Genomic DNA, 144179 nt, shown 5'->3' with positions numbered 1-144179 from the left:
CGCTTCACGTGTGATTCAGGTTCTGCTAGTCGTGTGCATGAAATGCTTGAATTCTGAAGAGAGTCTAGTGGGGAAAGAGGCAGGGTCTGTCCATCCTGAGGAAGGAAAGCTCAAGGACATAAGCACATGAAAATGATGAAAGAAACTGGACAAAAAGAAATACTTTATGGAAAAACTAAAATAAAATAAAAATAACTAAAATAAAATAACAAGCCCATTTACTGTGTTCATGATTAAATGACATGAAATGATCCCAGTTATTTTTTTAAAAGAAATGTAGCTATATGTTAAAATATTTACAATTTCTAAACTTAAGAATTTATCTCAGTGGAATTGACATGTGATGAGATATTTACCACAGGGAAATAAGTGTTTTCCTGCCTTCTTTTTTTTTTTTTTTTTTAAGATTTTATTTATTTATTTGACAGAAAGTGAGAGGAGGAACACAAGCAGAGGGAGCAGGAGAGGGAACGCAGGCTTCCTGCCAAGCAGGGAGCCCGACGTGGGGCTCAACTTAGGGGTCAACTGACTTGGGGCTCGACTTGGGGCTCGTCTTGGGGCTTGATCCCAGGATTCTGGAATCATGACCTGAGTGGAAGGCAGACGCTTAACGCCTGAGCCACCCAGGTGCCCCAAGTGTTTTCCTGCTTTAAAAGCTATGATTTCCAGTGGATCTCTGGAGGTCCATAGCAACACTGTGATTCTAAGTTTATAAAAGGGGTAAACAACTGATTCACAGCTTATTTTACTTATTCACTTATTTTAACAAAAACAAAGCATGAATGCCCAAGTGCCATTAGTGTCCCAAGCAAAGAGGATACAAGCTGAATAAAACACTGTTTTATCATCTCAGGAAACACAATGGTCTTTGGGGGGGGGAGAAGAAGAAGAAAAAAGACCCTGTATGTTCTTTCTTTGTTTTTTAAGATTTTATTTATTGGAGAGAGACAAAGAGAGAGCATGCTAGTGACAGAGAGCACAAGCAGGGGGAGGGGCAGACACAAGGAGAGGGAGAAGCAGGTTTCCTTCTGAGCAGGGAGCCCGATGTGGGGCTCAAACCCAGGACCACAGGACCATAACCTGAGCCAAAGGCAGATGCCTAATCAACTGAGCCACCCAAGCATCCCAAGTCTATATCTTCTGCTTTCTAATAAGATCAAACAATTCCATTGTTCTTTTGTTATTTTATTTATTCATCAATAAGTATTTATTGACTCCTTATTAAATGAGATACCATGATAGATGATACACTGTTAACATTGAGTGAGCCAATTCAGAGCATTCTTCACAAAGGTCCAAATGAAAAGAACGTGACACAGATCTGGTCTCAGCTTAGGCTGATCCAACAACAAGAGAAGATGAAGAGAAGATGCATAAGTACACAGAGACAGTAAAGACTCATCCCACAAAGCAATGAGCCCTACAGGGGGCATATAAGGCAAAATCACATTTAGTCAAAATTACCCCTTGAAATCCTTGAGAACACCCATCACGTGCAATGTCGTCCTACCTCTCAAGAAGCTGCTCACAGTTTTTCCTCTGGTCTTGAAATGGGTCGTGGATTCTTCAGTTAGGAACCAGATGAAATGGGGGGCTTGTGTTTAAAGCTCATGTAATATAGAGACGCCTGTTTAACACTAGAATCCCCCTCAGCACCATCAGTTGACTACACTAGGAGAGGCAAGCAGGGAGAGACCGCCGAGGGAACAGCAGGTTCTCATCTTCCATCTCACACCCGCATCAGGATGCTCACGGACTGGTATATGTGTGTTTATGGATTAGTACAACAGATAAAATCATCCTCACTCTTTAAATCACCCTCACTCTCTATGCAGAGCACAGATAATTCATTTTGAGTAATAACACATGTATATTGATGAACTGCAGCAGTTTGACATTGCTGAAGCTTATTATTCGAGGGGGGAATAAGATACAAGCCTAGAGAAAAATGCAGAGGACGAGCTCATCAAGGACTTTCTATTACATGCCTAACTCTCAACTGAATTCTCTCCAATCCCTGGTTCTCAGACTGGGGTGCCTGGACCTGCAACACTGGCATCACCTTGGGCCCTACAAGAAATGCAATTCCCAGGCCCCTCCCTATAATCCCGGCACTCTGTGTTAACAAATGCTCAGGTGACTCTGATGCATGTTCAAGTTCGAAAATCACTGCTTTAGGAGGACGGGGAGCCAGTGAAGAGTTTGCAACTGGGGAGAGACGGAATCCTGGTCAACACCAACTTCAACGCGCCCATCTCTGTCCACTATTTCCTATAGACTTTGCTGCGTATTCACGTAAGTGGAGGGGCCGGCCATCTATGTTCTGTATGCAGAAGAAAGAACCCTGGTTTTTATCAGGCAAAGTCCTATTGTCTGCTTTAAAAAAAAAACAAACAAAAAAACAAAAAACTCTCTCATGCATCAGATCCTTTGTTTTCACCATTTTCAGCCTATCCACAAAACTCCTACAGATGGGTTAATATGTGACAGTAAGACACATGTAGGGTTGGGGAGTGAGGAATGAACAATGTAGGAAGTCAGTCCTTCTCCCAAAAAAGCTGAGTAGGCTGATTCAGAGAATACTCCGCTTTTAATCATATGACAGGAAAAATCTTCAGTTTGAGCCTCAAACCCAACCCTCCACAAGCTGTTGCAGACTGCTCTTTCCCTTACTTAATTTTCTTATTTCAAGGGTATCATATTCCAAATGTTCTAAAACGCATTGACCTGAAGGTGGTGAAAGCTAACTTTGTAGTACCAGTCATCCATGTGTGAAAAATATTTTCACAGAAAAAGCAAGTGCACGAAAATATTTTTACCAGAATAAATTGCTGGTTCCACATTTCTTTGAGAAGAGGAGGGCGGGGGGACAAAAAACCTGCGAATAATTAGTGATGTGCTTAAGCTGCCAGCAGAGCACCACTGAAACTTACTGGGTGCCAAATTATTTAGCTGAACAGTATTTAAATTAAAAACTAATGACTAGGTTAATTTAATACATGTTCATCTCTGCTCCAACTCCGTCTCTACTAATTGAGCTCCGAAGCTGTATTTTAAACATGCATCCTAGTCGGCAATGAAAAACATGTGACTACTTGAATATAAGAAGTCAGGCACCAATGACTTCTATCAATCTAGTTTTTATTGTCATTTTAGATGTTTAACCATGAACTATTTACTGGACACATTCGCCAATGGGATGGAAGGAGTAGTGTGCTACATAAAATGCAGGGAAAATATCCTTAGTTATTAAAAGCAGTTACATTAGGTCATTTGAGTGCTTTATGTTGGAGCTACAAGGCTTATCAAAACACCCAGAGGTGTACACACTGAACTAAGCAGTACCACCTAGACTCCATCAACACTTTAAAAAATCAATCTCTGAGTATTTAAATTTTGGCAGCGGAAGACCCGCGCCCCGCATCCCGCTCCGTACCACAGATTCCCCAAATCTCTCCTCTCTTTCTCTCTCCTTCTACTTACCCAACAATCCATCCAACATATAAATCCTTCATAAAGCTGCAAGAAATTATAATAGTTTACAGATTAAAGACAAAAAGTGTGGAGAATCAGTCCCAAAAAAAGAAATTCTGGTAAAATTCCAAAGGCACATAGCTAAGTATGGTCTGGCAAACACATGACATACCTATCCTTGCAAGGAGGGTATGGAACAGGCCACCCCTCTAGCTTCTGCAAACCATAAATGTCACAAACATTCTAAACCACCCACAGAGGACCAACCTAAATCTGTATGTGGGCTCATCTACCCAATCCCACAACAGTCACTGAGCATAAAACACACAAAACAAAACCAAAAGGGAAAAAAAAATGTTTTCACACTATAGCACAGAAGAAAACTTAATAAGCAAACACTTACCCATAAAGAGTTGACAGCAAAAAAAAAGCTAAACAAAACAAAACAAAAAAAACCTCCCAGACACCAAATGAAAACAATATCTGAATATGAACCTGGCAAGAGAACAAACAGAATGAAGTTATGAAAGCTCGGATTTGGAAAGTGCCATAATCATTTATAATAGCAGCAACTGTCCTGGATTCCCCTCATCAAAATAACATGGAGGCAGGCTACCAGCCATCAATTTCTGGATCTTACAATGTGTCCCACGTGTGTAATGGGGTAATGGAAAGGAGGAGGGTGGGAGCCAGAAAGCCTAATTCCTAGGCCTTTTTCTGCCACAATCCAGTTCTGGGACCTTGGGCATGTCACCACAGATGTGGAAGAAGACTAAGAAGTTTCAGAAATTCTAGATGACTGACTGAAGGGACATTTAGGTTGAGAATACTGCCATTTTTATCTACACTATCTCAGGCTTAGATTGTTGGGGTTTTGGGGTAGAGGTGGTAGAGGAGGCAAGGCAGAAGATTAGAAGGGTTACTTGTTTATTAAAAAAAAAAAGTCTTACATAGAAGATGTAGAAATAAAAAACCAGAATCATCCTCAAGAAGCTTTGGGAGATATAGAAGAAAGGGACCTATTCTTGGCCCCAGGAAATTTACAATGTAGCTCCTAAGATAAAAATAAACAGAGAAGAAGATTAATCAAGTTTTCTTCAGCTGGAAAAGTTCAATCTCCCACCTGATACATATATCTCCATAAAACATTCTATCTGAATATCTCTAGTCACAGGAAGTTTACCCCTGTGAACAATGCCAGACCTATTGTGCTGTTCTATTGTTAGAAAGCACACTTCAAACATCTTTCTTCCAGGGGAAAAAAAATCAATATCCTCATAAATGCTGGCCCTGGTTCTGCATCTAGATTCACAAAACATGTTGGGGCACCTGGGTGACTCAGTGGGTTAAGCCGCTGCCTTCGGCTCGGGTCATGATCTCAGGGTTCTGGGATCGAGTCCCGCATCGGGCTCTCTGCTCAGCGGGGAGCCTGCTTCCTCCTCTCTCTCTCTCTCTGCCTGCCTCTATGCCTACTTGTGATCTCTCTCTGTCAAATAAATAAATAAAATCTTTAAAAAAAAAAAACATGTTAACCCCTCTTCCTCAATCAGATCTTGAAATATTTGGTAAAAGCTGGTCTATTCCAACCCTTCTACCCATTCCCCAACTGGGTTCAACACCCACATTCTTTCAACCCTTCCTCATCTGATGTGGTTTCAAGAGTGTTCATTGGCTGAGTCTCCCTAAATCTGGTTTGAAAGACCAACTCTTAACCTGGGGCATCGAGAATGGAACACAATATTCCAACTGTGTCCTGACAACTCAATATGATTCAAGAAAACACGGATTGAGTCCCTTCTATGCTCCAGACTAATATTTTTCTTGATTTTAACTATACTTCTGTTAATGCATCCTAAAAACACATTGGGTTTGTTTTAGACCATTTCAGATTACTGCAATAAAAACAAGATCAGATTCTGTTATTCAAACTACCAGTTTATTCCTCTGCTGTCAGTTCTATTGACATTACAGGTAGTAGGAGAAGTTTCTGAGTCACGTGGACCTGAGTAGACCCTGTCACTTACAAGCTGAGTGACATTAAGCTGGAAAAACACTAGTTCACTTTTGCAATGTTTCATCCAAGAACCTGATAAAAAATATATATAATTGTGAAAAAAATCTGCCAGTGGCAGATTTGTGTGGCACAGAAGATTATTCTCTAGATTGACAATGACCCACCAGTCTAATTAAGGAGTGACTGCCTTCATGTTTCAGGAATGGAAGATGAGATGGTCCAGTCAGTGAAGCAAAAAGAAAGAGAAATGCTAATTCTGTGCCAGGCACTTAAAGATTAGCTCATTTCACTACAACCTTATAAGACAGTTAAATTGTTTTCACAGAGGAAGAAACTAAGGAACTCTAATTAAAGAATGTGTCTAAGATCACATGGGTAGTAGGCTGAGAAGCTAGGCTCAAACACAGTTCTGCCTCGTTCCTGTTCCTAACCATTACACTGTGGGTATGAGTGCAGGAAGAATACGTGTGGTCGGTGGGGGCAGGAGGAGAGGGCTGGGGTAAGGCAGGAAGGATGGTGCAGGTGACACAACCAATATGAGGCTAGAGGTAAAGCCAGGAAGGGGAGATGGAGACCACATTGCAAAGGATCTTGAACTCCATGCTAAGGAATGTGGACTTAAATCTGCAGGCTAATAAGAGTCAACCCTACTGGCTATAGTTAGAGAATCCGTGCAAAGATTTGACAACTAATTTCACAGATAATGATAAGGGGTTTGGAGACAAATAAAGCAGCATAAGGGGAGCATATATTATTTTAGCCAGGGTTGGGAGGGAAGGTTTCCTGAACAGAAGTGACTTAAATCAGGGAGAAGTTGATACAAGTATTTCAGGGATGAGCACCCCAGCCTGAAGGGCCCTGAGTACACTTGGCATATTCATAGTTGAGAAACATGAAGAGGGCCAGTTAGGCTGGGAAAGATCTAACAAGGGGAAGAGGGAGAGGAGACAAAGACCAGGGGATGAGAGGGCAAGAGCCAGATCATACAGGAATCTGGATTTTTATTCTTAATGTAGTGAGAAACCACTTGCGAGGGCTTTGAGCAGGAAGTAACATGGTTCCATTTATCTGTATTATTATTATTGTGGCTGTTATTGTTATTATGCTTTACTGAAACCATAATACATTAAACTTATGGTTCTCTAAAATGCACGTCCATGACACTCCAAAAAAGAGAGGTCAGTTTGGCACACGTCTTCTCAGTAAACTCGTGCAGGCTTCTAATTCTTACTCAAGTGTTTATAAACCACATATTACTAATCTGTTCTAGAACCTTGTCCAGGGCTTGGTTTGAGAATCCATCAATCTTCCTCCCCCTCTTGTCCCTAAATTCTTCTCTGGAAACCTGTGACCCTATTTTCCCTTCTCCCATATATGGCACGAAGCACAGGTAGTTAATAGGCAGACTGTATGGTACCATATGCGGATGCAAAGGAATGGGAGATGGCAGGGGTTGGGGGGTAGAGAATGAAAAACAGAAGGATTTGGAGAGACAGAAAACGGGCGAGAAGTGTCCCCAGTGGGCTGCAGGGGTCATACGAAAGGGTGAAACTGCAGGGGTCTGCTGGGGTGGGATGAACCCATGACTGAAGAGACACTCTGTCATCTCATCTAAACTGTGAAAGGAATCACACAAAAATGATTACGTTGATCCTGACTGGATGGCAAGACTGTGGCTGATTTTTTCTTACACTTAAGATAGGTTTTCCCTAGTGTTCCTGTATCAGTTCTGTAATTTAAAATAGATTTAAAGGGGCGCCTGGGTGGCTCAGATGGTTAAAATAGATTAAAAAATAAAAGAAAGAAAGAAAGAAAGAAAGAAAGAAAGAAAGAAAGAAAGGAAGGAAGGAAGGAAGGGGAATTTACATTCTGGAACAAGTAAAAGTCAAGATAATCACAAATCTTGAGACAATGAAATAGAAATCTTGAGAAGGTACAATCAAACCCATTAGAGGGATTTTTTTTTCTTTAAAATGTCCCCAAATTGGAGGAAGAATGGAGAATCCAGAGCCTGGAGGAAAGACTACATAATCTGGAAGAGCAAAATTCTGACAGTTTTGTGATACTGCTGGGGTTTTTATAATATAAAACTGGATGATAAAAGTTGAAAAATCAGACCAAATAAGAACCCATCAGGTATCCTACAATATCACTCAGGCCTGTTGCTGGAAAGAGAAAGGTGTCTCAATCCCCATACTGGTTCTAGAGGCCCAGGTCGGCCAAAAGGAAGAGGGAACACAAATTCTTTTGGAAAAATGAAAATAAGACAAAATAACAAACCTGCACACGTAGATACATACAGACATAGAAAAACTAATCTAGGCGAGAAAGGGCACCTAGTGTTTTCCTTTTAAAAGACATTTTCAGTGGCTAGGCTTTAAGAGGCTTTACATACTACTGCCCACTCCCTTTAAAATTACTTGTGGGGTGCTATTTGTTATGCTCCACAAATAAGTGAAACCATATGATAATTGACTCTCTCTGCTTGACTTATTTCACTCAGCAAGGGGCGTTAGAGAGGAGAAGGGAATTTGGGTAAATTGGAAGGGGAGGTGAACCATGAGAGACTATGGACTCTGAAAAACAATCTGAGGGGTTTGAAGTGGCGGGGGGGTGGGAGGTTGGGGTACCAGGTGGTGGGTATTATAGAGGGCACGGCTTGCATGGAGCACTGGGTGTGGTGAAAAAATAATGAATATTGTTTTTCTGAAAATAAATAAATTGAAAAAAAAAAACAAAAAAAAAAACCAAAAAACAAAACAAAACAAAACAAAAATTACTTGTGGGGTGCTTGAGTGGCTTAGTCAGTTGAGTGCCTGACTCTTGATTTCGGCTCAGGTCATGACTTCGGGATCTTGGAGTCAAGCCCCAGGTTAGGTTCCATGCTCAGCGGGGAGTCTACATCAGGATTCTCTCTTTCCTTCTCCTCCTCCCTCTGCCCCTCCCCCTCCCAGCACTTTCTCCCTCCCTCCCTCCCTATCAAGTAAATAAATAAATAAATCCTTAAAAATAAATTAAAAAAAATAAAATAACTTGTGACTCTTTTATATTCCAAAATTTCCCTCGTAAATATGTTAATGAAAAAAGGTTTTTGCATTTTATAACAAATAATGAAAATCTTATCTTTTATCTGACATTCCTGATTAACTTTATTTACTAAGTAATGTGTTTTTATGCACTTCCATCTCACTTTTCCCAACCCTCTGCAATGCATAGTCTATCAGTCACTGCTCCTTAAGACGAAAAATCTATTATTTGGAAAAAATTAAAATAAAAATAAATAAATATATATATATATTATTTTGCATCCACCTATGTCTTATTTACTAATGATATTAAATGCTAGTTGACTTAAACACAAATTACACTTTAATATCTGTCCAAGGGGATGCCAACAATTGCCTAAAGGCAAGAAATATAGTTTTTTAATTTTTTTGATATTTTGTTCTTACCACCTCTGTTCAAAGCCAGCAATGGTGCCAAATACAACAGCATCAGGAGACTTTTTGTACAGAAGACTTTTTTTCTAGTTTAGCCATATTTTTTATTAATATTTATTTAATTTTTGTACAGAATACTTTTAATGGCTAGAAAAATTCCAGCTTTCATATCATCATCCATCCATTCATTCATTTTTACTGTGTATAACTGACTCAGCTTTCTTCAGTAATTCCTAAATATGATTCAAACCCAAATGATTAACTCTATAAAAAGATATGAACTTTACCTAAATGCTTTAATTAATGGTTTTAAAAAACACTATCCCTGATAAATTTGTCTTACAAAATAATCCAGTAATTACAGTATTTTGCTTTGATAATTAGTTTCGTAGAACATAATAATACACTCACTGGAAGGCTAAGGAATTCATTAAAGTAGTCCACAAGGAAATCATCTGTTGCCAAAGAATCTTCCTGCAAAAACATAAAACACAATATTATGCTTATACTAAGGTGTTTTAAAACATGTCAATATTATTCTCTAATTCTGCTTATAAATAGATTATAAGGTAGATCTTCAGATCTTTTTTAGTCTGTCCACAGCGAGTACTTGCTATAAACAGAATACAGTGCTACAATCTCTGGAAGGAAGACACAAGAAAATAAAACAGAGCATACTCTTCAAAGATTTTGCTAGTATGCCAAAGTGGAAAACAGAGCTCGTGAAAAATACAGCACACTACATAAACGAAATGTAGTACAAACCATCATACACAGTCAATTTCCCACAAACTTATTTTCCTACATTGATGTATATATATTATTTATATTTATATTATATATATTTCATAAAAATCATGGCAGAATCAATAAAGGCAGAACCAGTGTTCAGAGTTAAAATGAAATTCCGAATGTATATTTCTTAAATTGCCCCCATGGAAGTTATAAACCAAGGAAAGAAAATACTCTACTGCTTCCTCCTCAGAATGAGATAGCTTTAGTAATTTGCATTCTGCTTAACTTTTACATGAAGAAACTTTGACAATGCATGTGTTCTAAGCATAGAAATTATATATATTTTTTCAATAACTATCTCATCCACCAACATAGTCGCTTTTAAAATTGGCAAAATTGGAAAGCCACTGCCAAGAACAAATTCTCTCTTCCAAATAAAACACCTTATTTTGTTAGCAATTGTTTCCATTGTGTCAAAAGCACATCAGGGCATACTCTGTTATATAGAACATGTGTTTATTTTGTTATTCATAATTATATTTCCACTTTGCAAATCTAACATGAAAGTTGACAATATGTCACAATGCTATTATTTCCATATGGCTGATTATTTTCTTCTTAGATTGGTCAATTTTAAAAATTTGTTGAATATAACATTGTGGTAAAAGGAAGATACTGTAGAATATTGGAAAATACATTTTTCAGGGTAATTTCTTTAAGTATCTGTAGTGCAATTGGAAAATAGAGTGATAAATAACCAATAGGACGTATATCAAGAATTTACTAAAAATCTGTGAGCTTTTAAAACCACACCAAACTAAGGATTTCATTTACTAAAAATCTCAACTGATTAGAACAACAACAAATAACCTAGGATCTCATAAATCTTTTACATTCATAGTAGTGCCTCAGTAATATATTCTCAAAGCTCTGACTCCTGAAGATCCAATAAAGCAGAACAAAGCAGGTAACATCTGGTGAAAGCTCCATACAGCTAATAAGCTTTCAAATTTTACCTTTCAAAGTGACTTTAATTTTCTGGACTTTATTTAGTGAACTGCCTACTTTCTGCTAACTCTTGGGAGAAATCAACTGAACTTAAACAATTTTAGGAGTTCCAAGATGGAAGAAGGCACTATGTGCCACAATAAGGGTGACCAAACTGCACTACTGGGCCCATGATCAAAAAATCTGCAGATGGGGAGCGTGAGTATTTTTAATTAATAACAGTGGTGGAGTACAGTCCCTTGCTAATTTCTCTAAAATAGCATCGTATTTTTAAATTTCATCTCTAAAACAGAATGTATATTTCACAGAGCCAGGTGGACCTACGTATTGCCTAGAATTTGGGATAGCCAGAAACTTCTAGATAATCCTCAGATTCATATATTCATTTCCTGATGCCTCACCCTTCTCAGAGACTATAACTCAGTGATTTCTAAACTCTCTGTGATGAAGTAACTGTTTTGTTTCCTTCCCTAATCCTCAAGTTTCAGACAAATAACTTGTAAAATATAATAAGAATGGATTAACTAGAAAATGAAATAAAAGATATACATAATAGAAAAGGCCAATTGTTGATTACTAAATTCCAGAGATAAACACATACTGTCAACACACCATAAAGTTTCTAAGCATTTTCTCTCGATTTCTGACTCATCTTAGCAAGGACTGAGTCTTGGGCGGCTCTGGTCCACAGACCTTCATCAAGCAGCAGTGTCCCAACACCCTGGTGAGCAGTTTGTTTCCAGTAACCTTGGGTCCTCCTGAAACCGAGCCACATGGTAGGGCCTTTCCTGGGCATTCAGCCACGCCCTTGGGTTTGCATCAACAACCACAGAAACGCAAAGTATTCAAAAACATCAAAATCTGGATTTCTTTTCTGAAGTTTTATCTTAATTTCTCCCCATATGAAACACCAGCACTCCTGCTGCTATTAGGAAAGTTCTGCAATAGAAATAAGCATGAGGGGCACCTGGGCGGCTCAGTGAGTTAAGCATCTGCCTTCAGCTCAGGTCATGATCCCAGGGTCCTGGGATGGAGGCCCCTGTTGGGGGTTCTGCTTCTTTTCTGCCCCTCTCCCTGCTCTCTCTCTCTCTCTAATTCTCACTCTTGCTCTCGCAAATAAATAAATAAAATCTTTTAAAAAAAGAAGAAGAAGAAAGAAGCATGGTTTTCGAGTGCCATTTTCTCCATCTTTCTGCTGCGCTTTGACAGGAAGGCCTGCACTTCTCTAAAAAAATGAGCATTACTTTCCCACTGAAGTTTCTAGACCAATGCATTCAGACATCTTGTCATAACAAGAATCTTGATTCAACCCTTGACTTACTATTTCTTTATCCTTATTTATTAAGCATCTTAATAAACCCTTTATTCTCAAAACTCTTTATTTAAAATTTTTTTTTCCTAAGGCCTTGATCTAAAGAAGCAGCTCAGTTTCTCTAGTAAGTCTTCACGATCTAGTCATGTGGCTCTATTAAAAGGAACTAAGTCGCCATATTTGGGATTAATATATTCCAAATAACCAATAAACTGGTGATGGTTATTAATGGTACAATCAAGAAGAACATGGAGTTGCAATCAATTCCTCCATTACATCATTCCATGAACCCGGCTGCAAAATTTGCAACACAGATTCTCTGCTGAATGATGCAATGGAAGGCAGGAACGTTTTTTCAGAATACACACTTGAAACCTGTTTTTTCATGTACTACAGGTGTGCCATCTGTGAAAGTGAAGTCAGCTTTTCCGTTTTTAGTCCAAACTTCTCAAGTTTCTTCCTGAAAGAGGGTTAAGCTAAATAGTTTTTATGTGCTGGCTAATTATGGTGGACAAAAATTTTTTTGCTTAAAAATTTATTTTGTTGCACCCTCAAATCAGAGAAACTACAATTAGTTCACCACTCTAAAAGATGCAAGATATGCAAAGAAGACCTTGTAAACAAGAAGGATGACATAAGACAAAGACAGACATAAACCAAAGTCCAAGAAAGAATATGATACATACCAAAAGAAAATTATAATATTAAATGTTTCCTCTCAAAGGAAGGAAACATACTATCTGGTAGGAGGAATCAGAAGAGACTCGAGTGGAAAAAACAGCATTTGAAATAACTTCAAATTCTATAATTAGAAATACATTTATGAGAGGCAATAATGCAGAGTACAGAGAGAAATGCATGAGCAAAGAAAGGTGGAAAGCAAAACATAGTAAAGGTGATCAGTTAGCTAATGGCAGAAGTAGAAAAATAATCCAAGTTTCCAACTTCCTTTCAAGCCATTCACACATTAAACCAAAGCCATTTGTCTAATTTCCAATGCAGAATCCAGTACTGATAAACTTTAGATTAGGAATACTGTCATCAATCGGTGGATAGGACAGACCATATTTCCAAAAGGAATCCACCATATTTCCAAAAGGTGCATCCACCAGGACGCACCTATTTTTGCTGTTTCCTCCTAAAGTACACATAGCCTTTCTTTTCTCCTTTCTAAACAGAGCTTCCCACTAGGATGCAATGACACAGTGATGTGCGGACAACAGAATTCAATGGGTCAAGTCAAAGTGGACCTCTTCATCCTTCAGAGCAACCAGGCACAGCCAGGGGTGACTAGAGCTCCCAAGATCGTGACCTCTGGTTGTGAGCAACCTGGTTTGGGACTCTTCGTGTCCATCTCCCTCCCCTGGAGAAGGCAACTGATGAGTTATATCCCACACCCACTGCTCCTCTGTAAAATGCTGAGCATAGCCAAGGAATTGCTCAAGCTCCTAGACATAGATTTATTAGCTATCTGCAGAGCATATCAGTGTCCCACGAAGCTGCCAGAAGAGTTTGTTTGAGATGTCCAAGAAAACAGTGCACAGCCGAAGGTGCTGACAGCCTGGAGGAAGAGGGAAAGGGAGACCATGGAAGGCTGCAGATGATCACCCCAAATCTCTGCCTTCACATACATCAGATATTTCTGTCTATTGGCAACTGATGTATGCCTGTAGTATGCCTAGCCAAGCTAGATACAAGGTGATCACTCAAAAAAAAAATGTATGCATTATGGACATTGGAAGGGTATTGCTACGGTGAGTGCTATGAAATGTGTAAACCTGATGATTCACAGACCTGTACCTCTGGGGCAAATAATACAGTATATGTTAATAAAAATAATTTTTAAAAAATGTATGCATATACTGTTTCATATACATAGTTTCATCATATGAAACATTTTTTTGATCGCTAAATCAATCTGTTTGCCCTAAGAAATTCTGACATTATATCTGTCATGAGAAAAATAACTATTAAATTTTAATTTCAACTCTTAAAATTTGGAATGGTTACAAAAAATAATCTAAAAAATTTTAACTCTTACTGGGTGAAACAGTTTCTTAACAGCAGAGACTATTCAAGAATTTTAAGAGATCACCATTAAAAATCTTGATTAGTAATTGCATGCAGACATTTTGACTATACAACTTGATATTAAAAAGTTACCTACATCCAAAAAGGAAATTAAGAAAATAATTTCATTTACAAAGAAATTTGCTGCAAAGAAGAGAAGACATAAATACCTGGAAAGACATACCATGTTTATGAACTGGAAGACAGTATTATTAAGATGACAATACCACCCAAAACAACTTACAGATATAGTACCAAAATCACAATAACATTATTTATAACAGATCTCCACCAAAATCCCAATAACACTATTTTTTGCAGAAATAGAAAAACTCATCCTAAAACTCATATGGAATTTCAAGGGACCTCAAATAGCAAAACCGTCTTAAAAAAGAACAAGTTTGGAAGATTCACATACCCTGATTTCAATACTTACTTACTACAAAACTATAGTAATCAAAACAGTATGGCATAAAAAACAGAGCTACAGGGCACCTGGGTGGCTCAGTGGGTTAAGCCGCTGCCTTCGGCTCAGGTCATGATCTCAGGGTCCTGGGATCGAGGCCTGCATCGGGCTCTCTGCTCAGCAGGGAGCCTGCTTCCTCCTCTCTCTCTGCCTGCCTCTCTGCCTGCTTGTGATCTCTCTCTGTCAAATAAATAGATAAAGTCTTTAAAAAAAAAAAAAAAAACAGAGCTACAGACCATTGGAATAGTCCATAAATAAACCCTCTCATACATGCTCAAATGATTTTTAACAAGGGTGCTAAGACCATTCAATGAGGAAAGGACACTGTTTTTCAACAAATGGTGCTAGGAAACTAAATATTCATATGCAAAAAAATGAAGTTAGACCCTTACCTTATACCATACACATAAACTAACTCAAAATGGGTGAAAGGCCCAAATATAAGAGCTAAAACTATAAAATACTTCCGAAAAACATAAAGATAATTCTTTATGACCCTGTATTTGCCAATGGATTCTTAGATATTACACCAAAAGCATGAGTAACCAAAGAAAAATTGGACTTCATGAAAATCTTAAAATTTTGTGCATCGAAGGCATCTCTTAAGAAAGGGAAAAGACTGCCAACAGAATGTAAAAAAATATTTGCAAATCATACATCTAATAAGCAAGAAAACGATAACCTAAATTTTTTAAATGGGCAGAAGTCTTGTATAGATATTTCTCCAAAGAAGATATTCAAATAGTTAATAAGCATGTAAAAAGACGCTTAACATTACTAGCAATAAGAGAAATTAAAATCAAAACCACAGTGAGCTATCACTTCACATCTATGAGGTGGGCTGCAATTAAAAAAAAAGGTAAAATAACAAGTATTAGTGACGATGTGGAGAAATTCGGACCCTTGTACCCTGCTGGTAGGAATGTGAGATAGCCTAGCTCCTGTGCAACACAGTGTGGCAGTTCCTCAAAAAATTAAATACATAATTACCATATGACCCAGCAATTCCAGTTCTGGGTATATGCCCAAAAGAACTTTTGGCAGGGACAAAAACAGAATTTTGTACACCCGTGTTCATAGTGGCATTCATTATTCATAATAGCCAAAAAGTGGAAACAACTTATATGTCCACAGACATACCAAGGATAAACAAGATGTGGTATATACTACATGGAATGTTATTTAGCCTTAAAAAGGAATGAAATTGTAATTCATGCAACAACATGGATGATCCTTGAAAATGTTATGCTAAATAAAATAAGCCAGACACAAAAGGACCAATCTTTTATGATTCTACTTATATGAGGTACCTAGAATAGTCAAATCTGTGAAGACAGAAAGCAGATTAATGGTACCCAGAGGCTTGGGAGGGGGTAATGGGAAATTATTGTCTAATGAATACAGAGCCACCCAGGTGGCTCAGTCAGTTGAGCCTCTGACTCTTGATTTTGGCTCAGGTCATGATCTCAGGGTCGTGAGATTGAGCCCTATGTCGGGCTCTGCGCTGGGAATGGAGCCTGCTTGGGATTCTCCCTCCCTCACCTTCTGCTCTTACCCCCCAGCCCCTGCTTGTGCTCTCAGTCTCTCTCTAAAAAAAACAGAGAGAGAGAACTGTTTAGGGAGAGAACTATCTTAGGGTTGCCTGCAATTTACTTTTTTACTTTGAAACAGATTTAAAACATGGATTGATGGATAGATGGCATGGTAGACAGGATAGAAACATGTAAAAACATATGTCTCAAAATGTTAATAACTGTGACATCTTGATGGTGGGTATATAGGGGTTCACTATACAAGTCTTTCAATTTCCTTGTATGTTTAAATTTTTTCATAGTATAAAGGAGTGGAGACTTATGTACAAGGAAACAATACCCAAGTCTCTTGGCACCTTACTGACAGCCTTCTTAGCTTCCTGTGTACTGAATGACAGATCCAAATCACTATCATTCTCTCTGGAATAAACCCCTGGACATCTGAACATCTTCTGACCACTACCCTGGAATCCAATCCAGGGGTCTAAGGGTCAGACCCCTAGCACCTCTGCTCCACCCTCCTGGTCATAACATGCCAAACCTCATCTTCCCTACCCCTCCTTATTCACACCCACACTATGAGTCAGATTTTCTAACCACATCTCAGTTAATACAAAGAGATCCACCTGTCCCCTAATCCCCAATCTTTGTATCACAAAAAGTTTATGTTGAGTGCAATTTGGCTACTGCCGAGCTCTCCAATCCCAACTCAAACTACTATACTTCAGTCATAGCAATTTTTTTTACAGTTCTGCACCTCTGTACATGCTAATTATTCTACCTAGAAAATCTTTTCTTACTTTATTCTATCTATCCTTTTTCTTTCCCGAAAGTATCTATGTTTCCCCATCACAATCTTTAATACTTCATACTAAAACTGTCTGTTTACACACCTCACCCACTGGATTGTGAACTTTTGGAAGAAAAAGACTCTTTTTAAAAAAGATTTTATTTATTTATTTGACAGAGAGAGAGAGAAAGATCACAAGCAGGCAGAGAGGCTGGCAGAGAGAGCAGGGAAGCAGGCCCCCTCCTGAGCAGAAAGCCCGATCGATCGATCGATGCGGGGCTTGATCTTAGAACCCTGAGATCGTGACCCACGCTGAAGGCAGAGGCTTAACCCACTGAGCCACCCAGGCATGCAAGACTGTTTTTTATTCACTTTTGAAATTCCCAATGCTTTTAGGGGCACCTGGGTGACTCAGTTGGTCAAGCACCTGACTCTCAATTTTGGCTCAGATTATGGTCTTGGGGTCCCAGCATCAAGCCCACATTGGCCTCTGTGCTCAGCGTGGGCTCTGCCGGAGATTCTCTCTCTCTTCCTCTGCCCCTCCCCCTGCTCTCTCTCTTTCTCTCTCTCAAAATAAATAAGTAACTCTAAATAAATAAATAAATTCTCAATGTTTTTAGATAATAGATGATTACATTTTGTTGAATGAATGCTTGAACGATTACACTAAAGACATGAAAGCTGAAAAGACTAATAACTTAATACTCTAATAAAACAATATTAATAAAATAAAAAAGAGAGATACTGTTAAAAGATGAAAACAGTCAGAAAAGGAGGATACAAGATGAAACAAACTCCACAAGTAGCTTGCTGAAAGGGGCTTGGCTAGAGGGAAGTGATGATAAGAAGCATTCACTTTATCACTTTTATTATCTGGATCATTTATAAGAATATTCATACATTGCTTTTGTAATTAATTAAAAATATTCCCCCAAAGAAAATTGAATGTATTAACATTTTGTATGTATTTTCCCTAAGAGAGAATTATCAAAAACCAATCAAATACAAAATTAGCAAAGACACTGAAATGGAAGAATGCCGAGAGAGGTGCTTGAGAAATATAGAACACGTATCAAAAAAAACTTTGCGGGGCGCCTGGGTGGCTCAGTGGGTTAAAGCCTCTGCCTTCGGCTCAGGTCATGGTCCCAGCGTCCTGGGATCGAGCCCCGCATTGGGCTCTCTGCTCTGTGGGGAGCCTGCTTCCTCCTCTCTCTCTGCCTGCCTCTCTGCCTACTTGTGATCTCTGTCTGTCAAATAAATAAAATCTTAAAAAAAAAAAAAAGAAACTTTGCAAAAAATGATAAGTGAAACATAGCATAACATATAGAGAAGTTGAATCACTGTGTTGTACCTCTGAAACGAATGTTAACATTGAGTGTCAACTCTAAAAATGTTTTAAATAAAACAAAATAAAAAATAAACACATCACACTATCATATATGAAAATACCCATCAGCCAAAATTTATATCATCTAATTGCACATTCTGGACATTGTGCTACACACCACAGGGAATATTAAGTTGTCTGAGACCCAGTACCAGCCCTGCAGGAATTCACAATTGCGTGAAGAAATTGCAAATTATACACATAAAAAGTTAAATAGACACAAGGCAAGGTGTCCCTGACAACAAATGATTTATTCTAAAAGACTACGTTTTCTAAGCTTCCTTACAACTAAATGTGGTCATGTAACCAAATTGTGGTCCATGGAATGTGAGCAGACGTGTTGCATCTCACTTCTGGAAAACTGATGCCACTTCTACCTCATGATCCCAGCTGACTGCTTCGGCTCAATCATCACATCCTCATTCCAGCCTCCAGGAAAGAAGAAAAGGGCATCTTTTCTCCCTTTGTGTGTGAGATAGAGTCAGTTAGACCCAGGTTCTAACTGTGGCTTGAGCAGGTACTAGCTGTGTGACATAGTGGTTGGTTATTTAATCTGTGTAAACATTAGCTAGAAAATGAAGTCTAATCTAGAAAGCAATGTGTCTAGCATATATTGTGGGAAAGGGTAGAATCGATCTGGGGGAATCCAGAGAGCTCTGCCACATTATTTTTCTAAGAATATTAATGAGAAAAAATTATTTTGACTACTCTTGAAAAACAGAAGTAAATAGATGTGCAAGGCGTGCATTATTTCATCTATGGATAATCCTTGGTGAGCACTTGAACTGGAGAAGCTGGTCACAAACTGGTATCTACCACAAGCGGCAAGAGGTTGGTCAGCTGTCCTTGAGGAGGTGGGCTGGGCCCTGACAAGAAAGACTGGGAAAGAGGTGGGGAGGGCAGCTGAGACAAAATCCCACGGCAAAGGCAAGGAGGAGCAGTTCGCAGTTCGGCTGGAGCAGAAGAAATGTGGAAGTACTTTATAATCCTCAAATGGTATGAACATTGTCTATCACACGGAAAGTGTTGGGAGGTAAGGTTTAAAAAGGCTAAAAAGTTATAGAAAAGATTTTGAATGCGGAAGGGAGGTGTTTGACATTCTGGCTCTGCCAGTTCCTAGATGTGTGGCCTCAGGCCAAGTTGGTGAACAGTTGTGGACTTCAACTTCCTCATCTGGGAAACGTGGGTGATTAATAACCACTTAATGGAGTTGTTTTGAGGTTAAATACTAGCCTGTAGTCAGCAGTCAATAAACAGTAGGATTAATAAAAGAGTTGAGCAATCAAGGAACATAGTAATTCTTTAAAAGAGTTAATAGCAATCTGACAGCCGGGGCTGGAGTGATGGGGGGAAAATCTGAAGGTAGACAGAGCAAAGCAATATCATCCAGTGAAGTCAATGCACAGGAGTTTGCACTTTATGCTTTAGGCCAAGAAAAATTGGAATTGACAGAAGAATATTGGAGGCAGTGATATCAGTTAGGACAACTGCCAGAGTCCAGGCCCAGGGATGAGGGCCTGAAATAAGACAGTAGCTATGAGTATAGAGAAAAAGACCCAGCTAAGAAAGGAACTTGGTAAATGATTGCAGGTGAGAGGGAAGAAAGGGGAAGAAAGTTCTGGCTTCTTGGACGACAGAATGGCAGTGGCACCATGAACAAAAACAAGAAAAAGGGGAAGAAAAACAGCACGGGGCTGAGGGGAGCAGAGAGATAATAAGCTCATTTTATCATACTCTTGAGAAAGAGTGTGTGGAATATGACTGTGGTGGTGATGCAGGGGCATCCAGCTGATGAAGGTGCCCCATAACCCAACAGATATCAAGGTCTGGCATCAGAAGATGCATCTGGGCTGGAGAGGTATAGATCTGGAAACCCAGGGAAGTAAGAGTAGCTAAAACTATAGGAGAAGAAATGCTCCCCGAGAGGGAGTCTGTGGAACAGAGTCCTAAAGAAAGTCAACACTTTGATGGGCAAAGAAAGAGAAGCCAGAAATGAGGACAAGAACAAGATGGGAAACCAGGAGATGGTGGTATTGGAGACACCATGACAAAGAGGAGTGGCCAGTAGAGCTGGCCACTGTTAGGAGTTCCCAAACAGCTACAAAGAACTGAGGGGTCAGCGGGCTATTCAAACGGTTAAGTGCAATGCTGCTGAGTGCTCCTCAGACAGTTTATGGGGGAACTATATGGGAAAGATTGGCTCCTGCAGGAATGAAGAACAATCTGGAAGGAGTTAAAAAAAAAATCTGCCACCAATAGCCAAACTATGGAAAGAACCTATATGTCCACCAACAGATGAATGGATAAAGAAGATGTGGTATATATACAATGGAATACTATGCAGCCATCAAAAGAAATGAAATCTTGCCATGTGCGAAGACGTGGATGGAACTAGAGGGTATCATGCTTAGCAAAATAAGTCAATCGGAGAAAGACAAATATCATATGATCTCCCTGATAAGAGGAAGTGGAAATGCAACATGGGGGGTTAAGGGGGTAGGAGAAGAATAAATGAAACAAGATGGGATTGGGAAGGAGACAAACCATAAGTGACTCTTAATCTCACAAAACAAACTGAGAGTTGCTGGGGGGAGGGGGGTTGGGAGAAGGGGGGTGGGGGTATGGACATTGGGGAGGGTATGTGCTATGGTGAGTGCTGCGAAGTGTGTAAACCTGGCAATTCACAGACCTGTACCCCGGGGGATAAAAATATATTATATGTTTATAAAAATTAAAAAAAAAAATCTGCCACCACCCAGGGTTACGCTGAGGCAACAAGAAGATGGGTGGAGTTTCTGGCAGGCTGTTTGTCTCTCTAACTTGATGTTTTTCTGTATGTCTCTCTCTCTCTCAGTAGTGGACCAAAGGTCCAGAAGGGTGAAAAATGGAAGGTGCTAACAGATGGAGTCCCTCACTCTCTCCTCTCGCAGCCCCTTCTGCTCGACTGCAAACTTTTCGAGACTTCTCTTCAGCATGTAGTAGTGACTGTGAATACAGAGGCACTCATGTTTGTTGAATAAAAAGCCAAAAGCAAATAAGATAACTGGCCAACAAGAGAAATAAGTGTTAGAAGACATAAGTGAAATAGCACAGAGAAGTGTGAAGGGGAGGAAAAATTCTTGTCTGCCCTCAAGGTCTTCCAGCATGACTAAGAATTACATTTACATGAGACAAATTAACAGGAGAAGATCAGATTGAATAGTGTACATACGGGGAATCCACAAAGACATGGAAATTTCAAAAACAGGCAAAATGAGACATATATGTTGTTCTGACTTAAGGAGAAGGGTAGGGGTCCGGGACTTCCAAGGGAGAGAGTGCAATTCATAGGAAGATGAACAAATAAATGATAAACAAATGTGTCCTGGGACACTTGGAAACAAAGGGACATGAAGGACTTGGATCAAACGGGCCTTACCAGGTTCCTCCGTGTCTACCATACCTCGTTCGTACCATCATGTCGTTCTTGGTGGTGGTGGTTCTCTTCCTGGATTCTCTACCTAAATCCTTTTTAGGCAGTTGTGGAAGAGGTAAAGAGCGGTTCCTGAATCTGCTAGATTTCAGGAGCTTTTTATCCCAAAATAATCTTCATGCCAAAGCAGCCCATATTGGGGCAGCCTGCCCTCTGCCCCTACAGGGCCCCCTAACCAGGGCTCTTGGAATTGGACTCCAACCTTAGAAAGAAAGAAGCTCTGCTACCTTCTATCTAGCTGTTTGAGCAAGTTCCTTAATTATCCAATAGGAGTTACAACAGAACCCATCCTAAATATAGCACTCACAGAAATGATCATGTATATCAAGTACTAGGCAAAGTACTTACTACTACTCAACTCACCAGAAGTCTGACCTGAAAACATTTAGTACCTTTTAAAAGTAATTACAACTATAAATTGACCACTTGTTATCAATCAGTGCCATCTACTAATGTTTACAAAACCAGGAACTGCAGCCCCACCTGGCAATAAAACCATGGAGATAAAACCTACCTCTCACGGAGTCATGAAAGAGTTTTGATAAATTAAATGAGGTCATTTATGTAAAAGAAGTTGAACAGTAAATAGCATCCACTATAAAAATCCGCTGGCCTCTTCTTAAAAAGGTACCTGTTCAAGAATGTAAAAATGCCTTATACTTACCACCGCTGTTACAAAGCCAAAGCTTCTACTATAATCATTTGGCAAAAAGGAGAAAAGAAAATATACAGCTTTTTTTCCTACAAATTATGATTTTAAAAAGCCAAGGCGTGGGGGAAATGGCCCTCTAAAATTGTACTTACAAATCCTTCTTCTGTAATATCTGGTGGCTCTGAAACAAGATAAAATATGACATTATCTCACTCAAATCTGATTTCCTTTTAAAGTAAATGAAATAATTTGAGACAGCACCTAGCCCTGCTTTATACACGGGCAAGCTCAGGAAGATTTTGGCCCTCTGTTCATTCTCTGCACATGGATTGAATTTTAAGTTGGAATTCAAGGTGGAAGTGGGGAGGAAGGGCCTCTGTAATCCAGCATGGCCACTAATTCACTGTGACCCTGAAGTTAACCTTGTAGGCTTCCACTATTCCAGCTGCAAAACGGAGAATTAAGCAAGACAAAATAAGACGGTGCCAATGAGGCGATGCAAACGGGGGTCGTCCGGGGCGAGGGGAGGGGGTTGGTGGGAAGGGGGGTGAGATTGGCAATAAAACGCTGAGAGAGCGCAGGGGAGCCAGGTTTGGGGAAGTTTGGGGGCGTGGGGGGGGGGTGGACGCCCGGGCGAGAAGTCACGTCCAGAGGTGGGTGTGTGGTCCCCGCCGCCGCCGCCGCCGCCGCCGCCGCCGCCGCCGCCGCCGCCGCACCTACCCGCGGTGAGCCGCTTCTCGGGCATGCCGCCGCCGTTGCCCGCGCCCGGCGCCCGCGCGGGCCCGTTAGGGCGCCATCGCCCGGTAGCGCCGGTCTCTCCCCGGCAGCCGGAGCGGGAGCTGGAGCCGGAGCCGGAGCCGGAGCCGGAGCGCACGCCGACGCCGCGCAGAGCGCGTGGCCCCCGCCGCCGCCGAGTTGCTATGGAGCTGAGACAATGCGGGCAGGCGGGCGCCCGAGGCCAGGGCGGCGGCGCGCGCCTTTCCCGGGGCACCGGCCCGCCGCGGCGCGTCCTCTTGCCCGGCCAGGGGCGGACGCCGCCGCCACCGGTGGGGGGACCCGCGCGGCCTCCCCCGGGGAGACACCCGGCTTGCCCGGGCCTCGTGCTGCGGTGCCCGCGGCCCCGGCCTGTTCCCTCACGTCGAGACCTTGGCCGCACCGTCCAGGAAACTGGGTGACTGCTTAGCTAGAAATGACCGGCCGGCGAGCGGGTGCGGGTGAGGGACAGAGAGGGACAGATGGGCTGGTCCTGAGAAGAGGAGCGAGAAAGGGGAGTCGGGCCTCGGGGGTTTCCCTGATACCGACGGAGGACATAGCCACACACAGCGCCTGAACTCATCCCCACTTGTAGGAAATGCCTAGTCAAAAATTAAATATTCGTGGGCGCCTGGGTGGCTCAGTGGGTTAAGCCGCTGCCTTCGGCTCAGGTCATGATCCCAGGATCCCGGAATCGAGTCCGGCATCGGGCTCTCTGCTCAGCGGGGAGCCTGCCTCTCTGCCTACTTGTGATCTCTGTCTGTCAAATAAATAAATAAAGTCTTTAAAAAAAATTAAATATTTGTGAGCTTTAGGAACAAGATCTGCCCCACGTTTTTTCTTCAATCGGTTACGACTCTTGCATTTTCAAGATAGTCCAGCTTTAAAAATTACCGGAGGAGGCTGTTGAAGGACAATAAACGGAGGATGGCCATAGTGTGTGTTCCCAGAAAAGTTAGGATGGAAGTAAAAAGTGAAATTCGAAAAAAGAAAAATGGTACTTCTGATTGGGGAGAGGGGAAGGGAAGAAGGGAAGGAGAAAAAGATTTTTGGAAAAGTCATAGTCAACTCAAATATCCAGTCCAACCAGATTTCCACCTCAGGCTCCCCCTGCTCCTAATAACCCTAAATCCAATTTCTTCCTGTACCTACACAGTGGTGGCTCGTCCTTGGATGTTCCAAAATCAAAATATCCAGCAGGAAATCTACATTTCTCCCCATTATCTTCAAATTTCTTCTTTCTGCATAAATCCCGTGTTCAGTAAGTGGTACCTTCATCCACCAGATGACTCAAGACAGAAACCCAATATTTAGACAAGCACTAGGTCCTGCCAATTCTACATTAAAGTATTAATGGAGTCTGGAATCTTCTCTCCACTCCCATGAGCAACCATTGCCTTAGCACAGGCGTCCATGTGGAGTGTTGTGAAAAGTCCCTTAACTTGTCCCTCTTTCACTGCTTCCAGTGGAGATCCCCTTAAATCCATTTCCCCTGCTGAAGGAGAAACCATCTCTATAATAAGGATCCGACCTACTTAAAACCTTCAGTCTCTCCACATATTCCTCCTACACTGTGGGGGACATCCAAAGCCTGTCAGGGTCCTGCAGGTATGTGAATGCTTGAGCAAGCATGGAGTCAGACAGTGGTTGCTTGTAGTGCAAGGAACCACAGTACGTGCCTAGTTATAGTTACTGCCTTTTCTATAGTACAAAGACAGAGAGAAAAATAAAACTATAGGGGAGCCTGGGTGGCTCAGTGGTTTAAGCCTCTGCCTTCAGCTCAGGTCATGATCTCAGGGTCCTGGGATCAAGCCCCACGTCAGGCTCTCTGCTCAGCAGGGAGCCTGCTTCCCCCTTCTCTCTCTCTGCCTGCCTTTCTGCCTACTTGTTGTTTTTTTTTTTTTCCAATTTATTTATTTTCAGAAAAACAGTATTCATTATTTTTTCACCACACCCAGTGCTCCATGCAAGCTGTGCCCTCTATAATACCCACCACCTGGTACCCCAACCTCCCACCACCCTGCCACTTCAAACCCCTCAGATTGTTTTTCAGAGTCCATAGTCTCTCATGGTTCATCTCCCCTTCCAATTTACCCAAAAGCACATACCCCAATGTCCATAACCCTAACCCCCCTTCTCCCAACCCCCCTCCCCCCAGCAACCCACAGTTTGTTTCATGAGATTAAGAGTCACTTATGGTTTGTCTCCCTCCCTATCCCATCTTGTTTCATGGATTCTTCTCCTACCCACTTAAGCCCCCATGTTGCATCACCACTTCCTCATATCAGGGAGATCATATGATATTTGTCTTTCTCCGCTTGACTTATTTCGCTAAGCATGATACGCTCTAGTTCCATCCATGTTGTTGCAAATGGCAAGATTTCGTTTCTTTTGATGGCTGCATAGTATTCCATTGTATATATATACCACATCTTCTTTATCCATTCATCTGTTGATGGACATCTAGGTTCTTTCCATAGTTTGGCTATTGTGGACATTGCTGCTATAAACATTCGGGTGCACGTGCCCCTTTGGATCACTACGTTTGTATCTTTAGGGTAAATACCCAGTAGTGCAATTGCTGGGTCATAGGGCAGTTCTATTTTCAACATTTTGAGGAACCTCCATGCTGTTTTCCAGAGTGGTTGCACCAGCTTGCATTCCCACCATCAATGTAGGAGGGTTCCCCTTTCTCCACATCCTCGCCAGCATCTGTCATTTCCTGACTTGTTGATTTTAGCCATTCTGACTGGTGTGAGGTGATATCTCATTGTGGTTTTGATTTGTATTTCCCTGATGCCGAGTGATATGGAGCACTTTTTCATGTGTCTGTTGGCCATCTGGATGTCTTCTTTGCAGAAACGTCTGTTCATGTCCTCTGCCCATTTCTTGATTGGATTATTTGTTCTTTGGGTGTTGAGTTTGTTAAGTTCTTTATAGATTTTGGACACTAGTCCTTTATCTGATATGTCGTTTGCAAATATCTTCTCCCATTCTGTCAGTTGTCTTTTGGTTTTGTTAACTGTTTCCTTTGCTGTGCAAAAGCTTTTGATTTTGATGAAATCCCAAAAGTTCATTTTTGCCTTTGCTTCCCTTGCCTTTGGCGATGTTCCTAGGAAGATGTTGCTGCGGCTGAGGTCGAAGAGGTTGCTGCCTGTGTTCTCCTCAAGGATTTTGATGGATTCCTTTCTCACATTGAGGTCCTTAATCCATTTTGAATCTATTTTTGTGTGTGGTGTAAGGAAATGGTCCAATTTCATTTTTCTGCACGTGGCTGTCCAATTTTCCCAACACCATTTATTGAAGAGGCTGTCTTTTTTCCATTGGACATTCTTTCCTGCTTTGTCGAAGATTAGTTGACCATAGACTTGAGGGTCTATTTCTGGGCTCTCTATTCTGTTCCATTGGTCTATGTGTCTGTTTTTGTGTCAGTACCATGCTGTTTTGATGATGACAGCTTTGTAATAAAGCTTGAAGTCCGGAATTGTGATGCCACCAACTTTGGCTTTGTTTTTCAATATCCCTTTGGCTATTCGAGGTCTTTTCTGGTTCCATATAAATTTTAAAATTATTTGTTCCATTTCTTTGAAAAAGATGGATGGTACTTTGATAGGAATTGCATTAAATGTGTAGATTGCTTTAGGTAGCATAGACATTTTCACAATATTTATTCTTCCAATCCAGGAGCATGGAACATTTTTCCATTTCTTTGTGTCTTCCTCAATTTCTTTCATGAGTACTTTATAGTTTTCTGAGTATAGATTCTTAGCCTCTTTGGTTAGGTTTATTCCTAGGTATCTTATGGTTTGGGGTGCAATTGTACTCTCTGCCTACTTGTGATCTCTCTCTCTATCAAATAAATAAATAATCTATTAAAAAGTCATTTAAAAAAATACATCTTTTTAAAAATAAATAAAAAATAAATAAAACTATAAACCACTACTTGGACCAAACAAACAAAATCAGAGGGCCAAATGCAGTCAAGGGTGATAAGTGGAAGCAAATAGAAGGGCAAAGGGAGGGGTGAGGCAAAAAAACCATGGAACCTTTTGGCTGGCCCTTGTAAGGACCTCAGCTTTCATCCCAAGTGAAATGCAAACCATAGAAATTTTGAGCAGAGAAGTACTATGATCGTATTTTTATTTGAAAAGGATCACTCAAGGGGTGCTTCCTAGAGAATGTAGATGGGGAGAGTTTAAGAAGTGTATGAGCCTTACAAGTGAAGATGCTGAATTTGCAGTTGCTATAGATTCCTGGAAGTTAGGAGATGTAAATTTGAGAGCTGACCTATCAATGGGCCTTTTAGGCATTTATTTGCTTGCACTGTTTCTGCCGCTAGGGAAGCTCTTCAGGCCTTTTTCAAGCAAAATTTCTCATTCTTCAGTACTCAGCTTAACTGTCATCTTCCCTACCGTAGCTTCCTATGAATTCCTTTCATTGGCCTCTCCTATTGTTCCTGTATATTTGGTAAAAATAACTATCTTAAAACCATATTAATATTAAAATAATCTGTACAGAGAGGTACCTCCAGTACCATCTAGCAGACAGTAAATTCCTGGGGATCGAAAGAGATCCATCTTACTCTACCCCCACCCCCCTTATTGAATGCCTGCCACTCAGTACATATTCATTGGAATATCTTCTCGGCCTTACAATCAATCTACACTGTGCCCTGTTCACAGAAAAGATCTGTTTATCCCTGTTTCAGATAACCACAACAATAAGAAGTCAATTGTTTGTCATCAAGTGTGGCTAATATTGCACACTTAACTATGGGCCTCTAACAATACCCCTAAGACATTGATATTATTCTTCCCAACAATCTAGGAAACTGAGACTTCCAGAGGTGAGATAATTTGTTCAAAGACAAACAGCTTTAAAGTGTTAAAGCCGCAAGTTGATTCAAGTCTGATTCCAAAGCCTTTGCTTTTTAACAACACTGCTATGCAACCTTTCCCTCTAAAAATATTCTCACGTGATTTAAAAAAACAACCCAAGAATCACAAAGACCGTAACTTGAATCCACATGAGTAGGTTATAAGTTATTCTAATGTTTTGGTGATTTAATTTTTTTGTAATCGCTTTATTGAAATGTAATTCATATATCATACAATTCATCTATCTAAAATATACACTTCAATGATTTTTAATATAATCAAAGTCATCCAACTATCATTTCATATCAAAAAATCCATTTTAGAACACTAATTGCCTCAAAAAAGACCAATACCTTTAGCTGTTATCCTCTATTCATCCCTCGCCCACCCCTAAGCAACCACCGACTTATCTTCTGCCTCTATGTATTTTCCTGTCCTGGACATTTCAGATAAATGGAATCATACCATCTGTTGGGCTTTCATGACTGGTTTCTTTCACTTAGCATGTTTCTAAGTTTCATCCAAAATGGGGCATGAATCAGTACTTCATTCCTTCTTATTGCTGAATAATATTCCATTGTGTGGATATATCAGTTTGTTCATTCATCAGTTGGTAAACATTGGGTTTTCTACTTTTTACCTATTACGAGTAATGCTTTATGAACATCCATGTACAAGTTTTTATGTGGACATATGCTTTCACTTTCTTGAGTTATATATACCTAGGAGTGGAATTGCTGGGGCTGAGGGTAATCTACTGTTTGTTTGGCCACTCTGGTTAGCTTTTTAAGGCAGTTTCACACTGTTTTCCGTATTGGCTGAACCATTTTATATTACCACCAGTGGTGAGTTAAGGGTTCTGATATCATCACGTCCTCACTACCATTTGTTATCATCTAACTTGTTTATTGTAGTCATCCCACCAGGTATGAAGTGGCTATCTCTTGGTGGGATTGATGTGCATTTCCTGATGACTAGATTTAATTTACTTTTGAAATATTTTATTGTCTCTGCCCCCTGACTAGTTCATTTTTCCAGAAACGCCTTTTTCTACAATTGGTCTGTATCATTGTTGAAAGCCGGTGCTGTCCAAAATCAAAAGTTTATGATGGGAGTTGTATCTACATAAACGAAATTAAGTTTCTGATTACTCTGATTCTGGAAATATCATTAGGAAATTTGAAGGTTATGCTCAAGAGGGCCTTTTTTAGAAACAGACTGTGTAATACACCTGTCGTTCAATTTGGGGAACTCTGGAGAGCATCTCAGTCTCCCTGAAAAACAGCTAAAACTGTTAATGAGAAGCCAACATGACCATGGGACAGAAGTGATACCATGTTAAGCTGCTGTGGACAAAGAAAAATGATCAGGTTTCAGATGTAAGCCCTAAACCAAATGTTTCAAGGGCTGACCTAAATTGCAAACGTTTATTTGCATTAGGGCTACTTTGTGGCCTGCTCAGGAGGAGAAGCTGCAAGGATTTATTCAACAATTCTCCCAAGTACTATTGGAGAGATATGATACCGTGTGTGTGTGTGTGTGTGTGTGTGTGTGTGTACACTACCAAAAGCATGATTTCAGGCAACATACCTATTTAATGATTTAGAAGTACTAGTCCTTTCTTGAATTCGATGTGGTAGGGTCCCACTTAAGCATAGTTCTAAACTTTTCTGAATGTGAACAGAAATAGTACCAAAGTCTGAAATTTATATCCCTGTGATTTTAATTTTTAATGGTAATGAGCCTCATTTAATGGTAATGAGTCTGAATATACAAATGGACAATGGCCAGACCATATATGCCAATAGAACTCTCTCAAATCTCTGCAGCAACCAGTCTTGGAAACCAACCAAACCACAACCTCTACAGCAGTAGACCCAGAATGGTCAAGTCATGGTCAGTAACTGTCAGTTTCCCTAATTTTTGTCCCTATTTCTGGTTAAGGACCAACCAGAGAAAGCCAAAAAACTTACCAAACCAATCACATAGGATGCCCTGTAGATTACAGTTAGCCCCCAGGCCAGCAACCTTCGGTCAGAACACACCTGAATCTTCCCCTTTCTCTACTCCACAGCTTTCCCCCTCATGCCTGCCTTGGAGTCTCTACCAAATGCATATGGTGGTGGCTGACTCCCTTGCCAGAGCAAGCTCTGAACAAATGCCCTTTGCTTGCTCTTCTCTGGGTTGTTTTCATTTATTTCCACATCGCTAAACCATTTTTTAATTTTTACACACACAAGAACCAGACTGACAGAACAGTGTAGTAGAATGTTTTTCCTAGGAGATGGATGGCAACTCAACGTCTAATAACATATTATACCAACCCCCACCTCAGTCCCTAAAGTAACTGCCCTTGCGGCAAGATCAGAAACACAAATCACAAAATTTATATGTTGTTTATTTCCATTCTCTTTTTGATAAACATTATCTTTCCTTTTTGTGAAATTGCATATCTATATTTAATAACAACTGCCCACATTCGTATCACATTTAACTAGAAAACAGCAGTTTTTTTCTATTTCTGAACAGTTCATGATTTTTTGAAAAAGGAATATAATTAGTTTAATACATTCATTAGGCAATTTCTTAACTTATCCAAGATAACTACCATCTGGACCTGCTGGTTTAGATTTATTATAATTGTCAATATATTCCATTACATTACTTTGCTTCTTGCACAAACTGATGAGATAATTCCATTTTTAACCCTTCCCTAGTTAAAGTTTTAAAACTCTAATATTGCTCCAGGATGTTGCAGTTTTTACAAATAGAGAATACAGTTGAACCTTAAACAATGTGAGGTTTAGGGGCACCAACCCCTCTGCACAGCTGAAAATCCACATTTATCTTTTTTTTCCACATGTATCTTTTGACTTCCCCAAAACTTAACTACTAATGGCCTTCTGTTGACCAGAAGCCTTACCAATCATATCAACAGTCAAATGACACATATTTTGTATGTTCTATGAATAACATAATGTAGTCTTATAATAAAGTAATCTAGGGGAAAAATATTAAGACGGTCATAAGAAAGAAAATATACTGACAATAGTCTACTGTATTAAAAAAAAATCTACATAAAAGTAGACCCAACCAGTTTAAATCCATGTTGTTAAAGGGTCAACTATACTGCAAAGTTGTTGAGAGTAGATCTTAAATGTTCTTATCACAGAAAAAAAATGGTAATCATGGGATGGGATGGAGGTGATATAGCTAACACTATGGTGGTGATTGTTGTGAAATATAGAAGTGTATCGAATCAATGTTGTACGCCTTAAACGTCCACAACGCTCTATGTCAATTATATCTCAAGCTGGAAAAAAAGGAAAATCACTTTTCTTCCTTTATTTAATATAAGCACAATGTCTTGAGTATATATTTCCTTCTTTTGAATGCCAACACAAAAATATCTTTGCTGCCCTAGCACACAAAAATTTAAATGTCACGTTAACTTTCTGCATGGGTAGTTTTTTACCACTTAATTCTAAAGTGATGCATATTTCACCTCTAAAGGCAATATCCTCTGCCCCTAACAGCTAATGTATATATATACTTATACATATGTACGTATTTTAATTCCCAATCAGCATATCATTTTCATATGGTTCATTATCATATCATGTGACAATCATGAATTCAACAATTCAATTACTATTTGCTCTATCATCTATCATGTATAAGACATTCTGCTAAAGGAGGTAGAGAGGTGAATAAAACAGTTCTGCTCTTAAGGAGCAAAAGTTCTTAAGGAACTTGCTAATGGGGGAAGACTACAAGAATGTATTTATTTATTTATTTTTTTTTTATTTTTAAGATTACAAGAATCTAACACAAAAAGAACATGTCAGAGACAGTACAAGAAAGACATAAACACTAGATTCAAAGGAGGTAAAAATTTCATCTTGTTGGAGAGATCGTCAAAAATGATTCATGGAAAGAACTAAGGATTAGCTGGGTTCAATGGGATTTAGTATGGCAAGAGAGAGAAGTGGGAAAAAGCAGAGCGGAAATTTAGGAAGCAGTAAGGAGTCTAGTTTGGCCAGAACAAAGTGTGCAGAGTGGAATAGTGAGAGAGATTGCTAGAAAGTTAGGACCATTAGGAGTTCCTAAATTCAGCTACATTTTTAATAGGAAGCAATATAATTGGAGCCACATTTTAGTACAAATAACCTGGCAATGGCTATTTAGGACAGATTTAGATGGGGACAAAGTAAAAGCAAAGAGACCTGTTAGGAAGCATTTACAAAATCTAGGGCAGACTGTGATTAGGGCCTGAACCAAGCAAGCACCACTTTTCTGCAGAAATGAGAATGCCAGAAGGAAGTAATTGGTAGCATGCCACCATCATTCAAAACCAGAACTCACCTCCATAATTCTACTGCTCCTTCCACTCTTCTGGCTCCACTGTCGATGAAGAGGGAGCCAGGTGGGCAGAGCTGTTGGGCAAGTAAATACAGATGGCCAAGGCACAGACCCACCCACCAACAAGGTGTTCTTTTAAAAGTCATCCCAGGAAACAGAGCAATCTTGCAAGCCAGCTAAAATGTTTTAATTAGTAACGCTGAGTAATAACTATTAACTAAATTTATTCTGTATGCATTTTTAAAATTAAGTCAAGGAACACTTCCCCTACCTGGCAACGTCACAGTACATTAGCATCAAATATATAAAAGTTAATTAACTTTTTTGAAGAAGGGCCAAAAGCACCATAAATGAATCTTTGGTGCCCCCTTGTGGAATGTTTAGTGTGATCTTTGAAATACTTCCCTTTGATACAGAAACAGTAATGTGTTATTTCCATATTTTAAGACATTTAAAGTACTTTCTGTATAGGTTACACTATCCCTAAGGGACATAATTTAAAACTGGCCATATAAATAATTTAATTCAAACAAGAAACATAAGAGACCAAATGTTGAAAATGTTCAGTAAATTTTTGTCATTTTGTGAATCATAAATTAAACAAAGGTAATGGAAAAACTTAGCTTTACACCATGCTAAGTATCAAAACTGTTTTCTCAATAGCACTTCTATCCTTAAATTATTGCCAACAAATCCACAAGACTTTATGAAGTACTTAAATATCTGAAATATTGTAAACGTCCATATTTGTGCCCATAGAAATGCTAGTATTAAATGGTCAGGCGACTTTTTAAAAAAGATTTTATTTATTTATTTGACAGAGATCAAAGGCAGAGAGGCAGGCAGAGAGAGGGAGAGGCAGTTTCCCCACCAAGCAGAGAGCCTGATGCACGGCTGGATCCCAGGACCCTGAGATCACCAAAGGCAGAGGCTTTAACCCACTGAGCCACCCAGGGGTCCCTAAATGATCGGGTAACTTTTAAAGTGTTTTTTTTTCTCTTTGTATCAATTATGACAAGTTTCTGACCATATATTTTCCAAACTAGGGAATGAAAAATAGGAAATTCCTGTCTTTCCTGGAGACAAGTAGAAGTCAAAATAGAAAAAATATTCCTATTCATTAGCTAACAAGACTGTCAAGGGGGCAGACCACAGTCGGGAGAGATAGATTATCCTAAACCAGTAGAAGGTTAACTGTTTGCTCCTCCTTTCCCTTATGTTCTTATTAAGCAGTGAGAAAAAAAAATACAAAAATAAAGTGCCAAATTTAATCATCCAATGATTGACTCATACAATTTAATATTATATTGGAATCTTCTTGGAAACACAGAGTAAACTTATCAATAACTGGTAAATTTTTTCTTACTACTTTCACTCAATAATCAAAAAAGTAGTGATGACTGGAATGTGTTAATGCTTATTTTCATGACTTGTGTCTTTAATTACAAAGACCTTGGGACTGGAGCAGTAGCCTTTCTCTGGAACGGAGCTCTCAGATAATAGTATATTTGTGCAATCCATTTAGTTTTCCAAATTACAAAGTTGTGAGGAACTACGGAGCTAAGGAACTACTTTAGGGCAGAACTGTTTTAAGTTAGAATTTTTTTCCTGACATACCAATAGATTTTCCTTTAATGGCAAAACAATCTTCCATTTAAGACATGGTAATTATATGCATATTGAATTTATCAACAGGGATTCTGCAGAGTCTTGTCATACAAGTGGCAGACTACCTCTGGTTGGAATGTTGGCTTCCCCACTTGTTATCTGAATGATCTTAGATTATTTAACCTGATTCTTGACTTCCTGATATATAAGAGGAATAAGATAATAACTGCCTTATAGAGTCAATGTGAGGAATAAATGAGTTAACACAAAGGGATTTAGGACAATGTCTATACAGAGTAAACACTCAGTTTATGGTTAGTTGAATTTTTTAAAGATTTTATTTATTTGTCAGGGAGAGAGAAAGGAGAGAGAGCATGAGCAGGGGGAGTGGCAGGCAGAGGGGGAAGCAGGCTCCCTGCTGAGCAAGAAGCCTGATGCGGGACTCTATCCAAGGACCCTGGAATCAGGACATGAGCAGAAGACAGAGGCTTAACTGACTGAGTCACCCAGGTGTCCCTAGATGAATTTGTTTGTTTGTCTGTTTTGGATTAATTTTTTTTTAGAATTTATTTATTTATTTGACAGAGAGAAATCACAAGTAGGCAGAGAGGCAGGCAGAGAGAGGAGGGAAGCAAGCTCCCCACTGAGCAGAGAGCCCGATGTGGGGCTCGATCCCAGGAACCTGGGATCATGACCTGAGCCGAAGGCAGAGGCTTTAACCCACTGAGCCACCCAGGAGCCCCTAGATTAATTTGTTTTTAAGCAGACATTTTTTACAAGCAAGTTAGAGGCTGGTTTTATAGTTTTATTCAGCATAATGTGAAAGATATCAAGATCATATATTCTAGCCCCACAAATGGTATTTTGTTTTATTCTATCCATATTTAGCCAAAAGCATAGCACAGGGATTACTGTAACACTTAGAGTTTCAACAGTGATCAACTCTCTTAATTTCTCTTATTTATAGACAGCAGAAATCAGCTCAGAATCAATAAGTGATTTGCATAAGGGCACAGCTAGTAAGTAGTTTAGAATACCCACTCTGGTTTTTTGACTCCTAGTTTAGTGTTCTTTCCATTACACTCTAACAAACTGTAATAACAGTAGCTAAAAGGAGTAAATCAAACAAGTCAACTGATTACATGTGTGAGGCATTTAAGAAATCATTTAGGGGGTACATGGGTGGCTCAGTTGTTAAGCATCTGCCCTTGGTTCAGGTCCCAAGGTCCTGGGGCCGTGCCCTGCATCAGGCTCCCTTCTTGGCAGGAAACCTGCTTCTCCCTCCATGTGTTCCCTCTCTCCCTGTGTCTCTCTGTCAAATAAATAATTAATAAAATATTTTTAAAAATTAAAAAAAAATCATTTAGATCTCACTTTTTTGTGTAATGAAGCATTAATCACTAAGATCAAATATTATGAAATTAACAGATCGTTAGGATTGAGTTGTAATGGTTTACTTGATAAAAATTACTAGTCGCACTAAAAAAATCAACTCATTCAATAAATACTTACTATGTACCTTCTACTTGCCAGGCACTGGGCGAGGTGCTAGGGATGCAACAGTATTTAAATCAAACAAGATATGGTTCCAGTCTTCTGGAGCTGATAGTCTCACAGGGAAAGAAAATTAACAAACGATCTGAATAAAGTAAACTCAGTCCTGTGACAGGGAAAGCACATGGCACTACAGGAGCAGACAGCCTGAGATGACAGCTCCAGTCAGCTACTAGAATACATCATCAGTCACAATAATAAGGATGCTGATTATTTTCTGGATAGCCAAAGCCTTTGTTTACTAAAGTTATTCAGGAATACCGTGTGATTTTCTTCCAGTTAAACTACTTCTTAACCCCATCACAAATATAAAGCCTACCAATAAAAAGCTTATCTTTGGATTTCCTACTCTGATCTTTTTCCTTCAGAATTTTTATTATGAAATCATTAGAATATGTGGTATTAAGTCCTTATACTATTTTACTCATAACTACTTGATCACAGTACTCAAATCCCAATCAAAACCAGAAATATAAAAAATGTGAAACTCCACTGCTAACAGTATCTGCTGTAGACAAGAATATATATATGGATATTATTGATTTCTAAAATGAAATGTGGTAAAATCTACATTTTCAACAGAAGACTAAGATAAAATATTACATTGGAATAGACTGAGTAGCCACAAGACCAAAAAGGTGATCACACTACTGGGGCAGTAGGATCATACCACACAAAGCAATCATTAGTTCCCTAATGGACAGGAGATAGGAGTCCAGATGCTTACAGTGCAATGCTGACAATTTCAAGTATAAAGAGGCAAAAGAAATGCTTGTCCTTCCTTTTTCATTTTCTGTAATAGAATAATAAAAATCCACAGGACATTGGAAATAAACATTTTAAATTATATAAAATAGAAAATCTTGCATTTCATTTTTAAAAAGCATACCACGAAACTGGATCTGTGATGTTTACAACTTAAGAAGTCACTTCTGGGTGCACCTGGGTCGCTCAGTAGGTTAAGCCTCTGCCTTCAGCTCGGGTCATGGTTTGGGGTTCCTGGGATCAAACCCCCATTGGTCTCTCTGCTGAGCAGGGAGACTGCTTTCCCCTCTCTCTCTGCCTGCCTCTTTGCCTACTTGTGATCTCTCTCTGTGTTAAATAAATAAATAAAATCTTAAAAGGAAAAAAAAAAAAAGAAGTCACTTCTGGAATGTCATTTAGGCCAGGCAGAAATCAAGAGCATAAAATAACAAAAATGTTCATATGACAGAAGAGGATACGATCTGATCTAAGCCCCAGAAAGAGAGGTCAAAGAGTAGTCTTCATAAATCAAAAGAATCAGGACTGGGAACAAGTTTCCTAAATGCAAAGAAACTTTAATTAACAATATTTATTAACATTGTTAGTAAGTATATTGACCCTGATGTGGAAGATACCTCAGGAAATTAAGCAGACACTGAGAACTCAACTTGATTAGAATCAACTGACTCAGAAAATTTGATAGAAAATGTATAGACTTTGTAACTTATTAAAGACAACTGACAACTTACTTATATTTATATTTAGCCTCCAAAAATTCTTTGTGGAATTAGAAAGCATATAGATAAAATGTAATATTTAGCAGCTAAAATTTTTAGTGAGCTAAACAACAAATTAAAATTTAAGACAGATTTTTCCAAAATATTTATATCTGAGGGTGACTGGCTAGCCTAGTCGGTTGAGGTCATGATCTCAGGGTGGTAGGATAGAGCCCCATATTGGGCTCCACACAGTCTGCTTATCCCTCTCACTCTGCCTCTAACCCTACTCACCTGTCCTCCACCCTCTAAAATAAGTAAATAAAATCTTTTAAAAAAAAACAAAAAAAAACAAATGTATCTATACCCAATTCCCACTTTTAAATTATCTTATTAAAATACTGTATAAGGGGCACCTGGGTGGCTCAGTGGGTTAAGCCGCTGCCTTCGGCCCAGGTCATGATCCCAGGGTCCTGGGATCGAGTCCCGCATCGGGCTCTCTGCTCAGCAAGGAGCCTGCTTCCCTCTCTCTCTCTCTGCCTGCCTCTCTCTCTACTTGTGATCTCTGTCTGTCAAATAAACAAATAAAATCTTTAAAAAAAAAATAAAAAATAAATAAAATACTGTATAAGAAGAGCTACATTTTAGGGGTGCCTGGGTGGCTCAGTGGGTTAAGCCTCTGCCTTCGGCTTAGGTCATGCATGATCTCGGGGTCCTAGGATGGAGCCCTGAATCAGGCTCTCTGCTCAGCGGGGAGTCTGCTTCCCCCCTCTCCCTCTGCCTATTTGTGATCTCTCTCTCAATCTGTCAAATTAATAAATAAAAAATCTTTAAAAAAAAAGAAGAGTTACATTTTAAATCTGTGTGTATAGTGTGTACAGAGAGATATACACACATCGGTTACCTAAAGACAAAGAAATATGAAACTGTCTTCAAATTTCCACTGGTCGTAGTAATTTGTTCAACAATAGAACTTAGCTCTCTCTTGCTTCTGTTCTATAAATGGAACATGCTACCCCCAATCATTTTCGGAAAGTGGTACATTATAAATAATCCAGTAAACTTTTGTTATTTAAGAAACCAAATCCAGGGGCACCTGGGTGGCTCAGTCATTAAGGGTCTGCCCTTGGCTCATGTCATGATCCCAGGGTCATGGGATCAAGCCTGCATGGCACTCCCTTCTCAGTGAGAAGCCTGCTTCTCCCTCTCCCACTCCGCCTGCTTGCATTCCCTCTCTTGCTGTGTTTCTCTCTGTCAAATAAATAAAATCTCAAAAACAAACAAAAAGAAACCCAACCCAAAACTAACTGTCGAGAAAAAAAAAACCCAACAACAATCTTTTCTAGCTAGTCCAAATTTGTCACAATGCTGATACTGAGCCTAGATTAAACAAATGGAGGGGCACCTGGGTGGCTCAGTTGGTTAACAAACTACCTTTGGCTCAGGTCATGGTCCTGGAGCCCTAACACTGAGTCCTGCACCAGGCTCCCTGCTCAGCAAGGAGTCTGCTTCTCCCTTTGACCCTCTCCCTTCTCATGTTCTCTCTTTCATTCTCTCTCTCTCAAATAAATAAATAAAATCTTAAAAAAAAAAAAAAAAGAAAACAAATGGGATCTGTGATTATAGTTCTGGAATTTCATAAAGTATTTAAATGAAGTACATGACTTATGAGGATTTACTGACTGAGATTCTCATTCTGAATAACAACCTATGTCTAAGAAGTTACTTTTATGTCTTCTTAGTAATCATTAAGTAAATTTTACTTAATCTGCTCACATATGATATTCACTAAATTAAAAGATTGAAATTATGGAGTAAATTCAATAGAACTTCTGAAAACATTTTATTTATATTTCATTTCAGTCAAATACTTATTTTCCAAATCTATAAGGCCATCTGTCTCAAGTTTAAAATTTGTAATATTACTTGGAAAACTATTTTTAAAAAGTGATTGAAGAACATTTCAACACAGAGTGATGAAATGCACAATTTTCAAAGGTTACATGAAACAGTTAAATACATATATATAACATTAAAAACTCTTTATTTAAAAACACTTACTAAAATGGGAAAATGTGACATAGCAAAATAAAATTTTTTCCAAACTCATCACTTTAAAGAATACAGACATAGATTATGATATATACAAAAGAGGAAATAAATCACCATCTGTCATTAATGGGAAATGTTGCATGCTTTCAAAACAGCCATAATTTTAAGTCAGACAAAACGTTGTTTACGGGGAATGCTTCTTTTATTTGAGAGTCTCTTTAAAGGCGTTTTAAATTCCGCTTACTCTGGGCACTTCCTGGAAGAGCATCTTTTCTAGTTCTTGGCTTTGCTGCTCCTCTACTACATTCTTCAGACCCATGATAAGCACACAAACATAACACACAAAAGTCAAAACCACAGGCTGTGCGGCTACACAGTCCCCTTTTCTTATATGGCTGGTACTTAGCAGGGGATTGGCACCTGGGGCAAGGTTTTAAGGCTTCATCAATAAATAGTGTTTTGGCAACCTGCAGTGAGAGCATACACACTAAATCTTCCAATTTCATCCAGAGAATCACTTTATTTCAAACTCTAAATATTTATTTCTAATAACTTATGAGAAATACTCACCTTAACATATTCTTCCTGTTTACTACTTAAGGGGGTAACAGAAGAACTTGCTATAGGTGTCAAAACTTCTCCCCAAGGAGAAAATGTTGAAACTTCTCCTTTTTGCAAACCTGGTATCTTAGCCTGAGCTTGCACGGATCTTAAAGCTGATCGATTTAAAAGATGGAGCCTAGTGGCGGCATCCTCAACATTTACTCTAGCTCCCTGCAGTAAAGGAGAAGAAGGGTCAGTACCGTAATATCAAAAGTTCCAGAACAGTTTTCTGATGCACGTGTATTTAAACACCGAAAGTGATTTCACACTAAATTCCACTAGAATTTTCTCCCTAAATTTCCTTTTTAGATGAAAAATCTGTTATCTAACATTTAAATGTCAAAGAAATATAGAGGAACGATGTTAAAACAATAAATGTTAGCTTTAAGCTTGCATGATTGGTTATTTTTCTGATTAAGGCATGGGTTGGCAAACTTTCCCAGAAAAGGGCCAAATAGTGTATATTTTACATTTTGCAGGCCAGATAGTCACAGGTACCCAACTGCCATCTTAGCAAAAGAAGCTGTAGTGGTATGTAAATGAAAAGGCAAGGCTGTGTTCCAAAGCAACTTACTTTAAAAACAGAAATGATGGACAGGATTGGCCCAAAGACTGGAGTTGGCCAAACCCCTCTTTTAAGTCAAGGTTTGTTTTTTTTGTTTTTTGGATTTTTTTAACTTTTAATTTTTTTTAAGATTTATTTTATTTTTTCAGTGTTCCAAGATTCATTGTTTAAGTCAAAGTTTAAGAAGAGGCAAATCTTTGTAAAGTTTGCTATGGGGTATCATGGAATTCTTTGAAGATTTCTTACCTTAGCCACATGTCAGAAGAATAATGGGCCTGGTTAGACCCTGAAATCTAATTATTTTAGTTAGTTTTTACAATATGTGTAAGTATTGGAATCATTTTTATACTTACATTTTAATAAAAAAATCTTTGGTATTTTAAAAAGAGAAAAAAGGTATCTCTTCTCTAAACTGGATTTCCACATTACTTAAATATTCCGCCTAGAAATATTTTCAATAAGCCCTCTATTTTGTTCAGGTTGATAATGGAAAAATACAAGGTTTTGGTTTCTTTTTTTTTTTTTACAAATTGGCATTCTTGAACATTTCTCAAAATAAAATGTACTGAGAGTGAATTTCCTCATGTGTCTACCTAAAACGGTCCTTCCTCTCCCTTGATAGTTTCCCTTTGCCACAATTAGCTCCTAAAAGGAAGGTGAGAAAAAAATAAGAGAAATTATAGAATGATAAATATAGGAAATAAGATTAGCTGGTTGTGAAAAATTCTGTGATTAACAGTTAAAACAACATAGGCATAAGTGTAATGGATGAATATTGGTTTTCTAAAACTAGAATGAATACAAATGAACTTTTTCAAGGACTCAATACATCTCTTTATAGGACATTTGTATAAATAACTTGCAGCCTAGGACACAAAAACACGACACAACAGCATACCAAAATTTTGATGGATTTCGATGTGTTTGGTAAACACAGTGATTGTGTATGAACCAACAAAATGAATAGAGATACATTGTTGAAACACATTTCAGCTACAGAATATTCATTTATTTAACAAATATTTATAGAACTCCTAAAGGTGCCAAGTGAATAAAACAGTCTAAACCCAGGCCTCCTAGAGTTTAAAACGTGTGCTTCCATCTCTGAGCAAAGGAGGCAAAGCAGGCAACCAAGGCACATATTCGTGAGGGCGAAAATTTTTCAAAGTCACATCATGTTACAGGAAGATATTTAAATGTGAAAGTGGAGTCCCTGTATGGTTGTTCATTTCCATGGTTATAAGAGAACAGTGAGGAATACGGTAAATTAAGAAATTCGATGGAAAAGGCGTATCCCAATTCTAACACTCATTCTTATGGCTGCAAAGCAAATAGATGAAATTGAGATCCTATGACACATAGCTGGTGTTTGCCTTCTAACTTTTACACATAAGGAGATTTCAGAGACATTACACGAGTATGAGGAAAACCTCAAACAACTTTGTCTTGTAATGTTTCTGTTTGGGTCTATGATACACATTAAGATATTTTATGTTGGAAAGCAACCGGTCCATATCAGAATAGGGTGGCAAAGTGCATCAGGAAGGATGTCTCTAGGGAGAGGAAGGAACAGGAAGAATACCTGATTTGTCTGGACTTACACAGAGGAGATTTCCAGTTCTGGTGGATAATAGGAGATGAATCGGGGATCTGTACAGAGAAACACTAAGCAAAACAAAAGAAAGAAACTAGGCAATTATTAACTCTGGAAAAAAAAGTTATATAGAAAAAAGGTGTAATCATAGTGTACTGCATGTTTCAGCTATCAAAACTCATAATGTCAACACAGTCTTAATAATGTCAGCACCTAATTCTGAGTCACTCCCAAATAGTGGTGTGGTTACATTAGTGAGACAGGAGAAAAGGAGAAAGGAGTTCAGAGAGACGGGTCGGTGGGTGGGTAGGTCGTGGTAGAAGTGGTGAGAGGTTGGAGAACAAATTCTTAGAAAAAAAAGCCAAGAAATAGCAGGAAAGGCATGCTATTTAGAAATGTAGAGGCAAATCTGAAAAGGAGCAAATGAAAAATTGAAAGTGATTAACTTGGGGCAAGAATCAAGGGTAGAAAGAGACAGGCAAGAGAATGTGTTTTGTTATAAGCTTTGTAGCCCAGTTTGACTTCTTAAACCATGTACTTGTTTTAATTTGAAAAAAAAAATAAAAAGCAAACCATAATAAGAGAAAAAGGTTCAAGAAAGGAAAAAGTATAGTCCTTTAAGAAATAAAGTTGGAACAAAGAAGTGGTGGCCAGGAGATGAAGACAGAATATTTTATCTAGAATTACCTTAAGTGTTGCCAAACATAACCACATTTCTTTCCTTGTAGGATGTACAATGGACATGGAGCTAACAGTTTAATATTAATAGATGCTTGCTTAAAAATTTTTCCAGGGCTCCTGGGTGGCTCAGTTTGTTAAGCATCTGCCTTTGGCTCACATCATGATCCCAGAATCCTGGGATCCAGCCCCACTCTGACTCCCTGCTCAGCAGGCAGTTGGCTTCTCCCTCTCTCTCTGCCTGCTTCTCCCCATTTATGCCCTCTCTCTCTCTCTCTCTCAAATAAAGAAATAAAATCTTCAAAAAAACTGTCTTTTTAAGGGACTTCTGGGTGGCTCAGTTGGGTAAAATTCTACCTTCAGCTTAGGTCATGATCCCAGGGTCCTAGGATCCAACTCCTGGATCCAGTGATCCATTGGCTCACTGCCCAGTGGGGAGCCTACTTCTCCCTCTCCCTCTGCTGCTCTCTCTCAAATTAATATATAAAATCTTTTAAAAAATTATTTTTTAAAGTAAGTCCTTAGCACATAGAGCAGCACTCTAAAAAGATCAGAAGTTAAGAAGGCAATTTATATCTCCATCTACTTGTGATTTCTCTCTATCAAATAAATAAATAAAATCTTTAAAAAAATCTTGAAAAAAAAAAAAAAGAAGGCAATTTATATTTTCTTGATTATAAGCTCCCAGGGCCAGAAGCTGCAGCAGTTAAGTGGCCAGGAACTGTAGGCTATAAGGCAATATCATAGGTAAAAAAAGGTTAAAACTTTTCTTCAAAGTAAAATGGAAAGTCAACATTTTAGTTAGGTGCAGTCCCTGATATTTCATCGTAATGAGAAACCTACCAATCTGTATCTAGGTATTAATGTTTGTTTAAACCATGTGTCAGCTCAATTATCATATTTTGTCAAATTAGAAATTTACTTACGTCATTAAATGCTTTTTACTAGAACAAGGATAAGAGAGTGAACTCTTGTGGTTTCTCTTAATACTGATGGCCAAGAAAGGTCTGAAAGTTGCATATTCAGCACACACGGTTGCCCTCGTTATGAGATGTCTAGGACACAAAGTAGTGTCGCTTGGAAGAATTAATCAGCTTCTGCAGAACTTTTCCTGTCAATTCAAAGCTGGTTCTCAAATCTTCAAGAAAATACAAGCTTATGATGCTTTACCAGTGCTTGTCTGCCACACTCACTCACTTCCAGGCCTTCCTCGATGCTGCGGAAACGCTCCTCCCCATCTTCACTCAGTAAGCCACTCACTCCATCCTTCAGGTCTCAGCAGAGTTGTGCTTCTTCTGAGAAGCCTTCTCTTGATTCCCAAGTATCAAATGCCCCTTTAAAATGTTCCGGTAGAAAAAACTCTGGGTTGCCCCTAACACACCTGTATTATAATCACCTGCTTATTTGTATCACCCATGGGGCATGAGCTCCAAGAGAGTGGGCACCACTTCAGAAAGGTTCACCATTGTAATCTGAGCAATTGGCACATAGTATCCGCTCAAAAGACTAGATAGAAAATGTTATAAGGACATCTAATTATGAATAGGATCCAGCAGAGCACTGGTATTCAAACCATGCTAACAGCACACACACTTCAACAACAAACCCCAGGATGCTCTTGATGCTGGGCAGTCTACTTCACTTACGGACTGGAAGGAAATGGAGTTTGGGAGAGGGAAAACATTCATGAGTGAATGTTTGCTAAATGAAAAATGGTTAAAAGATAGCAGGAAAACCAAATTAGGTTGTCTGGCAATTTGCGATTATTATTTTTACAAATCCATTTGAGAAAAGTATTGTATACATTACCTCAGAATCTGCTTTCTGTTGTGAGATATAGAATTTCCTCCTCCGATTTGCTTTTTTATCTTGAACAATAATTTCACGCCAATTTCTGCTCACTTTCCAAACACTACAACAAAATCATTGGTCTTTATAGTGCATATAAAAAATTAACATTTTTTGCATATGGAAATTAATAAGAAAAACTTGTTTTAAAGATTTTGGACAGTGGGGCGCCTGGGTGGCTCAGTAGGTTAAAGCCTCTGCCTTCAGCTCAGGTCTCAGGGTCCCACATCGGGTTCTCTGCTCAGCAGGGGGCCTGCTTCCTCCTCTCTCTCTGCCTGCCTCTCTGCCTACTTGTGATCGCTGTCAAATAAATAAATAAAATCTTTAAAAAAAGATTTTGGACAGTAAATTAAGACTTGACCTACATTGTTGTCCCATATTGCTTCACCATACGAAAGAATTCCCATTAAAATATTAAGTACATGCCAGCATTATATCAATACATTATTATCTTACAAATGGTTAAAGGAAAAGCATATTTTATATAAAGCCAATATGAGCCCACTGGGAGACTGATTAAGAGGATTGACATTCAAATGTGCAACTAAAATTAAAACTTTGGAACACGTGTAGAAAATGATTATCATCCATACGGAACAAGGGGTGTTTACTCTTCCTATGAATGCACTTAACAAATTTATCATTTTGTTTAAACAAACATTAGAACTAGCAATAATTCACTGGACATACTAAGTGCCAACCATTACGATGGGTAACCTACAAAGTTCCTGTTTTAGAAACCAAAGTTGATAAGAATGAAGCAGATTAAAAACAAACAAACAAACAAACAGCAAACAAACAGAAAATCTCAATTTATATCCAGTGATTGCCCATCGATAACTTTGGCTATACAATTTATGAAAGAAGAGAATCTCTCAGCTGTTAATCTGGTCTTTTTTATTACTCTAACTTAAATCATTCAAAGGGAATAAGATCAGACAATTACAAAAAGGCCGCTTGCTGTTAAGGAGGTAATACTGTCCTTCCGGTTACTGTGGCCACTTCAACTGCCTTGCCTCTCCCTAAGCCAGTACATGTGTCTTATATCAGATTGATGGGAAGGAAAAGGTAGGAAGTCACCTGTTAATGGGGCAGAAAGGAGCTATGCAATTGGGTATTTGCCACAGTTATTTCAACTGACCATAATCTCTCACGTTACTGAGAATCAACTCTGCTAACATTATACACGCATTCTGCAGTACAAATACTATGCATTTGGAGGGCTGTGGAGAAGAGGTAATTACAAAAATATGACCGAATATCAACTGTTCCCACAAGCGAGCACCCAAAAGTATCACCCAAGTTTTTAACTGGTCTCTATCCATTACTACAGCATATAAAAATAAACTTCCTATATTTCAGCCATCTCCTTGATTTCTTAAACAATTTATCTCATTCAAACATTCTTTAAAAGGCATATACATCCAGGTACACTACATCCCACTTGGATTACACCAAGTACATTCTGGGTCAAGTTTATTTAGAAAGGCCTTAAATCTTAATATGAGTTTGTGAGACAGTATTAGATTGGAAAACAGAGGGCTCAGGGCACCTGGGTGGCTCAGTCAGTTGAGTGTCTGACTCTTGATTTCAGCTCAGGTCATACTCTCAGGGTCTTGGGATCAAGCCTGGCATTGGGCTCCACACCAGCGTGAAGCCTGTTTAAGATTCTCTCTCCTTCTGCCCCCGCCCCTACCTCTCCCTCTCTTTAAAAAAAAAAAAAAATCAGAGGGCTCAATTATAGACCTAGATATATTCTTATCTCCTTGAATGACTGTTGGCAGGTCACTTAAATTCTCTGGAACACAGTTTCCTCATCTTCAAAATATGTGATTAGACTAGATGTCTCAAAAGACTTCAGCTATGAAATTCTACAATTCTATACAATGGCCTACAAATAATTTGTGGAGGAAAGATGAAGTAGTAGCCATAAAAACAGCAAGGATTCTATGACCCAAACTCTTGACATATCTCTATCAAAAATCAAATTCACAAACGCTCCTGCATACCCTTCCCCAACTGTTGCCTTGCAGAAGTCCTGTTTTCCAGACTTCCCTCCTTCCTAGCCATAACATTCCCAAGGGTCTTGTCTTCGGATAGTCTTGCAACTCCTCCAAATTGCCAGTATGAACACAGTCTCATTTTAGTCTTTGTAACCCTAGTTCCTGTCCTCAGTCCTCCTAAATATGTTTCTCTTTATGTAGCAGCATCCAATATAATAGAATTCCTGTTAACAGAAATTCTTCAGTTTCTAATTCCTTGAAATTCCCAAAAGTAACCACGTTACACAGCCCTGTTAGTAATGAAAATGCACTAATCCACATTCCCTCGGTTTCTGGAACAACTAAGCCCTAAAATGAAAGCTAACCATCATTTTGGATTCTAGAATTTAGAATAAATAATTAAATGGTATCTTTTGTATGTTATCATTTCTTAGTCACTATAATACTTTGCATTATTTCTGGCCAAGTGTCATAACTTTAATACAATTTGCAATCTGAAAACAAGATATGAACTATTAAATCATTAAATAACTTTTGTGGAATATAGCTTACCATCTTGAAAATTTAAAGTTCAACATTTAGAAACACTCTTCCCAAATGACAGTGACATGAACTTTATCCAGAAGACTACATTGATGGTTCTAAAAGAGGATTTCATTTTTTTTAGAGATTTACTTATTTATTTTAAAGAGAGAGAAAAAGAGGTTGGAGTGGAGGGGCAGGGAGAGAAAATCCCCCAGAAGACTCCCCACTGAGATCAAAGCCCAAGACAGAGCTCCACCCCACAACCTGACTTCAGCCAAAACCAGGAGTCGGACCCCTACCCAACTGAGCCACCCAGGCACCCCTAAAACAAGAATTTAAACAGAACTAACCCTATTAGGAAGCTCTATTAGGAGGCTCAGTAAACTACCCTTAGGAAGCTCACAAAACACTTTGATAAAGTGTAAGACAACCAAAGACAGAAATAATAAAACAAAACAAATAAAAAACAGGACAACTACTCAACTCATAGAAAAGCTTTCCAACTTGAAGTTAAAAAAAAAAAAAGTGACAAGAAAGAAGTTTTACTTCAGAAAAAAATTTTTATTTCTTACCTGCATAGGTTTTCTGCAGTCAAGGAACCTAAAACCATAGCAAGAATATGTTTTAAATTTCTATATTTTAATTCTGTTAAGATGTCCAGCTTTTCTATACCCATTTTCTTGCCAATCAGTCCTGCGAGGACACACCGTAGTATGGCTATTTGCCCCCCGTCCTTCTCTTCTAACGATTCATGAGCACCAGTTTGCTGGAATCTTTTTCTTTTGTTTCTCATGAAGAGCTCGTGCACTAACTGCAAGGCTGGGGTCTTTGATAAATTCTTAAAGCTTAAAATCTCATTGTAACTGCTCAGCTGACTCTCCGAGGTGTCTGAAGCAGCTGCTGGTGTTGCTTCCAAGTCAGAGTCCCTCTCTGTCTCAGATTGTGAGCTTTGTTCCTGAAGCGTGGACAATCTTCTCAGCCTTCGAAGATGTCTTGACTTTTTTATGGTGTCCTCCACTTTGACCGTTCGCTTTTGTTTCCAAAGTTCTCGAAAAGAACCCTCCTGGTCAGAGAGGGAATCTTCTGATTTATCCAAACAAAGTGAGTTAAAACCACTATCTTCAGGTGTTGAAATATTGCCCCTCACTTCAGCTGTAGGAGAGAGCCTTTGACTGGCATTAAATTTAATGTTTGCTACAAGACTACTTACTGGAGTCACACATAAGTTCTCGTTTGTTCCATAAGATGTTCCACTAGCAGAGGAGCCCAGAAGTTTGGGGTATATATTCTCATCATTAACAAATAGACTGCTATCACTAAGGTCATGTGTGATAGAGTCTTTAAAACTATTACCCTGAATTGGAGATATACATTCAACTTCAAATAGGCTACAGTCATCTTTGGAATCATCAACTGTGGAAGTCTTCTGTTGAGAAAAATTAAGTCTCAATTTTTGACTGCTGGAAGTTGCTTCTTCTGTTTTCAAAGAACTAGTAACTAAAGGACTAAAACTGGTTTTTCTTGGAAAACTTGAAGCACTGCCTGGAATATTTTTTTCTAAGTGGAGAACCTGGCTTATACTACTTTCTAGGGAACTATTTTGTGATTCAAAGTCCCCCTTTAGGAGAGAGAAAGATATGTCCAACCTTCTACGCAGTAAACGTTTTTTTCCACTGACTTTAGGGGTTTCACAAAGTTCTGGAGTTTTATCATTCTCCTTCCTAGAAAAGAAAAATCTCTTTTTTTGAGTTGGAGATTCTAAAGTATGAGTTAAGCCCAGATTTGAAGTTTCAGGATGTTCATGGATTAATGTTGGGCCTTTTTCTTTCTCTCCAAAAAATTCTTTATCTGCATTCTCAAAGTTGCAAGGTTGTAACAGCTCATTGTAGCCACTATCTTGAAATGAAGATGTGGAGCAAAAGTCTCTGAAGCTGGAGTGTTTGAAATTGACAGCAGGATGGTCCACCTCATTTCCCGCTCCAGGACAAGCTTGACTTGAATGTCTCTCTGACATCTTCAAATCTGTTTCTACAAAGGGAAAACAAATTTTATTCTTTCTTTGAAATGAGTAGTCTAGCAGCTTATACCAAAATATATTACTTGTTAGGAATATGAATAACAATATAAAATGTTATGACAATAAGAAAAGTTACTTTAAAAAATAAATCTAGGGGGTGCCTGGGTGGCTCAGTTGTTAGGTGTCTGCCTTCAGCTCAGGTCATGATCCCAGTGTCCTGGGATGGAGCCCCACATGGGGGTCCCTGCTCAGCGGGGAGTTTGCTTCTCCCTCTGCCTGCTCCCCCTGACGGTGTGCTCTTTCTCTGTCAAGTAAATATATAATATCTTTTAAAAAATAAATCTACTCTACTATATACTCATTTGTATATTACTTACCCAACTTTTAGCATCATAAAAACCAAAATATGGGAGTTATACATATTCACAGACAATTCAATTAAACATAGTCTAAGTGCTATGCACAAATATTTTCTTAAACTACACTTGAGGGAAAAATCTGGCTGCATCATTTTTAGATTTTATTACCTTATGATTTTAACAGTACATAATAATAGTTTCAATATTCTAGTTTATTCATACTGGCCTATATCTAGTCAGTTGATATTTCCCTTCAAAGTTCTGGTATTTAAGTAAAGCTGTTTAAAAAGCTTTTATGCCAGGGGTGTTGGGGGTCTCAGTGGGTTGGGCCTCTGCCTTCGTCTTGGGTCCTGGTCTCAGGGTCCTGGGACGGAGCCCTGCATCGGGCTCTCTGCTGGGCGGGGAGCCTGCTTCCCCCTCTCTCTCTGCCTGCCTCTGTCCCTGCTTGTGATCTCTATAAATAAACACTGGGTGTGGTGAAAAAATAATGAATACTGTTTTTCTGAAAAGAAATAAATTGGAAAAAAAAATCTTAAAAAAAAACTTTATGCCAATTTTTGAACATGTTTTTGGAAATGTGTCAAATGAGTGCTGTCACTAGATTTGACTGCAACTTGACCAAGCAATGCCAGGATAATGTTATTCATACTTGTAACATAGGCCTCTCACAGATATCCAATCCCCATGACCATTCTCAGAGTCTGAGCTCCCAGATGCATTACTTTGCAAAGACTCCTTGGCTGATTGATAAATTACTAATACATTCTTCTTGAGCTAACCAGAATGAACCAGCGCCTCAGAGATACAGGGCCATCACAAACCTAGCATATTATTCTTGTCTCATTTTCTAAATTTTGAGACATCAGGTCCAGTTGCAGGCTTGAATTCACAGGTAACAGACAACTCTTTGTGGGGAAACTCACCCTTAATAATATTCTTGAAATTATAAGTACAGAATTCAAGTAAATTACTTCGTAATTACTTAATGAGTTAATTATATGTGTAAGGAATAACACTAGGAAATCCTCCTCAACCTTCTCTTTTTTTTAAATTTACTTTTTCTCTTTGATTTTTTTTCTCCTCAGCGTTTTGCTCTTTTCAGCAGTCAACTCCTGTATTTTATTTTTTAATTTTTTTATTAATTATTTTTATTAACATATAATGTATTATTTGCCCCAGGGGTACAGGTCTGTTCCTCAACCTTTTCTTAACGGTATTATCACGTTCCTTCTTTTTCAAAACTCAAATCTTAAAGGGTGTGAAGGGAAGAAAATTATCATAGTTTCTGATATTTCTCCAGATTATTCAAAGAACACTAAGAAAACTGTCATTCTTTCAAAGTTTTCTCCAGACCAAATGCATGATTTTTCTCTATTGAAAGATCCTGGGAAAGTATATTTTAGTTGTCTATAATGGGGAAAGTAATATACTTATGCCTAGGTTAATTAAGTGCCTAAGTGAATGAGTTTATATTTATGAATGAGTAATATATTTATGCATAATAATTAAGTGCTTAAGTGAATGAGTTCTTAAAAACAACAACAACAACAAATGCTATTTCAACCACAAAACAAGATTTTTTATGGTAAAAATGATCATGGGATGATTACTACTGGACAAAATATCTAAGTATTTTTCAACCTTTTAAACTTATATTCAATTATGCTAAATCTCATACATGTTATTTTCTGATCTAGATCACCAGAGATCATAAGAATGACTGCTGTCTTCTGTACATGCTTACCAGCCAAGATAATCAAACTTTGCTTTCTAACTTGTATTATGCTTCAAGACAGACAATTTTGTTTTCCAAATATTAAGTTAATGACATATAATGAGCTTTCACATTGCACCTCCACCCATGAATATTTCCTCTTCTTTGAGAATCAGTCTACAAAGCAAGTTAAAATTAGGTCAAGAAATTCTTCTTAAATTTTAGAGCAATTGTAACTATTCTACCTTACCACTAGGTGTCTCACCATGCTAGAATTTGGGAAACAAATTGTTAGAATGGGAAGGCAGATAATCCTCTCCCCCTACCACCCATAAGCCACTTGATACAAACATACACATGTAAAGAAAAAAAATAATTTTTTTCTGTTCATCTATCCATCTGAAATTACCTCCAATGTGCTTTCTCTTCTGTCATCAAGACCATCTTTTTATTATCCCAAGACGTTGGTCAAACAAAACTTGGTTCTTCAAAACTTAATTTTTAAACCATTTAAAAAGACTCATGCAAAATTTTGAAATGACCATTGACTTACTTAATTTTACTGATTCAACAGCTCACTAATTAATCAAATGAGCCTCCTTGGTACTCATATTTTAAACACCAGGCTCCTGAGTGTTGAGAACACATCTCTATTTGTTCTCAAAAAAGAAAAAATTGGCAAGAATATGGAGAAACAGGAACCTTCATGCACTGCTGCTGGGAATGCAAATCGGTGCAGTCACTGTGGAAAACTGTATGGAGTTTCCTTAAAAATTAAAAATAGAACTATCATATGATCCAGCAATTCCACTTCTGGCTATTTATCTAAAGAAAATGAAAACACTAATTTGAAAAGATATATATACCTCTGTTCATTGCAACATTATTTACAAGAGCCAAGATATGGGAGAGACCTAAGTATCCATTGATAGATGAACTGATAAAAATTTGGTACATATATGCATTGAAATATTACTCGGCCATAAAGAAAGAATGAAATCTTGCCCTTTGTGACATGAATGGACTCCTAAAGTCTTACGTTAAATGAAATAAGTCAGACAAAAACAAATACCATATGATTTCACTTACTGTGGAATCTGAGAAACAAAACAGACAAACAAACAAAAAAGAAAAAGACTCATAGATACAGAGAACAAATCCAAAGTTGCCAGAAGGGATGGGAGTAAAGGGTGGTCAAAATAAGTGAAGGGAATTAGAAGTACAAACTTCCAGGTATAAAATAAATAAGTCTTGGGAATGTATACACCATAAGGAATACAATGAATAATATTGTAGTAACTTAGATAATAACTAGATAATCATACTAGATTACTTATATATATTATATAATAATGATATATATCATATTAGATCTATAACTAGGTAACTACTAGACCTATCAAGGCGATCATTTCATAATGTATAAAAATATAGAATTGCTATGCTGTACACCTGAAACTAATGTAATATTCCATGTCAACTATAATTCAATCTAAGACCACTTGTTAAATTAGAGAATGTAATACTTACTATTTAACTATATTAAAACCAAATTTTCATTTGTTAAAGTGGAAAATCTTACCATTAGTAAGTCTTGAGTTCTTAGATGTCAGTTAGGTGAGTTTCCAAACAAGAAAATCTTTCACTTTGCCTTTAAAACTCATGCCAAAGTATTACCAATTCAAAACTCTAGTTTGGACAATTGGAACGTGCAGCAGCGTGATGACCGCTCAGATTTGAAAGGTACGTAAAGTACATACCGCACGGATTATTCCTAACACATGAAAAGGCCTAAATCATTCTGAGTTTCTTTCAGCTTTCCAGATAATGATAATTTCAATATCCCTGTTCTCTCCAGCTAGTCTGGGAACTGAGGAACCTTCCCAAATTCGGGTTTTCCGAAAATGCAGTGTAAGCCGCAGCGCTGTCATTTACTCCCCCAAGGTGCTATAAGCGGGTGGGGGGTTAACGGTCTCACCAGGGCGTCCTTTGGCCCCGTTCGTCCCTCCTGGACCTTCCCGAAGGCCCAGCTGGTGGGTAAACGGGAGGGGGGGGGTCGCCTCGGCTCCTTCTCCAGGACCCAGAACGCTACCGAAAGGCGGAGAGTGGGTGGGCGTCCCCTGGAGCTGAGCGGGCCGGTAAGAGATCGGCTTCCGGGCACCTCTCTAGCCCCAGCACCTGGAAAGCAAAGTGGGGCCGAGCCGGGACCGCCCAGAAGCCCGCACACACTTGGGCCCCCCACTCCCGCCCACCTGGAGACCGAGACGCACCCGCACCGACCGGGCGGCGGGGCCAGGAGGGAGGGGAGACAGGCAGCCGCCGCTGGGAGCGCCGGGCAGGAGCCGCCGCCTCGCCCCCAGGGATGCCCGGCTATGGCAACCCCCACGCCACGTTCGCGTGGGGCCGCCGCCTTTCCCTCCTTCTGTTTGAACTGCCCGCCTTGAGTAACCGCTACGCGCCGCCCCGCCCCGCGCCGCCCCTTCCTCCGCCTCCGCTGCGCCCCCGCCGGCCGCCGGGCGACCGGCAGGCCGAGGCCGGGTCCCCGCTTCCCCGGAGGAGGTCTCGTCCTCCCTTTTCCCACCCTTCCACCCCCACCCAAAGCTCAGCCGGGCTTTCTAACTTCATGGGCTCCGCCTCTCCCCATTCTCACCTCGGGGACCATTATATAGAAAGGCCACTAATCCTGTAGTGGGTCCTGCATTAAAAAATGATGCAGGCGAGGGGCGCCTGGGTGGCTCAGTGGGTTAAGCCTCTGCCTTCGGCTCAGGTCATGATCTCAGGGTCCTGAGATCGAGCCCCATATCAGACTTTCTGCTCAGCAGGGAGCCTGCTTCCCACTTTCTCTCTGCCTGCCTCTCTGCCTACTTGTGATCTCTCTCTCTCTGTGTGTCAAATAAATAAATAAATAATCTAAAAAAAAAATGCAGGCGAGTATTCACTTGAAAATGTTCGCTGAGATATAAAAGGCAGGTTACAAACCGAATGACGCCTTTTAGCAGTAGAGCTACACACAGGATGAGGTCTGAAGGGTATGGCTAACTTGGTTACAGCATCTCTACACGAGGTTATGCTTGATTATGCTAGATGGGATATTTTATATTATTCACCGGACACCTACTCTATGCAAGGCTCCATCCTTCTACTCTTGGCAGCTTCCTCCTAGTCTCCTTTTTCTGGCTTCTTTTTCTCTGCCTTTTCCCTAAACGAGACGGCCTACCTCAGCATTTGTTTGTTTGTTTAACTTTACCATTATGTGCTTACATAATTCTTATGCAGAACCTCTCCCATCACTTTTAAGCCAATAATAGCAGCTACCACCACAGTCCTCCAACTGGATATTTATTTCTCTGTCTGGATGCCCTTTAGTTATCCAAAATGAAATATATCCAAAATCAAACTCACTAACACGAAGTTCTGCTAGTCACTACGCGAGGTACTGGGAATACAAAGATGAGCACAGCAAAATTATGGCCTTAAGGGGCTCACAAGCACCGTAATAGAGGGATGTAGTAGCACCAAGGAAAGAGGATCAACTAACCCTAAGGAAGGAGAAGGGATAGGGCTAACTTTATAAAGACCATGATTTGAGGTGGATTTTGAGATGAATGACAATGTAAAAGTCAGACAACAGGTGATTTCAATCTCAAAATGTGCAAGAGCAGGAAACTTGGAATAGATGGACAAACTCTAAATAGTTTGTTATACCTAGAAATTCAGATTTATTTCAAGAAAGGGGCAAGAAAGTTTTTTTTGAGAAGGGGAAGAAGCCAAATCATGGAGAATTTCAGATGCATTTGAAAGTCTGTTGATCCTCTAGGCATTGCAGAGCATTTTAATTTTAGAAAGATCACTCTAGTGGCAGAAGGGAGAGTGGAAGGAAAAGAGGTGAGGGTGGTTGCAAGGAGACCACTTAGGAAGCTATTGCATGACTCTGGAAGCCAGTGGGGTTGGAGAAGAACCTGGACTCAACATATTCTGTTAGCAGAATCAAGTGCATGGGGGCAGGGATTGAGGAAGCACAGAGGTCAGATTTGGAAGAAAATAAGACTAATTTAGTATGAGGTTGTTATGTTTCAGGTACCTGTAGGACTTAAGGTAAGGAATTGGTGAATTATGCATGCTTCAAGATAGCACCTCTCTAGAAGGTGCTATGTCTAGAAGACACCTACATGTACCAAGATAGAGTAGTGCCCTCTCTAGCTCTTCAAACAAATCTCTATTACAGCCATTTTGCCCTTGCCCCATGACAGCATTTGCAATCGTCGTTCTCTGCTGAATTTTCTCTGTGTAGTTTAACACCTTCTAAAAATCTCATATTACTGGGATGCCTGGGTGGGTCAGTCGGTTAAGCATCTGCCTTTAGCTCAGGTCATGATTCCAGGGTCCTAGGATCAAGTCCTAGGATCAAGTACCCTCAGCAGGGACCCTGCTTCTCCCTCTGCCTGCCGCTCCCCCTGCTTGTCTCTCTCTCTCTCTCTCTGACAAATAAATAAACTCAGAAAAAAATTAAAAATAAAAATATCATATTACTTACTTATCTTGTTTAATGTCTGATCCTCACTCCCACTATAATGTAAACAGGGCAGGGAATTTTGCCTATGGCTTAAAAAAATCCACAAAATCCCAAACACCATTGAAACATTGCGGTTTCTCTTTCTCTAGTTAATTTATTTTTCTTTATTTTAGCATAACTAAGGAGCAGAAAAGTATAACATAACTCCCTTCTATCCTAAGAATAATTTTTACTCTCCTCCCCACTGCCCCCAACCAAAAGGGCAAAAGGAATCTAGTTACCTATTGCTTGTCCTGGCTTTACTCATATACTCCAAATACAAGTAACTAAACCATATTTTCCTATTCTTTGCCCGCCATAGTATTTGGTCTTTTTGCTTCCTTTCTGGATTGGAAGTCATCCCATTACTGACCTTAGAATTCTAAACCCCAACTGTTTTCCACAAGATCTAATTCTTTTGGGGACCATCCAGCAAAACATAATGAAAGACTTTTCCAATCATGTTAGCTTAAGCTATGCTGATATACTTCAAAGAAATAAGATCAAGGAATATGAAAAACAGTTTCAGGGAGGAAAATAGCAACCTACATCTCCATAACCATATTTTAAGGAATTAAAAGCACTAGTATCCAAGATAACAAGACAACTGCCTTCATTTGGAGAGAGCAATGCAGTGCTATCTGCACATGGTAAGTGCTCAAGAAAAGTTAGCTGTTACCAGTGTTAATAATTTCCATTGACCATGCTCCATAGTGATCCTAAAACTACTGGATCCTGCTGATAGGAAAGAGGGTGTTGGACTGGGAACTAGCATTAACATGGACTTTCGTTGAAATTCTGGATCTCCTTGATACCACTTCTAATTATCCTACCCTTCCACAGGGCCCCAGGATCCATTTCTTTTCTTTTTTTTTTTATCGTGCTGTATGACCTTTAATTAGGTATAAAGACTTCCAATCACGTCACCTAGGGACCATTCTACCCGCTGCTCTGTTTGGCCGCCAGTCTCTTGTCTCTCTCTTCAGCAATGGTGAGGCGGATACCCTTTCCACGGGGAAGAGAAATCCATGGTTTGTTGCCTTTGCCAATAACAAAAATGTTGGAGAGTCGGGTGGCAAAGCTGTTGCCATTGGCATCTTTCACGTGAACCACATCAAACGAACCACGGTGTCTCTCTCTGTTGGTGATCACACCAATTCTTCCCAGGTTAGCACCCCCAGTCACCATACACAGATTACCAGTGTCAAACTTGATGAAATCAGTAATCTTTCCAGTTTCCAAATCAATCTGAATGGTGTCATTGACCTTGATGAGGGGATCAGGATAGCGGATGGTGCGAGCATCGTGAGTCACCAGATGGGGGATGCCTTTTGTCCCCACAAAGATCTTTCTCACTTTGCACAACTTGTACTTGGCCTCCTCGAGTGTAATCCGATGAACAGCAAAGCGACCCTTGGTATCATAGATCAGACGGAAATTCTCTCCGGTCTTGTCAATGCTGATGACATCCATAAAACCAGCAGGGTATGTTATATCAGTTCGGACCTTGCCATCAATCTTAATAAAACGCTGCATACAGATCTTCTTTACTTCATCTCCTGTTAGGGCATACTTAAGTCTGTTCCTTAAGAAAATGATGAGAGGGAGACACTCTCTCAGCTTATGGGGACCAGTAGATGGGCGAGGAGCGAACACACCAGTCAGTTTATCCAGCATCCAGTGCTTTGGAGCTGCTACACGCTTCAGATGTTTCTTGGGACCACGAGCCATGGCTGCGCTAGGAACGAAAAGACCCCAGGATCCATTTCTATCCTACATGTGCTGATCCAGTCTGATCTCCATAGACTGTGTTATGTGCCAGAATCATTTTGATACCTCAACTGGAGAGTCAGAATCCCATAACATGTGCAATGATTTAAGCTATACTTTCTGGATCACTCCATCATCTTTCTATTTTTTTAATTTTAATTTTATTTATTTATTTGACAAGAGAGAGCAGCAGCAGCAGAGGGAGAGGAAGAAGCAGGCTCCGAGGCTGAGCAGGGAGATGAACGCAGGGCTCAATCCCAGGCCCCTGGGATCATGACCTAAGATGAAGGCACACACTTACCTGACTGACCACCCAGACGCCCCTCCATCATCTTTCTCTTTTAACAACAGTTTTATCTAGTAATTTTTGTAGGAAAACCTATGTCGACTGTTCTATTGCATTACCCTCTTCTCTTTGGTTGAGAGCTAATGGTCAAAATACTTAGGCTGTATGTTGGCCGGTCTGTGAAGGCAGCAGCAAGAAAATCCATTATGTTTCCTTGGAAATTAAAAAATTGGCAGCTAGGAAGACCAAGAAGATGAAGTTAAATCTCCCAACGTGGTCTGTAGAGGTGCAATCAATTTGAACTCTTTCTGGAAGTGAAAGGTGAAGCTGAAAGTTCTCAGGTTGCTGGAGGGAAGACTAGAAAGCAGCATATTCTGCTTAATAAGAAATCAAAGACATGTTGGGGAGAAAGAAGTCTGTTTCTCTGCTTAACTATAATTAGTATAAACAAGTATTTTCTAAATTTTAATTACTTTATTTTCTTCTTCCTTCTTCTGTTATCAGTGAAAACCTGTGAAAGGAGCAAACGAATGTAAACATTGTTAATCCAACTTCTCTTAATCTCACTGATTTTGATCTTTCAAAAAATACACCTCCACTGCGCAGACCATTTTGTTTCATCTAGGGAGGAATACATGCGATGTAAAGGTCAATCAATGGATAGTGACTGCTACCAATATCCCTCAGTTTTAAGTGTAATTAATTTATGTAGCTGCCTTCATACCGCCTTTGCTCTTTTTTTTTTTTTTTAATTTATTTCAGAGAGAGAGACAGCAGGAGCGAGAGGGACAGAGAGAGAAAGAGAGAACCTCAGACAGACTCCATGCTGAGTGCAGTGCCTGATGCTGGGATCCGTCCAGGACACGGAGATCACGACCTGAGCCGAAACCAAGAGATGGAAGCTCTACCAACTGGGCCACCCAGGCGCCCCTAGCCTTTCCTTTAAAACAAGTAAAAGGAGAAGGTCAGAGGGACGACAGGAGCCTACGAAAGTTTCAAAAAGCAAAAATGAAATTATGTGGGTAGGGGCGCCTGGGTGGCTCAGTGGGTTAAGCCGCTGTCTTCGGCTCAGGTCATGATCTCAGGGTCCTGGGATCGAGTCCCACATCGGGCTCTCTGCTCGGCAGGGAGCCTGCTTCCTCCTCTCTCTCTCTCTCTCTGCCTGCCTCTCTGCCTACTTGTGGTCTCTCTCTGTCAAATAAATAAATAAAATCTTTAAAAAAAAAAAAAAAAGAAAGAAATTATGTGGGTAGGCGGCGCCTGCTCCACTGGCCCAGCACAGGTATCAAGGAAAAACAATCTGAAAAGTGCTTTTTTAAGTGAAAATCAATGATGGAGTCGCTCCTTCCGTGTTCCTCCGAGTAACGGTCAGCCTAGGATTCCAGGGGCAGCTGTCATTTCGCTTTTTCTTCTAACCCTCAGCCCTCCTGGAAAAGTTTACTTTCTGCTGACTAGTCAGAAGACCATATTCCCTCCTGAAATGCGCTGCAATCCTGAAAAGCGAAATAAGCTGGCGCGAAACACGGACCCCCTCCCTACAAAGCCTAACACACAAAACTCTCGGCTTTGTCGCCTGTGTACAAGCAATACAGCAATCCGAGTTCCCCTGCCACGCCCGGGGCGGAAGGGGCGGGGACTAGAAGCGTCATAGGCCAGCGCCGGAAGTTGTGTGAGACACGACCTGGAGCCACGATCCGCCGGAAGTTTTAGAGTACGGAGTTTCTTCTGTCTGCGTGGTTGGGGATTTGGTGGGTTGTATTTAGACGTGAGTATTTGAACCCACACGGCTAAGACCCTCAAGGTTAAAAGGGTCCGGTATGGGACTAGAATTGGGAGAAGCTGGGGATTGAGTAGATGATATTAATCCTTTGCCCTGTTTGGCTTTTGGGGGTTATTCTCCCCTTATTTTCGGTTCGCACGTTCCCGTGTTGAAGGATATAATTTATTGCCTTCCGCTGAATTTTGGAAAAGTAGAACTTGGGGTTAAATGGAAACCGAGCTTTGCCGTCAGATCCCAGTCCCCCTACCTCTTTTAATAGCTGAATAGCTTTGCGCAAGTTGACTTCTACAAGGCTGGATTTCTTCATCTATAATGTAAGAGTAATAGCTCCTAGGATTGTTGTAAAGATTATAGTGAAATAGTATGTGTAAAGCTATTGTGTCCAGTTGGGGGGTAAGTGCGCAGTACGTTGTGTTTTTCGTCCATTAGCTCTACCCATAGGGTTTGAAAAAGTACAGGTTAGGAATTGGGACTTTTTTCGGTTTTCCTGAGAAAAATGAGGCCTGGTTGGATTTGTGAGGAGCCCTTTTGAGATACTCAGTATTTGAGTCTGTGATTTCAGGGGTTATCAATGGACACGCAGAAGGACGTTCAACCCCCAAAGCAGCAGCCAATGATATATATCTGCGGAGGTAAGAATAGAACTTACATAAAGTAGGAGTGTTTTACTTCAGAGTTTTGAAGTAATTACATTTAACTTTGTCTTAAATGAGTCTCTCATCTTTAAATTTTATAAAGCAGAATACTATCAACTGTTTAAAAAAAAAAAGAGTTCTCTCATTAATTCATTTTCTGTCCAAGAAAAGTGCACTGCGCATAACTCTTTTTTCTTTCCTCCTTAGTATATTGTTGTTAAATAATAAAAGTTCAACTGAGTACATTTTAAAGGTGGAATAGGCTTATTTAATGGATTCATGAATCAGGCAGCATCCTGTCTAGCAAGTAGATAGGAGCTCCAAAGGGCTACAGGAAAAAAAAGGTTTTTAAAGGTAGAGAGGAATGGAAAAAAGGAAATTATTAGCAAAGAATCCATTGTTTTAGTAAGATGGCCTTTCTAAGAGGAGGAACAGAAAAGCAGTAAATTCCCTAATGTTGACAAAGAAATTCCCATGGTGACTGGTCAGAGGTTACATTTCTGCATGGTTGAAACTGCAGTTAGGTTAAGTGTTAAGCCTTGGTTTACTGGGTTTACTGACTTGGCATCTTAACCTAAGTGAGGCTGTTTGGGGCCTGTGGTTTTCTTTTCAGCATGGTCATAGCACCTTACTCTTAAGATTGAGTACATTTTAGTGCTTTGGGTGAAAAATACAGTTAAGTAATTTGCTTTTTTATTCTGTTTGCCCTTTAGACACTGAATAAACATGCTTTCTTTTTTAGAATGTCACACAGAAAATGAAATAAAATCCAGGGATCCAATCAGATGCAGAGAATGTGGATACAGAATAATGTACAAGAAAAGGACTAAAAGATGTATCCTTTTAACTTGCTAAATATGAAGTAGGTGGACATGAAGAATAATGCTTGGGTTGTTAGTCAAACATGAATTTCTGGTGTTTAAAAAAAGGTAATAACTTGGATTACCAAAAAAAGGGCTCGATTAGGATTTTCATAATCATTTAATTTTTATGTTCATAATAAAAATTCAGTGTAGAGGCATATATTAAATATCTGAATATTAGTTGATTTTAGTTCTCATAAGTCTGTTTTACAGGATCCGAATTTTACTTATACTCCTTGATTTTGAGTTTATGGACAAACTAAATTATACAGAGAAATAAATACAAATACTGTGTATGAATGCTACTTAATGGATAAAGTAAGGTTTACAAATTAGCCACAAGACTGAAAGTACATTATTACGTAGTAATTAATAGTACAACTAAAATATTTTTTAAACTAAGTTACTTTGATAACATTACTTTAGTGTTTTTTTTTTGGTGCATTAGTCTTTTGTGTCATTGAAAGGGGACTAATAGAAATTGAAGTCTTTTTTTTTTTCTTTTCATTTCCAAATATCATAGTAAATACTGAGTTCCAATCTATTATACACTGTAGATTAAATAACTAGCTGATTGCAATGAAAAAGTGACTTGGAAGTGTTAAATCCTTCATACAATTTTTAAATTTTTTTTTGTCCTTAACTCATTTTAATACAGTGGTGGTTTTTGATGCTCGATGAAACATGGAATTTGGAGGATTATCTTCATTTGTACTTGGATTTGCTATTAATGTTATATAGCTTTTGATTAGTGTATATATCTTTATGAAAACAAATAGCATTTCATTTTAAAAACCATCTTGTATGTAGATATTTATTTGATAGTTTCTATAAAGAAGTTTTTGTTCAGTTACGTGATTTATGGCCACCTGGATGGCTCAATCTGGCTTCTGCTCAGGTCATGATCCCAGGGTCCTGGGATAGAGCCCCACATCAGACTCCCTGCTCAGTGGGAAGCCTGCTTCTCCCATTCCCATTACCCCTGCTTGTATTCCCTCTCTTTCTCTCTGTTCAATAAATAAATAAAGTCTTTTAAAAAATTACGTGATTTATAACTTTTATTGTATATGTGATCTGACAAAGAGTGAAAGTTTAAAGTGCTTCCCTAAACCACACTTCTAATTAAGGCCTAGAATCTTTTGGGGGCCTTGTTAAAAATGTTTTCTAGGGCCTTGTGAAGGTCTGATTAAGTAAGTTCCTTGGAAACTACTGTTTCACATCACCAACTTTGTAAACTCTCCGGTATCATTTTGTATTGAGTATACCAATGTACTTCGCATGCAGGCATTATTTAGAGTTAAATTTTTCATTTTTACTTGATGTAGGCCTTCTGTATTTGTATATAAGGCTTGACTGTATTTTAAGTCTTGGGTGAGGGGAGAGAAACTTTAATGGTTGCATCTGTAAGGAAAAATCAACTCGCAGTAAAATGGATGAAGCAGATTATTAAGGCGGGTGTAGTTTCTGAGGTGTAATCAGGAAGGTAAAAAATTCTGCCTTCAGGGTACATAAAAAAATATGTATAGGAACTGGTTTACACTGGCCTATGGATAAATGTTTAAAAGTTTTGCCCTGATCTTAGGGATATGGATACTCATCCTCCCATCTGTTCCAGGATTCCATCATTATGGGATGTCACCTAACATTCATTTTAAAGATAGGTATATTCCACCTTCACTAATAGCTGTGTGTGTCTCTGACATTCAAAAAAATTAACTGTGCCATATTAAAAAAGCACCTGTATTTCTATTACCATCCTTGAATACTAAGTTCTATAAATTTTAAGTGCTGTACAAAGTACTACCATGCTCAAATTTTTCAGAGTGCTTCCTAGGTCCCGGTTTTCCTTTAGCCATACCTTTCAAACTTTTGTAATTCTGCTCTGTTTCTTCTTGACCTTGTCTTTTTCAGACAAAAGAGTCCCAATAAATATGACAGTCCCCTAAACAAACCCTAACACTTGGGATGACATACTGCTCTTAGCTGTTTTGATTTTATCATAGGTCTTTTATGTATCATTAGTTTAATTGAATATTATTATTTGGTTAACTAGACAGTGGTTTAGTGGAAAAAGTATTACCACTGGAACTCAAGACCAGCATTTCAACCAGTCACTTCTTTGTGTCCCTTTCATCTATAAAAATGGAAGTGATTTTACCTCTTGCCTACCTGGATAATCTTAATGGAAAAAAAGGTAAAATAGATATAAAATTGCTTTAAAAGATTTGGGGGTGCCTGGGTGGCATAGTTAAGCATCCAACTCTTAGTTTCAGTTCAGGTCATGATCTCAGGGTTATGGGATCAAGCCCAGTGTCAAGCTCTGCACTGAGCACAGAGGTGCTCTCTCTCTGTCCCTCCCCTCCTTTCTCTCTTTCAAAAACAAATAACAGCAGATCTTTAAAAAAAAGAAAGACTTTCAAATAGTCTTGTATAAGTATAAATATCAGTAAATCTGAGCTTAAAGTTAACACGTAACTTGTCCCCTGCTTAAAATGTTTACCAATGACTATGGACATGCATGTCCATGAGGAAAGCATGGAAATTGAATCAAATCCAGCCCTGCTTCTCAGTGACTAGCCAGTTCACTTAACGTAAGCTTCATGGTCAAAGTGGAGGAATTTATGATGGTCAATATGGTGCTTTGAGGCTCTGAAGTTAATCTTCAGAAATTAAAGTTGTGAAAAATGTAAAAACAGTAGCTGAAATAAGAAATGGCCAGTCTTGGGGCTCCTTGTTGGCGTAGTCAGTTAAGCATTGGATTCTTGATTTTGGCTCAGGTCATGAACCCAGGGTTTTGAGGTGAGAGTTCTCTCTCTCCTCCCTCTGCACATTTCACCCCACCCCACCCTGTGTTTCTCTCTCTCCAAAAAACCCCACAAAAGACAAAAAACAAACAAACAAAAAATAGTCTCAGGAGTGTCTGCCTGGCTCTGTCAGTAGAGTGTGCAACTCTTGATCTTCAACGGTTGTGAATTCAAGTTCCATGTTGGGTGTAGATATTACTTAGAAATCTTCAAAAAAAAAAAAAAAGCCATTCATAAGACTAAGTCGAGAAGGTGTAAGCCGAGAATATGTAAAAACAAGTTTCCTCCTCACATACACAAATGTGTGGACATCTCCACACCTCCTAGAATAAGTTCTCCGTAGAGAATTAGGAGGGAGTGTTTATTTGAGCAGAAGGCTGAAGGATGAGAAGGAGCCTGACATAATAAGACAAGGGGAAGGAGCATTCCTGAAATTGAGGAAATAGCCAGTGTAATGTCTCAGGGGTGAAAAAAGCAAGCTTGCCTTGTTCTCACTTTAGAATGAAGCCCATGTGACTCAAACTTTGAGGTAGGCAGAGGCCTGCTTATTTATGGTCTCATGATGGGAGTAAACAGGAGTATAACACGATTTAAGACAAGATTACTTGAGCTGTTCTATGAGAATGGATAACATAGGGATGGATGGATGGGCAAGCCAGTTAAGGACCACCTACAGTAGTTCAGGATAACGATTATGGCAGTCCAGAGTGATAGCAATAGAGGGACTAAGTAGTGGCTGGCTGTAAGATAACATTTTGAAGTTGAGCTAATGGGACTTAGTGATGGCTTGGCTAATATTTTAAGAGCCCAGTAAACAGTACAGACTTCGGTGAAAGGCTTTGGTTTCAAATATCCAGTGTCCTTTGTTAACAGTGTGTGACTTCACCAGGGTACACTTTTCCTCATTTATAAGGTAGGCAGGAAATCATAGCACTTACCTCACAGGTTAGTTGCAAAATAAAATGAATCCGTAAAAACTCTTAGCCTAATCAATGTTAATTATTATCACCATTGCTGTATTATTATTTTCCACACAAGATTAGTTTGAAGATTAGTGTCCCAGCTACTAGGCTTGCTGCCTCCATACTCTTCAGATTGCTCTTTCTGAAACACGTTGTAGATACTCTGAACGTTTAATTATAGTTCTATAATTAAGTAGGAGTAGTTATCAATTTATCTTGCGGGTGGTGTAACAATCCAGAACAGTAACGGCGTTTTAACTCGATCGGAAACGAACGCTAAGGAGAAAGGGGCCTCTCCCACTTGGACTCCTTTCACGGCCTAAATGGTCGTCGGTGTGAGAGGCTGGGCTGTGAGGCCTATCGGCGAGGTAGCTGGTCGAGGGCCAGCCAATCATCCGCAGAGGCTCTGGTCCCGCCCCCGGCGGTCGGCCTCTGGCGGGTGGGGGCTCAGGCGAGGCGACACGCCCCCAGCTGCGCACCTGCGGCTCGGGGGGTAAATTGTGCCCGGGCCGCATCCTCTGCGTGGCGTCTGCGAACCAGGTGAGTACCTGCCGGCCAGGAGTAAGTTACATCTTCCGTCGCAGTTCCCTTCGGAACTGGGGTGAAAGGCGGGCCCCGAAAAGCAAATGCACTGTCGGAATCGACTGAGGGAGCGGGTTATGGGATGAATAAACGGGGGGCTTTAGTTTACTGTGGCGGATGGTAGCGGATGTTGGGACAGGGTCGCAACATGGGGGTTGCCGGGGTCCGCCAGCGGCGACCAGTCCTGGAGACCAAAGCCGGGGAGTGGGGAGCAATTTCAGAGGGTCCCAAAGTGCCCTCCCCGACAGTTGGGTTGACTGTAGAACTCTGGATTCGCGGCCGCCCTCAACCCCCCAACCCCCCAGCCGCTCCCGGCGGTGCTGTACACAGAAACCGTTGCTAGGGCAAAGGGAACAATTTCCTTTCGATTTCGGCCTGCAGGGGGCGCTCGACCCTGTGGTTGCAGGATAGAAAGCTCCCTGGTGGAGGAAAATAGGTTTTCGTGTTATTTAACCATCTCATTTTCCAATGGTGGTGTTTCTGTCAGCCGATTAGGGAATATGGGAAATGGATGTGGATCAGGATGACCGAGAAGAGATTAAATCCAACTAGAATCAAACCTTTTCCTAATCAAAGAAATTCCAACCGGATGTGGGAGAGTTCAAACGAGAGCAAATGAACTGTTGTATGACTTATTTTTTGGAACTTGAAAGTTAACATTTAGTAGTCTTGAAATGTGCATCTTACCAGGAAAAGCAAAACAAACATGGAAGTCTCAAAAAGGATTTTCAGAGAAATGTTAAAACCGTGTGCAGAATGAAATTCATTTGCTTAGATAAGAGATGGCTCTCATTTAAAATGTTTTTCACTGTATTTTATTCAAATCGTGTAATCTCAGCGGTTGCAAGACAAATTCGAGATCATCTATTTTAATCCCATTGGATGCTTAAGTTCTTCCATCAAAGATCTGCCAACTTTATAGAAAAATTCTAGTGCAACCCATTCTGTTCTGGGCAGCATCAGTAATTTAAAAGTTCTTCATGTTGCTTTCCATAGTTTCTACTCTTAAGTCTATCCTTGTAATGAATGTATCATTTATCATTCTGGGCCCTGCCAGTATAGCATGAAAACCACGATCTCGTTTCTTCACTGGATCTCATCTGAAAGCTGATGTCTTCTGTGTTCTATGCCCAGTTAAAGCTAGCAGGAATATGGAGGAGAAGCTGACACCAATCCTTCTCTCTCTCTTTTTTTTTCTTTCTTTCTTTTTTCTTTTCTTTTTTTTTTTTTTCCAGAAATCTGATGTATGACCGAATCCCAGAGAGTGGCATGCTGAAGGAAATACTTTTGGTCAGTTAGGCCCATTGCTACTTCTTGTTTTAAAATGTATAACCCAATACGTTTTACTGCAGTGGTTTTTGAAACACTTTTGACAGTGACTCACGATAAGAAATATATTTTGCAACATGTGCATTTATATTCACACATTTGTCATTTGTTTGTATAGACATGGCATAAAAGTTTTTACAAAACAGTATTCACAATATGTGAAGTAGTCAGATTTTTGTGTTGCTGTTCTAGAGTGTATCTCATTAAAAAACAATGCTAATTGCAGCTCACTCATTTCAGGGGTTGCCACCCATAATTTGAAAAATCTGGGTATGATGGCTAAGTGTGTGGGCTCTGCAGTTTCCTCCTGAGATTCAAATCCTCAGTCACTACTTAATAATTATATGACCTTGAGCAAGTTACTTAAAACACAAACACTTCCCTTTTTGTAAAATGGGAGTAATTATTAATTCCCTTCATGAGAAGTTTGAAGATTATGTGAGATAATAATCCATGGCACACAATAATTTAGCTCCATAACTGGTAACTGTTATTACTGCTCTCTGCTTAAAATAAAACCTACTTGATATAGTAGTGGAAAGATTAAATGAAGTAATACATGTAAAATTCTTAGGGTGATGCCCAGCACACATTAAGAACTGTGTAATTGGGGCACCTGGGTGGCTCAGTGGGTTAGGCCGCTGCCTTTGGCTCAGGTCATGATCTCAGGGTCCAGGGATCGAGTCCCACCTCAGGCTCTCTGCTCAGCAGGTAGCCTGCTTCCCTTCCTCTCTCTCTGCCTGCTTCTCCGTCTACTTGTGATTTCTCTCTGTCAAATAAATAAATAAATAAATCTTAAAAAAAAAAAAAAGAACTGTGTAATTATCTGTCGGTGGTGTTACTACCATCATCGTTAGCAGCAGTATCATTAAAGCGAAACAGTCTGAGGCCCTCTTATTTCTAATTCACTCCAGCAAGTGTTTCTTAAGGGTATAAGACACTACTTTGTTAGCCCTGAATATATGACAATGAATAAAGTAAGATCTCACAATCTAGAAGGGAAGACAAAAACACATAATTAAAATATATGTTATGAGAAAGGTATGGGCTCAGTGTCTTGCGGGAGTGGGTTGCAGGGAATGGCAAAGAAGGTGATGTAAAGGACAGTTAAAGGATATTATTTATGTTTGTGCTGAATCACAGAGCATGTTTGGGGTGTGAACAAACAGCTGAAGCAGAAGTCATTGAAATCAACATTGAAAGCTATCTTAAAAGGCAGTTCGAGCACCTAAGGGGATCAGAATATGCCATCCCCAAATAAGCCATTTAGGCATAAGGATATATCAAACTGAAAACAAACAACAGGAAGAATTCTCACCCTCTCCCTTTCTGCTTAATAGCAGGGCATAAATTTCCCTTTGTAAAGGTGTCCCCTCTTCCCCTTCTCTCCTACCAGGAGGAGAACAATCCTCATCATAGTACACAGAACTGGGATAAGGCTGCAAAAACAAATCTTAATAAGGAAACCATTATCTTTCATTAGTTTCCCCCATATATTTACCTTCTCCTAAAATCCAAACCCCCTTTTTCTTTTTCTAATCACTTATCCACAACTTACCACCCTTTTTTAAAACGGTATATAGGCTCCCAAACCTAGCAGTTTCTTTGGGTTTTCACTTTTCTATGAAGCCCTGCCCCTCCATGCGTTAAGTGTATGAAATAAACATTTTTCTCCTGTGAATGTGTTTTTATCAGTTTAACTGGGGAGTCTCAGACACTGAACCTAAATGAGTGGAGGAAAAGTGTTTTCCTATTCTGTAGTACCACAATGTGCTTTGTGTTCCAATTTTGCTTAAGTGGAGACTGAGGTAATCTATGTATGATACTTAGTAATTTAGTTCCATGACTGATAACTATTTTTATCAAGGAGAGAGAGTTAAAAATGTGGAGACTTCTTCCTTAGAGAAAACACACCTCCTTTTACATAGAAGAAAAAAATGTTATAGAAATGCCTAGATGCTTCCTATTATTTAGTTTTAAGTATTACTATACATATTTGGTTCATAACTATTTTCCTATACTACATTTCAGCCATGACTACCAACGATTATCCATCATTATGGGGCTTTGGAACAACAAAAACATTTAAAATTCCTGTGGAACATTTGGATTTTAAGTATATTGAAAAATGTTCAGATGTTAAACACTTGGAAAAAATTCTTTGTGTGCTCAGGTAAGCATTCAAAAATCCTTTTATGTTTCAGTATGCCAATTACATTGTTGCCTTCTGAAAACTGGTACTCTTAGAAATGTTACAGAACATTTTCACACATTGAGATTGTTGAGGTTTTTGTTTTGTTTTGTTTTCCCCATGTTAGGTTCCAAAATAGTTGGTTTTGATCCCGTGGTTAGTTTAGAAGGTTCTGGCTAGGTCTACTTCCAGCTTGCCGCTTAAGGCTCATCAGTATGCAAGAGGACCTTTTTTTCTTGCTTCCTCCACATTTCCTAAGAAAAGATAAAGTAGCCATGAGAGTAGCCATTAGGAAATAAGATTAGCTCACCATGCTACAGTTGATAAAGATCTTTGGTACTCCCACCACCCCGTACCACCTGCCAACGAGGATGGTGACTTCCTGAGAGTTGGTGGGGAGGCCTGGAGGTGGGACCAGAAAGCAGGGAATCCTGACCTTCTCGGGGTAAGGGCCCCACGGTGGTGATTGTCAAACTTTATATGGTTGTTAAAAATGCAGATTTGAGGGTCCCATTTCCAGGGACCCTGCTTCAGGAAACCTGGGGTGGGGCCCTCTCGTTTTTAACAAGTGCCTGGTGACTGACATGCAGGTGGCCAAGGGAGCCCACTTCAGGCAGCACTGGTCTGGGGCCCCCTAGCAGGTACCCCCCATTTGGGATGTCCTGAGGGGTTTTCATTTGGAGAATAGCCTGTTACTGTGAAAGCCCTTGTGGAGCATGAATCCCTCCTCCCCTGGCATCAGTAGTGCTCCTTCTGTTTGATGGTGGTTCTCTGTTTCCTTCCCTCTGACCGCCTTCCTCATCACTGTGTCCTCTCCTTTTTCTCTCTCATCACCTTCAGCCTCCTGTCCTCCCTCAGCATCCCTGCTGGTGCCCAGACACAGTCGATGTTACAACCTCCTCATTTCTGAAACAGAGAGTGAGACATGTATTTTTCCTTTTCCTTTTCTCAGCAGTAGAAAAATTTTCTTTTATGTGTGGCCAACTGGTAAAGAAAATGAGCAGTTTATGTGATTGAAGAGTTTGCAAGCCCCACACTGTTGGTTCTAAGAAATTCTGTGAAGAACTTAATTCACTTATATAGTATTGATTCAGAATTTATTTATTTTTAAAGGTTTTATTTATTTGGGGCACCTGGGTGGCTCAGTGGGTTAAAGCCTCTACCTTCAGCTCAGGTCATGATCCAAGGTCCTGGGGTCGAGCCCCACATCGGGCTCTCTGTCCAGCGGGGAGCCTGCTTCCCTTCCTCTCTCTCCGCCTGCCTCTCTGTGTACTTGTGATCTCTGTCTGTCAAATAAATAAATAAAATCTTTCTTAAAAAGATTTTTAAGAAAAGATTTTATTTATTTGAGCTAGAGAGTGAGAGAGATCACAAGTGGAAGGCAGAGGGAGAGGAGATACAGGTCCCCGCTGAGCAGGGAGCCGGCCATGGGACTCCATCGCAGGACTTTGGGACCATGACCTCAGTCGAAGGCACACGTTTAACCAACTGAGCCACCCAGGCATCCCCAGAATTTATTTTTAAGAAAAATTTATTTGAAAATGGGATTTTTTTCTATTTTTCTAAAAATTTAAAGGTAAACAGATCTATAACAGAAGGGGAAAAGATGGATTTTCCTTCAAAAAAAAAAAAGAACAGAGTTCTCCTTACAATTCTCTAGGAACAAATTCTGTTCCTTGAGTGGTTGAATTTGGAGGCCTGCTGTATTGAACCACTCCTCTGCCATTTTCTTCCTATCCCTTTGGAGGGAAAAAAGGAGCTACAAACTCCTCCTTGGGAAGAACATCCAGTCTCACTTTTCGCCTGTCTCTAATATTGAATTTTCATTTATAAGTTAAAAATTACCTTGTGTAACAACATGAACATTGTTAAAGGAGAGAAAATGTCATTTACTCAACTTTCCAAAGTGTGCGATGGAAGCTGGTGTTTTTGGAGCTCAATTTTTTCCTTCACTGCATCACTCCGTAATTAACGGCTAAAAATGAAGGTTGTGCTGGTTGAGGAAGGAAAGTGGGACGCCCGCACACAGCCCAGCCTCCCTCCCAGTGCAGGGGCAGCCCTGGACAGCTCCGCAGAGCCCCTCTGCTCCAGGGAGCCCAGCCTGCAAATGTACATGGGCTCTAAAGAAAGTGGTGACTCCAAAGTTCTGAATTTTTTTAAAGGTCTGGTGAGGAAGGATATTATCCTGAACTTACGGAATTCTGTGAAAATCGTCTTAAAGGCTTGGCTCCTGAAAGTAGAGCTTTGAGGAAAGATAAACCTGCAGCAACAGCGGCCAGTTTTACAACAGAAGAATGGGAAAAAATTGACGGCGATATAAAGGTATAGAGTGACCGTGGTTTTTGTGACATTCTCGTGTTGTATCTGTGTCTCCTTCACTTTTCTAAAATCCTAGGCTTCTTTCCTTTTTGTCAGTGAAGGGCTTTTAGTGGTAATCACTTATGTACTATTGGTTCCTTCTCAAACCCAGAATAATATGAATGTGTATGTTTGTGTCCGGACATCCACGTGCGTATTTTAAATGACTTTCCTATCAAAGGTAATTCGCTCAGCTTCTATAAATTGGGCTATACAAACATACTGGTTCATAATTTCTTTTGTACCACACTGGTTATTTCCTCAGCATAAATTAATGGAAGTTAAGTTGCTTGATCAAAGGATGTGAATAATTCAGAAGCTGTTGAAACACATTACCATGTTCTCAGAAAAGTTGTGCCTTTGTTCTCTTTTCACCAGCAATATATAGGAGTACCCATTTAAGGTATTCTTCATTGGATACTATAGTCATTTTAAAGGTTTTATTTATTCGAGAGAGAGTGTGTGTGCATGCATGCGCAAACATGAGTCGGGGCAGGGGGTTGGAGAGGAAGAGGGAGAAGCAGATTCTGGGCTGAGCAGGAAGCCCAATGCAGGGCACCATCTCAGGATGGTGGGATCATGACCTGAGCTGGAGGAAGACACTGACCTGATTAAGCCACCCTTTAATTATTTTTTTAAAGAGATTTTATTTATTTATTTGACAGAGATCACAAGTAGGCAGAGAGGCAGGTGGGGGGTGGGGAGTGGGGGAAGCAGGCTCCCCCACCAAGCAGGGAGCCCAATGTGGGGCTCGATCCCAGGACACTGGGATCATGACCTGAGCCGAAAGCAGAGGCTTTAACCCACTGAGCTACCCAGGCACCCTCTATAATCATTTTTTAATCAATTAAATAATTGAAAAACTTATGTATTTTTGATTAATTTTTTCTTTTTAAGATTTTATTTATTTGAGGGCGCCTGGGTGGCTCAGTGGGTTAAGCTGCTGCCTTCGGCTCAGGTCATGATCTTAGGGTCCTGGGATCGAGTCCCACATCAGGCTCTCTGCTCAGCGGGGAGCCTGCTTTCCTCTCTCTCTCTCTCTGCCTGTCTCTCGGTCTACTTGTGATCTCTGTCTGTCAAATAAAATCTTAAAAAAAAAAAAAAGATTTTATTTATTTGACAGAGAAAGAGCCCAAGTAGGAAAAGGGGCAGGCAGAGACAGGGGGAAAGCAGGCTCCCCACTGAACAGAGAGCCCGACTTGGGGCTCAATCCCAGGATCCCAAGATCATGACCCGAATCAAAGGCAGAGGCTCAACCCTCTGAGCCACCCAGGCGCCCTACAACATTAAATTTTTTTGTTCATAAGTTGAATTTCTTTTGTTAATGGCCTGTATCTTCAGTGATTTCTTTAATCTGCTTTATTGAAGCCTAATTTACATTCAAATAAAAATTTAATGGCCTACATTTCACGGAGTTTTGACACCTGTCTGTGCTCTAAAACATTTCTATTACTCTGAAAAATTTCCTTATGCCCTTGTGCAGTCAGTGCTGACCCCACATCCTGGTCCCTGATAACCCCGAACTGCTTTCACCATTACGGGTTTGTGTTTTTGAGACTTTTCTATAAATACAGTCAGACGGTATATGGTCTTTTTGTGTTTTCTTTCACTTAGCATCATGCTTTTGAGATGTGTCATTGTTGTTGCATGTCCATAGTTTGTTTCTTTTAATTGCTGAGTAGTAGTGAATTGTATGGATATCTCAGTTTATCCACTTACCAGTTGATGAACAAAATGACATTCCTGCCAGTAATGGATAAAAATTCTTGTTGCTCTGCATCTTGGTTCACACTAAGTACTGCCAATTTCAGCTGTTCTGTTGGGTATGCACTGGTATCTCATCATGGCTTTAATTTCATCTTCTCTAATGACTAACTTTGCTGAGTGTCTTTTCATGTGCTTATTTCCCTTCCATATATCCTCTTTTGTGAGAAGTCTTTAAATACTTGGCCCATTAAAAAAATTTGGAGTATTTTGTTCTTATTGAGTTGTAAAATACATGTCTTTCATACATGTCTTTCATTAGATACATCTTTCGCAAATACTTTTGCAAAAAATATTTTGGGGATTGCCTTTTCATTTTTTTTACAGTGATTTTGGAAGAATAAAGATGTTAAATTTTGATAAAATCAATTTTTCTTTCACAGTGTGTGCTGTGTGTCCTATTTGGGAAGCCTTTGTCTAATCCCAGATCCCAAGGTTTCTTCATATGATTTAGGAAGTTTCTAATTTTAACTCTTACATTTAGGTCTGGATCTGTTTTAATTTTGGGGTACACACACGCACACACACACATATAATATAGATATCCAAGGTTTCAGGTAACACTTAATGAAAGAGTGTCCTTTCCCCATTGAACTTATTGGTATAATCATCAAAAATCAATTGGCCATGTATGTATGGGTCTATTTCTGGACTCTCTATTCTCTTTCGTTAATCTAAATGTCTGTCTTTTCATCCAGTACCTCATTCTCTTGATTATGGTTAAGTCTTAAAATCAGATCGAAAAAGTCCTCCAACTTTGTTTCCCTTTTTCATAGTTGTTTTGGCTATTCTAGGTCCTTTGCTTGATAGTTGTTACAAAATAACTTGCTTGTCTTTGGGTTGGGATTGTGTTGAATTTATGGATCAATTTCAAAATAACTGACATCTTAACAATAGTGAAATTTCTGATTCATGAACTTCTGTATGTTTTCTGTTCATTTAAGTCTAATGTAGTTTTTTGTGCCAGTGTCTTGTAAATTTCAGTGTGCACTTCTTGCATATTTTTTGTTTAATTTATTCCTAAGTATTTATTTTATGCTATTGTAAAAGTTAATGTTTTTTAATTTCATTTATTTTTGCTCATTCTGAGTCACCCTAACTATGAAATTTTATGTATGTATGTATGTATGTATTTTGGTGTGGTAAAATAAATATCACATAATATTTACCATCTTAGCTGTTTAAAAAATTTTTTTTAATTTTTTAATAAACATATAATGTATTATTATTAGCCCCAGGGATACAGGTCTGTGAATCGCCAGGTCTATACACTTAACAGTACTCACCATACGGCATACTCTTCCTGATGTCCATAACCCCACCACCTTCTCCCTACCCCCCTTCCCCTAGCCCCCCCTCAATTTTTTGTGATATTAAGAGTCTCTTATGGTTTGTCTCCCTCTGATCCCATCTTGTTTCATTTATTCTTTTTCCTCCCCCCCAATCCCCAACGTTGCATCTCCACTTCCTCATTTCAGGGAGATCATATGATATTTGTCTTTCTCTGATTGACTTATTTAGCTAAGCATAATACCCTCTAGTTCCATCCACATCGTCGCAAATGGCAAGATTTCATTTCTTTTGATGGCTGCATAGTATTCCATTGTATATATATATACACCACCTCTTCTTCATCCATTCATCTGTTGATGGACATCTAGGTTCTTTCCATAGTTTGGCTATTGTAGACATTGCTGCTGTAAATATTCGGGTGCACGTGCCCCTTCCGATCACTATGTTTGTATCTTTAGGGTAAATACCCAGTAGTGCAATTGCTGGGTCATAGGGTACCTCTATTTTCAACTTTTTGAGGAACATCCATGTTGTTTTCCAGAGTGGTTGCACCAGCTTGCATTCATCTTAGCCAATTTTTTAAAAAGATTTTATTTATTTATTTGAAAGACAGAGATCACAAGAAGTCAGAGAAGCAGGCAGAGAGTGAGGAAGGGAAGCAGGCTCCTGGCTGAGCAGAGAGCCCGATGTGGGGCTTGATCCCAGGACCCTGGGATCATGACCTGAGCTGAAGGCAGAGGCTTTAACCCACTGAGCCACGCAGGCGCCCCATCTAAGCCATTTTTTAAGTGTAGAGTTCATTAGTGTTATATTGACAAAAATCTCTGAATATAATAATGTCAATATAACTAAAAATCTCTGAATATAATAAAAAGTGTGCAATTCATTAGTGTTATATTCATACCATTGTGAAAGCAATCTCCAGAACTTTTTTTATCTTACAGAGCTGAAACTCTACACTCATTAAACAATAGTTCTCCATTTCTCCCTCCCCTCAGATCCTAGCAACCATCATTCTACTTTCTGTTTCATAAGTTTGACTAATCTAAATACCTCATATCCGTGGAAGTTTAATTTCAATTTTTATTTGTATATTGCAAGTCTATAGTTATCTAATTGATCTTTTATATTGACCTTGTATCCTGTGATCTTCTTAAATTTACAAATTAGTTCTAGTAGCTTTTCTGTAGATTTATTGGGTTTTCTTTTTTTAACTAATTTTTAAAAAAAGATTTTATTTATTTATTTGACTGAGAGAGATGACAGGTAGGCAGAGAGGCCGGCAGAGAGAGAGGGGGAAGCAGGCTCCCTGCTGAGCAGAGAGCCCAGTGCAGCTCGATCCCAGGACCCTGAGATTATGACCTGAGCCGAAAGCAGAGGCTTAACCCACTGAGCCACCCAGGCGCCCCCAGCCATTCGCTATTAAGTATAGTGTTGGCTTTAGATTTTATGACATGACCCTTTATAAAGTGGAGCAGTGTCCCTTCTATTCCTTGTTTGATGAGAATTTTTATATGAATGGGTATAGAGTTTTATGAAGTACTTTTCCTACATTTATTGAGAGAAATATAAGATTTCCTTTGTAGTCATTAATAAGGTAAATTATGTACTCTGTTTTCAAATGCTATACCAGCTTGCCTTCGAGGATAAACTCTAGTTAGTCGTGCTGTATCTTTTTTATATATTGCTGGACTTAATTTGCTAAAATTTTATGAAGGATTTTTTGTATATTCAACCATGAGAGATATTAGCCTGTAGTTTTCTTGTAATGTCTGGTTTGAGTAGTGGGGTAATGCTGGCAGCATAGAATATGAATTGGGAAGTGTTCTCTCTTTTTAAATTTTCTAGGAGAGTTTGTGTGTGATTGGTATTATTTCTTCCCTAAATATTTTCCGGAATGCACCACTGATGCCATCTGGGCCTCACCTTTTCATTGTAAGAAAGGTTTTGACGCTTAATTACATTTCCGTAACAGATACAGTGCTGCGTAGGTCCTCCTTAGAGTTCTCTCTCTGGCTCCCTCCTCTTGGATATTTTGCATCCCAGATCTTTGTAATCTTTGCCTCCCTGAAGCCTGAGCTGTGTTCTTTTGAATTCAGCCACAGGGCTGTTTGGGTTTCTGTTCCCTGTGCTATAGCCTGGAAATTATGGGCAGTAAATTGGGGCCAGTGCAGGTCCCAATCCCTCCTTTGTTTCCTTTCTTTCAAGGATCATTTTCCCATGCTACCTGTTGTCCGATGTCTGAAGACCACAGTTTCATATATTTATCCAGTTTTCTAGAGTTTAAGCGGGATGGCAGATCCAGTCCCTCTTACTCCGTCAGGACCAGGAGGAGATGTCCCTTTATTGATTTTTCTGTCCATGTGTTCCTTATTTATGAGTAATAGTTCTGTTGCAGATATTCTAAATTTTCCTTTGTCATTAGTCTTTTAAATCTTGTGTGTGGTGTTTTTCATGTTTATTCATTAAAAAAAAAAACTTTTTCCCTTGGTTTTATCCCTTATGTTTTCTTGCATTTATACTTGAGAAAGCTTCCTCTCCATCAGATGCATATTTACCTGTATTTTCTGAGTTCTTTTGTGGTTTCATTTTGCTTAATAAATAACCTTTTTAAAAAAGATTTTTATTTATTTATTTGGCAGAGACAGATAGAGTGAGAAAGGGAACACAAGCAGGGGGAATAGGAGAGGGGGAAGCAGGCTTCCCCTCTGTCGAGTAGGGAGCCCGATGTGGGGCTCGATCCCAGGACCGCAGGATAATGACCCGAACCAAAGGCAGACACCTAACGACTGAGCCATCCAGGTGCCCCAAGAAATAACTTCTTAAAACAGATTCTGGAGCAACAGGGTTTTTTTGTTGTTGTTTTTTGTTTTTTTAAATTTATTTATTGTCAGAGAGAGAGCACAGGCAGACAGAGTGGCAGGCAGAGGCAGAGAGGGTAGCAGGCTCCCTGCTGGACAAGGAGCCCGATGGGGGACTCGATCCCAGGACCCCGGGATCATGACCTGAGCCGAGGCAGCGGCTTAACCGATAGAGCCACCCAGGTGTCCCTGGAGCAACAGTTTTTTGTTTTACTTTACTTTATTAATATATTAATTTACTTTATTAATGTATTACATTTGAAAACAGTTTTTTTAAAAGATTTTATTTATTTATTTGACAGGAGAGAGAGCGTTCACAAATAGGCAGAGAGGCAGGCAGAGAGAGAGGAGGAAGCAGGCTCCCCGCTGATCAGAGAGCCCGGTGTGGGACTCAATCCTATTACCCTGGGATCATGACCTGAGCTGAAGTCAGAGGCTTTAACCCACTGAGCCACCCAGGCACTCCATTTGAAGACAATTTGGGGGAATATGCATTCTCTAACCCAGAATGCTATGTTTTTTTAAACTTTTGGCTTTTTCAGGGTGCCTGGGTGGCTCAGTCGGTTAAGCGTCTGCCTTCGGCTCAGGTCATGATCCCAGGGTCCTGGGATTGAGTCCCTGCATCAGGCTCCTTGCTCAGCAGGGAGCCTGCTTCTCCCTCCCCTGTACTGCTCCCCCTCCTTGTACACACACACACTCTCTCTCTCTCTCTCTTTCTTTCTGTCAAATATATAAATTAATAAAATCTTTTAAAAAATAAACTTTCTGCTTTCTCATTTTGCTATTTACTGACTTGAAATTGAAAACCTGGTAATTAATCTACAAGTTAAAATAACAGTTTGTGTCCAGAGTTCTTTGACTTTATTGTCTAGGGAGTAACAGCATAGTTTTAGTTGCAGAAGCTGCTTTTTTTCCAGTTGCATCTTCTTTTTCAGTCACCTCTTGACTTCGCCTCTTCTCCCTTTCTTTCATGCTTTTCCCTGCCACTTCTCCCTCTGCCCCATTCTCTTTTCTTACTCTTTGTCCTCCTCTGTAATGCCTCCTCTTCCTTTTTACCTTTCTCCTCTTACTGTTTTTCTGTTCTTTCTCCTTCTTTCACCTCTTTGCTCCCATTTTGTTCCCCTGCCTCCTGCACAATTAGGACAGGTAGTATAGTCTAGTGCTGTATCATGGCGCCTAATTTAAAATGAGACCTTCACCGTATAGCTGCTGAATAACAATAATAGAATTTCACAGATAATGGGACGCCTGGGTGGCTCAGTTGGTTAAGCAGCTGCCTTCGGCTCAGGTCATGATCTCAGCGTCCTGGGATCGAGTCCCACATCGGGCTCCTTGCTCAGCAGGGAGCCTGCTTCTCCCTCTGCCTCTGCCTGCCATTCTGTCTGCCTGTGCTCACTCTCTCCCTCTCTCTCACTCTGATAAATAAATAAAATCTTTAAAAAAAAAAAAAAGAATTTCACAGATAACAAGTCTCTCACTCAATTCTTCCTAGAACCTGTGACAATGCAGTTTAATAAACATGATTATGAACCTATTATGTGCCAGACACTGTGCTAGCTTCCTGAATCACAAAGATGAGACTAAGACATAGGTTCTACCCTCATGGAACTTACAGAAATGTGAGAGAGATGAACAGTACATGGATTATTTTAAATCTCTGTTAAAACATGGAGGAGGAACATTTCTAGCCCAACCAGGTAGTTCAGGGAAAGCTTGTTGGAAGGGTTGAGAGTAAACTTGCAAAATAACAGAAGGAAGGGCAGCACAGATATGCATAATTATACTGAATTGCACATTTGAAAGTGGTGAAGATGATCAATTTTGTTTTGTGTAATTTACTACAATTTAAAAGCATAGTAGAAGGGCATCTCAGGTAGAATCCATGACCAAATTGTCACCCAAAATATGGACCCATAGGAAATGATGATAATGTATAATTCTAACACCTTGTTAATTACTTCAAACTGTATGTTTATCTTCTTTCTCCTGCTTCTCAGAGTTGGGTTTCGGAAATTAAAAAAGACGAAAACAAAATGCACTTTCATGAAACTGAAGCATCTCCAGCAATGCAAGATCATTTGCCTCCAGTTCGTGGTTCAAACAGCCGTGTTCATGTTAGTAAGGTAGGCTGTTTTGGGGTGAGGTGTGGGTGGGGGAGGGAGAAGATTGTTGTTGGCTAAGAGAGCTAATGTTTAATCAGAGTAACCACAGTGTGATGTCCTCCGAGAACTGGGGATTATCTTGAAACTGACTGCATGCTGTTGTCTTCTCCAGGAGGTGTGTTTCATCACCTGGAGATCCAGATGAAACCGCATTTCCCTTTGAAGGCTTGCTTCTTGGGCTCACTGCCTTTTCTCATTTTTTCTTTTGTTATGACTTCTGTTCTTCTCTGACCAGTTTTGATGAACACATAAGATTCAATTTAGTGGGGGCACGTGGGTGGCTCAGTGGGTTAAAGCCTCTGCCTTCGGCTCAGGTCATGATCCCAGGGTCCTGGGATTGAGCCCTGCATCGAGCTCTCTGCTCAGCGGGGAGCCTGCTTCCCCCCCCCCCGCCCCCCGCCTGACTCTCTGTCTACTTGTGATCTCTGTCTGTGAAATAAATAAATAAAATCTTAAAAAAAAAAAGATCCAATTCAGTGGGAGAGAATTTCAGGGAATACTTTTGTCTGTCCAGTGAAGATGTAGAAGAAATAGTTTATTACTTGATGAACTTGGGATTTAAAGTATTAAACAGATACTTTGAATCTGCTGAAGATGTCATTCCTCTGTTTACTGCATATTACTCCAGCCCCTTATGACGATTTCTCTGTGGCTGATCCCTATTTTGTCATGTAGACCTTTCCTTTTTTACCCATGGGTTCCAAAGAGAAGGGACCTGTTGGAGTTCCAGGTCCATTTATACTTAACTTCAAGTTAAAACTGAGCTTCTGGCCAGAAGATCTACCTGACCCTGTTGTTCCAGAATCTACCCATTGTGTCCTGGGCATTGGGAGTCTCTGGCCTTTCATGTGGACCCCACATTCCGTTCCCTCTGCCCTACTTTTTTCTTTTATTCCTATCATTTCTGAAAGATTGCCTATTCAAGTCTCTTCATTCTGGGTTAACTTACTCTTTTTATTCTCATTTTTTCTTTGAATACTCAGTTTTATTTAAAAAAAAAAAACCATAGCTCTTCAATACACTACTCGCTAATAATTTACCTTCCTGCATCTTTTTCCTCCCCATTAAGAATTGCTCATGTAGTGCTGTGAAGTGTGTAAACCTGATGATTCACAGACCTGTACCCCTGGGGATAAAAATATATGTTTATAAAAAATCAAAAATTAAAAAAAATTAAAATTCAAAAAAAATGCATGAAATAAAAAACATTGACCTTCCCCCACCAAAAAAAAAATCTTAAAAAAAAAAAAAGACTGGGAAACTTCAAGAACTAAAGTGTAAGCAACTGTACCCCTTCTCCCACCAGTCACAGCATGTAAGATCTTGCCCTGAGGTGTAAGAGTTGGCCACAATCCAGAATAAAGATAATCTTTATTGGAAAAAAAAGAATTGCTCATCTAAATGAGGTACACTGTAATCCTCAAAAAGGATGCCACTATCTGTCATCAATATATTTGTATTTATTGAACACCCATTTTTTGCTAAGTCTGTGCCCTGAATATATAACAGGAGGTTATAGTTCTGTGGGATAGAGAGAATAGTGGTACAGTGATTCTCAAAGCATAATTTATGGGCCCTTGTTCTCCCAGAGATCCTTCCAGAGGGTCTGGAAAGTAATGCTATTTTTAAAAATAATGCTACTGCTTTGTTCTTTTCACTGCATTGACATTTGTATTGAGGGTGAAGCTGTCGGGCCTTAGCATGAATCAAGGCAGTGAGTGGCGCCAAACTGGGCTGGTAGTCGCTGTTTTCTCCACGGCTCCCTATTTATAGTCAAAAACTCCAATCTGACTTAAAAATGTCTTTGATGAAACAATAAAACGTATTTAAAACGTTTTTATTTAAAATGTATTTAACGTATTGTTAAGTCTTGAGTCTTGAGGACACCTCTTTCTAATATTCTGTGTGACAGAAGTATTCAAAAAGCACTTGACTGTGAGGTAAAACCTGGCACTTATTTCGAGAGGCAAGACTCGTGTGAATGAGTTGTCAGCTGAAGTCAGCTCTTTCCCAGAACAGGTTTAACCGGAAAGAGCGACTGACAGACAAATTATAGTTATTCAGACTTGGGTTTTTGACAAACGTTGTATTGAAAAGTGGGCCTGTCATTTTAAGGAAAACAACTGGCAGTGTTTTTTCCCAGTGAGAAAATCTGAGCTTTTCATCACAATTTAAGAGTATTTCATGTTCTTCTGCGGCTCTTAAATACCTGCTTGTAACAAAAAGTTTCCCCTAAAGGGGATACGTAAAGACTCTTCTGATAAACTTGATGAAGATATTAATGGAGGGGCACCTGGCTAGCTCAGTGGGTTAAGCCTCTGCCTTTGGTTCAGGTCATGGTCTCAGCGTCCTGGGATTGAGCCCCATGTCAGGCTCTCTGCTCAGCAGGAAGCCTGCTTCCCCTCTCTCTCTCTGCCTGCCTCTCTGCCTATTTGTGATCTCTCTCTCTCAAATAAATAAAATCTTTAAAAAAAAAGATATTAATGGATAAGATTTTTAAATTGTATAATGAAATAGATATGTGTTTGGAAGATCTGTGTAGTTTTGGATGACCACACCCAGTGTTACAAAATTGTGCATGAGTAAACAACCCATTCAAACTGGTTTCAGATTGTGACTGACTTTTAAGAAACCATTTAAGAAACTGTTGATGAGCATAATGGCTCTTGTTTGCTTTCCTCCCATTTTCCACAAGTGCTCGGAGTGGGCATGCGACCTAGGCTGGGCCAATGAATAGCACCAAGCTAGTGCTTGGTCAGGGACGGGCGCATGACCCAAGCTAGGGAATGCTGATTCCTTCCCGGGATTTCTCTAACTAAAGGTGGAGAGAAGAGTCACTCTCCTTCTTTCTGGTTGGGAGGCCTGTGAGGTTAGAATCCTGTACTGCCTGTGGCCACTGTGCCTGTTATATGGGAAAAGCAAGTAGCCAGTGGGGGGAAAGTGATATCTGTGGGCAGAAAAAAGCAGACACTAGGGACAGGGGGAGAGTGGGAGAGCTGGGGAGAGAGAGTATACAATCCTTGAGCTAGTAGTACACCTGCCATTTCATCAATTTGGTTATGTAGGCCAACAGTTTATTTTTTTTTTACGATTTTATTTATTTGTCAGAGAGAGAGTGAGCACACAGGCAGGCAGAGTGGCAGGAAGAGGAGGCAGAGAGAGAAGCGGGCTTGCCAGTGAGCACGGAGCCCAATTCGGGACTTGATCCCAGGACCCTGGAATCATGATCTGAGCTGAAGGCAGATGCTTAATGGACTGAGCCACCTGGGTGTCCTAGTTTATTCTTTTTAAATAGGATTAGTCCAAGTCAGGTGTCTTTTGTTGCAAACAAAACATCTCCAATACAGCAAAGTAGTTATTCTTATTTCTCCAATGGCTAGGGTTTGTTTTTTGTTTTTGTTTTTGTTTAAAGATTTTATTTATTTGTCTGAGAGAGAGAGAGCACAGCAGGCAGAGGGAGTAGTGGGCTTCCCACTGACCAGGGAACCCAGTGTGGGACTCACCTCCAGAACTCTGGGGTCAGGACCTGAGCCAAAAGCAGACCTTAACCAACTGAGCCACGCAGGCATCCCTCCAATACCTAGGTTTTAAAGGAGTGGATGATAGTTGGTTATGTTTTTATTATAAGAAAGTTGCTAAAAAATCACATTTCATACATGTGAGTTTTTAAATCTTATATACAGACTTAAAGTCCAATAGATTGCTCCCAGAATTAACTACCGATTTAAAATCCTTTTTAATGTGCTGTATGTTAATAGTTACAGTACTTGAATTGTTATAGCTTCAAGAGGATCTATTTTTCTTATCCACTCAGTTAGTATATCTTAATTCAATCCTTCACACTGTATTTATCATAAAACCTGCTAATCTTAAATATGTCTCATAAAATATTCTTTTATTCTCTCAGGAAAAATATTCTAATAGCAGACAACCTAAAAAGAAAATTCCAAGGGATTATGCAGAATGGGATAAGTATGTTTTTTATTTCATAATACAAAATTTGTCACTGAAAAATTCTCTACCATAAAATATTATAGTAATTTCTTAATTTTTATAAGTCTGAACATATCAAGACTGCCAAGTTACTTTTGGTAGAGTACTAAGAGTGTCCGGTGTAAGTAATGAACAACAGTTGAAAGGAAGGCAGGCAGGGACAAGCCCCAAGCTCCCCCAAGTGGAAACCACCCTTAAAAGGAGTCCTCCAATGTTCCCCGCCACCCACCCACCCCCGCCATGATAGATGACAAAAACCTGATTGGATGAAAGACCCATGGAGGGTTAATCAGGTTAAAACAGCTCACCGGCAAGTCCATAAAAATCCCTAGATGTAGACACTCCAGGTTACAACCCTCTCAAGTCCCTCCCTTTTCAGGAGCTTTGTACTATCCCTCAATAGCTCAATAAATGTTGCTTTGCTGCCCACCACTCTTCCTCTGGTCTACCCCTTGATTTTTCATAGTGGCATGACCAAGAACTGTGGACACGGAGGGAAAAGAAATCCTGTAACATAAGCACTTTTGATCTTATTTTTTCATTAAATAAATATCTACAGCATCCTTTCATTTATAAAAGCAACCAAAAATAATTCATGTAATCCTATGCCAATCAAAAATAAAAAGGAACAAAAACTTTAAGTCGAGATAAATTAGTCACAATTTTAATGACAAAGTCCTGATTAATTTTGAAGTTCTCACTTGAATTACGTGGTTTCTAAGAGCAAATACAGATGACTTATAATATAAACCTGTTATGCATTTTTAGAATATGTCTCTAAAGGCATAGTGGTATGACATAAGACTATCAATAATAAATTTAATTTCCTTGCTTGTTTTTTACATTTTTTGTTTTTTTTTCTTTCGTTAAGGTTTGATGTGGAAAAGGAATGTTCAAAAATTGATGAAGATTACAAAGAAAAAACTATAGTAAACAACAAGTCACATTTGTCTAAAATTGAGACCAGAATAGACACAGCAGGTAATTAGGAAAAAATAAGAATAATTTCATAGTTTTCACATTTTCAAAATTATAATAAAAACTATCAAACTAGATAAACTTCTCTTTAAGTGCTATATATTTCCATTAAAAGTTTATGGATTTTCTCCTAGAGTTGACCACTTCTAACAAATTCAGTTTCATCCTTTAACTACTTAATTTTATATGAGTAATAGTTACACTACTTAAATTTAGTAAGACTCAAAAATATAAACCTAGTTTTTAACTATAATTTTTCTTTATATTTTTCAAATTGTTTTTTTCCAAATCCCCCCCCCTTTTATTTTGGCCTCAAAACAAAATGATATGGCATTTATTTGTTTTCACTCGAAGTCCATAGGTGTATAGCACCTTTAAAGGGAAATACAGGGATGCCTGGGTGGCTAAGTGGGTTGGGCCTTTACCTTGGCTCAGGTCATGATCCCAGGGTCCTGAAATCGAGCCCCATGTCGGACTCCCTGCTCAGCATGGGGCCTGCTTCCCCTCTCTCTGCCTGCCTCTGTGCTTACTTGTGATCTCTGCCTGTCAAATAAATAAATTAAGTCTTTAAAAAAAAGATAAAGTGAAATACAACCAATAATAATTTAAAAAATCTAAACCCTCCCAAATTGTGAATTATTGAAGGAAACATTAGGAAATGTTTCTTTTATTTACTTCACAAATGACTGTTTCTGTTAAAGTAAGCATTTTTGGATTTAAACTTTTTAAAAATTCTGTTCAATTTTATTTTTATTTCTAGGTCTAACTGAGAAGGAAAAGACTTTTCTTGCTACTCATGAAAAGGAAAAAGGAAATGAAGCTTTTAACTCAGGGGACTATGAAGAGGCTGTGATGTATTATACTAGGTGAGCAGATTTTTGTTGTTGTTTCTGTTACCTTTTGTTGTTTTTTTAAGCAGGCTTCACACCCAAAATGAGGCTCGGACCTGGAGATTAAGAGTTGCGTGCTTTACCAACTGAGCCAGCCAGGAACCCCTTGTTGTGGTTTAAACTTGCCATTTAAAAAACATGATAATGTTTATATTTAATCATTGAAATGATATAAATAAGTTAAAAAGTCTGTGTCAGAATTACTGAAGATATTACAATTATGATTTACCATAAATTCACTTGTGTTTGCCTTGTTCTTCAATACTTTTCTCAACCTCTTAAGCTCCCTGATCCCCAGTTTTGACAGAGGTCCCAACTTTCCCATTTTCCAGAGAAAATAGAAGCCATCTGAATGGAACGTGACAGAAAGTCCATATAGTATAGAGCGTAAGAACTCGGGCTCTGCAGTTAGATTGCCTGGATCTAATCCTGGTACTTAATGATGCTACCTCCCACCACAGGGCCTTTGCATATGCTGGGTCTGCTGTGTAGAAATTCTTTCCTCTTCTCATTATCTAGTTAATTCACATTTACCTTAAGGTCTCATCCTATGCTTCACTTCTTCAGGGAAGTCTTCCTTTACCTCCCCGACAAGGCTAAGTCTCCACCCTACTCCACTCCTCCCCACCTCTGACTCCTAATTTATAGGCTCTTAGAGCAGTCTTGCCTCTCCTTTGTGGTACTTGTTGAAGGTACAGTTTAAATTTGTGTATTTTGATAGTAACTGGAATGTAAACACTGTCAGAGCAGAGTGGCCTTATCAGTTTTCTTATAACTTTGTATCCCCAGGCCCAATAAAGTACCTGGTTCATAGTAGATGTTTAATAAATACTTATATGGACTTTTTAAAAATAAACATTTTAGGGGGCACCTGGGTGGCTCAGTGGGTTAAGCCACTGCCTTCGGCTCAGGTCATGATCTCAGGGTTCTGGGATCGAGCCCCGCGTCGGGCTCTCTGCTTGGCGGGGAGCCTGCTTCCCTTCCTCTCTCTCTGCCTGCCTCTCTGCCTACTTGTGATCTCTCTCTGTCAAATAAATAAATAAAATCTTTAAAAAAAATAAAAATAAACATTTTATTTATTTATTTGAGAGAGGGAGAGCATGAGCGGGAAGTGGGTAGAGGGAGAGGGAGAATCAGTTTCCCTGCTGAGCAGAGAGCCCAGTGTGGGGCTCGGCCCCAGGACCCTGAGATCCTGACTTGAGCTGAAGGCAGACACTTAACTAACTGAACCACTCAGGTGTCCACTTACGTGCACTTTTGAAGCTCTTAACAGAAAACAAAAAGTAGACTAATTTCCTAAATTATTGTTACAAACTCATTGTGCTTATAGAATCCCTTACGCTATGTTAGAAATAAACTCTCTATGATCTTTTTTTCACCTTTGGAAGGAAGATTTTTTTCTTCAATGTTGCTTCTCTACAGAAGTTTGTTTCCCCTATTTAAATGAACATGCAAGGTAAAAAGGCTATTAATCTATCTCTCACTCAGTATTTGTCTTCCCTTTTCACGCAGGTGGAAATCAGCTTGATGCTGTTCTCTCTCTTCTTGTAGATTTCCACCAGTAGAGAATCTCTTAGTCTATTACAGGGAGCATAATTTTTCCTCTTTTAAGAAATCAGAGTGGTGAACAATTAAAGCAGCATAGCAGTAAGGAAACTCAACTGCCACTTTCTGACCCTGGGCAGTTTCTTTGCCTCTCTGGCCTCGGTTTCCTCAATGTGATGAGGTTGTTACAGTGCCTAATTCAGAGCTGCTGTGAGGATTTAATAAAACAACACAAAGGCAGGATAACTTGGTGGCAGTGACAGCAGGTGCTGGAGTACACTGGGTTTGAGTCCTGCCTCTCATTTACTAGCCTGTGGCCTCGGGCATGCTGCTTAGCCTTTCTGTCATATCTGTTTTTCTCATCTGTAAGGTAGGAAGAGCAGTAATACCTCCTTCATGTCTTGTAGTGAGTATTAAATGAGTGTGGTATTTGTGCCAGGCATGTGGGAGGTACTCAGTGTCAGGTACTTGTATTAGTCATTCTTGTATTGTCTGTCTTTGGAATCTACCCAACCACGTGATTTCTTTATATTCATCTTTAATGATTTTAGTAAATTGCTACTTTTTGTGGCTTTTTTCCCTTTTCATTTTCTATTTTTTTTCCAGCTTTAGAAAATTCAGTGCACTGATCCCCTTATCTTTCCTATGCTTAGGAATGCATTATTTCACAGCACTCCAAATCAACTTATTAAGCAATAACAGGGGAGGTTTTAAGTCCTTCTTTTCATCAGTTATTTGGCTTTCCTACCCTTAATGTAACAAAATTTCTTAAAGTCTGTACTCCTCAGTAAATATACTCTCTCCTTCAATTAACTTTTTCTGATTAAATTATGATCATTTCCTTAGAATTAAGTCTAGTTTTAGATTACAAACTGAACTCTTGTTTTTAGATTACAAAGTAAACTCACCATAGCAACTTAATATAGGATATTAGTTGTGGCTGATTGCTCCATTTTTTTGGTACTAGGAAATTATCCCCGAGGTGTCAAAATAATGTATTTGATATTTGATGTTAACTAATCTGTTTTTTTTACGAGATCTGTGGGTGTGTAGGTTACTTCTATAGCCAGAGTCAACCTTAAACTGATTAACTGAAAGTTCAGCATCTGTCTAAATATTGATTCAGTGTGTCTACAGAGCTATATTTTATTATACTTGATGATGTCGGCTGTATAGTTTGCTAGAGCTGCCATTACAAAGTGCCACAGGCTGAGGGGCTCAAAAAGCAGAAATTTATTTTCTCACTGTGTGGAGGCTGCAAATCTGAGATCAAGGTGTCAATAGGGCTGGTGTCTTCTGAGTCCCCTCTTCTTGGCCTGTAGGTAGCCATCTTCTCTCTCTGTCTGCAAGTGGTCTTTCCTCGGCATGTGTCTCTGACATAATCTCCTCCTTCTATAAGGACACCAATCATAATGGATGAGGGTACACCCTCATGACCTCATTTTAACTTAATCATCTCTTTAAACACAATCTCCAAATACAGTTATATTCAGAGCTGCTTGGGGTGAGGACTTCAGCATATGAGTTTGGGGGACACAGCTGTACCCGTAACACAGGCTATAACTGTTTTCACAAGTTTAGCTGAGTTTATCTATCTACTTAGGTTTTCCACTGGTCTATTTTTGCCAATAAGTGTCTCTTTTGTAGGAGTATATCCGTGCTCCCCACTGTGGCGGCCTATAACAACCGTGCTCAAGCAGAACTCAAACTACAGAATTGGAACAGTGCTTTCCGGGATTGTGAAAAGGTCTTGGAGTTAGAACCTGGAAATTTGAAAGGTAAAAAACATTCACAGAGTGCTTTAAATTTATGTCAGGATTTGTTAGACTATTTGTAGACACTCCTTACGATTATATTAAGCCTACTTCAAATATACTCTAATTTCTGTGAATCATCACTTTCATAAAGTTACTTTTAACTTCAAGTTTAACTTGGAATTTAAATTCCTGGCTATTTGTGTGAAATAGTTAATAATCACAGGAGATTAAATAAAATATATATGGTTTTAGAGAAATATCTCAAGCTTATATTTGAACCATTGTTGGTTTTCTTTTTATCTTTCAGTTATTTTTATTGTGGTAAAATATATATAACATGAAACTTATCATCTTTATCATTTGTCAGTACAATTCAGTGGTGTTAAATGCATTTATATAGTTGTGCAGTTTTCACTATCCTCCATTTCCAGAACTTTTTTTTTTTAATCCTGCATGACTGACATGCTCTGCCTGTTAAACAATAATACTCCACTTTCCCCTCCCGCCAGTCTCTGACAACCACAATTCTCCTTTCTGTTTCTATGATTTTACAGTTCTAGGTATCTCATCTAAGTGGAGTGATTCAGTATTTATCTTTTTGTTACTGGCTTGTTGAACTTTTTATTTGAAAAATATCTAAGTGTAATTTAATATAAACTCTCTGACATTAATATAATAAGCCCTTGCTTGAGGTCTAGAACCTTCTGCCAGTAGCGTTTTGGGCATTTCCACCTACATGTCCATAGACATTTTATTTATTTATTTTTATTTATTTATTTGAGAGAGAGTGAACACAAGAGGGGTGAGGGGCAGAGGGAAAGGCAGATTCCCTGCTGAGCAAGGAGCCTGATGCAGGGCTCGATCCCAAGACCCTGAGATCATGATCTGAGACGAAGGCAGCCGCTTAACTGATTGAGTCACCCAGATGCCCCTCCATAGACATTTTAAATTAAATGTGCCCAAAGCTAACTATATCTTTGTTTGGATTTCCTGTCTCAGTGGCTGCACAACCTTGCTGTGGTCTGAGCCTGACTATACAGGTATAAGCCTGACTATACAAGTCAGACTTCGCTCTCTTTCTCTGTGATGGAGAAGGAATCACTCCACAAGGGAGCGGCGTAATTTGTAATACACTCTATTTCTTTAAATGTTACGGATTTGAGGAAGTATAAACACTTTTTTTTCACATGGAATGTACCCTTGTGTGCCTGTGAACATGGGTGTGCAGAAGCCATGGGCATGCTAAGGGGGGAGATCCTGGAACATTAGCCCAGTCATTGCCATGGATTGCCCTCCTTTTGCCAGCAAAATCCTCTTGCGCCTATAATTTGTCTCTATCACAGAGTTTGGGTGAGCTCCCCAGTTTTAGGAGGTGGCAAAAAAGTTTGGCAATATGCTGATGGGCCCCCACCAACACAGTGCCAGGCACTGTGCCAGGTTCTTGACATGTATTAACTCCACTAATTTCACAATAGCTGAGTAGAGGTGCAGATACTATTGCTAGTACACTCAGTTTACAAAAGTGGGAACTCAGGCATAGAAAGATTAAGCATTTTACCCACAATCACACAGCTAGTGAATGGCAGACAGGACTCAGCACTGGACAGTGGACTCCAGAGCCCACACTCAAGCACAGTGCTCATCTGCTACCAGAATGACTTTATGTTTCCACTTTTCCTTGTTTGAGTGATTTCAAAAGCACCAGAATCTTCACTATTTAAAAAACAAACTGGGGCTCCTGGGTGGCTCGGTGGGTTAACCCTCTGCCTTTGGCTTAGCTCATGATCTCAGGGTCCTGGGATGGAGTCCCACATTGGGCTCTCTGCTCAGCGGGGAGCCTGCTTCCCCCTGCCTCTCTGCCTTCTTGTGATCTCTCCCTCTCTGTCAAATAAATAAATAAAATCTTTAAAAAAGTAAATATATGAAAATAAAAAATAAAAAAATAAATAACAGACTGGATAGAGCCAAGTCTAGTAATGAGTAGGGCTAGAAAACATTAAGAAGTCTTATGTTGGCTTAAGTGAATAAATAATTTCCTTTCAAAACTTTATGTTTAACTCAAAATATAATTGTTCTAAATGCAGTGTGGTATTTCAGTTCAGCCTGCAACAGAAAAAGGCATTAGAGGAGAAGCTAGTGAAACGCAACTCAAGCCTGTAGCTTAGTTAATAATAATAATATACCAATGTTAATTTCTTGGTTTTGGCAAATAGTCCATAATTAGGTAAGAAGTTAGCATGAGGGAAAGCTGGAAGAAGGCATGTGAAAACTCTCTGTAGTATCTTTGCAGCTTTGCCATACATCTAAAATTATTTCAAAAATAAAAAGTTAAAAAAATGCTAACTGTTATATCATGCCTACTTCTTTATGGATGTTCCCTTCTGAGTAGTAATAGTAATAGCTAAACTTTTACTTAAAGTATAGTATACAGTTTGGGTTAAATTTATGACAGTGATTTATCCTGTAGATTTTCATGGCTCAGTCTATGTTGTAAGATAGCATATTAAAATATATTGGATATAAAACATAAAAAAAATATTGGATATAAATTTCTCGCTTTTCAGAACTTCTAAGCCTCATTCTTTTCAAAATAATAACTTACTATACGAAGTTCTCTGATAATACAGGGATAATGATGGGACTATAAAGGCATTCCTTATTAGTATTACTACTAAAATAATTCAGTAGTAAAAAATAATTGTCAAATGATTTGAAATATACAGAAAATCTGACATAAATTACCAACGTGCTCAATTTCTGAACTGAGCCAACCTCGTTGTCAGGATTCTGTCAGTTCCCTGTGTGAAATACCTTCTTCTAATCATTTTATAGGTTGCTGTAAAGCCTTTGCTAATGGCTCATAGTCTGAGCCATCTGCTGGTCAGCAATGTACTAAATTTGAGTAAAGGATTTTCTCAATTTTCATAAAAGGCAAAATAATGCTAGTGGTGATAATTAAGAGGAAAATGTTACTGTTTCTTGAAAAGCTTCCCAATATCGCAGTCCGGCATGGTGCCTGTGAGGGTCTGGTCTCTCAGAGCTTGGAGGAGCTGGCAGGGCCTGGGGCTATTGGAGGACCATGTTGTGGGAGGGGACTGTTGCCCGAGGCAGCCTCCTCTGTTTACCCCAGTATCATTTTCTATACACACAACAGTATGAAAGTGGGTGTAATTAAGCTTTGCCCAATTGCACACTAAGCTATTCTATTTGTATCCTTCTACTTGAAAAATAGTGTCTCACCATGATACCACATGTTAAAAAATACAACTTTTTTGGATAAATTTTCAGCTCTTCTGCGCCGTGCCACTACATATAAACATCAGAACAAGCTCCAGGAAGCTATAGAAGATTTGAATAAAGTACTGAATGTTGAACCTGATAATGAGTTGGCCAAAGTAAGTACAAAAAGTGATTCCTCACCTAATTCTATAGTTGTTCTTTTTAATTATTTTTTTTTTTCAATTTTTAAAAAGATGTTGGGGCACCTGGGTGGCTCAGTCGTTAAGCATCTGCTTTCTTCTCAGGTCATGATCCTAGGGTCCTGGGATCGAGTCCCAAATCGGGCTCCCTCCTGGGCGGGGAGCCTGCTTCTCCCTCTCCCTTTGCCCCTGCTTGTGTTCTCTCTCTCGCTGTCTCTTTGTCAAATGAATAAATGAAATCTTAGGAAAAAAAGATTTTATTTCTTTGAGAGAGAGAGTGAGCTAGTGAGAGAGACAGCACAGCAGCAGGGAAGGAAGGAGAGGGAGAAGCAGACTCCCTGCTGAGCATGGAGCCCAATGTGGGGCTTGATCCCAGGACCCTGGGATCATGACCTGAGCTGAAGGTAGATGCTTAATCAGCTGAGCCACCTAGATGCCCGGTTATTTTATTTTTTTTAAAGGTTTTATTTATTTGACAGACAGAGATCACAAGTAGGCAGAGAGGCAGGCAGAGAGAGAGGGGGAAGCAGGCTCCCTGCTGAACAGAGAGCCCGATGCGGGACTTCATTCCGGGACCCTGGGATCATGACCTGAGCTGAAGCAGAGGCTTAAACCTTTGAGCCACCCAGGCATCCGCAGTTATTATCTCTGTATTTGTTAAAATGACATCAGTCTTGTTGGATGAATGATGTTGAGAATTAGGTTACTGCTTTAAAAACTAGGTCTATCCCAAAACAAAACAAAACAAAACAAAACAAAAACTAAGTATATCCCAGAAATACCTGAAAGTGTTAATATCTATTTGAAGTCGAAGAAAGCAGGCTCTGAAAATGTCCAAATCTCTAAGCCTACTTCTGAAGGACATTTATTTATTTAGATATGTAACATTGTGTATAAGGGTACTTGTGTTGATTTGACATGTTAATGTATTGCAATACGATCACACCTTAGCTTTAGCGAACACCTCTGTCGCGTCACGTAATTATTATTATTTTTGTGTGTGTGGCAAGAACAATTAAGATCTCATCTCTTAGCAACTTGGAAGTTTAGAATACAGTCTTGCTGACTACAATCTCTGTACCGTACCTTAGCTCTCCAGGACTTGATCAACTACTAATTACAAGTTTGTATCCTTAAGCCTGTACCTTTCTGGCTCCTAGTAATAGTCATTCTACTTTCTGTTCTTATGAGCCTGTCTTTTTTAGATGTGACAAGTAGGTGATATCATACAACAGGAATATTTGATTTGTCTCTTTCCTGAAGTGTTGTAGAAAATGCTTTCTCTGAGGCAATCTCAATGTATTATGCAGAGTGGTATAGAAGTTTCCTAGGTAGGATCAGGCGCGCGCTCCGTGGCCACAGAAGAGTGCATGGTAAGCGTAGTGCCACTGAGGACATTCACGGCCTGACTGAGCAGACCAACTGAGGTATGCAGCCTGGGGCCTGTTTTGAGGCCTAACGACTAGAATTAAGTGTGAGCTGTGAGATTTTACCCTACTTACAAATTAACAAGATGGTCTAGCAGAAGAGAAAAGACTTCTGGGTCAGACACAAAAGGACTCTCATTCACACTACAGCAAACTGATGAGCTTCAAGGTTGTGTCAGCTCCCCTGGCCCCCAAGTCCCATGGGGGTGGTGCAGAGTGACCCAGATAGAGCTGCTCTCATTGGGTTTGTATCACAGCTGAGGAATCCCAAATCTCAGACACCCCTGTCTTTTATAATGGGATACAAGGAAACCTGCCCAAAATTCTGTTATGGAGGGAAATATCTTTATTTTACTGGAAAGCACCTCCTCCTCTCTTCTCTGAAAAGAAATACTCTGTTTTCCAAGGCTGCTCTCAGTAACACATCCTAAAAAAAGATGGTCCAGAACAAGTGTTGTTTATACCACTGCTCACAACATACTTAGAAATGTGAGAAACCCATGGAGAACTGTCTTCCAGCAGTGAGTTGTCTCTGTTTCCACACACACCTGTTGGGTTATCTGTGTTTCTCTCTCATCTTTGGCAGTTGAAGTCCTATGTATTTGTCAAGTTAGCATTTCAGTGGATTAGGTTTAGGGCCTGGCTGAAGAACACATCTTTTTCCCATAGTACTTTCATTTTTTAGTGGTATATTTATTGAAAAGTTAACATGACAATATTCTAAAAAAAAAAAAAAACTGAAACAAGGAAAACCACCTTTAATGTCACTACACAATGACTTAACCATTGCATCTTAACCAATGCAAAGATTAACTCAAAATGGATCATATACCGCAGTGTAAAACCTGGAATATAAGAGTTCTAGAAGGACACATAGGATAAAATCTTTATGACCTTGGATTAGACAAATCTCCCTTAGATGTGACATAATGGCACAATAATAAAAGGAAAAATTGGTAAATTGGACTTCATCAAAATTTAAAAATTTTGTTCTTTAAAAGACATTATCAGAAGGAAAAAAAAGACAAGTCATAGACTGGGAAAAAAAATTTGCAAATGGTATGTCCAAAAAAGGACTTTCATCGTGAATATACACACGGTCTCCAACTTACAATGGCTTGGCTTAACAACCTTTTGACTTTATGATGGTACAAAAGTGATAGGTATTCAATAGAAACCAAACTTCGAATTTTCTTTTTTTTTCCCAGACTAGCAATATCCTGGGCAGGGGCAGCGAACCACAGATCCCAGTCAGCCATGCGCTCATAGGGGGAAACAGATACACCCACAACCATTCTGTGCCCAAGCAACCATTGTGTTGTTGACTTTCAGTACAGTATTCAATAAGTTACATGAGATATTCATCACTTTATTATAGAACATGTTTTGTATTAGAGGATTTTGCCCAACCTTAGGCTAATATAAGCCGTTCTGAGGCGAGGCTAAGCAAGCTGTTTAGTAGGTTAGGTGTGGTAAATGCGTTTTCAACTTACAGTGGGGTTATTAGTGTTTTGCCCCAATAACGGGTCCGTGATTAAAGGAGCGAGACTGATATAAAGCAAAGGTCAAGCAAAGCTTTATTTTGCGCCAAGCATCAAGAATCTAACCAAATATTCAGGGACGCACCTCTTGCAAGAGAGGGCGACCCTTCTCTGTTTCATAGACTGGCTTTTAAGGGCAAAGGCCATGCGGTCGGGCCTGGCCACGCACAGGTGACCAATGAGATTGTAACACACAGGAAACTCCACAGTGATGCTAGGTGACCAACTGAATTACAATTTCCCCTAGTAGACATTTGAATCAGCCTGGTACACCTTGATTAGGATTGGCACCAAAAAGTCTCCTAAAGGGCGGGGCCCATACTCCTTGGTAGCTAGGTAGACAGTAAGCAACCTCCCACTGATCCATGTCTCCACTGGCCTGACCCACCCTTGTATCTGGGCTTTGTTACCTGGAGCTGGTTTCCGGGACTTGTTTTTAAGTGAATCCCCTGGGGGAAGGGAAGCAGGGACAGTTTAAGGGGTAAACAACGAGAGGTTTTTGTTTAACCTCAATGAAAGCCTCTTGCTAAAATATAAAAATATAAAATAGGTCCTTCCAATTAGGGCATAACACCGTTGTAATTTGAGGAAGATCTGTAAGAACTGCAAAGAACTCTAAAAACCCAATAATAAGAACACAAACAGGCACATTTTTAAAAAGCAAAATATTTGAGTATCAGACTCTTCACCAAAAGAGATATGTAAATAGGAAATAAGCATATGAAAAGCTACTCAATATCATTAGTCACTAGGGAAATGTAAATTAGAACCACAATGCTTGGGTGGCTCAGTCGGCTAAGTCTCTGCCTTTGTCTCAGGTCAAGATCTCTGGGTCCTGGGATGGGGCCCCTCATGGGGCTACCTCTCAGCTGATAGCCAGTTTCCTTCTCCTCTCCTTATGCTCTCTCACACTCTATCTCTCTCAAATAAATAAATAAAATCTTTAAAAAAATGGAAAGAAACTTTTGGGAATGAGGGATATATTATGTCAAAACCTATTAACATGTGCATTTTAAGCATGAGACTGTGAACTATACCTCCGTAAGCTGTTAAAAATGGGCATGGAGGGGGGGAGGAAAATGTTTTGATATATACATATTTTTCATTCTAATTGGCATAAAACATAAAACTTTAAACACAAAACTTTAAACGTTAATCTAAAAAATATGTGTTGTATGATTGTATTTTTATAAAACTATCTCTGTACATATGTGTCAAAATATATTAGAATATGTCAGAATGTCAGAATGACTGTTATCAGAGTGGCAGGATTTAAGATGATTTCTTTTTTTCATGCTCATTATGCTTTTTTTTTTTTTAGCAATGGACATGTATGATTATAATCAGACAAAGCAGTGAAGTTATTTGAAAAAAAAATCCCCATAAAAAGTGTTGTCCTATGTATCTTTATTCACTTTTTTTTTTAAAGATTTTATTTATTTATCCAACAGAGAGAGATCACAAGTAGTCAGAGAGGCAGGCTGGGGGGAGCTCCCTCTTGAGCAGAGAGCCCGATGTGGGGCTCTATCCCAGGACCCTGAGATCATGACCTGAGCTGAAGGCAGAGGCTTAACCCACTGAGCCACCCAGGCACCCCCATCTTTATTTACTTTTTAGTATTTTCATATAGCTACCTGACAGAATGGTTATATTTTTAATTAAAGGAAAACATTTCCTTTAACATGGTGATTATGTTGCAGAAGACCTTGTCGGAGGTTGAGAGAGATCTGAAAAATTCTGAACCTGCATCAAGGGCTCAAACCAAAGGGAAGAGAATGGTTATCCAGGAAATAGAAAACTCAGAGGATGAATGTGGGAAGGACAGCGGAAGAGCCCAGGAAGACGGCAGTGGAGATAAGAGTAAAACATTTTTCCTCTTTTGGTTACGCAAAAACATCCCTTTTTGAATGGGCTGGCTCAAATTTTCTATTTCTACCAAAATTCTTAGTCCGCCAAAACTTTTCTAGCTGCACCATGTAAATCCACAAACAAATTTGTTCTTTTTTCTTAGAGAGGGAGAGAGACAAGGGGAGGGGCAGAGGAGAGGGAGAGAGACGATCGATACCAGCAGCAGAACCGATCTTAGAACCCTGAGATCATGACCCACGCTGGAATCAAGAGTCAAACACTTAATTGACTGAGCCACCCAGGCACCCCAAGTTTTTTCTTACTGTTTTTCTTAATACAATCTCCCCAACCTATTTTTCTGCTTAACCTGACACCTTTCCTCTAGTGTTCAGTTCAATTCTTGTTTATCATGGTATGTTGACATTATTGATAATTTGCAAGTTAAACTTCAATCCCTCTCCTAGATGATTGTTTTGTATCCAGCTACTTGGTTGTAAACCAGATGTGTTTTCTTCACAGGGATGAATGCATTGTTGGGAAATTGCTTATGTGCCTCTCAAAAAATTTTTAAATATGCAAAAGAAATAGGTATAATTTCACTTCTGGTACCATTTTTTTTTTAGAGAATCTAGACTAGATAAGCTTCCTTTTCATAATATATAGTAATGATAGTTATATCACCTTTAAGGGGGAAGATGCACCTATTCCCATAACAAGGGTGGGGGTACAACTTTACCCCTTTTCTGAGAGCTCCCAAGCAACCAAAGGGAAACTAACAGTTTTGAAAATTACTCATAGTCAAAAATTAACTTGTAAGTAATTTGACAGAATATTTTAATTTTGAGAGAAAAGTATAAAATGTTTAGCTCATTCAACTTAAAGTAAAAATTTTAATATTTTTAATACAGAAGTATAATGTAAAATATACAGCTCAAGACAAAATATCAGTGCAATCAGGGTAAAGACAAAGGGACAGAAAAGCAGGGGGGAAGAGAGAAAAGGAATCAGAGTAGGAGCATCACGGAGATGGGAAAGGAAGAGAGGGCATCAAAGGAATGAAAAAGGGGGAAGTTAAAGTAAACAGTTTTTCAAGGATTGAAACTCATCTTTCAATGATTCTGGCAACAAATATTGTTCTAAGGGTTTATATTTTATCTTAAGATGTCAAGCCAAGTATCTTAAAGAAAATCATTTAATATCTTATCTGGGACAAAATACAGTATAAACTAGATCAGTTGATCCTATTTGTAAATTATTATTTAAAAATTTACACAGACTAAAAGTGGACTTTTTTGCTATACAGTTCTAACAGGTATAAAATCACATGACAGGATACAGAACAATTCCATCATGTCAAAGACTCCTACTTGTTCTTTTTTTTTTTTTAAGATTTTATTTATTTATTTGACAGACAGAGATCTGTCTCTGTAGGCAGAGAGGCAGGGAGAGAGAGATGGGGAAGCAGACTCCCAGGACCCTGAAATCGTGACCTGAGCCGAAGGCAGAGGCTTAACCCACTGAGGCACCCAGGGCCCCCCTCCTTGCTCTTCTTATGGCCAAATTCTTTCCCCACCTGAAACCTTGGTAACCATTGGTCTGTCAAAATTCTTCAGATTTTGGGGGGGCTGGGAGGGCAACACAATTTCTCTCCCACAGGGACTGTTATGACAATTGTTAGACCACCTAGGAATTGTCCCAGAAGTCCTTGGGGATTTCTTTTTTTTTTTTTTTTCTCACTCTCTCCATTATTAAGCTTGAAAAGTTTCTATTGATCTATATTCAAATTCACCAATTTTTTAACTCTCTGATCCCAAATCTACTGTTGCTCCTATTCAGTGAATTTTAAATTTTGGTTACTGTGTTTTTCCATTCTAAAATTTCCATTTAGTTCTTTTTTTGTTTGTTTGTTTTAAGATTATTTATTTATTTATTTATTTGTCATAGAGAGAGAAGCAAGAGCAAGCACAGGCAGACAGAATGGCAGGCAGAGGCAGAGGGAGAAGCAGGTTCCCCGCCAAGCAAGGATCCCGATGTGGGACTCGATCCCAGGATGCTGGGATCATGACCTGAGCCGAAGGCAGCCGCTTAACCAACTGAGCCACCCAGGCGTCCCTGTTTGTTTGTTTTTTAATCTTTCAATTCTCTGCAGTTTTTAAACCCTTCTATCCATTTCAGGAGTGTTTGCCTTTATTTCTTGGAGCATGGTTATAATAGTCACTTAAAGTGTTTGATCATTCACATCTGTTTTAACTGGGATCTGGTATTTCTTAATCATCTTTTCCCTTGCCAAATGTGGAGATTTTCTTTCTTCCTATTATTATGATAATAATAACTATCATTATTAGATAGTTTTGTACTGTATACTAGCAACTTTAAGTATTATGATATGCGATTTTCAGTCTTACTTAAATCTTATGGAGAATTTTTTTAGGCAGTTAATCAGTCTGGTTAGGTTTGGGTAACAGTTTTCCTGCCCGACTTCTGTGGACTGGGATTCTAATGTCAGTTTAGTTTCAGTACCTTTGCAGTGCTATTTGGATCTGTCCCATCTGTATACCACTCAGGGACCAGCCAGGGTCTGGGCAGTGGTCTTTCCCTGTAATTTACTTCTCAAAACATTTAGCATGATGTTTAGGGTCACTATGCAGACAGATTGCCTGGAGGGTGAGACCAGTTCATATGCAGTTGTTATCTTGAGTTTCCCCTTCTCTGTGATTCTTCCCCACTCCTTCTGGTGCCCAGAGGTTTTCCTTCCTCTTCCTCCAGCTAGAAGGGCAGACTTTTACTTTCCCTTTTCTACTGCACACTTCCCATGACCCTGTGCCTCCAGGACTGAGCAGCAAGAGGACAGAGAAGAACATTCTTGGGACCACAGTTTCTCTGACCAGAGATAAGGGTTTCTCTCCCTCCAGATTTTACATGTACCTACTGGCTGTCATGACCACTGCAGCTGATGTAGGATTAGCCGGGGGTTGGGATTGGACAGAAAGGAAAAACAAAACAAACAAAAAAGAAACCAAGATTTTGACACCAGCTCTGGGTTTTGGACAGCCTTTGAACCAGGGTAGGAGATGACAGAGGAAAGAAAAAGGAGCAGCTCACTGCTGGTCTGGTGGTATTTCAGGTTCTAGGCCCTTTTCCCAGCTAGCCTGCTACCATTTACTTTTCAGGGTCCTCCTGTGGCTACTCCATCAGTTCTGTCTCGGGTTTCTAGTTATATTGAAGGGGAGAGATGGGTAGAGTGTGTTTATTTCATTTTGAAAGAACTGCCTTTCTCATTACTATTTTTTTGAAGGATTAGCACATTTGAAGAACTACAGGTTGCTTAAATAGGTTATTTTATTTAATCCTCAAGGAAGCTATAACCCACACTTTTATACATTAGGCAATGAAAGCCTAGAAAGTTTCAGTTATTTGCCACATTTTCATGGGCTGTTAATCACATGGCTAGGGTATGGGCCTAAACCTGTGTGACTCCAAGTCTATCTCATAAAAGTGGGTAGTGGATGCCAACTAGGAAAGCATAGATTCCATAAAATCCAGACTGAATGTCACCAGGCTGCCTTGTCAAACAAACATGTAATTTGGTGTTTATCTCCCTCGTGCTCACTGGTATTGTACCAACAACACTTATCAGAAGCTGAACCTATGTTGAAGAGCAAGTGAGTTAAAGACTACTGTGATTATTTTTGATTTTTTTTTTAAAAAAAGGAGCATAGGAACTGAATAGGCAGTTTTCCAAAGAAGACATTCACATGGCCCATGGGTATAGGAAAAAGGTGCTCAACATCACTAATCATCAGGAAAATGCAAATCAAAACCACAATGAGATATCACCTCAAATGTGTTTGAATGGCTGTCATCAAGAAGATGGGAGATACAAGTGTTGGTGAGGATGTGGAGAAAAGTGAACACCATGCACTGTTGGTGGGAATGCAAACTTTTGCAGCCACTATGAACAACAGTATAGAGGGTCCCTCACAAGATTAAATGCAGAGCTACCCTATGGTCCACCCATCCCATCCCATTTTTTTGGAAATGTCCAAAAGAAATGAAAACACTGTCTTAAAGAGATATCTGCACCCCTGTGTTCATGTCAGCATTCTCAAGAGCCAAGACATGGTAATGGTGCAGGATTTCTTTTCCTTTGGTGCTCGCGGTTCTTGGTCATGCCACTTTGAATTATGAAGGGGTAGACCAGACAGAGTGGTAGGCAGCAAAGCAAGGATTATTGAGCGATAGTACAAAGCTCCCAAAGAGAGAGGGGACCCGAGAGGGTTGCCACTGGAGTTTCTAAGTCTAGGGGTGTTTATGGGCTTGCTGGCAGGCTCTTTTAATCTGATTAACCCTCCACTTGGGCCTTTCATCCAATCAGGCTTTTGTCATCTATCTGTCACATGGGAAAGTGTGGAAGGCTCCAGCCAGCGTGGTGTAAAATCCTTTTACGGATGGCTTCCTCTTAGAGTGGGGAGCTATCCTTGTCTCTTCTTGCCTTTCTTCCAACCGTAAGTGTCCTTCAGCAGATAAATGGAGACAAAAAATGTGAGACACATACTCACCTACACTAGAATATTAGGCGACAAAAAAGAAGGAAATCTGCTGTTTGCAAAAGCATGTGTGGGGGCACCTGGGTGGCTCGGTGGGTTAAGCCTCTGCCTTTGGCTCGGGTCATGATCTCAGGGTCCTGGGATCGAGTCCCGCATCGGGCTCTCTGCTCGGCGGGGAGCCTGCTTCCTCCTTTCTCTCTGCCTGCCTGTCTGCCTACTTGCGATCTCTAACTGTCAAATAAATAAATAAAATATTAAAAAAAAAAAGCATGTGTGGACCTTTAGGACATTATGCTAAGTGAAATGAGTCAGACAGAGAGAGATGAATACTGTGTGATCTTATATATGTGTAGAATCTAAAAAAATCCAAACTTGTAGAAATAGAGAGTAGAATGGTGGTTGCCAGAGGTGGATGTTTTGGGAGTAAGTTGGTTAAAGAGTACAAACTTTCACCCGTGAGTAAGTTTGGGGAAGGAAATGTATAGCATGGTGACTACAGTTAACACTATGATATTGTATACTGGAAAGTTGCTAAGAAAGTAGATCTTAAATGTCCTCATTACAAAAAAAAAAGTTATGTGAGGTGATAGGTGTGCTAGGTAACCTTACTGTGGTAATCATTTTACAATACGTATCTGTATCAGATCACCAAGTTGTACCCTTTAAATGTATACAGTGTTCCCTGTCACTTACATCGCAAAGCTGGAGGTGGGGGTGGAGATACTAAAGGCCCTCCTCCCACAAACAGATAAACAGGAAAGGGCTAATCATTAAACAATGAGTAATATTCTGTGATTAGAAAAGTGAGTCAGCAAAATTGTTGTGTAATATCATTTAATAGGTTGATGTTTCTCTCTGAGTCAGGTGTTAACCCTAACATCAGAACCACAGAGAAACAATGTTCCTGTTCAGATCTCTAAGCAGCCAGAGCTTTAAGAAAACCATTTCTTTTTTTCCTTTCTTTTTTTCTGAGAGGGAGAGCATGTTGCTGGGTGGGGATGGGGGGAGGGGCAGAGGGGGGAAGAGAGAGAGAATCTTAAGCAGGCTCCAGCCCCAGCGTGGAGCCAAACACAGGGCTCCATCTCCCCACCCTGAGCAAAATCAAGAGCCGATGCTTTACCAACTGCGCACTACCCAGACGCCCCTAAGCGAATCATTTATGATCTTGGCATTTGTGCCCCTCAATAATTATTTTGTAGATTAGGGAATATATAAAAATATGTGAGATTCTGAAAAGAAAAATGTCTTGATAGGAATATAAATTTTAAGACTAGTTAGTTCCCTTTTATCAGGAAAGCAAATCAAAATTAGGTGGAATAAATGGCCGGAAGCCCAGAAGTAGTCCTTTTAAAACGAAATAAAGTCAATAGGACTGTCTCATGCTCACCTCTACCAAGGTCCATTGTTAGAGGACATGTACAAAGAGGTCCTGGAGCCTTGGACAAGACAGGAGAAATGCAAGTCACTTTTAGGCAATCCTATTAAAGCCCAGAGGAAGGTTATCAGGATGGGATCCTTGCATGTGTTTCCCCTTCCCACCACATTCCAAGAAAGAATTCTTGGTCATTATGGGGTATGGTGCAGGGAGCGCTGAAGCCCCTGGGAACATGCAGCTTTGAGTGTTGTGTGAACTCTGCTGATAACGCTGCTCCCCTGTAAGTGCCACCCGGGCTGGGCAGGCCCAGCTCATCCCGGCTAAGGTATGATGTAGCCAGTACAGTTGGTTAAATAGACACTGATCACAGGCTCTGTATCAGGTACGGAGACAAGACAACTGACACTTGTCCTCCTAGGGACTCACCTGAAGGAATACCTATTTGCCAGGCTGATTAGACCCAAGGATTTGAGTTCCTGGGCTTTCTTGGGAACTCCCCATCACTTTGAGTTTTCCTTCCCTAGTGGAGAGCATTGAGACATGACCATCAGTGTACAACTAGCTGTCAGAGACTTTGGTGTTTATTCTGTCTTCTTACAGAGTCTGGGAGAAGTAATCACAGGAAAGCAAGCATCTAACCTCCCTTGTCCTGCTGATGCTTAATCCCTACTTAAAAATGAAATATAAGAAGATTAAGTAGTAACTTGCAAGCTGAAGAATAAAGTTATTTCTCTTGTCTATGTCAATTCTATGGTGGGATCAGGAAGGTGGAAGGGTAGGGATTTCCAGGAGTTAAAACAGTAGATAAAATCAGGCGCCTGGGTGGCTCAGTGGGTTAAAGCCTCTGCCTTGGCTCAGGTCATGTTTCCAGGGTCCTGGGATCAAGCCCCCGCATTGGGCTTTCTGCTCAGCAGGGAGTCTGCTTTCCTTCCTCTCTCTTTGCGGGCTTCTCTGCCTACTTGTGATCTCTGTCAAATAAATTAATAAAATCTTTTTAAAAAATAGATAAAATCATGAAAAGAAAGGTGAATGATGTTGACTGGAAAAGTGAAAAACCAGGGGTGCTCTGGGTGGCTCAGTTGGTTGGGCAACTTCCTTTAGCTCAGGTTGTGATCCCAGGATCTTGGGATTGAGCTCCGCAGGGAGCCTGCTTCTCCTGCTGCTCCCCCTGCCTATGCTCTCTCTGTTAAATAAATAAAATCTTTTTTAAAAAAGTAAATAAAGAATACTGTTATGCTGAAAATAAATAAAAAATAAATAAGTTCACTTACAAAAAAATGCACATACACAAAAATAAACAAACAACAACAAAAAGTAAAAAAAAAAAAAAAAATACAAGTGAAAAACCAATATCAGTGGGACGCCTGGGTGGCTCCGTTGGTTAACCAGCTGCATTTGGCTCGGGTCATGATCCCGGCGTCCTGGGATCGAGTCCCACGTCGAGCTCCTTGCTTGGCAGGGAGCCTGCTTCTCCCTCTGCCTCTGTCTGCCTCTCTGTCTGCCTGTGCTCTCTCTCTCTGACAAATAAATAAATAAATAAAATCTTAAAAAAAAAAACAAACAATATCAGTGAGATGCTATAAAAAAACTAAAAGGTAAATGACAAACTAGGACAAATGGCAAGGGGTCAATAACCTTAAAATATGAAGAGCTTTTACATAATAATAAGAAAATGTTAAAAGAACCCAGTACGAAAATGAACAAAGCATATGAACAATTAATCACTAACGGAGAAATTAAAAGATCAACAAATTTTGTATTGCTAACAAAAAAAGAAAATTAAAGGTAGATTTTTTTTCTTTCCCATCAAATTGACCTAGATGGGGGATTAAAAAAAAAACCCAACAAACAACAGTAAAGTATCCTTTGTTGTCAAGAGTAAAATGGAAAAACAGAAAAGAAAAAAAGAGTAAAGTAAAATAAGCATTCTTTTAAAAATTGAGATATATTTCATATTTCATAAAATTCACCCTTTTCAAATTTAGTGGATTTTAATATATTCACAAGGTTGTACAACCATCACTACTGTCTAATCCTGAGATATTTTTATCATCACAAAGAGAAATCTCATACCCATTAACAGTCACATCCATCATCCTCCTCTTGCCACCATTAATCTACTTTCTGTCTCTGTGGCTTTGCCTCTGCTGAGAATCTCATATAAATGGAAACATAAAATATTTGGCCTTTTGTGTCTGGCTCCTTTAACTGAGCATAATTTTTTTTTAAATTTTATTTATTTATTTGACAGAGATCACAAGTAGGCAGAGAGGCAGGCAGAGAGAGAGGGGGGAAGCAGGCTCCCCACTGAGCAGAGAGCCCAATGTGGGGCTCGATCCCAGGACCCTGAGATCATGACCTGAGCCAAAGGCAGAGGCTTTAACCCACTGAGCCACCCAGGCACCCCTCACTGAGCATAATATTTTTAAGATTCATCCATGTTGCAGCATGTATTGGTACTTTATTCCTTTTTATGGACAAATAATACCCCATTGCATGGATAATACCACATTTTCTCCATCTGTTGATGGACACTTGGCTTATCGCCACTTTTTTGGCTCTTCTGAATTATGTGGCTATGAAATTCATGTACAAGTTTTGTGTGTGTGCATATGTTTTTAATTTTCTTGGGTATATAACTAGGAGTAGAATGCTGGGTTATTTGGTAAATAATTCTTGTTTAACTTCTTGAGGAACTGCCAGGATGTTTTCCAAAATGGCTACACCATTTTATAGTCCCACCAACAACAATATGAGGATTTGAATTCCTCCACATTCCTGCAAATGCTTGCTATGGGTTGCCATTTTGATTATAGCCATTATAGTGGGTGTGAAGCGGCAACTCCTATAGTTTTGATTTGCATTTTTCTAATGACTTATTACGTTAACCATTTTTATGTGTATATTATTATTTTTATTTGTGTATCTTCTTTAGAGGAATGCTTGTTCAAGTCCTTTGCCCATTTAAGAATTAGCTTGTCTTTTTATAGTTGCATTATGAATATACTTTATATAATCTGGATACTAGACTCTTGCAGATAAGATATATGACTTGCACATAACTTCCCCCTTTCTGTGGGTTGTGTTTTTACTTTCTTGATAATATCCACGTATGCAAAGTTTTAAAATTTGATGGAGTTCAGTTTATTTTTCTCTTTTCTTGCCTGTGACTTCAGTGTGCTAAATAAAAATCCATCATCAAATCCAAGGGCATGTAGATTTACCCCATGTTGTCTTCTAAGAATTTTGTGGTTTTAGTTCTCATATTTAGGCCACTGACTTATTTTGATTGATTGAGGTAGAAAGGAGTCCAACTTAGCTTCTTCTTCAGCATGTAAAAATCCGGTTGTCCCAACACCATTTGTTAGCCTATGTTTTCCCCATTGAATGGACTTGACATCCTTGTCAAGAATCAGCTGGCCATAGATGTATGGGTTTCTAGAATCTCAGTTCTATTCTGTTGGCCTTGATGTCTATCCTTATGTCAGCACCACACTGTTTTGGTTACTGAAGCTTTTAGTAAATTTTGAAATCAGAAGTGTAAGTCCTTTGATTTTGTTATTCTTTTTCAAGATTGTTTTGATTACTCTGGACCCCTTAAATTCCATATGAATTTGAGGATCTCCTTTTCCATTTCTGCATAAAAGCCTGTAGAAATGTGATAGGGGATTATGTCAGATCTGTAGATCACTTTGGATATCTTTACACTAAGCCTTCCTATCTATGATCAAGAGATCTCTTTTCATTTACTGTTTTTTTTTTTTCCAGTAATTTGTAGTTTTCTACATACAAGTCTTTCACCTCCTTGGTTAAATGTATCCTTAAATATTTTATTCATCTGGATGCTACTGTATATGGAATTGCTTTTGTAATTTTCAGATTGTTCATTGCTGGTGTATCTTGTACCCTGAAACTGCTGAATTTGCTTTTTAGCCCTAGTAGTAGTAGCAGTAGTTGTTGTGTGTGTGTATGTGTGTGTGTGTGTATTCTTTAGGATTATATATACCCCCCAAATATAAACACATACACATAGACACACCCATATATATAATATAAAATATATGTAATAATCATGTTATTTATTAATAAATAGTTTTACTTCTTCCCTTCCAATATGGATGCTTTTTTATTGTATTTTTTTTTCTTGCCTAATTGATCAGGCTACAACTTCCAGTATAATGTTGAGTTGCAGTGGTGAAGACAGCATCCTTGCCTTGTTCTTGAACTTTAGGGGAAAACTTTGGGAATTTTACCATTGAGTATGATGATGATGTTGATTGGGTTTTTCTTGAATGTAGTTTATCATGTTGAGAAATTTCACTTGTTTCTAGTTTTCTGTTTTTTATCATTGGTCGTTGGTAGGCCTTAGGCAGCTGAGGCTGCTGGCCATCCCTTCCTTTGATACTTAACTATTGTTGACTCCCTCCTCCCTAAAATATTCTTTCTTGGTTTCTGAGGCAGTACTCCCTCCTGGGTTTCTCTCATTTCTAGATACTCCTCCATCTCCATTGAAGATTTTTCTTATTATCATTCTTTATGTGTTAGTATTTCTTAGGGATCCTTCCGGAGATCTCAGTGACCTCATCCACACCCAGACTCTAGTGATCCTATTTATATCAGCAACTCCCAAGTCAACTGAGACTTATCTGAAGACTCAAGATAGGCCACACCTCTGAGCTGCATTTAGAGCCACCTTCTGAACAACTCTTTTGGAATGTCCCACAGGTAGTACAGTACATGCCAGGACTCACAGGTCTTTCAGGATCAGGCCTTGGCTTACCTTTAGAGACTATCAGAGTTGTTCAAGGACATTTCAGTCTTAAGGAGAGAGGTATGGCTTTTAGTTAATTTTGGTTCATTTCATTTGAATTCTGTAAACCAGTTATGCTGATTTCTAGCTCTCTTGGCTCTGGGACAACCTTTAGCTTTTCCCTTCTGTCTTTGTTGCCTCATTTATAAAGTGGGGGAGATAATACGAGGTATAAGGATTAATGATAATGGAAAATGGTATATGTAAAGGTCTTGACCCATATCATGTTGTAAATAATCTGTAGCTCTTTAGTAACAGTACTGGTAAAATGTGAGGGGATAACATACGAAGGAGTGGAGAATAATACTAAATTGTCTATTGTTTCTGCTGACAGGAATCTGTGCTTTCATCTGTTTTTATGCTGGGTGGGGACTTGAGCAGCAGATACCAGACAAAGAAGACTGGAGTCTTGCTCTGATAATCCTACTGGGTCCAATTTATTGTTATAACAAGATCTTTTTATTGTTTTCATAATGAAGCCTCTTTTGTTTATTACACTGTATAGAAACCCATATTTACTAATTCGTGTGTTTTTATATTGAATGATTGCCTTAGGTTGACCATCCACTGATTTTCATTTAAATACTGGTGGTTTTCAATTCTCCTTGTCCTTGTGGTTCAAATCCTGGCTTTACCACTCATGAAACAGAGTGGAAAATATATCCACTAAAAATCAGATTAGAGGGGCTGGCTTGTTGGGCTCAGTGGTGCGGTCTGCCACTCTTGATCTAAAGGTCTTGAATTCAAGCCCTATGTTTGGCATGGAGCCTACTTTACTTATTTATTTATTTTTAAAGATTTTATTTATTTATCAGAGAGAGAGAGGGAGAGAGAGCGAACACAGGCAGACAGAATGGCAGGCAGAGGCAGAGGGAGAAGCAGGCTCCCTGCTGAGCAAGGAGCCTGATGTCAACTCAGTCCCAGGACGCTGGGATCATGACCTGAGTCGAAGGCAGCTGCTTAACCAACTGAGCCACCCAGGCGTCCTGGAGCCTACTTTGAAAAAGAAATCAGATTAGAATTTGTTGGCAGTCTCTGTACTTAAGTGTTTTTTTTTTTTTTAGATTGTATTTATTTATTTGACAGACAGATCACAAGTAGGCAGAGAGGCAGGCAGAGAGAGAGAGGGAAGCAGGTTCCCTGCTGAGCAGAGAGCCTGATGCTGCTCAATTTCAGGACCCTGAGATCATGACCTGAGCCGAAGGCAAAGGCTTTAACGCACTGAGCCATCCAGGCGCCCCATGTACTTAAGTGTTTTTTAACAGTGCTGTGAAATAACTGCCTTGTTTTAAATATTGGTAAGAAACCTATCCGTGAAATATTTATACATCATTTTCATATTTAAAAATAATAGATTCAGTAATCAGTTATTAAAGCTATGATTAATGCCTGAAGTCTTTCGATCAAGATCAAAGGAATTTAAAGCTTGAATAAGGTATTGTAGTGGATGTTTTTTAAGGCTCACTTTAAAAACTTGGGGCCTATATTATGTAATTTCTTTGCTAAATTCATTTTAAAAGACTTAACTCACTTGGATTTTATATCACTTTCAAATTATCTTTTTCTCCCAGTTCTTTAGCATAAGAAAAAGGGCACCCCGATCTTGGGTGCAATGATCGTACCCAAGGTTTGGTAACTTCATGCACTCATAAATCGGAAATGGGAGAAAGGTACATTTTTGTAAGCTGTACCTGCCACGGATCCTTTGACTCCGGGAATGATTCTGAGGAGCCGTGCTCGCGTCCCAAGCCCATCAGCGTTCAACCAGTTAACTACGGGGTGGCTCGGTGCGCAGCCGGGGGAGCGCAAGGCTCCGCACTCGGCCCCGCGGCAGACGTGCCCCTGAAGGTGCCGGGAACAGCGCTGCCCCGCCCGCGGGGGCGGTGCCCGCCGGGCCTCCGCCGCGACCCGCCCCCGCGAGCGCTGCAACGCGCGTCTGCGCCGGGCTCCCCCGCGGCCGCCGCGGTAGGTAGTTTCTCCTGATGATGCAAACACTCGCTTCCCGCATCCACTTCCCACAGAGGCCGCGGAGCCGGCGGGACCCGGCAGCGCCGCCGAGCCGCGCGCCATGGGCAACATCCAGAAGAAGCTGACCGGCAAAAGCGAGGGCGGCAAGCGGCCCGAGAAGGGCGCGCCGCGGCGGGGTCGGGCGCCCGGGGCCGGCGCGGACAAGCGGGGCCGTCTGCGGGCCCCAGCGGCGGCGGGCAGCGGGCGGGGCGCCGGGGACTCCGCCGCCGCCGCCGCCCCCGCGGGCCCGGTCCCCGCCGCCACGCTCGGCCCCGCGGACCTGAAGAGCCAGGGCAACGAGCTGTTCAAAAGCGGCCAGTTCGCCGAGGCGGCCCTCAAGTACTCGGCGGCGGTCGCGCAGCTGGAGCCCGCAGGTAGGCGAGGGGCGGCCGCCCGGCTGACAGGCGCTCGCGCTGGTGCGGACCGGGCCCAGCGCGGGGTGGGACGGCCCCGGGCGAGTGGCATCCTGGAACGCGCAGCACGTGCCCCACTGCGGGCACCGGGCGGCCTGTGGGACCGCAGTGCCCCCCGGAGACTTGCGCTAATGGATTTTAACCGTGTTTAATGAACTATGATTTTAGGAAGCGGAAATGCAGAGGATCTAAGTATCTTGTATTCAAATAGAGCGGCGTGTTACCTAAAAGATGGAAACTGCAGCGGCTGCATTCAAGACTGTAACAGGTAAACGGCGCGTTTTCAGGTTTGTCAGCAGTGTGATGAATGAATGCAGTATTTCATTCCTTAATGAATTTTCTGCAGGAATCTAACTTCTTAGAGACTTTAAAGACATGTTAATTGAATTCTACATAAAAATGATAAATTTTTCTCCTTCATATATACGAATACAATTAATAGAAGACTGCGAACTTTTTTCATTTCCACAGCCACCACCTTAATCCATGCTCTTTTCAGGTTAGTTCTAGATTTTGGAGAAGCCTTGCGTCTAGTCTCTTTGGCTCCTCCACTGTAGCATCAGAACAACTTTTCCTGAAGCATTATTTTTGTGGTTCAAACAGGTATTCCGTGGCTCAGTGTGGTGTTGCAGAGAATTATAAGCTCCTCTTACAACCTGCCCCCCCCCCAAGTTTTCTGCTCTCATTTGGGCCACTGTGATGCTCTACACATGTTTGCCTTCTGAAATCCCTGCTCAGTTGCCTCCTCTTCTTTGCCTTCCTGGTCACCTCAGGCTCCCTGGTCCCCTGCATGGCTCTAACCAGTACACTATCACTCTCACACGTGTGGGTACTTGCGTTGTCCACTACACTCGATTTTCAGCTCCGTGAAGTCAGGACCCATGTTTCAGACAGCTTTGCATCCCTCAAGCACTGTAGGCACCCATGGTACTCAACAAGTTACATACTGAGGTTGGTGAATGTATTTACATGAAAAATTTGTTCTCTTCCACCATCAAGTAGTAAGCCTGTTTCAGAAATCCTTTGGAAAGAAGCTACTAGTAGTGCATCTAAAAAATAAGTTGTGTGTTCTGGCTTGACCCTCACAGTCCTGGTTTACTCTTCTTGTCTGGCTAATTACTAACATCTCCCCTTTCCACTCTCAGAAGCCCTAGGTTGAACAATAACTTGTGTGGACAACCTCATTATAAGATGAACAATTTATTATTTTTTTCAGTGTTAGTATCAGTGTATTGATATGGGTAAAAACTTGCTACTATCTGTGCCTGCAGTTTAAAAAGAAGGTGTTGAGGGGCTTGGATTTTTTTTTTTTTGCCTATTTTACATATTCAAATTTAAAATAAATACTATTTATATTCACTTGGCCCTGACTCTAGACCCCATCCACTGTTGGGCTGGCCCACACTGATTATTACATTTTTAGGAGCTGGTTGAAGTCAAATTGGTAGCTTGAAATCTGCCATGGTTGGAGTACTGACACCATGAAAATTGGCAAGCACCTCAAATCTGGGTTTTTCTTCTCAGGAGAGCTGGTTGGTAAACATTTACCACTGCATTTAACTAATAAGACCATACAAATTTGTAGAATATCAAGCACATTGTGATAGGCAGCACAAGTGTCTGTGGCTAACATGTTAACCTTTAGATTTATCTTGGGTCTTCCTAGTGAGGGAGTTCAGAGCTACGGTTAAAATGTGAGAACCCTACAGTTAGAGCTACAGCAAAACAGCGGGCTCACCTTAACCTTAAGTGAGATGGTTTAAGGTAGCATTTTCTTGCTAAAATTTGTTGTGCTTCAGTGTACATCTGTGAGGAAGTCAAAGATGGGATTCCAGCCCTGGTGTCTAAGAAGGCTAGAATGAAGGTTTGTCTGGACGGAGAGCAGGAGACAGGCTTTAGGGTGGGGAGGGAGATGGGCTGTGGGTTAGTTAAGATGTCCTTAGATAAGAGCTGTGTTCTAGGCCAAGGAATCCTGTTTTGCTGGTCAGTACTGACCTCTATGGAGCCCGACCTACTTAGGTGTTTTCTTGATACCCGGCATGTGAGTCCCAACCTAAGGGGCATGAGGTGATTTTACTCCAAAGCAGTGAACCCCAAACTACTTTTAATGCTAGAAACTGTGATTTGCTTTTGTGAACATGTTGAAATAAATGTATTTTAATCTGTATGAGCTAGCAGTCATTTAGTAGCCAAAGTAGGACTATTTACTTTTCACTTAAAGAAAATTCCATACATTTTCATGGAAACCTATGTTTTAGTTTTTCACTGAATTGTCTCGGCTCTTTGGAAAGTTGTTTTGTGTGCCATGAGCCCTTATTCCAAGACAAGTTGTAGTAGGAGTCAAACTTCAGGAAAAAACTAAAATAAACTCACAGGGGCAAACTTTCAAATAAGGGAGAGAGGGGAACCTATGGATTAACTTTCGTAGCTTGACCTATGAAGAATAACTTTTGATACAGTTTGGGGGGAAAGTGTTTGATTTTACACATCTGAACTCCTGGGGCCTGCTCTGAAACACTTCCTCTCAGGTGTGTCCCAGGGGTGTGCTGAGAGGATGGGTCATTGTTAGGAGAGTAAGGGGCTTTTGAGGAGCTCAAGGGGACTCTGGGCTTTGCCCCTCTCCAGACCACAGCGTCTCCAAGTTTCTACTTTAGTCTTCAAGGTGAACCATGAATCAGGGAAAATAGTTTAAAACCATTGTCCTAGAAATTGGTTTATGTTTTCAGAATTGTTTATCAGCTAAAAACAAAAACAAACCCTCTTTTCCCATGCTAGAGAATGTTTTGAGGTTATCTACACTACACCAAAAAAAAACCTTCCGAAGACTTTCCATTGAGAATAATTTGACAGATTGACTAAAAATGAATGTTGCCTGGTAATTCTCTGCTTTTGCTCCTTTTTTGCTACTCTCTGACAGGCTTTAAATTAAAACTCGGCAGGGTCTTAACTGTATTAACTTGAATAGTTAAGTCTTTGTGAGCTCTGGCTTAAAAGTTCTGTTTTTATGAATGAATGCCCCCCCCTTTTTTTTTCTTAGTGGAATTTCCATTTATAAGCTCCTATTCATTTTCAGGATTGTGGTTAAAGAGAAAAAAAAAAAACAACCTTGCATTTACTGGGCTGGGAGTGCTGAAAATTGAATGCATCATCTCAGTGTTATATTCTGCGCCTACCTGGGGTCCGTCTTCAGTGGCTGAATAGCACCTTGGGTATTGGAAGTCTGGGGGGACATGGGGTAGTTGTGGTGACATTGGGTAGTTGTAGGAGTATCATACACGTTTGTCATCTTGATTCATGTTGTTAATATCCCCTAAGTATGAAACAAAGCTAGATTTAAGGCAATGGTAAAAGTGATAGATCCTTGGGGCATCTGGGTGGCACAGTGGGTTAAAGCCTCTGCCTTCGGCTCAGGTCATGATCCCAGGGTCCTGGGATTGAGCCCCGCATCGGGCTCTCTGCGAAGCAGTGAGCCTGCTTCCCTTTCTCTTTCTCTGCCTACTTGTGATCTCTGTCAAATAAATAAATTAAAATCTTTTAAATAAATAAATAAAAGTGATAGATTCTTTTGCTCAGAGATCAGTTCTCTAGTGTTTTAAGAGTTTTTACTTGATCTTAGTTTTACTTTTTAAAAAAATAAATATTTTATTTCTTTGACAGAGAGATACAATGAGAGAGGGGGCACAAGCAGGGGGAGTGGGAGAGGGAGAAGCAGGCTACCCACTGAGCAGGGAGCCTGACGCGGTGCTTGATCCAGGACCCAACATGACCTGAGTGACGGCAGATGCTTAATGACTGAGCCACCCAGGCACCCCTTAGTTTTACTTTGCTTTAACTTTCGTAAGTTATAAAAGTAATACACATTTTACAGAAAAAAAAATTTTAAACCCAGTGCAGTACAGGGGAGATCCTTAAAATAACCCACAGTGGTAACACACCCAGGCAGAACAAAACTGATTAGATCTTAGAGCTGGTCAGTGACAGCCTCTACGGTGCCCAGCCTGGGAGCATACCCGCCTTTGCAGTGGAGTATCTGTACAACGTGGAGAATTGTGAATGACTCCAGCAGAGTTCCCTTATTTATGGTGTTTTTGTATGTGTGTGGTAGGCAAAGCATAGGTTCATTCAGGAGGTATTGGCTAAATGCCTCCCACGGGCCAGCTGGTGATCTGGGCACTGGGAACAGGCACTGTCCTGGGTTTCCCAAAGCCAAAATTCAAAAGAACTGCCCTGTGGACAGATCACACTCCTTTCCCCTCCATCTCCTCACCTGCAGCATGAACTTGAACTTGCCCTCTTGGGCAGTTCGGTGAGAGTCTCCAGCGGCAGATGTGTCAGGTGGCAGGTGTCCTGTCAGCTTCCTCTTAGCCAGATTACTGTAGACAGGGGTAGACAGCAGATCCCCATGACTGTTGGAGAAGAAGTAAAGCAGCCATCACTTGTGCTTTCCCTGAAGGCCGTTACACATCTGCTGTGAAAACTGCTTGTAGCAGAAGAGTGACCCTGAGAAGCAGACCTGCCGTCCCCGATACGGGGGCTGGGGCCACAGACACTTCCTGCTGGGTGTTTAGCAAGTAGGTTTTTCCTAGGATTTCTGCTCACCATGTTTTACAGTTTCAGTTATGTTTGCAAAAACGAAGTGTATGATAGTTTTCATTCATAAATACGGTCTCTGGATTGTTCTGTTTCAGAATGTAATGAAGTCTGTTGTTTGTGAAGTAGCTTTAAACAGTTACTTCAAACAAAACCAAGGAACATAACCTTGAAATACATCTCTGGTGATGTTGGAAATACTTCATAGCCTAAAAAAATGCAAGATGAAAATTCATGACTTCCAAGAAATCATCGTATACTTACTTCCTTGATTCCCTCTGGTCCATTTTTGAAGCCCTTTGCCAGCAAGTAAATCATAATAAACTGAAATTAAGGGAGCTGATTTTCAAAATGTAATGCAGGTTTTTGTGGTTCTGTTCTGTGCCTTATTAAACACAGGTGTGAATAAAAATTTTCCTTTTAATCCGTCAGTAGGTAACAAGAATCTGTTGAAAGCTGACTTTGTATTTGGTGCCATGGTCGGCTCTGTTAGGGCAGAGGGAAGGGATGGGGCATTGGAGAGGGTGGGGTGCACTCTCTGCTGCCAGGGAGCTCTGTCTCAGTGGGGGAAGAGTAAATGCTGATGTGCTTTGCTACAGGTTTAAAATAAAGGAACTGGGGGCACCTGGGTGGCTCAGTTGGTACATCCGACTCTTGATTTCAGCTCAGGTCATGACCTCAGGGTTGTGAGACCAAGCACCTGCATCAGGCTCTGCACTGGGAGTAGAGACGGCTTAGGACTTTTTCTCTCCCTCTCCCTCTTCCCCCACCCAAAGTAAATAAAATAAAGGAAATAACCGCAAGTTTGATTGTTCTTTAGCCCTGAGTTTGTCTTTCTGGTATATTCCTGTGTCCTTCGTGTGAAATACCAACTGTACCCTTTTCTGAAAGTCTAGTACTAGAGTATATATTTAGTTACTAGAAGCTGAGTAATTTTCAAAACAAATGACATAATGTTTTTGTCTTAGGGCTTTGGAACTTCATCCATTCTCAGTCAAACCTCTTCTTCGCCGAGCAATGGCCTATGAAACTTTAGAGCAGTATCAGAAAGCTTATGTGGATTATAAAACAGTGTTGCAGATAGACTGCAGAATCCAGCTGGCAAACGACAGTATTAACAGGTAAGCCAGCCTGAGGTGGTGTCTCGGGTCTTGTTCTGTACTGGAATTACATGTTTTTCTCTCTCCCCTCTGAGAACACTGTCAGAGTGTAGACATGTCCTCAGTTACTCACTTTGCATGCATGGTTTTCACTCCCATCAAAACCAGAGGGTTCTCTCTCTAGCTTAATTTCTAACTGTCCTATGATCCACTTTGAGTTGTCCTCTAACACCTTTATATTTGTGTCCTGGTCCATTAATTACAGTAAATTTTTTTTTAAGCTTAGGATATAGATCTTTGCTGTTCCGAATGCACAGAATTTAATTTTATAGCATTTGTAAACATTTGTGGCATTAGGAAGGTGTCCTCAGTGATGTTGTAAATCAGTAGTAATTCTAGGACAAGATCCAAGAATGTAGTGAAAACTGCCATATCGAATCTTCTTCTCCTACAGGGTTTTGCACATGCTCATTGCACCACATCTGTCAGTGGAAACATAGCCGCTTATTGTTTCTCCTCAGGAGAGTGGATGTCTTCATGAGCCTGCTAGATTTTGTGTTCTGTGCCCTTTAAATAGACACTCATCATAGGATGAGTATTAATTTATATGGTGAAATAGCAAAGAATTTGGATCTAATTTGTATTATGACCTATTTGCCCCCTGAGTGAGCATGGGAAGGTAAGAATTTCCAGACTTCATAAATTGCTTTGAAGTGAAATTAAAAAATTATGAGTTGGATAATATTGTTAGTTATGTATACTATTTTCTGATCCCGTTTGTGCAGAATATACCTTACTCTGTGCGTTACACTGTGCCCTGCGTTGGTGCCCTGCCCCCCCAAGACAAAAAGGGAAAAAATAACCTAGTTCCTGTATTTAAGCAAACCAAATATAGCTAGGGGAAAAAAATATAAGACAGATTATCCCCAACAGTGAAAATATGTTAGTACGGTGGGGAGATCACAGGGAGGCCGGGCCCCATTGTGTAGGCTTCATTTGTTGGAGAGCGAGCGAGCGCCTGACGTGGTCTTTGAAGAGGACTATTGGGACAGGAGGAGACCTTGAGCAAAATTGTGCAAGAGGAGAATGGCATGTTTTGGATGAATTCATTTTATCAAATACACCTTACCTCCCCCACAGTCCCACTGCACTTTGTAGAGGACTGTTAGAAAGATCTGTATGTAGAGCCAACAGCCATTTCCTGGAGCGTCCATTCTGGTCCCGCAGAACCTGTCTGACCCATGTCTGAAAGGGGTATTCATTGGTTATTGGACCTGAAATGGGGCCACATCGAGCCTTGGGCTTTCACAACCTTCTTGATCTTGAGCTTGTAAAATTTGGACAGCGTCACCTGGGAGTCTCAACCATTTGCCCCGTGGCACAGCTGCCTTGCTGAAATGTCATCGGCTGCCTGGAGACACTTTTCTTCTTTTTGGCCCGGTTAATTCCTTCCTGTCCTTTAGGAGAGGACCTGCTTCCTCCAGGAAATGACTTTCCCCGATAGACCCACCTACGCTCCAGCGTACATGTACTTCAGGCGCCCTTCCCAGCTCCCCTGGAACACGGTGCCTTCTCTTATTACCCTGCTTCCATATCATTTGTAAATTCTCTTTCCCTCCCTTTTTGTAAAATTGTTTTTCTGTCATTCTACTGGAAGTTCCTTGAGGTCAGGAATTGTGTTTCATCCGTCTGTGTAGTTGAAGTATTTCGAATAGTAGATAACGTCAGTAAGATGTGTTGAATGAATTCATTCTTCAACACAGAGAGTATAATTCACTCCTCTGGTTGGCTTTTAATTTGGCCATCATCTGTCCGGTCATCTCCAAGGTAATTGGGAAGGAAGGATCTTCTCACAGAGCTTGGGCTTCCTGTGAAACGAAGTGGGAAGACAGCTGAAGTAGCCGACAGTGAGGAAGGGCCTCTTGAGAAGTGTTGTAGGAAAGCCAGTTCACAGTGATACACGGGAAGGTCCGAAGGGTGGGGTAGTTACCTGAGAGGCTGTGATTACTCCTATCTGTGAACCTTCTGCACTATGTATTTTGAAGTAAAATTCACAGAACATAAAATGGACTATTTTAAAGTACGCAAGTGAGTGGCCTTTAGTTCACATGTACACTTGTACAACCTACCACCTCTCTCTGGTTCCAGAACATTCATCATCCCCAAAGGAAACCCTGTATCCCATGAACAGCCACTCATCCCTTCTCTCAGCCCCTGGCAGCCACTCCTCTGCTCTCTGTCTGCGGCTCTACCTGCCCTGGGCGGTCCCTGTGAGTGGAATCCTAGAGTCCGTGCCTTACGTGCTTGGCTTCTTTCACTTAGCGTGACGTTTTCAAGGTTCATGTTGTATGTAGACTCCGTGAGTGCTTTTGTTTCTTTTTGTAGCTGAATAACAGTCCATTGTATGGACATAGCACGATTTGTTTATCCGTTCATCAGTGATGGACGTTGAGGTTGTTTCCGTCTTTGGGCTATTGGGAATCGTCTGCTGTGGGCATTTGTGTACAAGTTTTTGTTTGCACATCTGTTTTCAGTTCCTCTTGGGGTATACCTAGGAGTGGAATTGCTGGGTCATATAGGAATTCTATGTTTAGCTTTTTGAGGATTATGTTGCACTTTTAATATGTACTTAGGTTCTTTTATACAGATTGAGTTTTAAGATTCTTTCATTTTTTAATCGAGTGTTTCTCTTACTGTATAAGATGATGAGGAGGCTTTGTCTGGTTTGCCATATATTTTTTTCTATACAATACCCATAAAATTTCACTGTTCTTTTTCATGAATCCCATATTTATGCTTGCTTTTCCATGTGAGCAACAGCAGCTTTTTTTTTTTTAATTTAAACATTTGTGTTTATTTTGTTTCTGTCTTCCATTAACCATATTCCTCTCTTCCTCTCCAGGAATCTTATATGTTAAATTTCCCTGCATATACTTATTTACTTCCTGGCAACACATCATCTCTTTTCAGCTGCTTCTTCCTTCCTCTCTGCTGGTAATACAAGTTTTGCTTGAAAATTCTCTTTTCTAAAGCTTTTTTTTTTTTTCTGCAGTTGTGGGTGGTCTTACATTATTTTTGAAATTAGTTTCTTTACACTAAGATGTGTGAGATTTGGTTTGCATAACCAAAGATCACTATTGAAATTTTAGTTTAAAAAAACTGTAAAAAAAAAAAGTATGTGGGTTGTATCTGTCTCTGTATAAATATAAAAACTACTCACACAAAAAGTACTGCTGAGTTAGCTAACTTGAATGTGTTCTACTAATTACCTGTAAATCTTCTCAGTCTTGGAACACCTTTTTTAAACCAGTTTCATTTGAAAGACATAATTCAGTTTTGTTTTTAAACTTAAATATGACAATGTGTATTTAAAATGATGACAAAGTGATAATCAGGGATGTTAATCTGAACTTTATGATGGCCATTAGTTAAGTTAATAACGTAAGGGCCCTTCCAGTATCCTGACCTTTCATCATTGTGTATATGAAAGCACAGTAATTGGATAATTGTAGAGACAAAAAAAAATTTCAAGGTAAGACTATCTCAGCCATATGTAAATGTTCTAAGAAAAAATAATGTTCCAAAAAAGAAACAAAAAACAGTGTTCCATACAGCAGCTTGCCCTCATGCGTTCTAGCAGCTGGTCTTGTATACCTGTCTTTGGTGTATAGTTTGGGCATAGACATTCTAGGTGTTTTTGATTATTCTCAAGAGTAATGCATTATCAGTTTAGTAATTACATTAGATAATCATATGGGACATTTCTGCTAGGCCTCCTAAATTTTACCTTTATATTTTACTTTTTTATCACATCACATATGCATTTAAAATTTTTTAAACCAATTAGAAATGCCTTCATTTTTTCTTTTGCTACAAAAAGGATCTAAAGTTAACATAGTTTTGGGCAACTTTTAAAAATCCTTTTAAAGACCATTTATGGGGACAGCAGATAGCTTAAGACTGTGTTTTCTGTAGGGAAGTACAGAAATGTAGCACTGTAAATCTTACTGTTGATTTGAGCTTCAGTGATATAAAAAAATGACATGATCAATAGAGAAAACTCATTTTCTTTTTAGAATAACAAGAATTTTAATGAATCTGGATGGACCAAGCTGGCGGGAGAAGCTGTCACCCATTCCTGCTGTGCCCACTGCTGCACATGTGCGAGCCTGGCAGCCTGTGGCCAAGACGCCCCACAACCAAGGGGGAGATTCCTGCAGCCGGCCCCAGCCCAGCATCGCAGGTGGGGCAAGCCTACACATCCTTCTTTTCGAAGTTAATCTTGAGCTGCATGTCTGTTTTCACAGGAAAGCAGAAGGATAAGGGCATGAACTCGGGCATCAGACCTAGGTTTAAGTTAAGACCCTGTTTGCCCTCTACAGTTGTAAGAAGTTGCTTCCCACATCCACTGTCTAGTGTGTATGAAAGGAGAGGATTAGAGTAACTGTCCTGTGGCTTGTTCTCAGGAATAAATGGAGATTTGCATACAAAATGCTTAATAAAGGTTTAGTTAACATTATTATTTGTAAAAAGAAGTAGCATGTAGTTCTTTCCTACACCTATATGTGGCAGGGCTTAAAGTAATAAGATTGGTGTGTTTGAAATAAAAGAACAAAGTAAAGCTCTACCACATAAATATCTAGCAGGTATTTCTTTCTGCCTTATATCATTGTTGTTAGCATATCTACATTCCCGTAGAACCTACCTCATTGCTTTGTGCAAAGTCTTTAATAAATGGGACCCCACTCTTGCTTTCTGCTAAAAGCCGGTTGAGGCCCCATTTCTCCTTCCTGCTTAGGGACTCCATGTGGGTCCCTGGTTGAGACTTCTCTTGTAGAGACCCCGAGATTCCTGAGTCATGATGTGGCTCCCATTAGACCCTCATCCTCTTCATTGAATAGAAGGGAAATGCAGGGAACATCTATCTACTAAGGCTTTAAGATTATTTAGCAGTTCTTAGAAAACCTTGGCGCTCTCTGGTTTTCTAGAGCTGGCTATCAGTGGAGTCTCCCACAAAGCATTTGATCAGTTAAGTGTAGTTGTTTATTAACAAAGAGCACGTCTAACTACACTGCAGATCTGTGTCAGCTAATTGCAAGCATCAGTATAATCAGCGCTTTCTCTCCACATTTATGTGGTTATTAGAATAGGTGCCAAAAGCTTAAATACAGTGGGAGAAGAAAACCTTAAGGAAAGCTTTTCAGCAAATGGGCAGGGAGGAATCCCTGTGATACTCTATTTTAGGGCTTACATACAGCAGGATGTATGGGGAGTGTCATTTGGTCCCATCGTGTGGTCTTTTGAAACACGAAACATTAGAAATACTCTGTGATTTGAAATAAAGGGCAAAAAGTTACTATTTTATGCCCTTGTGCTGGGGACAAATAAGATTATTGTTTATATTCCAAGTTTATACTAAAAGTTTTGGATATCAAGATGTTTAGATTGGAAATTTAAAGGTATATTTGAAATTTTAATTTATGGATTCTGATTTTCTTTCAAGTTACTCCATTAGGTAGATTTCATTACATAGGTTTAAAACTTCAGGTTTTCGTACTTTATGTGTCATAGAAAACTTTTGTTGCAAGTACAGAAAATCTATTGACTTAAACCATAAGGAATATCTTGGCTCATGTAACTGAAGGTTCATCAGGGCTCCAGTCCTGACTGAAAATAATAGAACCTTAGCAGTTGTAGGCTTCGTGGGTACAGGTCCGTGAATGTCCAAAGGGAGAGAGACACCACTGCTTTGGGTGGCATTAATTTAAAAGTGAGAAACTATGTTACCCTAGCTTTTTGGGTAGGGTAACCAAGCCCTAGCTTTTTTATCTATGCTGTTACTTTCTTGACTCCTTTTCTGTTGGTACCTGTTTAATGGGTCACGTGCCCATTCCTGAGCCGTCTGTATGACAAGAATATGCCGTGCCCCGATTGGCTGAGGCCTGTGTTCCTGATGGGTGGGGTCAGCTTCTCCTGAGCCCCTGAGTTGAGTAGGAGGGGGGTGATAGCTGAGTGGACATAAAGGCACCATTAGGAAGGGGAGATGAACTCTAAGCAGAGTTGGCCATGGTCACTGCAGGAGAGCAAGGCAGGAAATGGTAATAGTTGGGACTCTTTCACTGCAGATCACGGAAAACCCAGCCTTTTATGGTATAAGGGAAAATGGTGGTCTGTTGGCTCCTATCGTGGAAACGTCCGCAGGTAGAGTAGCTGCATGGATGGCTGGATTCAGGAATCAGAGGTTCTTCTTTAGCTCTCCGTCTTGGCCTCTTTCTTGCCTTTTTTTGACCCCATCTTAGAAATACAGAGTCTCCCCTTGTAATCACCAGATGGCAGGGTAGCTCCTCTTCTCATATTCTAGGAGAAAGAGCAAGTGATACCAGAAGCGACCACAAAAATCTGGTTGTAGCTTATTGGCTTTCATAGGCCCGTCCTTGATGAGTTAGATTATTGTGGCCAAGGAAGTATAATGTGCTGATGGTAACACAAAGATTACTCCAAAGAACTGGGCTAGGGTAGGGCTCGCTTCACCTAAACTGCAGGATGGAGAACGAGGGAGGTGTGGTGTGGTTTTTCCAAGGAGATGGGGTACTGGACAGACGTCCATCTCAGCTGTGAACAGGTTCGTTTGTGCATTTTTTTTTTAAAGATTTTATTTATTTATTTGCCAGAGACAGAGGGAGAGAGAGCGAGCACAGGCAGACAAAGAGGCAGGCAGAGGCAGAGGGAGAAGCAGGCTCCCTGCCGAGCAAGGAGCCCGATGTGGGACTCGATCCCAGGACCCTGGGATCATGACCTGAGCCGAAGGCAGCTGCTTAACCAACTGAGCCACCCAGGCGTCCCCGTTTGTGCATTTTTTGTGAAATAGTTACTAAACCAAACACTGTATATGTTTGTATCTCCAGTAGAGAAGACATACCAATATGGCTAAAGTGATGTGATTACTTAGGTTTTATTTTCCAATTTGAAAAAAATATTGCTGTAATTGTATGATTTTTACTTACAGTCAGTTTGTCTTTTTAATTTGTATACAAAGTTTCATTCCACTTCAACTTCAGCTCTGCATAGTTTGTGGTCAGGTTAACTTGCAAGAGAATATCTGCTTACATATGCACTGAAGATGTTGTGGAGGTGCTTATGTGAATCCTTCTTTTCTTTTCCCCCTTGGGGGGTGTCCCATAGATGAAAAAATGTTTAAAACCCTTAAAGAAGAAGGAAATCAATGTGTAAAGGACAAAAACTATAAAGATGCCCTTAATAAATACAGTGAATGCTTAAAGATTAACAACAAGGAATGTGCCATTTATACAAACAGGCAAGTTCTTTGTAACTTTATGTATTTCTTATGTTAATTTTTTTGGTTAAAAAATACAGACAAATTAATTGCCAAAGTATTTTTTTTCCCATCATTTTGAGAATTTATATAGCATAAGTGAGCGTTTTTCAGAGAGACTGACAGCCGCGGTGCGCGGGCTGGGGGGCACTTGCAGCCGCTCAGTTGGGCCTGAAACCGTCTCTCCTTTGGGCATCAGTGCAGACAGCTCACCGCCCAGCTGTGCTCTCCTCCCTCCACCGGCCTGCCTTCCCCTGCCCTTCTCAGGCTTCTGAGGTGTAGATCCCTGTTTCACTCTGCATGCTCCCTGAGCCAGTCCATCTTCTCCGCAGTCCCGCTACCACCTTTCCGTGGGAACCCCTGCCCCCCTCCACCTCCCCTTGGTCTCCAGACCTGAGCAGTCCACTCCTGTCGGCACTCCTGACTGACTCCTCCCTCTGCCGGGCTGTGGGCAAGCTCGGATGTCCTCGTCCCAAATTCCTTGGTGGGAGCCTTTCTCTCCGCCCTCACCATTGCCGCTGTCCTGGGCCACCACGTCTCCTCCTACATGTGTGCAGCGCCCTCCGTAGCACCCTGCATGTCGTCTTCCCTCCGTCTCGTTCTCCAGGCTGCAGCTGGAGCCATCATTCTAAAACCCGGTAAACATGTTAGCCGCTGTTGGAGAACCCATCGGTGGACTTCCTTGAAGCTCAGGAGAAAGCTCAGCCTTCTTTCCATGACTTACGGGACCCTTCACCATCTGGCCTGGCCTCCCTTCTACCTCACCCCTGCACCCAGCCATATGGCACTTTTCTTAGCCCATCAAGAGCACTGCTTGCGCATGCGCACGCTCTCTCTCTCTCTCTCTCTCTCTCTCTCACTCTCTCTCTCTCACTCACTCACTCTGACTGTGCGACTCTGCTATTGTTGGGCCCGTGGCCACCACTCTCCCGTCCTACATCTGAATTCTCAGCCCAGTGCCTTGGCACTGAATAATTCTCACTTCATACTCTGGAATTCAATTTGAATGTAACTTCTTCTGGGAATTGTTCCCTGAGGACTCCTGCCCTTGCCTCACTCAGCCCCACCAGATCCAGTGAGATTCTCAGCTGTGTGCTCCCAGAGCATCCTGTTTTGACGTTAGTGTGTTTGCACGATTTACTTGTTTCTCTCTTCCACTAGACTGTAGCCTCCCTGAGGGGCCCGGACTGTATTTCGTTGGCAGTTCTATCCCCAATGCCGTAATTACGTGTATTGCATGAAAATGCCACGGTCGGAGTAAAATGTTAGGGTTCTGTGAGACAGCTGTGGGGTTGAAACTGAGCTATGTTCTGATTTTTATGAGCTGTCTGAATTCCCAGATACGTTGTTTTTGCTCTTCATAACGCATCATTACTTTCATAATTACGTTCTACCAGAGCTCTCTGTTACTTGAAACTGTGCCAGTTTGAAGAGGCAAAGCAGGACTGTGATCGGGCACTTCAGATCGATGATGGGAACGTGAAAGCGTGCTATAGACGGGCTCTGGCTCATAAAGGACTCAAGGTGAGGAAAGCTTCATTTTCATCTGTAAATTGCAGCTCTGACAATAGCATGTGGATTTTATGAGCATAAATCCTGGATTTAATCCTGGTTCTGTGCTAATCAGGCTTACAACCTTGGAAGAGACTTCACATTTCCCTTACCATTAATGTAGAACTAGGTAATTTCTAAGATTTCCTTCCAGCTCAAAAATGAGGATTTATTTCCTGATTTTCTAAGGAATTTTTTTAGTTATCATAGGTCTACTTGAAGGGATAGGAAGATTGAATCACTGAAGGCAACCTGCGGTGTCACTGGTTCTTCCACCAAAGATTTGGGGTTGTCTATGGGGGTAGGAGGAAGGCGTTGGAATGGAAGATTGATGGACTCAGTGGAAGTTGGTAGCGACATAGTGGAGATTGGGAGGCTCATGGTCATCAGTGTGACTGCAGAGTGATAGAGAACCACATCCTTATTTCCAGAGGAAGTATTGTATGGTTACGCTTTTACTTAGGCTGATTCTTCTGTGTGGAACTATTTGAATGAATGTTCATGTTTGTAGAAAATGACATCACAAGGAAAAATTAGAACATAGGGGGCTCTGGCATTTCTTGAAATTATGGTATTTCTTTAAAACCAATGTTTTTAGGGTCTAATACAGTGCAGTTCACATGTTGTAAGCCTGTCAGAGATTTTTTTAAATTGAGGTATAATTGACATGTAGCATGGTATTTGTTTGGGTATACAGAGTAGTGATCGATTTGCAAAATGCTCACCACGGTAAGTCTGGTTAGCAGCTCACCTGCGCACATCATTACCATTGTTTTTTCTTGTAATGAGGACTTTTAAAGTTCTTCTGTTGTAGCAACTTTCATTTACAGTACTGTTGTTATAACTGTTGTTAACTGTTGTCACTGTGCAGTACATTATTGTATGTCCCCATGACTTAATATTTTAATGGGAGGTTTGGACCCATTTCACCCACTCCGCACCCCCTGCCTTGCCTCTGACAATGACCAGTTTGTTCTTTGTATCTGTGAATTCAGTTTTGTTTTTGTTTTCTGTTTTTTCCCTGTATTTCTTGTACAAGTGAAGTCATGCAGTAATTGCCTTTCTCTGACTTACTTCACTTAGCATATGCCCTCAGGATCCATCCATGTTGTTGCAAATGGTAGGATTTCCTTCTGTTTAACTGAATAATCCTCCATTGTGTAGGTACACTGCATTTTCTTTATCCATTCATTTACTGATGAGCACTTAGGTGGTTTCCACATCTTGGCTGTTGTAAATATTGCTGCAGTGACCATGGGAGTGCTGGGATCTTTTCGATTTAGTATTTTCGTTTCCTTCAGATAAATACCCCGAGCTGGGATTGCTGGATCAGATGGTAGTTCTATTTTTCGTTTTTTGAGGAGCCTCCATGCTGTTTCCTGTAATAACCACACCAACATACATTCCCACCAGTGCACAAGGGTTCCCCTTTCTACACATCTTCAGTAACACCCGTTGTTTCTTTTTTGTTGAGTTTAGCCATTCTGACAGGTGTGAGGTGACACCTCATTGTGGCTTTGATTTGCAGTTCCCTGATGGTCAGTGATGTTGAGCATCTTTTCATGTACGTGTTGCCCATCTGTGTGTCATCTTTGGAGAAATATCTGTTCGGTTCCTCTGCTCTTTTACTAACCGAATTCTTTTTTTGGTACTGAGTTGTAGGAGTTGTTTGTGTATTTTGGATATTAACCACTTATCAGATATGTGATTTGCAAATATTTTCTCCTACTTGGTAGTTTTTTCATTTTGTTGATGGTTTCCTTCACTGTGCAGAAGCTTTTTAGTTTGGTGTGTCCGACTTGTTGATTTTGTTACCTATGCTTTTGGTGTCAAATCCAAAACCCAAGACCAGTGCCTAGGTTTTCTTCTAAGACTTTTATGGTTTTAAGTCTTATGTTCAGATTTAACCCATTTTGTGTTGCTGTTTCTGTACAGTATAAGAGAGTGGTCCAGTTTTCCCAACACCGCTTATTGAAGACTGTCCTTTCCCGTGAGAATTCTTGATCCCTTTGTCATAAATTAATTGACCACATATGCATGGGTTTATTTCTGGGCTCTCTATTCTGTTTTATTGATCTCTGTGTTTGTTTTTATGCTGGTACTCTACTGTTTAGATTACTATAGTTTTTTAATATAGCTCGAAACCAGGAATTGTGATGCCTTCGACTTTGTTCCTTTTCAAGATTGCTTGGCTATTTGGGGTGTTGCCAGGTTCATATGAGTTTTAGGATTGTTTGTTTTATTTCTGTGAAAACGGCCATTGGAATTTTGAATAGGGATTGCATTGAATCTGTAGATGCTTCATGTAGTATAAACATTTTAACAGTATTAATTTTTCCACCCATGAGCATGAACTGTCTTCCCATTAATTTCTGTCATTTCTGGTTTCTTTCATCAGTGTCTTACAATTTTCACTATATATAGTATGTACAAATCTTTCACCTTTTTGGTTAAATTTATTGAGATATTTTATTCTTTTTGATACAGTTGTAAGTAGAATTTTCTTAATTTAGTTTTTGATTTTTGAATAATGTATATATCCCCATGTAGCCACCACTCCAGTCAAGGTAAATAACATTCACATCTTTCCAGAAAGTTCCCTGTGCCCATTTTCCTTTATTTCCCTCCTTCCACGCCCACCCCCAGGTAGCCATTCATCTAGTTTCTATCACTGTAGATTAGTTTTGCTTCTTTTTGGCAGTAACAGTATAATTGTATAGAATGTACTGTATTCTTTGGCTTTTTTTTTTTTTTTAACTCAGCATAGTGTTTGAGTTACCTATACTCTGTACCAGGAATTGTTTCTTTTTATTACTGAGTTTTATTACTGAATATACCATAATTTTTTTTTTACACATATTTACCAGTTAATTACTTTTAGATGTTTCCATTCTGGGGCTGTTAAGAATAAAGGTGCTGTGATTATTCCTGCCCACATTTTTTACGAAGTTGTACATGAACTGGTACAGCGAGAGGCCAGGTGCAGGTGGGAATGGGATGGGGCGAGATGGTCGGATCATGAAGGGCCTGGGAGGTCTCGCTGTGGTGGACAGGCTTGATGCTGAAGGTGGTGGGAACCCCTGAGGACGAAGGGGGCTTGAAGAGTCAGATTGGGCCTCAGCGCCAAAGCTGGATCACTGGGGGCCCAGCATGGAGTAGGGAGGTTGGTTAGAAGCGGCCGAGGTAAGAAGCCGCTGCCTGAAGGAAGGTAACAAATAGCCGAGGGAAGAGAGAAGAGTATTAGTTTGCCCGGAACTTCCATAACAAAAAGTACCACACACATCGTGGCTTAAACGACAGAAATGTGTTTTCTTATGGTTCTTAGAGTTCTTAATTTTAAGATTAAGTTGTCAGCCGGGATGGCTCTTTCTGAGGGCTGTGAGGGAAGGATGCATTCTTGGCCGCTGTCTTTGGCTTGTGGATGGCTGTCTCCTCCCCGGGTCTTCACTTTGTCGTCTCTCTGTACACATCTGTCTGCCAGTTTCCTCTTCTAGTAAGGACACTTGTCCTGCTGGATTAGGGTCCACCCTGACGACCTGATCGTAACTTGATTACTTGATTACTTCTTCAAAGAATCTGTCTCTTCAGAATGTGGTACATTCTGAAGTGCTGTGGGTGAAGCCTCCCAGCAGAGGAATTTTCAGGGGGACACAGGTTAGCCCGTAGCAGGAAGTGAGGGGCTAATTCAAAGGTGTTTAAAGGTAAACACCTGAGAGTAACTTGTCCCCGGGAAGGAGCAAAGTGGGTAGCTCCCTGCTTCCTGGCTTGGGGATTGAGTGTACAGTGCAATAATGGGGGTGTTCAGGAGGAGGGAGAGGGGTAGTTCAGTTTAACCTTACTGAGTTTGAGAGAATTCTTTCAGTTCCATGCCCATCACTCATCACTGACAGGGAAATATCTAAAAATATCTTCTGTAAAACCTGGGTTTTGCTGGGAGAGGACAGCCCTTTTTCTACGTAATATAGCCAATGAGTCCAAGCTGTGCACATCCAGGGCCCAGACTTTTCTGTTTTCTAGATCCTAGAGCCACTGAGGTGGTGCTCCAGCTGCCCTTGCGCTGCGGGAACACGACGGGCGGGGGCGGAGGTGGGCGGGAAAGGGAGGGGGTGCCCAGCCTGTTCTCAGGGATGTTGTAAAGGACACAGATCCAGAGCCGAGTGAACACATGTAATCGGGTCCTGAGCATGGGAGCCTCCGTCCACGCGGGGCTGGCTGCGCCACGTTCCCTGCACGTGGGGGCCTTTACTGTCCACCCGGCAGCCCCCTGGCTCCCCTTGTGACCTGACCCCCGCGCCCCCACCCCTTCTGTTAGCAACACGCTCCTTCCTAAACCTCATGTAAAGTTTCTTTGCTGGTGTGTGGCACCCTGAAGTAAGAGAGGCTGCTTCAAAATTCCCTCCGCTTTTTCGGAGTTGTGTGGATTTGAGCCGGCAAGGGTAGATCTGCGACTCGTGGGTGTGCCCAGACTGAAAGCAGGTTTCCCTCATGCTGGCTGCTGGTTCTTGGAGCATGTTGCCCTGACGTAAAGGCAGAAGGCGTACTTAATGAAAGACCTTCTATACCTCTTTGGCATGAATTCTAGAAATTGTATTATGCAGAAAGATAATCCCAAATTGGAGTAATCCTATCCCACTAGGTTCTGAGGCTGGCAGTTGGTTTTTCTGGTTTAAGTTTTTGTAGCTTCATTTATATATCCTGTCATTGAAGTTATGTGCCGAGCAAATACAATTTCAGGATCCTCAAAGGCGACAGCTGCCTATAAAATGCATCAGGACCCACAGCCGGATCCGGATCCACTTCATGTGTCTGTGGCGAGGAGGCTCCCAGTGCCCTGCCGCTAGTTCCCAGCCCAGCGCCCGCTTTCTTAGATCTTTTGTTTTCTAGATGACTTTAACTGTGTGCAACTTTGAAAATCGTAGGGCTTTCACTTAAAATCTTTTTTTTCTTCCAAATTTTTGTATCAATTCCAGTTACCATACAGTGCACTAGTCGTTTCCGGTGGAGAATTCGGGGACTCAGCACTCATCCCAACAGGCGCCCCTCCCTCTGCCCCACCTCCCCTCCTGATGGAGCAGTTCTCTGTAGAAGAGTCTGTTTCTTGGTTCGCCCCTTCTTTCTCCCCCGTGTTCATTTGTTTTGTTTCGTAAGCTTCACATGTGAGTCAAGTCCGGTGGTATTTGTCTCAGACTTTCTTGCTCGAGTGCCGCTCATGTGCTAGACTGTGGCTCGCAGCGGTGAAGAGCCCGTAGTGTCGCCTTAGGGAATTTGCACCCATTAACTGGGCTGTGCTGTAAGGCCCAGACTGGCAGACGGTAACGGAATTGTTACTACAGTTGAAGCACACCTATTAATAGTATATATTTACGTAAACATGGGGGATTATACTTTTTTTCTTTAAGGCCTAATGAGGTAATTAGCGACTTCAACTTTTCCTTCTTTTTACTGGAGTCACACTTGCTCTGTGTAGGCTCTGCTCTTCCCTCTGCCGCATGGCTGTCTCTCTCCAGGGCTTGTGTTCCTGACAAGTGTATCAAAAGGAGACTCCTTCCCCCTTATTAGGATCCATGGAAAACCTTGGCTTTCTTAATTGCATTAGTGGTAATCCATACTTGATTCATTTGTTTACGTTTTAAAAAATTGTTTCCCTTTCTAAGACAGAAGCTTCCACAGGGGCCGTAGCTGCCTGACCATTCTTGGGATCTGGCAGGGGACTCCTCACTCTTCTCTCTCGTTCTCTCTTTACATTTATTTGCCCCTGTTGCAACTCTTAGCAAAGTGTCATTTCATGTTCTCTTAAGTCTCTTCCAGACAGATCGCTCTTTTGGCACAGATTTTTCTTAAATACAAAACAAAAATGTGAGTAAGTTGAAGTCCCCTGTGATGTGGGACTTCTTCCATTTCCAAGGCCATAGTGTACAAATCTCTTTCCAGGCTTCTCACTGGGATTCCACAGCTGTGTTCTCATTCGCTTGGTGGGCATTGCTGCTGTGATCGTCCCAAGGATTCTCTGTGCCTCAGTTTCCTTATCTTTAAAATGGGGATAGCAGGGGCGCCTGGGTGGCTCAGTGGGTTAAGCCTCTGCCTTCAGCTCAGGTCATGATCCCAGGGTTCTGGGATAGAGCCCCGCATCGCATCGGGCTCTCTGCTCAGCAGGGAGCCTGCTTCCCCTCCTCTCTCTCTCTCTCTCTGCCTGCCTCTCTGCCTACTTGTGATCTCTCTGTCAAATAAATAAATAAAATATTTTTAAAAAATGGGGATAGCAGTTAGTATGTATAGGGCTATTGGGGGTAAACTAATACTAAATGCAGAGAATGGTAAGAGTTAATAGTTACTATGACCTTAGCTTGCCCCGTTGCCCCTCTTCCTTGCCTTCCAGTATGGTTCCTAGGATGAACACTTTGGCTCGAAATACAGTTTGTTTTTGTTTTTCTGTAGTCGGTTCCAGCTGCACTGTTGTGGCACAGAGGTATGTGGTTTGTGACTAATAGAATGTGATGGACTATGGTTTGTAAATAATTTACCTTTTTTACTGAATGAGAGCAGATCTACATTTATCTGTTTAAACAGGTCACTTTTGCTCTTGTGTCCTGCTGGGTGGAGGGGGGAGGGATGCGGCCTGACGGCGAGCGCCCCAGGAACGCCCTATAAGCACTCGCCGAGGCAGCGAGTGCTCCCTACTTAGGGAGGTTACACATCACTGAATTCTTTGCCTCCTTACAGAATTAATTTTGGTTTAATCAAAACATTGGTCTAGTCTCTAATTCTTAAATGGCCTGTCACATCAGACTGTGATTTTGTGGTATCTATGTCTACTACCAGATTCTTTGCTATGTTTTGTTAAGCTTAGATCTCCTTTTCTTTTCCGTCAGCCTTTCCAGTGTGTTGTCTGACTCTCTGGAAGAACAAATGTTGCTGCCAGCCGCTGGAATGGCATACGACTTTGAAGGGTTTGACAGTGCAGAGTATTATGTGACAAGTGACATCTGGGCAGCCTTTACATAGGTTTAAAGTTTTCCTTATTAATTCATTTATCCTTGGTACAAGCCTTGTGAAAACCAGAGTAGATAAGCTTTTGTTATCCTTAAAGATGAGAAAACGGAAACTCAAAAGATGAAGTAGGATTTTGTTCCAGTTTCTTTTTTTTTTTTTTTTTGTTCCAGTTTCTTAATTAGTAGTTGCTAACCTGAGGTTCTTCATTCTTCCACTCACTGCACTCAGCAGACAACACATGCCTCTCGGATACCAAGGACTGTGAAGGTTGTGGTGACCCCAAATTGAACTTGAGTCTTCCAGCTCCAGATTCTGTGCTCGCTCTTCTCTGAAGGATGTTCTGTGTTACGGGTGTTAATATTTTAGTTCAAGACTACTGTGTGGGCCTGACATTATCCTCCGGCTACTAAAGGGAATCCCTGCACACGTTCTGCTACTCAGCTTAATCATTCTCACTCTCACTTGAGCTCATCTGTGCTCCATAATGAAAATGATTTTCTCTGCCTTCCTCCTTTCAGGATTATCAGAAAAGTTTAAACGATCTCAATAAAGTTCTTCTACTAGATTCAAGTATTATTGAGGCAAAGATGGAACTGGAAGAAGTAACCAGATTCCTTAACATTAAGGACAATACAACATCATTCAACAAAGAAAAGGAGAGAAGGAAAATTGAGATTCAAGAGGTATTTGATAATCTTTGAAAGTACTCTCGGGGGATTTTATATTGGATTCTAAAGTCAGGTTCCTAGGAGTTCAACAAAAAATGTCCTCAGTTTTGTTTTTATTCTGATCTCCAATGAAGAAATTTTAACCAGTTACGGAGACAGAATTTTCCGTTGCTATAATTAGCCATTGTATTTCCCAGCTTGGGTCCACGGAGGGTATTGGGATTCTGCATTACTGCAGTTCCTCCTTTCTCTGCCTTCCCCCTACTCTGGCCTACAGTTTGCGTGGTTTTCCACCCGGATTGCTCTGGGGACCTGTAGCCTTTGAACTTTGCTTCCGGGTAGACCTGGAGAATCCTGATAGGACTGAAATCCTGAAAATGTCAGTGGCCTTGCCATACCCAATAGGGATTTTTAGATTGATTTAGGCCTTGTTAGCACTTGGAAACAGGACTGGCCTCATCAGAGGTCTTGGACAGTCACTCCTGAATCAAACTCAGTTTCTTGTGCTCTAGCTTTTTGCTTTGCCTTTGTCGAAGAATGTCAGCTCATGGGGCACCTGGGTGACTCAGTGGTTAAGTGTCTCCCTCTTGATTTTGGCTCAGGTCATGATCTCAGGGTTGTGATATCAAGCCCTGCATCAGCCTCTGAGCCCATCGTGGAGCCTGCCTTAGGATTCTCTCTCCCTCTGCTGCTCTCCTCCCTGCCATGTGTGTGCTCACGTGCACGCTCCACCCAGAAAAAGTCAGTTCCTGAATTCTTTTTTTTTTTTAAAGATTTTATTTATTTATTTGACAGAGAGAGATCACAAGTAGGCAGAGAGGCAGGCAGAGAGAGAGGCGGAAGCAGGATCCCTGTTGAGCAGAGAGCCCGATGCGGGACTCGATCCCAGGACCCTGAGATCATGACCTGAGCCGAAGGCAGCGGCCCAACCCACTGAGCCACCCAGGCGCCCCGAGTTCCTGAATTCTTGTGTATTCACGAATGCTGATATCATCCCATTTATCACCTTATATTTCCATTATAGAGTAAAAGCCAAAAAGTGAGAGAAACCAGAAATATTTTCCCTCTAAGGAGGAAAGAAAAAAGTCTCATGTTCATGTCTCTGTTAAATGTAAGAAAATAATTAAGTGTAAAATTTATCATGAAAAAGGTAAAGTTGTTATGGGTCTTCTTTCATGGAAAACTATAAAAAAATTTTAAAATACTTTCATGAATGGATATTTAAAACTTTTTCCTAAAATGAGTATATTTTACTATTATAAATTACACACTTTTCACTTAGAATTTGACTAAAATATAGCTTACTAGTGTTTTCCAGCTCCTTCCCTTCTCATAATTGTATCTTGGGATGTGTGCAGTGGCTGTTATGTCACGGTTTCATTTTTTTCCTTCATGAAGGTGAGCGAAGGCCAGGAAGAGGAGCCTGGAAGGACCTCGGAGGAGCTCTCCACTGACTGCCCTGTCTCTGAGAATGGGGACACAACCAATGGGCCACCAGAATTCTATGAAAAACTACCCATCACCAAGCCTAACAACGCCTACGAGTTTGGTCAGGTTATAAACGCTATCACTATGCGGAACGATAAAGAAGCCTGTGCATACCTTTTAACCATCACTGAACCGAAAGATTTGCCAGTGTTGTTGAGTAACAAACTTGAAGGGGATACATTTCTCTTCCTTATTCAGTCTCTGAAAAATAATCTTATTGGTAAAGATCCCTCATTGGTGTATCAGCATCTTTTATATCTGAGTAAAGCAGAGAGGTTCAAGGTAAGTGCAAAATAACTTAATAATACCTGATTTTCTTCCAGGGTTTCTGTAACTCAAAAATGTTCATTTTTCTTAATTAAGCTAATAAGTTTTTCTCTTTCTTCCAGATGATGTTGACACTAATTAGCAAGGGCCAAAAGGAGCAAATTGAACAGCTCTTTGATGACCTCTCAGACACACCTAACAAGCATTTTACTTTAGAAGATGTACAGGCCCTAAAAAGGAACTATGAGCTTTAAGTCAAGACTATTGTTAGATTTCTTCCATGCATGTATGTGTTTCAGTAATGCTAGTGGGATGGTATTGTAATAGAGTTGCATGGATGAAACCTGGTTTAGAAAAGATCCTTTGATCTGGAGTATAAAGTATTTTACTTATTTTTATACATAGAACATGTATATTCTACAATATGCTTTTATCAGTTGTAAATATTTTCTTATGTACCAAGAGCTAACATCTTTATATTTAGCAATTATATTTGGAACTTGTTTAAAGTACATTTTAATTTATAGTACACATTTTCTTTTAATTACTCTCATTGAAAATTTGAGTTGAATTACATTTCTTTGGACTATGAAGGATTCCTCTAAAGTGTGATAGAAATGTATTTCTTTAAAAATCATTAACAGTGATTATTATATTACCTTTATTTCCTGCTATGATATATATATATAAATCCCTTTTGTACTAATTGTATATTACAGTAAGCTAGAGTGAAACGCAACACTTAAGTCTTATAATAAATGATTAATAGTGATTATTAATTTAAGAGCTTTAAGAGGAACTTATTTTTTTCTTAACATGGAAACATTCAGAACAAAAATTGGCAAAAATTTCTACTACTTTTTACTAGATTTTAAATTAAATATCTTGCTTATGTAAATAACAAAATCACTACTGTATAAAAAGCAGACTAAGCCTGCATTTTGTCACCTCCACATTTTCCCCCAAGTTTAAATGTCCCTTTTCCTCCTCCTTTAAGCATGACCATATTTATTCCCTTGAAGTGAAGAGATCTTATCATATTGAAAATTCCTTTGTTAACTTGGTCAAAGTAAAGGCATTTCTTAAAATAAAACATTCAGGTCTGTATCAATGTACTGTCATTTATTCCTGTAGTTGTTAGAGTCAGTTCTCTTTTCATATTCAGTATCAGATCTTTAGAATTACAGAATTTTTAAGAATCACTGTGGGTAAATGATAATTTTCAAGCTCTGGCATTTTTTAACTGTTCTTTGTTCATTAATGAAAATCTGTGACTCTAGTCTTCAGGCAAAGCAAAGTTTTAGTAAACTTCAGAGAACTTAAAAGGAAACCTTCTCTTTTGTCCACAGTTACATACCCAGCACCTAGCTGCATAAGCCGTCTGGTGGTGGCAGACCTCTCCTTCAGAGGAGGTGCAAAGCAGTGAGTGCCTGTTGTGTGGGTCATGGCGGGAGAAATCCCATTTGTCTCCAGCAGCAGCCAGGGTACTGCAGTGGGACCTCCATGACTGTGAGGGGAAGGGAAGTGAAGGGAAGGAAGCAGATAAGAATATCAAAGCGCATTCAAAGAACGCAGTTGCTGCAAACTGCTTCAAGACTTCAGCAGGAAGTCTGCCCATATACCTCTGGAAGTATCCCACTCAAGGATCTCCCAACCACATTGCCCCACTGGTTCCACAGGCACCCCCACAGCCCCAAGTGCTAAACTCACAGCAGCTCCCACTATGTGGCTGGGTGCCCGTGCACGCTCCTGATGGGGCAGTGGGAACAGGTGTGGTGATCAGAGTGTTCTCAGAAAAACGGACCAGGGTCTGTGGGCAAGGAAGGAATCGCCAACTGGAGTCTTGGAGCTATAGCGCCACCTTCCGGAAAACAGGTGTCGAGCAGCCAGCCTGGTGAGTTATAAGAAAAGATAAAAGTTTTAAGAATTCTGCCACTAGAGGGAGCAAGAAGAGTGGAGTGGCTGAAAAGTCAAGGTAGCAGGGCCTGGGAGCAGCACTCCCGTCAGAAGGTCATCAGTAAAGGCTCAGGAGCCGGCTGCTACTTGAAATGGGAGAATAGCAATGCAAATCCACAAACACAAAAATCAAAACTTTCACCCCCAAAAGATCTCAATAATTCAACAATCCAGCTTAAAGGCACACAATATTGCGAATCTAGCTGATGAATTCAGAATAACTTTTGAAGGACACAACTAGTTACTAAGAAAACAATGATATTAGGAAGGAAAATACATACAATTAGGAAGGCAGCTACATACAATAATACATACTTCTGTAAAAAATGATTTTAGAGAATGTGCATAAGCAGGGGTGAGGGAGCAGAGGGCAGGGCGAAGCCGACTCCTCACTGACAAGGGAACCCAAAGCAGGGCTTGATCCCAGAACCCTGAGATCATGACCCAAGTTGAAACCAAGAGTCAGATGCTCAACTGACTCAGCCACCCAGGCGTCCCAAACAAAATGATTTATCAGAGAGAAAAAAACATAACTAAATTCTGGAGTTGAATTCAGTGAATGAAATGAACACAATAGCCTCTGCAGTAGAATAGAGCAGGTGGAAGACAGAATAAATGACTTAGCAGATAGGAATTTTGAAATAGTCCACGATCCAGAAGACAAAAAGGTGGCAGAAATTTAAAAAAAAAAAAAATTGAAAGCTCTCCTAAATCTGGAGAAAGAATTGAACATCCAAATTCACCAAGTTTGTAGATCACCCTATTACCTCAATGTGGAAATACCTTCTCCCAGACAGGTTACAAGGAAACTACCGAAAATCAGGATCCTAAAGGCAGCCGGGGGTAAAAAGAGTGTAATTTACAAAGGAACCCCCGTGAAGCTATCAGCAGATTTCTCAGCAAAAAAAGGCCCTACAGGCCAGGAGAGAGTGCAATGGCATATTCAAAGTATCAAAAAACAAACTGCCAGCCAGAGTTATAAAGACTTGCCCAACAGACAAAAGCTGTGGGAATTTATCACCACTAGGTCTGCCTCGCAAGAAATGCTGAAAGGAGTTCTTCAAGCTGAAATTAAAAGATGCTAATCAGTGACGTGAAAACATCTTTACACCGGTAAAGGTGAAAAATAAATTTAGAAAACTCTAATTCTATAATAGAATAGTATATTAGCCACTTAACTATATAGTATAAAGGTTAAAGGAAGAGTATTTAAAAAGAACTTACCACTATAATTTGCTAACAGGACACAATATAAAAAGATGAATTGTAATAAAAATATAGGAGTAAAAGAGTAGAGCTTTTATAGGCAAATGAAGATAAGCTATCAGCATAAAATGGACTCTTCCATGTATGAAATGTTTTATGTAAGCCTCATGTTAACCACAAAGCAAAAATCTAGATTCACAGGAAATTAAAAAAGGGAAACATAAACATGGTGTATACCCACCATGGAAAATCACAAAGGTGAAACAAACAGGAAGGAAAAAGGAAGGGGTGGGGTAGGGGGAGGAGGGACCTGGGGAAAAGGGACGGAAATACAGAACAATCAGAGAGCAATCAGTAAGACGGAAATTGTAAGTTGTTGTAAATCCCTACATATCAATAATTACTCTAAATGTAAACTGAATTCACCAATCAAAAGGCAGAGAGTGGCTGGATAGAAAAAGTAAGACTCAACTATATGCTTCCCACAAGAGACTTCAGCTCTAAGAACACACACAGGCTCCAAGTAAAGGGAAAGAAGAAGAAATTACATGCACTTGAAAACCAGAAGAGCAGGGATAGCCATACTCAACATTAGACAAAACAAACTTTAAGCCAAAATGTTAAGAGAGAAACTTTAAGCCAAAACGGTTAAGCCTTCAGACATAATGAAGATCAGTACAGCAAAAAGATATGTATGCATTCAACACTAGAGCACCTAAACAGATGAAGCAAATATTAACAAACCTGAACGGAGGAACAGACCACTGAATAATAGCAGAGGACTTTCATACTTACAGCAATGGAGAAGTCATCCAGACAAAATCAGTAAGGAAATGCTTGAACTGAACCATACTTTGGACCAAATGGACCGAACATACAGAACATTCCATCCAATATCAACAATATATTATTCCCAGGAACACAAGGAACTTTCTCCAGGATAGATTATATGATAGGACACAAAACAAGTCTTAAGCAAATTTAAGAAGAGTGAAATCATACCAAACATCTTTTCTGACCACGATGGTATGAAACTATAACAAGCAGAAAGCTGGAAAAATCTATAAATATGTGAAAATTCAACACTTCTGAACAACCAGTGGGTCAAAGAAGAAATTAAAAGGGAAATAAAATTTATCAAACCTATTCAAAAGCTGTTCTGAGAGGGAGGTTTATAGTGGTAAATGCATATATTAAAGGTTAGATCTCAAACAGTCTAAACAGTCTGACATTATACCTAAAGGACTATAGAAAGAACAAACTAAGCTCAAAGAGAGCAGAAGGAAGGAAATAAGGCAGAGCAAAAATAGAGGCCAGAAAAAAAAATAGAAAAGATCAACAAAACTTTTTTCAAAAATAAGTGAAATAGACAAGACTTCACTAGACTAAGACTCAAAATGAGAAATGAACGAGGAGACATTATGGAAATAAGGATCGTAAGCACCTACACCATGAATAGTTACATGCGAACAAATTAGGTATCTTTGAAGAAATCGATGAATTCCTAGAAACAGAACTCACCAAGGCAATCAGGAAGAAACACAAAATCTGAACAGACCAGTAAGAGACTGAATCAAAAACTTCCTAAGACAGAAAACTTCAGGACCAGATGGTTTACTGGCGGATTCTACCAAAGAGTGAAGAGATAACAATCCTCAAACTCTCAAAAAATTGAGGAGGGAACACTTCCAGGCTGATTTTATGAGGCAGCATTACTCGGCTATCAAAGCCAGATAAGGACCTACAATAAAACTAAAGACTCATAACTCTGGTAAATATAGATATAACATACTCAACAGTGGGAAAACAAAAGCTTTCCTCTAAGATTAGGAACAAGACAAGGATGCCCACTCTCATCACCTTAATACAATTGTTGGAGATCTTAGCTAGAACAGTTGGGCAAAATAAAGAAATAAAAGGCATCCAATTGAATAGGAAGAAGTAAAAAAAAATTTAAAGATTTTATTTATTTGAGAGAGTTTGAGCATGAGTGGGTGAGAGGCAAAGGGACAAGCGGACTCCCTGCTGAGCAGGGAACCTGATGTGGGTCTTAATCCTGGGACTTCTGGATCATGACCTGAGCTGAAGGCAGACCGATCCAGGCCCCAGCTGTGCCAGTACATAGTTTTATACAAGAAAAATAAAGTGGATTAAAATCTGTTAAATAAATGTAAAAATATATAAACAGTTCATACTACTCAATAACGAAAACCAATCTGATTAAAAGAATGGGCAGAGGAACTAGACCTTTTCCCAAAGAAGACCTCAAAATGGCCCACAGGTACATGAAAAGATGCTCAACATCACTAATCATCAGAGAACTGCAAATCAAAACCACAATGAGATGCCACCTCACACCTATTAGAATGGCTCTCATCAAGAAGACAACAAATCAGCACCGGTGAAGATGTGGAGAAAAGGGAGCCCTTGTACACTGGTGGGAATGTAAATTGGTGCAGCCACTATGGAAAACAGTATGGAGGCTCCTCAAAAACACTAAAAATAGAACTACCACATGATCCAACAATTCCACTTGTGGGTATATATCCCAAGGAAATGAAAACAGGATATGGAAGAGATATATGCAATCTCGTGTTTATTGCAGCATTATTCACAATAGCCAAGAAAAGGAAACAACTTCAGTATGCCCGTCAGCTGATGAATGGATAAAAAAGACATCACACACACACACACACACACACACACACACACACACACTGCAATATTTTCAATCATAAGGAAATCTGCCATTTGTGACATGGATAGACCTCGAGGACAGCTAAGTGACATAAGTCAAAGAGAGACAAATACTGTATAATATCACTTATATGTGGAACCTTAAAGCCAAACTCCTAAAAATAGTAAAATAATAGTTACCAGGGGGCTGGAGGTTGGGAGGATAGAAGAAATGTTTAAGTGTACAAACTAGCAACTAGTAGATAAGCTAAGTCCTAGAGATCTAATGCATGGCTTAATGGTTATAGATAACAAGACATTATAAACATCAAACTTGCTAAGAGACTGATCTTAATTACTCCTACCACAAAAAATAGGTGATGAAGATGCTACCTAGCACAAAATTGGCAATCACAATATCACAATAAGGGTAACAAACCAGGATGTACGTGTTACATTTACACAATATGTCAAATACATTTCAATTAAACAACTGTAGGTGGTTTTGACTGCACAGTTTATCACACGCTGTGTAATTTAATCCTTATAACAACACTGTTATAGATGAGGAAACCATGGCACAGAAAAGATACAGAGAAAACTTAAATCCTGATTACAAATAGTACATGTGGTTGATCAGATTCAAACCTGGGCAATCTGTCTTTGATCATGTCTTTGATCAGCCACCTCAGTGGCTCAGTGGGTTACATGTCTGCTGTTGGCTCAGGTCATGACCCTGGGGTCGTGGGATTAAGTCCCACATTGGGCTTCTGGTTCAGTGGGGAGTCTGCTTCTCCCTCTCCTTCTACCCCAACCCCCTGCTCATGCTTTCTTGCAAGTAAATAAATAATATAAATAAAATAAATAAATCAATATAATCCATTTCAAATGTCACCTCCTAGAGGCTCTTCCTTACCTGCCTTGGCTGAGTTAAGTGATCTTCATTTTCTCAAAGTGCTGTGTGCACAGCTCTATCATAGCTCTAACCACTGCTTTGGTGTTTTTTTTGTGTGTGTGTGTTTGTTTTGTTTTAAGATTATTTGAGAGAGAGAGAGAGAGTGGGAGTAGGGGGAGAAGCAGAGGGAGAGGGACAAGCAGACTCTGTGTCAAATGTGGAGCCTGACATGGGCTCAATCCCATGACCCCAAGATCATGACCTGAGCTGAAATTAAGAGCTGAACACTCAACTGACTGAGCCACCCAGGCACCCCCACTGTTTTGGTATTTTGAGTTGATTTGTCTGTGACAGAAAATGTCTGGTTTAGTTCTGTTCCCCATGTCGCTCAGCAAAATGGCACACTAGAGATTTAATACCTCCTCAATGAATGAGTAAGAAGAATTACTGGGGTGCCTGAGTGTCCAATTAGTTAAGCACCTTGACTTTGGCTTAGGTCATGATCCCAAGGTCCTGGGATGGAGCCTTGAGTCGGACTCCCCACTCAGCAGGGAGTCTGCTTGTCCTTCTCCCTTTGCCCCTCCCCAGCTTGTCCTCTCTCAAATAAAATCTTTTTAAAAAAGCATTACTAACATATTTTAGGGTACATATATTAAAATACTTCAATAGAATGAGCACTTATTTAACCTAATAGGTTGCTATAAATCATGCATCCAGAAGTAGCAAAGTCTCAAAGAAAGTAATTCTATACTGAGTCAGGGTGATTTATCATTAAAGTTTGACCTTATGCCTTAGGGACCTAATAAGCAAATTTCTAGACATGAGAATGAAAGACAAAAATATTAAAACAGAAAAAGGGGGGAAAGCCCAAAGCCTTTCAAATGAAAAGTAAACATGGCAATACTTACTAGATGTATAACACCTGGGGAAATCTACAATTACTGGGCTTAAGTTTGCATATTTTTAAATGATAAATATCCCCTGGGATGACAGCATTTTGTAGTGATACAACATATGAAAATGCCTCCTAAGCTATATGCAGTATTTCTGGTTCATGGACACTATGAAAACTCCCCGTGTATAGAACATCTCCTAACTACAGTCCGTCAGTTAATGTCCAGTCTCTGTAGCTGTTACATCATCCCACAGTCCACTGCCATGGTAGTGCCACTAGCTGTGACCACTGTCAGCTCTTGACCTTAACTGAAGTAACAGGCCATCTCCTACAACTGCTCCAATCAGCTCCCCTTCCGACATCACATTTTCCCTGCCCTTCTTCATTTTTAGAAAGTAATTTCCCCCTCCTTACTAGGGCTGATCCCTCATCCTATCCCCTCTATAAGGACTTTCCTCCAACGATAATACCATCTTTGGCATATGTCCCTTTCAATTACCACCTTCCTCTTAGCCTACAAACCTACTCAACTCTTCCCCACTTAAAAGTTCCTTTCAATCAAGTTTCCATTCTTTCCTACATCATGTTTTCAAAAATAGCTTTTTCTATTTTTCCCACTTCCCGAATCCTCTTTTTTACAAAGAAATTTGACCTCTATTTCTCATCAGTATTCAAACTACTCTCAACAATCTTGGTCAAATCCAGAAGCCTTTTCTTAGTCATAGAATTGGGTTATACTGTGGCCCAAAGAGATTTTGTTTTAGAGATCATCTCATCTAAATCTGCTCCCTTTATTTATACTGAAGCCCAAATTAAGAACATAATAGAATACTATGCAGTTAGAAATGCTGATAAACTCTGTCCTGTTTTTGCCCTTCTGCTGAGATTGTGGGCAAAGAAAATGAAACGTGAAAGGTGAAACAGCAAAACCTTAACAGCAGCTGCAAGACTGAATCTAAATTGGCTATCTAGCTCTGACTGCTCAGAATGAGGGACGATGTTTCTAGGCCGTTTCAGAGAGTAACTTTTTCATGAGCAAGATCTCAGAAAGCACAGGCTCTTTAAGTTGACACTACAACAGGGTGGACATACTGATAATTTGATGTTTGTCAGGAAAGCTTTCGTTTTCACTTCTGAGATGCATTTTGGTGAAAACTCCCTTCACGATCCCGGGAAGTGGTGACCTTTTTTTTGAGGATTTCAAGCCAATTTATTTTAGATTGAAGTAAAAGTTTGATTCCTTAAAAGGACTTAACACAGTCTATAACAATTTGTTTTTTTTGTTTGTTTGTTTGTTTGTTTGTTTACTTGGTTTCTTAGCAGTGAGGGCTACACCTGTATTCTTTGTTACTATATTTTTAGATTTTTTTTATTATTTATTTATTTGACAGAGAGAGATCACAAGTAGGCAGAGAGGCAGGCAGAGAGAGAGAGAGAGGAGGAAGCAGGGTCCTCGCCGAGCAGAGAGCCCGATGTGGGACTCGATCCCGGGACGCGAGATCATGACCCGAGCCGAAGGCAGTGGCTTAACCCACTGAGCCACCCAGGCGCCCCTGTTACTATATTTTTAAAACCTGGAACATAGGGATGCCTGAGTGGCTCAGCTGGTTAAACGTCTGCCTTTGGCTCAGGTCAGGATTCCAGCGTCCTGGGATGAGCCCCGCACTGGGCTCCTTGCTCCATGGAGAGTCTGCTTCAACCTTTGCCTCTCCCAACTGCTTGGTCTATGAGATGAATAAAATATTTTTAAAAAAACCCAAATATTTCTCAAATAGTTCTTAGGATATCTGCATCAGAATCACTTGGGAATCTTGAGTCCCAGGGGTTAGGAATCTAACTTTTAAAATATCTCTTTAATTCTTAGGTTGGAATATGTGACCCACCGTCCTAGAAGGCGAGTGTGTAGTAACTAGTATCTGAGTTGATAAGCACTGTAAGTGAACTCAACTATTCATGACCTTCTGAATAAAGTATTATGGGGAAGAGATAAAAAGGATAGTTCCTGCTTTTCATGAGCTGACAACTAACTTAAACAAAATAAAACCAAGTTCAAGAGACTCTAGTAGGGGGCACCTGGGTGGCACAGCTGCTTGGGTTTCCCACCCTCGGTGTCATGACCTCAGGGTTGTGAGATCATGCCTCGTGCCGGGCGTTGCACTTAGCGTGAGTCTCCTTGACATACTCTTTCCCTCCGCCCCCTCCCGCTCATGCTCACTCTCTCTAAAATAAATAAATCCTTAAAAAAGGGTGAGAGAGACTCTAGTGTGTGTGGGTGGGGAGCATCAGTGAAACTTTTGTCAAAGTTACTAAAAGGATCAAGTAGAATAAATCAAGAATGTTTTCAGGAAAAGGTAAAATCTAAGCCACGTTTTTAAACAGACTTCAGTGGATGAGATGGGAGAGCTCAGTATAATTAAATAACTATGGAATTTCCACTATCACAATGCACTAGAAACTTAGTAGTAATAATGCTGGTACTGTAAGCTTCGCTGTGTAGCAGGCCGACACCAGACAGGAACATAACAAACTGGGTTATCTATTTTTTCCTTAGGGTTTTAATAGTGACCTGTCAAATTCCAAAATTGCTAAAAATTGAATCTTACTGGCTGCCATTTGACCTTTTTAAAATTTGTTTCCCACCCGAAAATAGGACCAAGTATTTACTATAATTAAGCAGTGGGTTGGGAGGACTTCAACAAACACAATTGTAATCCTAATTCACATGTGTGCTACAACAAGGGCAAAGATTTAACCAAAATGGATGTAATAATTAAAAAAAGGACAAAAACAAATGTTGACAAGGATATGGAGGAATTAGAAACAATACATATTGCTGATGGGAATGTAAATTGATGCAGCTGCTTTGGAAAACAGTTTGGTAGTTTTCCAAAAATTTAA

At 40.1% G+C, this 144179-nt stretch overlaps 4 protein-coding genes and 1 long non-coding RNA gene across 5 annotated transcripts; 2 read left to right on the top strand and 3 right to left on the bottom strand.

Moving 5' to 3' along the window:
• Positions 1-1703: 1703 nt before the first annotated feature.
• Positions 1704-9389, bottom strand: LOC122905545. Its single transcript, XR_006384350.1, has 3 exons — positions 9340-9389; positions 3484-3519; positions 1704-2323 (listed from the first exon to the last, which is right to left on the bottom strand). It is a non-coding gene; the product is annotated as an uncharacterized LOC122905545 (long non-coding RNA).
• A 29847-nt stretch (positions 9390-39236) lies between these two features.
• Positions 39237-52570, bottom strand: FBXO43 (F-box protein 43). The gene is made up of 5 exons (XM_044247102.1): positions 52507-52570; positions 47407-48862; positions 44268-44370; positions 39589-39792; positions 39237-39485 (listed from the first exon to the last, which is right to left on the bottom strand). The coding sequence occupies exons 2-5, from the start codon at positions 48846-48848 to the stop codon at positions 39237-39239; spliced, it is 1998 nt and encodes a 665-aa protein (XP_044103037.1). The 5' UTR covers positions 48849-48862; positions 52507-52570.
• Positions 52571-56342: 3772 nt separating this feature from the next.
• On the bottom strand, positions 56343-57222 carry LOC122905542 (40S ribosomal protein S4-like). Its single transcript, XM_044247101.1, has one exon. The coding sequence runs from the start codon at positions 57205-57207 to the stop codon at positions 56416-56418; it is 792 nt and encodes a 263-aa protein (XP_044103036.1). The 5' UTR covers positions 57208-57222; the 3' UTR covers positions 56343-56415.
• Positions 57223-59196: 1974 nt separating this feature from the next.
• On the top strand, positions 59197-61749 carry POLR2K (RNA polymerase II, I and III subunit K). Its single transcript, XM_044247099.1, has 4 exons — positions 59197-59297; positions 59875-59944; positions 60690-60782; positions 61469-61749. The coding sequence occupies exons 2-4, from the start codon at positions 59884-59886 to the stop codon at positions 61489-61491; spliced, it is 177 nt and encodes a 58-aa protein (XP_044103034.1). The 5' UTR covers positions 59197-59297; positions 59875-59883; the 3' UTR covers positions 61492-61749.
• Positions 61750-65032: 3283 nt separating this feature from the next.
• Positions 65033-134752, top strand: SPAG1 (sperm associated antigen 1). The gene is made up of 19 exons (XM_044245208.1): positions 65033-65116; positions 68519-68660; positions 70841-71000; positions 78952-79077; positions 83024-83088; positions 83981-84090; positions 84848-84953; positions 88170-88300; positions 91568-91674; positions 96367-96526; positions 109268-109627; positions 109835-109934; positions 115225-115377; positions 119433-119599; positions 122539-122671; positions 124087-124213; positions 131749-131913; positions 133297-133668; positions 133776-134752. The coding sequence occupies exons 2-19, from the start codon at positions 68521-68523 to the stop codon at positions 133905-133907; spliced, it is 2814 nt and encodes a 937-aa protein (XP_044101143.1). The 5' UTR covers positions 65033-65116; positions 68519-68520; the 3' UTR covers positions 133908-134752.
• Positions 134753-144179: the final 9427 nt, after the last annotated feature.

This window comes from Neovison vison, chromosome 4 (genome assembly GCF_020171115.1).
Source record: "Neovison vison isolate M4711 chromosome 4, ASM_NN_V1, whole genome shotgun sequence".
NCBI lineage: Eukaryota > Metazoa > Chordata > Mammalia > Carnivora > Mustelidae > Neogale > Neogale vison.
This window is presented reverse-complemented; position numbering and strand designations above follow the sequence as displayed.

Bases quoted from the DNA above. Each gene is read 5' to 3' on its own strand.
- FBXO43 (XM_044247102.1), bottom strand. From the start codon at position 48,848: ATGTCAGAGAGACATTCAAGTCAAGCTTGTCCTGGAGCGGGAAATGAG. The intron at 44,371-47,406 runs GTAAGAAATAAA...ATTTTGTTGTAG, and splicing joins ACTGCAGAAAACCTATGCAG to TGTTTGGAAAGTGAGCAGAA. The intron at 39,486-39,588 runs GTGAGTATTTCT...CTCTCACTGCAG, and splicing joins AACAGGAAGAATATGTTAAG to GTTGCCAAAACACTATTTAT.
- LOC122905542 (XM_044247101.1), bottom strand. From the start codon at position 57,207: ATGGCTCGTGGTCCCAAGAAACATCTGAAGCGTGTAGCAGCTCCAAAG.
- POLR2K (XM_044247099.1), top strand. From the start codon at position 59,884: ATGGACACGCAGAAGGACGTTCAACCCCCAAAGCAGCAGCCAATGATA. The intron at 59,945-60,689 runs GTAAGAATAGAA...TTTCTTTTTTAG, and splicing joins AATGATATATATCTGCGGAG to AATGTCACACAGAAAATGAA. The intron at 60,783-61,468 runs GTATCCTTTTAA...ATTTTAATACAG, and splicing joins CAAGAAAAGGACTAAAAGAT to TGGTGGTTTTTGATGCTCGA.
- SPAG1 (XM_044245208.1), top strand. From the start codon at position 68,521: ATGACTACCAACGATTATCCATCATTATGGGGCTTTGGAACAACAAAA. The intron at 79,078-83,023 runs GTAGGCTGTTTT...TTATTCTCTCAG, and splicing joins GCCGTGTTCATGTTAGTAAG to GAAAAATATTCTAATAGCAG. The intron at 109,935-115,224 runs GTAAACGGCGCG...TTTTTGTCTTAG, and splicing joins TGCATTCAAGACTGTAACAG to GGCTTTGGAACTTCATCCAT.